This window comes from Solenopsis invicta, chromosome 15, assembly GCF_016802725.1.
Source record: "Solenopsis invicta isolate M01_SB chromosome 15, UNIL_Sinv_3.0, whole genome shotgun sequence".
NCBI classification, from domain to species: Eukaryota; Metazoa; Arthropoda; class Insecta; order Hymenoptera; family Formicidae; genus Solenopsis; species Solenopsis invicta.
Genome location: NC_052678.1, coordinates 6,044,343 through 6,166,238, shown reverse-complemented (window position 1 = coordinate 6,166,238; position 121,896 = coordinate 6,044,343). Strand labels below are relative to the sequence as shown.

Here is a 121,896-nt window from a genome sequence, read left to right as displayed (position 1 = left end):
GTAAAAAATATGAATGTTAAAAAATTAATTAGTATATTATTTGTGAAATTTTTATGAAATAAAAAGGATGAGAATCATTTGAAGAATCATCAGATTCGTTTTAGATATTAAATTTAGAACTAGAAAAAAAATAAATTTGATTAGCTTTTATTGTCGCTCCAACGTAAACGTTCCCTAAATTGAGAGGACCGAAAATTTTGGCTTCAAATTCGCGAATTCAGTCGCAATAAGTCGTTATTAGATGTCAGATCCATTTTATGGCAAAGGTTACGGCCCACTTGACGCCACAAATTGTTCTTTGATTAATCAATTTGTAAAATTCTTTGTTCCGATTGGTTAATCAAACGCTTCGAAGTATTTGTAGTGTCAAGTGGACCGCAGCCGTAAATGCTTCAAACCATTTGCAGTATCAAATGGACCGTAGTCATCAGCTGATCGGCTAACAACGTGAATTGTAACGTGGAATAACGACGACGTGATAACGGTATGAAAAGTGAAAACGGGTGTTTATAAATTACCGTATAATTGGAAAAACTTAAAATTTTATATTTAAAATTTTATATTTAATTCTAACAGATTATGTAAAAAAGTTTGCAAAAGTTTTACAGTTTGACTAACTAAAGCCTGGTTGCACTAACGTTAGTTTGGCTTTAAACGAGCATTTGTAACTGTCTTTATCTTTCTTCCTAAATAAATAAAGCCACATACTTAAGTTTCGCTTAAAAGTAAAATAACATTGGTGCAATCAAGCATAAAAAAATTTTTGTGTGCTTACATAAGGCAGTATGATTTTACATTAGTTATGTTGATTTTTGCGTACTTTTCCTCGATTCAAATTAGTTATACGACAAATTAATTATACTAATTGTACACAACATATTATGATAAATAATAATAATATGAACATAATACGTACGAAAATTAATAAATGCAACATAATAAAATTATCACATACAAGAATTTAAGTATTTAAATATTAAAACATCAAAAATGTACATATTTTTAAAAATAAATAATTTTCGTACTTAGATGGCTATGAAATAGTATGACTATAAAAACTGTTCACACAAAATTATTTCAATATTTATTTAAAAAAAATTGCCAAATGTTGTCAATGTACTGGTCGAAAATTTTATCGTGCAACGATAGAGTGCATTAAAAATTAATTCCATTTTGTCCACCTTTAGCAGAAATTTTTAAAATGATTGCTCCAATTATCATGTATGTTTTAACGCCATTATGAATAAATTTAGAATTTTACTGCAAAATTAGCAGTAATATACCAAGACATGTTATATAAATATATGATAATGTTAATCTACAAAAGAGAATTGCACGTGCACGTGCACGATATGATAACAAACAGATAAATGTTCTAGATTATCAATGAAAGCCGTTCGCACAAATAAACGTATGCAAGTACGCCTGTGCAAGTTTATTGAAGCGTATAGATGACAAGACTGCACAATTATTTTGATTTGTGTGACTGGCGTAAATATGAAAAATCTAAAGAATCTTTGCTATACTTGTGCCAAACTGATTTGCTCAAGTAAACAAAACGTAGCAAGTTCAGACCAATCAAAAATTGGCGCGAATAAAAGTAATTATAGTGAAACATACATCAAGGAATTCATCTACAATTATATCTTTTATAATTACTCAGCTGAATTAATAAATATTAATAATACTATTACACAAAAATAGTCACAAATTTTTACTTAGCCATCAACTTTATTTACGCGTACTTTTTAAAAAAATTATTCTTATAATAAAATGATTGCTTCTCAATCGCTATTTTCATTTAATTTTTGTTCAATTAAAATGCAATTCTTTATTGTACGTTTCACATAATTATTTAGAAGTTGCGCATATATGTATATTTGTACAAGCGCGCTTGTGCAAGTCTAGATAACAAATCTGCACAATTATCGCAAATAAGGTGCCTACGTTTCAGTTGACTTGCATAAATACATTTGACAAGTTGACTTGAACGTGTGTTCTTAGCTTCATATTAGTTGAAGATTGTACGAGAAATGTACGTATAATATTAATTATAAATGGCAAATAAATTTGCGTTTACTTGTTACTTTTATTTTCAACGTCGTAGTATAATTATTATATATTCACATTTTTAAGTCTAATTTATTTCTTGTTCGGCATTTAAAACAATATATCATTTTATAAAATTGGAATTATTTTCTGAAAATATACTTGCACTACAGATAAGATATAAATAGAGAAAAAAAACGCACAAGTACAAACAAGATAGAGAGAAAAGATGATAACATATTTACATTATTGCGACAGTGTTTCAAGTAGTATTACATCCGTTATGCGCGAGCAGCTCAAAGAGCATAATATAGTTGATAATAAACCCAGACCATTCGATCGTTGGTGGCCGACTCGTTAGCATCGGGCAGAGGTCGTCGCATTACTAATGTTGAAAATCGTACGTTTTTGTGGTGTTTGGACGAAGTGTCATTCGACACGACTGTATTCACAGAACGTAAATATCGGAGTCATCGGAGCAGCTTTACAGAAGGAAATAGACAAAATGCCGCGTATCAGACCGTCGGACCAGCCACCCAAAGTTTGGAAAACAATCGAGAAGAAGGATAAGGATGGGAAAGTGATGAAATTCACGATTCAGGAGATTCCCGAGGACCGGTACGAGGAAGCGGTTCAACACATGTGCAATTATTTCTTAGCCGATGAAGTAACCTGTGCCTGTTTAAGTAAGTTTCACTGAGCGTTTAATAACGTAACATCCTTTTAGTGATGAGCTCTCATTTACAGATTTGTAATAAAAGAAGCTAATATTAGTAAAAAAAAGAGATTTAGAAAGGATCAGCTAAAAAAATAATTTTCGTTTTAATTATGATTTATGCGTCACTACACCGAGAGGAAAAAATATAAAACAAAAAAATTTTACTTAATACAAAAAAAATTATTTACTCAGTCCTAACAGCTCATTTACTGTTATCAAGATAAAAATTTCTTAATTGAAATATTCATGTAAATAAAATGAAGAAATAATTTTTAATCAAGTAATTTTTTCGCAGTTTTAAAAAATATTTACTATTAAACTGTTTTTGTATTTAAAATAATCAAATTTTAATCTAAGAAAACAATTTAATTAAGTTTAATAAGACTATTAGCTTATTTGTACAATCATTATTTAAATGTAAAAAATACAAAGTTATATATTCAAGGTAATACTTCAAGGTAATTCAAATTTATTTACTTGAATGTTTTTTTACTTAAACAGAACTAGCAAGTGTTTGTATCAAAATATATGGTTTTAAGAAAATGTATTAGAAAAAGAATTGTTTTTCTCAATGTACTGATTCTTTTCACTTTCTGCTCCATCTCATTTGCAGACGCGAAAAACGATCCTTTATTTGTACATGATGTAAGCACGATATGGCGCCTATTACTCGCAGAAGGCATATCCATAGCTGCATACCTCGACAATCCCAACGGTGGAAAACCCATACTCGCCGGTATGAACGCTCTGGGTGTTGACAATAAAGATCAGAAAGACAGTATTTCCGGCTACCAGGTTAGTTCCATTAAGTTTTCTTAATAAATTTGGTTCTATTCCAGTTCATTCTATCGTGCATCATACAATTATAATATAATATAATTTTAAGTTTTTTCATAGTAATACTGTCATGTAAAAACAATGAAAAACATTACACAAATATCAGTGTATAAATATTTATGTCAATATACATATAATAAACCGTCAAATGTTTTGAATTGTTTGTCAGTGCCCTTCGTCTTTTATAATATTATGTCAAGGATAGTGGCGTAGCTAGGAAATAGTTTCGGGGGGGGGAAGCTGTAGCTTTAATTGGTTACAATTATCACTATAATTATTATTAATTAGGCACATCTATACGGTAAAATATTATCCACACTTCGCGCGACCCAGAGCCAACGACAAAGCATGTTAACCGTTCATCGTGTTTCTATTTTTGCAGATTTATTTTGTCACTAGAAACACTCCAATTTTTTTTTTATAAAAAACAGGTGTGCTAAACTTTTGACAATAATTTAAAAAAATCATATTTTTTTAAATATTAAAATTAAGCTACGAAATTATTGAAACTATTAAAAATTTCGGGGGGAGGAGGGTTGCAGCCCCCACAGTTCCCTTCTCTGGCTGGCTACGCCACTGGTCAAGAATCATTTTCCTGTTTCTATTTTATCAAGTAGTATGTTACAATATACGAAGTACCTTATATGTCACAATATATAATTATGTAACTAAGTTGGGATTGATAATCGTTACAGTTTAAGTCAGAGAACTGCAAAATTACGTTCGATATCATAGCCAGTGCGACGAAGGTGGTGTACGAACGTTATGGAGTTGACAAGTATTTGTACGCTATCGGCCTCAGCGTTGACCCCGATTATCGTGGATATGGATTAGGCAAGGATATTTTGAAAATCAGGTACGACTTGCGTGTATATTCAAATGTGTTGTGTTAACTCACACATGAAAAATGTATTAAATTAGTGTCTTCGCTACTTCACGGTCCAAAGTTCTTCAAGATTATGTCAATCTTTTTCAAAGCGCGCGCAAAGTAACTTTTATTTTTATCTAAAAAGTCCAAACGATACAGATTATCTGTTCTTAATCTTTCTTACCTTTTCCGATATAATTATATATTTTATATTAACAATATTAACAAAATGTTAAAAAGTTATATTATTACATATATCCAGAAATATAGAATTTAACAATTTTATTTGAATTGAATTTTTATACAAGCAAAATTATTGACTGTTTCGTGCTGTATGGGTTTGTATTTATCTTATCAACAAGTTGACCTTGTTACACTATCATTGATATGAGGACCACTTCTAATTTTTTCCAGTTAATATTATTTATTCAATATATTTATCACATTAATCAATGTTATTTATTAATGTTTCATATATCTTAAATAGGGATCTTATCGGACCTATGTACGGAATACCAGCGACATCCACCGCGTTTACATCGATAATTTCGCAGAAGTCGGCGGCGGGTGCAGGATTTGAAGAATTTCTGACGAAAAAGTACGTCGATTTGGTTGATAAGGATGGAAAAGAATATTACCCCGGCATTAAGTCCGAGAATTTTAAAATCATGGGTAAAAAATTGCTTTAATATGATCAAACGATATCCAAAAATTAGAGATTAAAATTTTGTAACTTGAAGTTGCGTTTTATAATTTCTATTGCAAATTGCTCCAAATTCCTCAACGTTATCTAATGCATTGAAATGAGTAACAATACAGGGCATCTTTTCGATACATTATTATCAGTACTTTCTTTCGAAATGCAAGCAAATCTAATTTCCATTCTAAAGAAGATGCATTTGTAATATTTAGATGCTTTTGGAATGGATTTAATATTATTGCATAATATTAATAATATCTCCTGTATACGGCAAACGATGCACATAACACGAAAATCCCAACGAAATAATGTTAAATATCCGCCTGTAAAATAATGTATGCTAGATTGATGCAAAATACAATGAAAGAACGTAGGCATATTTTATTTGAAAATAAAATTTCTATAACTTTACTTTCCGAAACGTAAAGTTATCAATTCATTGTCTCATTATTCATTTTTAAAAATATACATATTATTGTATACATTTGTTTTTTTTTATAAATTGTCATGCAAAAAATGTACACATATAGAAATAAATAAATAATTTTGTAAGTGAAATCAACCGAACAAAAACCTTTAATAAATATATAAATAACACGTTTCGAGTTATTAAAATTAAGAGAAGATCAATTTTTCATGATAAATAGTTTTAATTTATTTTAAATACTTATTCATTGACTTATTAATACTAATTTAATTGCCAAAATAAAACGGTGAATTAATAATGAAAAGAACTATTTAAATTAGCAAATAAGATAACAAATGACATTTTAATGACATCTTGTTGACGATAGAGGCGTCATTAAGGTATTATTAAGACGTCATTTGACGTCACATTATTTATTGGAAAATCTCGCCTCTGTACGTAACACAGAATAGAATTGAAGACTTGGACGGTATGTTATCCATCGGAAATATCCATGACCACGCAATACAAAGTACACGTTTTGTGCATAGAGGCGCCAGTGAACGGGTTCTATTCGAAATCTTCTAATTAAACATGATTTTCATGCTTTCTCATGATCGGCTGATCTATTATAACACAAACTGGCAAAAAACATGTAAAATTTATATAATTAACATATGGAAAAGTGCCAAATAAAATCGTCTTAGTTACATACAGAGAAAAATCTTTCAAATTTTCTGAATATTTATCGTGTTTGAAGCAAAAAAGAAAATAGTAAAACAAGCTCGTTGAAAATTTGGAAGAATTTATCATAAATTATATTAAAAAATGTTAACAAAATACTACAATTCGAAGTCCTCAATTTATATATTAAATTTCTCAATTAGTAATATAGATATAAAAGTAAAGAAATTTTTGTGACATTGAAATTAGACAATGCAGTTTTCTCTGTATGTATATAAGACACAGTGACGTTGATTTTATAATTTTCTCCATATATTAATTCTGCGTGTTATTCATATTAGTTTTACACGAACTATTAATTATACATATAATGACAAATACATTAATTATACATATAATGTCAACAATTCTTCATTAATTGTTACGTACATTCGGAATGCGAACGTGAGATATGTTCCAAATACTTGACAAATGGGACATTTACATATATAGTGTAATTAACATACCAATATAAGTTTGAACATCTGAATACTAATCTAAACGTCTGAATAGTAATATATCAGACATGCGTATTAAAATATACAATTTTCAATGTGCCCATTTAAATGTCTGAAAATAGGATAATTGCAAGAATTTAAAAGTTATATAAAAAATCATGTGGCCTTAATACATAAAAAATTATACGGTCTCAATACATATTTTAAAAATACACATTGCGATCTTGTAATAATTAATAATCAAAATAATTTTATAATTTATTATGGAGGACAGAGATCAAAGCTTCAGTTTTTTGTTTTTCACAAAAACTTCAAGAACAACTTGCTCCAGTTTTAGAATTACCACATTTGATTTAAGTTACATACACCTAGGTGAGTAAAAGAAGATCGATTTTTCATTTTTTTCACATTTTTTTATAAAGTTTTTTTATATCTTAGTTTCGTTTTTATAGCCAAAAAATCTATCAATTTTTAGGTGAAAACTCTTATATCCAGATAAGCGCCATTTTGCAACAAATGCGAATTTAAAAAATCGGCTGTGATAAAGAATAGATTTATCTATCTACTTTAAGTATCTAATGCGTTGGTGTGTTCCATATTTTATAGTGAGTACCGTAAACCTTGATAGTAGCTAACATGTCTAACGTCAATATCTGATAAATGACGATATCTGTTACAATGTCAAATAATTTTAAATAAAAATTTAAAATTTCTTAAAGAAAATTCTATATATGTTGTGCTAACGAATAGATAAGTGTTGTAATATCATGAAATATTTATTATGACATTAATACGAGTGGACAGTTGCATAAGAAATGTATATAGATCATTAATTATTAAGTATTGTTACATGTAATTATAAAATATTCTTTAGTTTCCTAAAGTACATATATCTTACTATCACGTATAATATCAATCTCAAATTTGTATATAATATTATATACATATAGTATTAAAGGTTTATTATATCTATCAAATGTAAATCAAATGTGTTGAAGTGTTATAATATTATATTTTTTTTAAGAATTAAATAAAATTACAATTTATGTTTTCTCTTAATTTATATTTAAATTTTTAATTTATCTTGTTATCTTCGTTTCTTTGAAACAACGATGAATTTATAAATTATAATTATTGAATGTCAGCTGTGTATCCAAGAAATTTCCATTATTATGTAATATTGTATGTTACGTCAGTCTTTTTTGAATAGTGCAACAAACATAATGATACAGTTAATAATAGAGCCAGAAATTTTCGATTGATAATGGCCGAGGTCGCGTAATTAATGCTAACACTCATAACATAGAAAAGGTGTTGCCTGATACGAATGCATATGTAAAAACATTAGAATTTAAGTATTCGAGACCTAGCAGATCTACAGAAGGCGACAGAGAAAATGCTGCGCATCAGACCATCGGATCAACCACCCAAAGTTTGGCAACTGATCGAAAAGGTGGATACGAATGGCAAGCTGATGAAGTTCACGATTCAAGAGATTCCCGAAGACCGATACGAGGATGTGATTCAACATATGTGCACATACTTCTTAACCTACGAACCGATTTGCCAGTATTTAAGTAAGTTTCGCGTTTATTTGATAACTTTTAACGACGACTTTATTCACCATTCGCGGATTTGAAATTAAGGAAAAAACTGTGAAAAAAGATCTCTCAAAGACTATTTATCTTTGCAGGCAGACCTTTATATGAAGAGAGAAATAATTGATTTCTTTTAATTTATCATGATAATTCCGTATTGTTCTCTTCATTACTTTATCTTATTTTAGATGCAAAAGACGATTCCTTATTCATACAAGACATAAGCACGATGTGGCGCTTATCGCTTGCACAAGGCATATCAATAGCGACATTTCTTGACAATTCCACTGGTGGGAAACCCATACTCGCAGCTATAAATATTCTACGTGTCGATAATAAAAATCAGAAAGAAAATTCCAGTTACCAGGTGTGCTTCATTAAGCTTTGTGAATAAATTGGTTGTTTGCTTAAATTAAACTGCCACCCACTTTATTTTACAAACTATATTGTGTAGTGTTTATAATATTGTTCTAATGCAATGTATAGTAATAAAATTGTAATATAAGAGAAGAATCAATATAATAACAAATATAATTTTATATAATATACAATTATAAAAATTATATTATAAAGATTTATCACAATAGCTCTACGAAAACAATAGCAAACAAAAGTTGAAAATGATAATCGTTACAGTTTAAGTCAAAGAAATGCAAAAAGACATTGGAAACAATATCTAATGCAAAGAAGAAAATGTACGAACATTACAAAGTTGATCAGTGTCTGTATGCCACTGGACTCAGTGTACATCCCGATTATCGAAGATACGGTTTAGCCAAGAGTATGCTGAAAGTCAGGTATGCCCTATTTTAAAACGTTAATTGGTCCATAAATAAAAAATACAATTAGCGATAGCTCGCAATTCCATAGTCTAAAGTTTTTAAAGATTATATAAATTTTTCTAAAGTAAAATAACTTTTTCTCTTTCTTCTAAAAAGTTTCAGGTTTGAATAACGTTGATCATCTATCACTCTCGATCTCTGACACTTTTATTATTTTCTCCGTTATAATTATAAATTTGATATTAACCAAATGATAAAAATATATATTTTTAGAAGTATGAAATTTGATGGATCAAACTTATATTCGTCATATCTATAAGTTGGCCTCATTATTTCATACCGAGACTGTCACTAGAATTCCATACATAGATCCGCTAAGGTCTCATTAATTATACGCAAACTATTTCTAATTTCTTATACATGGCCTCTGTTAATTCATCTTAATCACTTTTGGATTTTATTTATTAACGTGTAACTTAAATTTTATTTTAGGGACCTTATCGGATCTAGGTACGGTGTTCCAGTGACAGTCTCGGTGTGCACATCGATTATTTCGCAAAAAATAGCAGCAGATACGGGATTCGAAGAGTATCTGACAACAAATTTCTTCGATTTGGTGGACGAGGACGGAAAGAAGTATTTCCACGGTATTAATTGTATAGTTAAGATAATGGGTAAAAAATTATTTTAATAATTGACCTGATGGCAACAAAGGCGATACAATAACAACATAATTCTCTTGACTTTTTATTGTAGAGTAAATATTATAATTTCTTGCTATACCACGATCTTTTCAATATTCCTTGTATGTCATCATGACGCATTGGAACGAATGACAATAAAGGGTGCCTTCTCGTCGCGTCAAACGTATGTTAAATATATTATTATCGGCTTCTTGTTGAAACGCGGCCAGACGTAACTTCCGTTCCGATAAACGTGCATTCGCGACATTCGGATGCACTCGGAATATATAGGTGTTACAAAATTTTAATGACATACCTTCCATGCATACGCGGCTAAATGCGGGTTGCACTTTACGTGTCAGAACGTGTACCGTAATTTGTAGTAATATCATGTAGATCGCGTGGCCAGAATTTAAGATCGCAGACCTTATGTCAAAGAGAGAAGAAATCTAGATTAAAAGTCCTCTATTTATATCATGCCCTATGAAAAGATAATAATCCTTCACGCCATTATCCATTTTTTAAATATATTTAAAGTAATGTAATTTGTTTAAAAAAATTAAAGATATTTATTTATATCCCTATGTACTTTAAAAGAACTCAAGTTATTACCTAGAATTTCAGTAGAAAATAATATTTATTGATTTTTTAATAAAAAAATCAATAAATATTATTATGCATAGCACAATTATTTTAAATTAAAACAAATAAAAAAAACTGGAAGAAATTTTAATAGAAATTCAATATATAATATTAAGCTTTCTGTAACGTCTGCACATAACTTTTCTGACTCAAATATTATTATAATGGTTCAGCGAGGATTTAGCGAGCATTGACAAGCATGCGTGTAATTGTATCGACGTATTTGTTGTTCCTGAATAAATATACTTGTTGCGCCAACAAGTGGTTGGATTTTATTGAGCTTATCGTTATCTCTCTCAACTTCGATTAGTTTGCTTTAATTCCAGTCAATTTCGATCAGTTGCAATCAATTTCCATGGTTTTAATTCCACCCAATATCGCGAAATCTCATTCAGCGTTAATTAACTTTGCGGATTATCGAGGATTATTCTTGCAACCTATTCAAGCCCAGTGTCCTGGAAACAAGCAACTGTTCAGATGCCCATAAAATATCGTTATTGCAATTCAAGTGTATGTAATGCAAATATGATTTTCTCATAATTTCGATTATTGTTAAAATAAATAACGTGTACATTAAATAGCTACAACAAAACTTTTTGTTCAAAATATGTGAAAGAACATTATATACATGTAATATATTTCTATATTATAAATAACAATTTTTTATTCATTTTTAATATAGCTAAAATAGTTATTATAGAGTATTAAGGAAAGTATTATCAATTAAAAAAATATAGGATAATATTGAAATAATATATATTGTTTAATATTAAATTCATTGTCAGAATTAATCAAGATACTGATTGTAAGTTAAATATAAATGACTTTAATTCTTAGGACCCAATGGGTACTTGTATTCCGTGTTCGATCGATTTCTATCCATGAAAGTTACTCGGAACTTCAAAAAATAATTAAATCATATTACATTCTTTTTTTCAAAAAAAGTGCAGACATTTGTTTTTAGAAACTTAAAAGTATATTCATGAATTTTTGAACATTTTTTTTTAACTACTTCAAATAGATAAAAATGTGATCGAACTTGAGATACCCATAATTTTGCTAATAAAGCACATTTTTATATCGTACCATAAGAATTAAACAATATTTTTGTATTTTTAAAATTAAAAATTAAGTACCATTTTTTATATTTTTTGTAGATTTTATTTATAAGTACAAAATTAAAATAATCTTTTAATAAAATGTTGGCCAACTATTGGCAGGCATTGTTTTTAAATAATTTTTAATTATATTTACTCAAATAAAAGTGATTTAACTCGCAAATTTATTGTTAATTTGAGACAATGTATAAATATCTCTTCTCTCTCTCTCTCTCTCTCTCTCTCTCTCTTTCACACATATACTTTTGATCAATAAATTACATAATAATATAAAATCTAGTGTCATGTCATATTATTAATATATTATGGTGTATATTGTTTTATTATCGAAAAATAAATTCGCGAATCCCCCTCGACACGTGCGCGAACGTGGGCGCGTGCGAGCGCGACGCCGCGTCGAACCGGTGATTTTCTCTGATCCTTCTCTCGGACCGGCGCTTGGACGCGCTTTCAGTCGCGTTCCGCGCGTCGTACGAGCGAGTGTGTCTTTACTCGCCCTCTCTTCGTAGGATCATTTCACCCTGTACCCATCCGTTTGTCCGAACAATACGTGACGAAATGCAAGTTTGAGACCAAAAAGACTAAAGAACGAAATAAACACATGAAACGAGCTGCGTGATTCGATCGTTAGCAAAATATCCTTCGGAACAGCATTGAAAATTATTGATATTAAAAAAACAGAAACAAAAAGAAAATACGTCAATGCTCGGATCCGTCGATCGAGATCACTGAAGGAAGCGATTTGATATTGCTAATCATTCGTTTCGTGTACATGTGCTGCGAAACAGATCGAGATCGACAGACAGTGTTTTTTGCATTTAGTGGAGAAACAGGTCTTTCTCAGGTACAATTCACATTCTCTCTCACGGACATAGTTGCGATGGCATCTCCAATGACTCGTATTGAGACGTATGTAATGCTTGCCAATTTTTCGTGGGCACCCTCGCTAAGGTGAATTTACAGAAAATTGAATAACTTGTTGAATATAATATCGAGATTTTGTTCATGCCCGTGAGATCATTTTCCACCGATGTTTCACACATAACGGATTCTTTTTCTTCCCCATAAAGCGTCACTTTCCACTCGTAATGCTATTTTCCAGTTAATTAGAATTAATATAATGGAAGTAAATATACATATATTATACAATAAGATATAAGACTAATACTATAGTTACTACTCGTAGATACACACATTTTGTTCAATTCTTATTAAGTATAATTAAGAATTATAAATATTTAGTATATGAGCGATACCTTTTTTTTTAAAGAAATAGACACACCACACACTTTCTTTTTTAATCAAAATGCCAAAATTAAAGAACAAGTTTATTTTATTATTCTATACTTCTATTAATACAAATTGATAATTTATTCGCTGATAAATCTAGAAATATGTTAGTACAATGTCGTGAATTAAAAAACTAATTAAATTTATAAATTTTTTTCTTCATTTAACCGTTTTTATTTAACAAAAATTTAGTTCATTAGTTTTAATTAGTTTTAAGTTTTAATTTTGTTTCAATTTACAAAATAAAAAAGATAACTAATACCTTCACATATTATATTTATTTTAAAATATTATTTTATTGTTTTTTTTCTGCAATGCTCATTTTGCGTACATAACCCAGTTATTTTGCCAAATTGAGAAATATGCAATTCATTTCTCAGATAAATCTCTCTTGTTTCAAGTCCGAATTTATCATCGATTTCAAAGTGTCAATGATAGAATTTAAAGCATTTTGATATCGGTCGTAAATTTAGATTGAAAACAAAAGTGTAATAACAAACCCGTAGAAAGCAATTTGATTTTAAAGTCTGCGTAGTGTCCAAGTTTCTTTTCCAAGTGTTTATTTTTTTAGAACAAAAGAGGTTCCTGATGGTACTCCTCTTTTGTTCCTGTCTCAAAAAATTTGCAATTCGAAATAAATATAGAATAAAAATACGCTTGCACATGGTTCTTTTTTACTTTTTATAACGCGTGAGAGAAATATTTTTGTTTGTCAAGTGTACACACACATATTTCTTTTAAAAAATTTTAATTATCAGAGTAATTGAAAATCAAGACCCATAATTAAAAAAAAGTGATATTAATTTTGCTTTACCATATGGCAGTCTCACAAATCGCTGCGTTTGCTCCATTATTTACATTTCTTTTTTATTTGTTTTTTAATCTGAAACCTGTATTCCCCTCTCTACCTTCTACATAATAAGCTTAAGTGATTTTTTTGCAAATCATTATACGTCACGTTAATTAAAGGAATGCAGTGCGGCACGTTAATTAAGGGAATTAAAGGAATTAATGAAAAGTTAATTAAAAGGAAAAACAAAAATTGTACAATACAAAACGCGAACATCTTGCTTTGCGCTTCTAATAATAATCTCTCGGTAAATCGCTTCGATTAATGCTATGTTATTGGTCCGCCATCGATGTCATGTGTTCCTTTGAACGTGTAATTCGCGTGTATCGTGAATTACGCGATTGCGTCGCTGTACGGGAGATCAAAGAGGACCATCCATCGTCAATATTATCTTTTTAGAATCAGCAGCTTGTAACGCCTTGTAACACCCTTTACTTGTGGTGATTAGAAAAAGCCAAGGCATACTTAGGACACGCGCGGTAAACTATGCCTTCGATATCCGGTATCTCAAAAGAGTTCTAGAAAGCAAATACTCAAGTACATCGATAGATTACCTAATTAAAAGCAACATGATCAAAACTATTTTTCTGTTGCAATTACCGTGCTAATTATAGTAACAAAAAATAGAATATTCTCTTCCTTATTCAATAGAAGGCCTACTTTTCTATTTAAAAATAATAAAAAAATATAATATACACTTTCTATTTGTAGCTTGACATTCTTTCTTTTTTTTTTGAAATTTCTTTTAAAAGTAATAAAATTAACTACTTGTATATTATATTTAACTTTATATGTAATGAATGATTCTTTTATAATTTTTCGTTTTTAAAATAAATAAATTCAAATTTTTGAAAAAAAAACATAAAACAAAAAAGAAATATGTAGCAATATTTTCTTGAAAAATCATTTTCTCTTTTATACAATTTATAGTATGTATGTTGAAACGGATAATATAAATTCAAACAGAAACAAAAGAGAACAACCTGATGTATAATAATTGGACATTAATTGGACGTTTCTCTGAATTTATTAAAACAATCGGGTTATGATGCGAAATAAGCTTTAAAAAAATAAAATAATTGGATGTTTTAAAATTTCTTTTACATACAATGATGCGAAAGATGTGCGAGTTTTAATCGTTATACATAACAACATATTTATGTATTATGTATAAATTTTATTACAGTAAAAAAATAAGCAGTATAAATTACACAAATTACTAAAATGCTTTAAAAATTATATGTTAGTTGTATAATTGTTTAGGAGATATTCAGACAGTGTAATAATTTTTAGTACCATTTCTTTTAAGAGACGTGAAAATTAATTGTAGTCTATTTAAATGAGTTCACATATTTTCACGATTCGAAAACATGTTTTATGTTTTTTTTTTCAGTAATGCTTTTAATGTGACATGTAAAATATTTGTATGTAGCACACGTGTGTTGTAAACAAATGGAGATAAATCGTGGACTAGATGCGTTAGTAAATTCGGCTGAAGATAAAGCGATCGTTTCAATGAACCCTGCGAAAAATATTGCCTGTAGGATTCTGCGAGAGAGAAAGAGAAAGAACGGTACAATCGCTCTTGAAAATTTGCGTCAGTATCAGATGCGTCACGGCATTATTCGCGCAGCGTCGTAGGATTTCCATTTTTTTTCCAACAACAATGTCACTACGGGATGTAATTTAATGGAAAAAAAGTTACTTTTATGTTAAGAAATACTTGTTTTCCTCATTTTGTCTTTCTTTCTTTCAAAGTAAATTCGCGCAAAAATATCCATTAAAATATAATAAAGCTAGGAAGATAATAAGCAAAATAACAGGCTAGGAAGGTCTCCCAATCCCATATTGTTGAACGGATAATCGAATTTCACGTGAATCGTTAATCCGACTACTTAGTATACGCGAGTATTAAGCTTCTCGCTTAGTAGTTAATTTAATTTTGTTGAAACACGTCAATAAAATTACATTGTTAATCATGTTTTGAGAATTCATGATTTTTTTAATGATTTTCATTATGCTCTTTTTATGACATTGAATTTAATACTATGGAATTTTATGTAGTAGTTTACAAAAAACTTATATAATTACTTACATAGTTGGTTTATATGCAATCAACGTACATAAATTTTATACAAATATATGTTAATATGCGTTATATAATTACGTTAATTTATCTTCAAAATTCACGTAGAGCTTTTCTTCTAATTGTCTATTATTACTGCCTCGAGTATCAAATTGTCATATAAATGTCTTTATATGGCAAAATAAAATTCACATTGTCACGTCTTTTTTTTATAGATATTTTTTATATTTTAAAACTTTAACATTTAGATAAAATCCAGCTAGCGATGTTAAATCCGTTAGACATACTGTGTGGCTAAGTCACTTGATATTAAATGAACGTGTTACATACGTACGTACATTGCGCACATTTAATATTTGGTCAATATTAGATACAGGGTAAGTGAGCGAAATTATGTTTGGTGAAACGTAGTAAGTTTAACGTGTTGAAACGATTAAAACTAATCATTCGCTGAACACGCCGTTATGGCACGTGCAAGAATTGTAATCGGTATAGATAGTTTCCTGAAAGTTTACATGTCAAACATTTAAACTTTATGCAACACATCTAATTCAAACACCTAAAGCTGATCTCTATTTATGTTCGTAACGACGTGACGGTGTGTCTAAGTTTAAAGTATAAATTGTTCTATACAATGCTTTATCTTTCCCCTATATTGTTTTAACTTATGATTTAGAAAATTATTAATATTTATATTAATTACAAATAAATTGCTACACATGGCATTTGTATTTTTGCGTACAGATTTATTAGTTTTTAAATATATTTTTTGTTGTCATTGCACATATAATATCACAGAAACAAGTATATATGCATTTTTATTTATATTATTCTCGTATCTATAAAAACCCGAAATTTATTAATATCGCATAAGCATAAATAAAAACACACGGTAATGAGTGAAACTTTTTCCAAATGGAATGAAACGTTTCTCAGTTGGATTTCCGATGGTTTTTATTTTGTCGGTTCACGAGTTTTCCGTCATGATCCATACGAGAACTGACACAAGCTCGCACTTATCGCTTTTCCAATTAATATATTCCCTAATTAATAATAACCATCGTATATTTCCTCGAGTGTTCTCATAAATTATCAAAGTCCTCTCGACGTGCAACAACTGTGGCAACAAATAAAAACAATTCTATTTTGCGTGATGCGCAAACAATCGCGCGACTTTCGCCCTAAATTGATAAAAGGGAAGGAGGAATGACAATCCGATACAGGCCGCATTCAAGAAATTATTTTTGGTCCCGAGAGGATAACAATCCTTTGCTCGTTACGCGCTTCACTATCTCCTCGGTTAGTGAAGCGCGTAACGGGCAAACTCCTGTTCCATTCGTGTCAGGAAACGTGAACGATTTTCGATTTACATCCTAGAACTTATCAAGAGTTGCTTCCGGCATGATTGCTATTATATGTCGATGTGCTCAACAAAGGTATGACAAATATTCGTAGAGCACGCTCATATTGAAATTACTTGTCGACTCGGCAACAATAGTTTGCTTAACAATGCTCGATTGTTTACGCTGAATGCAATTGAGCGCCGAAACCAATCGACTCGTTTTGACAAACTTTCGAAAACTAAAAAGAATTGATATAAAATCAATCGATAGAATATAAAATGTAATGTCTCTTGTGCAATCTGCTCTACTTGATACAGTTCGATCCCATTTCGTTTCACATTTAAATGCTACAACGGATTTTATCCTATATGAAACGTAAAAACGTTGACGTTTATATTAATTTTAATTAACGATGTTCGTTATCCCTTCTGCAAATTCATCAGATGTACATATTTTACTTCGTACATATTCTTACGAAATCGAAAAAGAATGCTATATTTCAAAAAGAACGAAAACGTTTATTCCTTTTTTTTATATTTTTAATCATATAATTATTCAAATTGATTGAATTTCTACTTTTGCTAACTTAACGAAGATACATTTGTTAACTTGACGGATCGAACATATGTACGTTGCATGCGATATTCGTACATTCGTATATTGGACAATTATAAAATTTTGATATAACTCTGGTTTACGATGTTACAATTAAAAGATAAAAGTTTCGAGATAGACGGCAAACGTGTCGCTTAGGGAGGTTCGCTTGTCGAAATTCCGCTATCAATCTTTCCTCGATTTAAAGTGCCGTGCTAATCTTCACGGTTTTTCTTTATTTTTTTACGGCGCCGAGCGACGACTACGTAAACGCACGCGCGTTAATGTGTCCCGGAAATGTACGAAATGTATCACATGGCGCGCCAAGATTTAGTACGAGCGGATAATCAAAGCAAACGGGCAGTTACCTAGAAACAAATGTGCCATCGCGATCCATTTCGAGAATATAAAACTCGCATGTACGACGAAATGAAATGACACGCTAGTCGACCGAAGCACTAAATCAAATAGCGCCGCGAAGAACGTATCGCTTACATCCCGGATTATAATACACTCAATTTTCAAATATCGCTTAATTTTCTGTTATAATGACAGTTATTTACATACAAATTTATATGTAAATTCAATTTTAGTATTAATTTAAATGGAAATTTCAAGAAGCTCTTTATAATATACTGACTGTTAGTATTATTAACAATGATGTTTTTATTGTGCTTTTTAAAAATTTCTTGATTATCTGTAATGAAACATTTCAAGATGGACAATTTTATATACAAAACTAGAAACAACACAAGTGGCTATTCAAGACATATATGTATATATCACAATTTAATGATTACTTTTAAAACATTCTATTTATCAGTCTTTAAAAAGCAAAGCAATTAGTAGGTTTACATTGTATGCTTTCCTCGAGACACATCTAAAGTTACAAAAGCCATTAGAATAAAATTCAATTAACGTTTAGAGAAACGATGAAAAGATTAGTTATGTCAAACAACAAAAAGCAGTGTATTTCTATCGACCATCCCGATTTAATCAACTCGTTCGCTGCAAAAGACAAAATTATCGGAAGAAATTTAGATTCGTCTGTCAAAGAGACACTTTAACATTTTTTTAAAAAACAAAACACTGCGCATTATTACCAAGTTTACATTATACAATTTCCGCGAGACATATCTAGAGTTATAAAAGCCATTATTCATAAGGATGACGTTAGAGAAACGTAACATTTACAGAGATGAGAAGATTTGTTGCCTCAAAGCAAAAGCAAAGCAGAATTGTTCGCATTGCTACCAACCACTCCGCGGCTAGTAATCAGCTTGTTCGCGATAAAAGACAAAATTACCGGAAGGAATTTATGCTCTGTCTGTCAAAGCGATGCTTCGCGACACGGAAGACTTTACTTAATGTCCGTTAGCACAATGGCTGTTTGTCTACTTGTCAACTCACGTTACTGTTAATACGCGCGGCGATAATTCATTGCGGCATCATAAGAGATGTATCATTCGGCAGGCTCGCCAAGATCTAGAAATCAAAATAAGCTACAACGTTCGTTCGCGAGTAAGAAATTGACCACGGCGTTTCTCGATGGTATATGTACATACACACAAACGGCCGCGACATCGGATTTCCCGTCAAGTCATCGTCCTACGAAACGAGAATGAGAAATCAAAATTGGAGTTGTAATTCTTCCGCGTGGCGAATTTCTTGAATGGAAAATATTGTAGCGTCCAGCTTTTGGCAAACAATGAGACGATTCTAATGAATTTTCGCGATATCGACTTGTTTATTTTTCTTGGACACTACTTCTGACTCAGATTCAATCGGCGAGATTAGGAATTGGTCTTATCGTTAATAACATGTACGTTAGTACATTGACGAAATGGCTTCTAATGCGACGAAATAATTTTTAATATACGTACACGATCTTTCGCAATATATTATGCTGATTTTTGTTCATTACATTATTATAAATTATGATGATGTACATAATTATTAATATGTTAAGCATATTCATAAGTATCCAATATTTATCGCAGCATTTTTAATTTGCACAACGTTTTCAATGAGAATATATATATGGAAATATGTTAAAATATTTAGATTTTTTAATAATTAATCCACAAATTAGATATTGATAATAATTATTATTTAAATGATAAAACAAATTGCATATTTCCTGAAAAATAAATCATTTAATTTTGTATGATAACTATAATGCAACAAAAATATCTGGTTGATGTTCTTTTACTCAGCTTTTCTTCCCGAACAACGATATATATCTGTTTATTATTTATGATTTAATGTCTCTCAACAATCTCCATTCTACTTGCATTGTTGCTGCGTCAACATTATTTTAACGAAATAACATAAACACGTATTTTTCTTATAACTTCAAACTATAAAAATTCAAACTATAAAAATTTGTATTATCTCTTGACACTTTTGACTGCTTTTAACGTCACTCATATATAAATGACATTCAATTTCATGTAAAACTTCCTGAAAGTCAAACATTTCCTTTTATAATTTACTTTTCATTGCAATAAAATATTAAACAACGGGCCTTTTCACGAAAATTTAATGTCATTCATACAAGAATGTCACGTGGTAATCAATGTGTTAAACTGTACTTTGCATGTTATTTAAAAAAAAAAAAATTATTTATGTTATGCAAATACATACAAGGTAGTTAGCAAATATCATTAATGTAAAGTTAAAATTAGATTGTCATTTATTATGACTGCAAATGATTTATTGTTCAGCTAATAGTTTCCTATTTAAATGAATTTTTTTATATCGAATGCAATTTCTTTGCATTAGGCAAATAAAGTTCGAGCTCACTTGGACGGCCACTGGATGCATCCTTCATGGAGAAAGAAACGAACTGTTCTCTTTCAGAACTTAAGGACTCGATACTAGTGAACGCAGTCGTAAATAAGTGATGCTAAATTTCGTGCTGTCCGAGAAACCATAACTCTCTTCGAACTGGTACGCGCATTATGTGCAGCGATGGTATTCGCGCGGGACACACGTGCATTTCTTTCTGTTTCGAACATGCTCGGACTGAATCGTTCAATTATTTCTTCAAATATTCCTAGCCCAACGAGTGAGTCGTGGAAGATCAGAAACGGGACCTCGCGGACCTTCCTGTATTTTCCTAAGTGTTTGGTGTCCCAAGATACGTAATTAACGGAAGTCCACTTCAAGTCATTGCGAGAGCGTCTCCTCAAGCACGAGGTCGGCCAACATTTAGCCGACGACAATGATCTTTCTACGGGAAGCTCGCGGAGCAAAAACCTGAACGGTATCCATGAGGACACTGTCGATCGGAACAACCATGTCCGCGAACGAAGTGTGGATCGACAACTGGAATCTGACGGCCGGTTTCGATCTGGAACGTGTCGGAGAATTGGGGAATGTCACCGACGAGCTCTATCCCTTGCCGGATTACATCAACATCACATCGCTGCCTGACGTCAATACGACGGAGCAGATTGACTCGTTTTACTTCTACGAGGTGAGTAGAGCTTGGCATTTTCGATTTTATATTTTATATTTTGCATTTTGCGTATAAAGTTTGCGTGAAACGATACGGATTGCGCATGGTATACAATTCTTGAAGTCACGGTTATTTTTGAATCCGTTGTATAAAAGATTTGTGACAGGCACGTGGATAAATATTTTTTATCGACTTCTGATATATTTATGTTCAAAATATATATTTAAAAAATGTCAATCTAATATGTGTGTGTGTGTGCGTGCGTGCGTGCGTGCGTGCGTGCGTGCGTGCGTGTGTGTGTGTGTGCGTACAAATGTTGAAGAGTAATATATATTCTAAACATAAATATTTCAATATACATACATACATATGTGAATTATTTCTTAATAGCAATTATTTTCAAAACAATGATTTTTCAAAGCAATCAATATTTAGCCCGTCTTTATTTAATTTTTTTGTTCTATTCTTTAATCTAAGATTTATAATAGATTTAAAAAATATTATTATTATTTTATAATTTCAATTGTGTCTGCTGTAATAACTAAAACTTTGTAGCTTTGGATGTGTTATTAACTTTATACATGGCAATTTAACTGCGATTTTAAATTTTGTGTGTGCGTGTATGAGTGTGTAAACATGTACATAAAAAGTGAATAAAATTTAAATCTTAAATATGATTTGGGTGGAATATTTATACGCTAGACGCATACGAATGCAGTAAAACTATTCAAGGCATAAACATCGTTTTTCGTCGCAATAAAAATAACTTTTTTATGTGTATTTCAATGGATTTGCTGTACATTGTTTACTGAAAAATAAATATTCTGTGTTTTATAATAGAACGCTATCGAGTGGTTCGAATCGCACGACAGACAGACTGTACAATAAAATACGACTGCGTGTATTTGCAATCACGTTTTTGCTTCGCAAAACCGTTCTCGGACTGCAGTCCAAGTAGATGCAATATGATTTCGTACAAAAGCGTTTCCTTTTTAAATCTGGAAAGTTTAAACTCGAACACAAAGTAGGTTAAGATGCCTGCTGGAAAACTACCTGTTAGAAAATTGAATTTTGACACGCGTGCATACGTTCCATTACCGTATTCTATTCAGGATATTCATGGTTTTTTTTTTTTCACTTACGAGCATCGCGTTCGCGTAACGAATTCATACGAAACTTCGCTTTTACGTCGTTTCTTTTTTTTTTCTTTTTTTCACGCGCGTCAGAACTCGCGCAGAGAAAAAGCGCGATAAGAACGCGTAACTTTTTAAGGAAGCGTGACGGAAAATCTCAATAAAGTTTAAAACTGCCTCTTATTTTTATATGCTTTCTTGCACGATCGCACACGAGCGATAAATTTACTCCTTTTTCTTGTTAATTTTCTTAAAACACACGCAGGGTTTCCTTCGCGCGAGCGATCAGTAATGAGAATATTAGAGCATATCGTTTTTAATTATCAAACAAAAGCGCTCGCATAAAGCGCAGAATACTCGAGATGCAATTCAAATTATTATGCAATTCGTCAACATTGTGCAATATTCTCTCCTGCATTTATCAGTTATCACCGTGCACAAAAAGAACATGACAAAAAAAAAGAAAAAAAATGTAACAATGATCATAAACACCGAGCATAACAAATATTGCAAAGTCGTCAATGAAATCTTGCTGTATGTTATGAGACGGTTGCGTGGGACAGTTTTATGATATGTAATTCCTATTTTCATACAAAACGTACGTCAAACACAGTTTGAAAGGAAGCTCTTTAGATTGAATTAAATTGCCACTAATTATACATGCAATTTCCTCCTTGCCCTGTTAATTTACAACGAGAGACTGCTCGGAACGACGCTATGTCGCTTTTAGGAAGGAGAGAGTTGGCGCATACAAAAGTGTTGAATCTCATTAGGAGCAATCGCGCTCCCCCGATCAAAGTAACTCCGGACTATGATAATTTACTCTTTCTTTTTTCTTTTTTTAATTAAGAGATATGTAAACAGAAAGTGAACTTTAATTTCCACTATCCTGTTTCATTTATACCAAACATGCACAAGGGCTCCGTTTTTATTTTTGGTCTCCTCAATATTCTTAAATTAGATTGCATTTCTCTTTTCTGTTTATTTTTACGAAAACATGTGTATATGACATGTAAATGTATGCGAGTGTCTGCAATGTACCAAGCTCGGGTCCGTGGGTTTGCTAAGCTCAAATGACTGTGAGGATCAGTCATCCCTGCGGAAGATAATTACGCGGCATCGCCGCCGCCGTCGCCGTTCTATAGCTCGTAGTCTTTATCGTCGATAAAATAAATTTAGACGTCGGGAAAATGTCATAGAACTCGCGCCCTCGCAACGCGTGACCGGTTGACAGTTATTGCTCGCTTTTCAGCTGCTTAATTCGAGAACTTATTCTATATCTGTGCCATTGCCACGTAACAGGGCACCGTAACGAGGGAGAGAAAGAGACATGAAATGTACCTCTCTTTGTATCTATTACTTCGTGTGCGACAATACTATCGCTACTGACGCTTTCATTCACAACTTAACTTTGAGTGGTCATTTAATTCATAAAGATAGAATAAAGGAAAGATAAAAGCAAATAATACTAACGATAGGAACAGAGTACGTTTTTTTCATCGGAAATAGAAATAGGATTTCTGAAAGTCCACAAAGAATGAAACATATCGTATTTCAAATATAAAGCTCAATATTTTTTCTCAAAATTTCAGATATTTTTACGACGTTTCTCTTATTAAGTTTCATAAAAAAAAAAAAAAAAAATAAAGAGAATTATGATCAGACGTTCTATGATCATAGTGGTCTTTATATAAGAAGTTTTTCTCGTGTCGGTATCTCGTTATTCGTCTCTCTTTCGCAGTCGTGTGTATATCGGATGCATCTTGCAGTCGGTGTACTGCGTGCATTGAAAGCATGACGACGAAGACGACGACGACGACGACGACGACGCGACAACGACGGAGGTGGCGGCGGCGGCGGCGGCGGCGTTCCCTTCTCTCGCGATTGCAGAAACCACGCCGGAGGAACTCGCTTATTTTTACTAGGAATGCGCCTTGAGCTCTGAAGACGCGAAAGAAAAAGAGCTTGGCGGAGAGAAAAAGGAACGGGACGGGGGAAAGGTCGCTGACGCGACGCTGGAAACAGGCGTCCGATAAAATTAAGCTGCCACGGAGCATCCCCGAGAAAACAATTTTTATTTCCAACTTCTTCTTTTTTCTCTTCTCGCCGGAGAAGCTGCCTATGACATTTTCCACGCGAGATAATTGACATAATAAGAACGATAATTGGGTTAAAATGGGGATTTCACGAGTTTCGTAATAGCATTAAGTTTCCAATCGAAATTTTTCGCGCAACACTAAAGAACTATATTTACACAGACGCGTTCAATATCCCTAGCTCGATATATAACTTTTGTTTTTTCATTCTGATCTCAGCTGGCACGTCTATTTCCGTCATTAGCGTGCCAGCCCGTTCTTATCTTTTCTCTCTGTAACTCTGTACATATCTCCACTTTATTTATAGATTCATTGACAAGAGTTGGAGATTTGAATTTTCCAGAATAAAAATTTTTACTCGACACGTGAATACTCCCTCCCCGTTCCTCTTCGTGTACGAAGTAATAATAACAACCAATTGAAATTTCATGCACGGGATGAAGCACTAAACTCATTCTTTCTCTTTAATTTCAAGCAAATGTAACTTCAACTTGAGAATCTTATTTCTTACATAAATATTTAAATTTTACTTTTGTTAGTTTCTAGTTGTTTAATTTTATTTTTCTTGGTAGAATTTCAGTTTAAGGTTTACGATTAGACAGATATATAAGAAAATGAAGATTTAAAAAATGCCAAAGAGCTTAAAATCTAAATCGATTAAAGAACTAGTGGCTCTCCGATAGAGAGAACATCCCGTGTATTCTCGCAGGGTTGTCTCGGTGGTCTATCCAATTTACGCCTGTCCAGTTTCTCTCGCGAACGTGTACGAATTTAACTGCATTACTGTCGGTATAAGCTGCATTGTATGCATGCAGCTGCGTGTCGGTTAAGCTTTATTTGACCGCAACTGTATTACGTCACGGAACAATACCTGTTCCGTCGACGGAAGCAGAGCTTCTTCAAAGACTTTACCAAACATTGTTTCCATTGTCATTAACGTCCTCTTAGCGAAACGTGTGGCATATGATATTTACTGTTTGATCGCGCATCTCTTCTACAAACATAAAATTAATGAATTTCGAGTCGATCTCCAGATTGACGAGTCTTCCTTTCAAATCAACGATATAGGGGAAAATTGCTGAATGCGTACCTTTTCATTATTTTACATTTTTACTTGGTATAAACAATATCTAGTAATAAAAATGAAAAGTAAATAAGAAATAAGTAATATAGATAAAAATTTCAAGTTTTATTTTGTGCATATCAGCATTTTAGAAAATCAGATATATTTGATGTAAATTTTTCGGCAACTTATAAAGTTTACAATAATGTAATTGTGCAATTTTATTTTGAATTGTATATTTTAATAAAAGAAGACTTGTTGCATTTGTTGTATACACATATTTTACAATTATTATAAAAATAAAATCGATATTTTTATATAAACTCTATCAAGTTTCTTAATTCGTATCACTACAAATTTTACTCTAAAGAGATGATACTAATGTAAAATTGATAAGTGACAATACTAAAAATAGTAATTGCTGTGAATAAAAATTTGTCAATTACAAAAATAAATTCAAGCCAGCTTTATTTCTTATTTGTTATTTATTAATTATTAAATATTTGATCGCTTTTCCGATAAATTATTATATAATTTATAAATTCGATATTTTCGAAGACGATACAATTTAAGAGACCACCAATACTTTAGGCGATCGGTTTTTTAAATTACATCTTTCGCAGCGTATTACAGAAAAGCTTATTAAATATAATAACAAATTAATTTAACATGTAATAGACGATTAAAACATCAAGCTGCAATTTCAAACTTTGATTTGCAAAATAGTGCCAAATGCGAAATATAATAAAAAATAACTTAAGTGGTACGCATTTAGCAATCCTCTCCCCTATCTATCGGACGTATCTCTTCACGAAAGTTACACGAAGTGACTGACACTGATGTGACGCTTTACATTGACGTGACATAGAGTCATCCACTCGAGTGCAACATCGCGAAGAACGCGGCGATTTTCCGCTTTCTCACGGTAATCAACGACCATAATGCAAACGAAAGTTTCCTCGTCGCCGTAACTCGCGCTGCTCGTAAAAGCCGGCATCCTTCGCGAGTCTGATTGAACGTTACGGACCATCATGCATATTTCTTGCAATCGCGGACGGCCGGTTCGGTCACGGCGATACGCGATACCAGCACGAAAATGCGAGGAGGGTAAAAAATCGACGCGCGCGTAAAAAATGTGTAATAACGCGGGATAACTTAATCGCAGATTCGCCGCTCTGCACGTTGCGAGATGCGCAGCGAGATTTCGCGGACCGGAGAGAAAAAGAGAGAACGAGAGAGAGAGAGAAAGCGATGCGACGAGTAAGCCCTCCGAAATTACTTCGCAGAAAAATACTCTCGTGCGACGTAATAACGGCGAACGGACGAGAGGAGGTATGAGAGAGCTCTGTCAGAAAGCCCCGTCTCGCCGAAGGGTTCTCACGACCATCCTCGTCGAGAGGAGACGATCTGGCGGTAGGGACGGCGGCGATCAGCCGTCGCGACGCTTTGGCTCGTTCGTTTCTGTCGACGGTTCTCGTCAGATGCCGGCAATTGATCTTGAACTGACTTTCGCGAAAAATCAAATGAGACGAGGAATTTGACAACTTTCGTGAGATACGCAAGATTCTTACTATCCTTAAATTTTGACAAACCGATCAATAATTAAAGACATGCTTGAGACAAAAAATATTTTTTTATTTCGTATCTTGCATTTTTTTTCTAAATTTAATTAAGGGCGCTCGTCCGTATATGCAAATAACGCATTCGCAATATACTAACTAATTTTTCCAAACGATTGTATCTTAATTAATGATACATTAAAAAAATTACAGTCTTTTATGGCGTACGTGGCGCATGCACACGGCGCATAAGGAATGGACCGACAGTCGTTCGACGTTATCATTCCAGAAAATCGGAGCCTCTTTTTCCGCGCGCTTAAAATCGAAGAGCTCAAGAGCACCGTTCACTCATCAGAGTGCACGAAAAAGAACGGTTACACGGTGAACGGTTATCCGCTTGCGTTTAACGGTTATCCGCTCGCGTTGGAAGCGCGTAAGTGAAATTTCTTCTTAAACGATGCAAGAAAAAGCTTAAACCTCCCCGCGTGACATTCCGCGGTCGTGCCCGACGTAATTGCAGACGGAACGGGCGTGTAACAAGTTGCGCGCGGACCGCGCGCCCTGAAAAAGAGCCTCGTAAAAATCATGTTCCCATTAGAGCGCCGCGGCTCGTTCTTTTGATAAATTTTACGGTAGACGTACGACTTGGCACGTACCTCCGCCCCGCGAAGAAAGTTATTTCCACGGCCGTATTTCACGGCGGGGTAGAGCGGCGTTCCTCCGTCGTGTAGATCAGCTGTACACTCTGTCTCTCGAGTATTCCGACTATTTGATAAACCCGAGACGTCGAAACGGTAATTTATGCGACCCTTCGGGGGCTAATCGTTTTTCATCGATTAGAGATTTTTCTCACGGTAAAATCCTTGCAAAGAAGAAATGCGCGTCCAAGAAGAACAAGGTATGTGCTTTCAATACGGTGAAGCTGATTTTGAACGTATTTTCTTTCAATTATTAAGTTAATAACAAAAAGATCAATGATTGTTTAGTCTTTAGGCATAGGAAAGGCGATGAAACGTACGCTCATGTTCGTACAAGTCACATTCATTATTCAATAATTAACAAGCAAAAAAAATGTCAATTGGATGAAATATTATATATAGTGTTCGTGGTATGTATAAGAGTTACACGTTTGCTCTCTATGCCAAAGATAGTAGATACATGTTCAAATCCACACAAAATAATATCAAATTTTAATCAGTCACCACCTCTCGAAATTTGTCAATGACAAATCAGTGAAAGTACACTTGAAATTCAAGTGTGTAGCCGCTATTTACGCATTTCTGTGTAATTTTTGTATTTTTTACACGTTTAGACGTGTAATTTTAAACACCCAGATGTATATTAATGTTAAATTAACGTAATTAACGTTAAATTAATACGTAAAGTTCTCTTTAATAATTATGTCATTTTTACACAGAAAATTAAATAACGTACATAAATGTGGCATTTTTTAGACACTTAGATTTGCAATGTGGCGATCACAATTTTCACTATCAAACTTTTTTTCAGTATGTATTGGTAGAGTTTGTAGATTAAAATTATTTTTGTGTCATTACAATGCTTTTCTTTCATGGATAGGAAATAAAATTTTTGAAAAAAAATTATACAATGAGGCTGCAGTGTTACTTTTATTCGTTGGCAGTTTACACGATCAATTTAAACTGCGACAGTACGTAGTCAACTATTTTATTCTGACGATGCAATTGTCGCTTGCTTTTCGTGTACTTCTATTCGACAGACACTTTGCCAAGTAGATGGCGAAATTAATTACGACCCGGGTGATGTGCCTTTTAATTAAATGTTGCAAAATGGCGCAAGTTGTTACTACTGGATGGTTTGTTTATCTCTAGTTTCATTAAAATGTGTCATTTGCACGTACTTTCATCCTTGTAACAGCTGCATATCATAGTTCCTTAACGATATATCTAATATGCGAAGATAAATATAGTTTTATCTCTTATACTTTTCTCTGATATAATATTAATTTTTTCCGATTTTCTCGATGTACTTGATTTGTATTCCATAATTTTCTCACATTTTCGTAATGTAGTGAATAAATTGAATGATATAAATATATATCAGTCTTCTATATATTATTTGAGTAATAAAATGAAGATGTTTCTCATGTAAACGTAAATTTTCTTAACGAATCTCTCGTTTGTGTTTTTAAGTTCGTTTATATTAATCATAATTTATTTTTTATACATATTAAATACTAATTTGAATGATAAAAATGGATGATGCAAAGCAGAAGTCAAAAGTGATTGAAGTTGAGATAATGTAAGCCACAAGCAATACTAATTCTTTTTTATTATTCATTTATGTGAGTAAACACTGTAAGTACTGTTTTTTAATGCACTGTTTTTTAATGCATTAATATTGCATTAATATTTCAAGGCGAATAAAAATGTGCGATAACGCACGCTGTTTTGCGATTGTAATTCTACAAAAAAATTATATTTAACTTTCTGAATAAAACATCAGTTTAAAAAGTTGTAAAACAATAAGACGTTAATTCATGATTATAAAAAATTCAAAATAAAAAAACTTATTGCGAGGAAGAATCATATTTACAAAGATAATTATAATGGATTTCAAAACTGCTTAACCGTTTACATGCAGAGAATTGTATTAACAATTGTGCGCAATTTTTGTTCCACATGCCGATACGATTTTTTATTTATAGATTAATATTGTGGATTATAAAAGAACTTAAAATGCATTATTTCAAATAACTCTTGTTTTTTATTTGTATTATTGCAATTTTATTTAGAAATTAAAAACATCGTTGATGATGTATTCCGCCACTCTCTCGTCTTCTCTCGCCGTAACTTTTCTTAACGAATACCTTCCTTTTCGCAGGCGCAAACTAATCAAGATGATCATTGAGATAATTACTTGAAGATTAATTAGATATGCGTTCGGATGATGACGCTTACATTTCCTCGAATGAAAATTGTTACACTTGCTTAGTAAAAGCAACCATTAGTCAGTGTCAGAATTTTCGCAATAAATTACTGTAACGAGTTATATTCATCTCAGTTTACTTGATGCCTTTAAATCATCAAGCTCAAAAACTTTTTCGATAAATCTCATTATCTGTCTCTTCATAAATACTATCTTTCCGAAGATACATACTATCTATCTTCAGAATTCGCACAATATAAATAAGTCTTGTTAGTTTCATTTTATACAATTAGCATTATTCATCAATAGATTAAACTTGAGCGTTATGGTATTACTCGTGTAACTCAGTCTTTTTTTTAGGATATTCATCGTTCAAAGATTTATGTTTCGATTTGCGCCAGTTATAAGAAAAATAGAGATAAGAACATTTTCGATTTAGAAATATAGAAAAATATGTAAATCTTCTGTTCACAAAAGATTTATGTATTTTTCTATATTTCTAAATCGAAAATGTACTTATCTCTATTTTCCTATGATATATGAAAGAAGACGATTGCGCTATTTTATCATCCATGAAAAAGTATCTGGATTTTAAGATACGTCTAGCTATATATTATATATCTCTTTATAACATTTCAAAGAAACACGTGTCGTACGAAAAATGTATTATAATTTTTTTTATATTCTTTATCTTATATTCTAAAAAAACAAATCGACTAATAAAAAACAAACTAAATATATAGATTAATTTTATGTAGTTATTATAAAAAAAAACTTTTTTTTAAAGAAATATTATATTTAACGATCAAACCAATTCGTTTATGTAAATAACAAAATAAAAATAAATATAAGGCGGAATTAATGAGCAAATTTATTAAAGTGGTTCTAAGTTTATTTCAATAAAGTTCACATACACATATAAATATTCTTGACATGTTTCGACTTTATTTGGTCCTCTTCAAAGTCGTTAATTTAGGTGAACTTAGAACCACTTTAAATAAATTTGCTCGCTAATTCGGCCTTATATTCATTTTTATTTTGCTATATTTATGTTTAACAAAATGCATCATTAAGGTCTTCTTTTAATTAATTATATTACTAAAATATTTTATTACAATTATTTAATTATATATTAGTCTTCTTCCCACGGTTTCATCATAAACATTTAATTAATTTATTTACTGTGATTCCATGGTAACGTCTTCATTATTGGCCTCGAAGCAGCAATTATCATTTAATTTTTAAATTAAATTTTCGTTATATAAATTTGCTATTTGTTATGTGCATTACAATTGATGCAATATGTAGTAGCGATTGAAATGGACACAAAGAAAATTTGTATTTGACGGTAATTGGTACGTTATTAATTATATTGGAACTGATAAATGACGCTATCACCGCTTAATTGACATGGAACAAATGCAATAGAATGTGTATTTATCAACTTAATGAGATATTTATGTAATAACTTCCTGCGCCGCGGCGGCCAATCAGAATCGCTTATAGCTACAAACGTGGCTCAAACGTCGATCGAAATAATCTAATTCTATTGCATTATCATAATTTATAGCTCTTTAGCCGTTTAATCACCAATTACTGACGCCCAATACGCGTTGTTACGCATCTAAATGGTAATTGGCTGACGATAATTTTCGCAAACTACCGCAACATCCCGCGTAAATCAACTGAGCAGATTAATCGATCTCGATCTCGATCTCTCGCGAGCGAGAGAAGTACAGTTATTGGAAACGTTTTCTAGAAATCGAGAGTTTACAAATCGTTATATTATATGTGCTTCTCGCACGTATAAAACCTTGCAGATCTCCTCTTCTGCGAAATGTTGATTTTCGATAGAAAATATTTGCAAAATAAAAATATTTTAATAAATAAAGTCTCAATTATTCCTTGAAAGTTTATTGGAAGCAAGATAAAATGATATGAGACGTTTTATCGTGTTTCCGGATTTGAGAAGTTTGGATTTCTAAAAATCCCTTTATTTTCATTCACTCGCGTGTAACTTAAAAACTGTTGATTTTCTGAAGTTTTTGTGAGGAAAAGTTTTAACGCCCCATTCCTACTATATTAAACCTTAACTCTACATTTCTCAACAAAGTGTTAAAGAGTTTTCTAAAAGTTTTCAAATTTTTATATCGCTACTTGTAAAAGCTTTACAAGCGATACTAGCGATAAATTTTGCTCCTACGGAGAATTAGCGTTGAATAAGAGAAAATCTCGAGAATGGTAAGCGTCAGAAAAACGGTAATCGACAATTTTATCAATGTAAAATTGAATAAAGAATCGGGCTGCGAAAGATATTTGATGCAACGTTAAGAAGAGCTGGAAGAAGACTTTTAAGGGTCGTATTTTCTCTCCGATGCACAATAGCGTTAAATACGGCACGACGCTTCTGGGTTATCCTATCGAATAGCAGGTTATATGCACCATCGAACACATGATTTGGTCATTACCGCGTTACCATGTGACACAATCGCTTCCATATCATATCTACAATAACCATAACAGTCGATTCGATAGACATAGCATCGTAACTGTCCCTTTACGATCGCCCCTTTATGCATTTGTGCTGATAGGCGTTTTCTTAGATTTTCAGAAAATTACTCGGATAGTATACGACCAAAGAAAAAACGTAATATCGGAAAGCTAGATGACTATGACTTCATACTTTTTTTCCCAACTTAAGCAGCTTTGATCCTTTGGGGAGAAGCGCTCGACGAACGCGAGGTCATTCGAACGAATTCGAAGTATCACATGGGAACATATACCCTATGGGAACCACGATCTACAGTATAAGGGCACGAGCTGAGCTTAAATTGCTATCATTACTTTTAAAATTTGTCAAAGATCTTCAGTTGGCGAATTAATTAAGAAATAAATTACTTTTTAAATTACCATTCTGACGTAAATTATAAATTTTTGATAAAGAGTTAAATATTAAAAATTAATTTATCTTTGGACTCGTAATATTGCTGTCGTTCAAACATACACCTACACGAATTCCATGATAAACGTGTCGATTTTCTAAGTACGAAAGTTACAGCTGTTGTGAAACGAAATCGTTAGGTTCTTTTTATTTTTAATGTAGCGAGACAAAATTCGTTATGTCGAGCAATATTTTTCAATGCGAATGCGGCTATCAAATAACGTGTTAATATATTATGTAATAATATTTTTATTTTTCTGTACAATATTACAATATGTTAAATAAATTATAAATATTAAATTTTTGATGTTATTTACCGAATCCGGCAACACGTTTATCAATAAATTTATGAAGTACGTCTGATATATTATATTTATACAACAAATGTTTGTTTCGAAATTCGTGCATATATATATTTGAACGATAGCAATATGTCAAAGCCAAAATAACTTTCAATATTTAATATATTTGTATACGTATAAAAAATAAACTGAAATAAAAAATGAAGTAACCTGTATGCATATACCTTGTGTTACTTATATTTAGCTATATTTAATCTCAAAAATATTCTACATAAAATACGTACCTAATATAAATTTTTCATTTTATTGAAAATAAAAGTTTTGAATCACTCTGTTCTTCTCTCTCTCTCTCTCTCTCTTTTAATGTATTTTATATTTTTGTCACGTGACTCTGGCTTCATATGCAACGTTTGTTGCAGATTATACACGCTCGGAAACTGTCATAAACGTGCTGCGTATGTAATCGAAACGTCAAAGCTCATGGCACGAATCTCTTGTTAGGATGCAATCTCGATCAAAGTGTCGCGTATGACAGGCTCCATGCGTTCCGAAAAGTATAGTCATGACTTGCGTTATTGCGTACAGCGTTTGCACGTTGCAGAGACGAGTTGTCGAAAAATATGATGATTCACTTTGTACATCATCGCAAAACAATCGCTTCTATGATTCTTAACGATAATATCGAGGTATCTTTTTTTTTTACGTAAATAATTTACCATTAAAAATAGCTTATGACAATAAAATTTCAGGAAACAAGATAGAAAAAAATAGTCTTTTCTAATCTCAAAACTTTTAAGTTCATAGCAAATAGATTTTGTTTCAATCAAGTTTTATGTAAAGTTAAAGTTAAAAAAAAATACGATATGAAAATATATCTTCAATATTGTCGCTAAATCGTCTTTAAATTAACGAAAGGAGAATATTCGGTGATTCTAGAATTATCCGGCACGTAACTGCGATTTAGCGGCTTGGCCGAATATGGGCGATCATTATTTCGCATTATAGCAGTCCCGTCGTCGGCGGCGCGCCGGTTTCTCCATAAACGGTGCGTGTATCGATCCCCGATGTTCTATTTCGCGAAATAGATTTACGACGGTGATTCCTCTTTAGGACTTTAAGAGTATCAGATTGCGCGACGACAGATCTTCGAGCTCGATAAAAATGACCGTCGAACGGATCGCGTTGTTGTAACGAGTCCGAGTTTGAACATCACAGGTACGAAGGTAATGGCAGACGTGATCGTAATGACGCGTTACGCGTAATAGTAATAAATTGGTAGCTGTCAACATTAGCGCTATCGCAGACATTACATCCCCGGGTCGGCGCTATTGCATTCTTAACTGCAACTGAACGTAAATAGCTCGAACAGCGCTTAGAACCAATCAAATTCTCTGTTACCTTATTTTATATGTATCTTACTTAAAAATTTGCTCGTACAAGCACCAAACGCAAGAAGGTTTCCATCTATTCGTTTATATTCTCTTACCAAATATTTGCCGCGCAAGCACTTGAGAGTTACTCATTACTTTTGATCAATAATCATTTAACGCTAATTATATATTGTAATTAGAGTAATTAACCGATCTTGTTGGGGCAAGTGTAAATTTGCAACGCAACTTAAGGATTCGCAAAGGATTTTCGAAAGTTTCACGTAGCCGGAATATATAATACTTTGATCTCTCGCTGACCTCGCTGACCATCCACATTAAATTCAGCTTTGAACAATCTTTCCCTATCGTACGCGCTATGCTATTGGTGTACCAGAAAAGCTCAATACAGATGCAAATAGATAACATCGCGCGGCACAATTCCAAAAGGAGTTTCATGTTAATTTAAAACTTGAGTAAGCGAAAGATGCGTGAGAATCTCTCGCGAGAAGATAGAAACGATATCGTCTCAATTCCCTGGAAAAGTTAATCGTTTGCAAAGGATCAACTCCTTCGTATAAAAGATTAATGGCTCCTTGCCCTAGCCAGATTTCGGATTCCAGCAAAAAAGAAGTTGGTATCTTCGCCCCAAATAATTCTTCTTAATCCTCAATCTTTTTTCAATTTTAGATAAATCCCTACTGATAAAGGGAGGACCATCGAGAGTCGGCATTGTCTTTCCGTGACAATGCCGACTCTCGGTTTTATTTTTTCGCGTGTTCTGTCATAGGACGAGAATAACTGTCACAAGCAAGATTAATGTAACATGATACAGTCGTATTCTATAAAATAATGGAAAATTAAATTCATCATTATTTTTGCAAGATTTTATCTTACAATTGTTATTTGATGAATTTTAAGATTAATATGTTAATAGCAATTATAGTGATATGCTAATAACAGTTTACATTACGCTGTGGCTTCCCGCGTTGCTACTACTTTATTATGTGCGCAAACAGTAATAGCACCGGTAAGTAATTCTGCTTTGGAGAATTACAGTCCAGAACGAATTCTGGACCATATTATATCATATTCTCATAAGGAAGGGTTTATAAACTCCAACTTAACTGTATCAAGCTCAAGAAAACCGCAACACGCGGAGTTACAAACAATCTTCTTGCTTTGCGCGATAAATAAATATAACGTGCTTCATGCACTATTGTAAGCGTGTTTATAAACTTGAGTAAAAGGAAAAAAAAGATTTTCAATGAAGAATGATTTATTTAGCACGTAAGTAGTCTAGCATTAATTTATCGTAAGAGAGTTGTAGAGACGTCTTAGAAGTTGGGATTAATGTTATGGCGTCTATTTCTCTCACATTCGAAATTTAGTGCTAAAGTTTTGCTGAGGTTCTCATGTGGAATATGATAAATATGTGTAATGTTATCGCGAGACGAAAATCAGAATCTAGACTACAGATTATTAGTTTAATCAAAATATAAAACAAATTTACGAGGACCTTCAATCGTAAAGATCCTTGATTTGGTACTTCAGATGTTCAGTAGCGTTTCAATTTAATTATTAATCTGTAATAATAAATTTCTAAGAAAAAATGATAATAGTGTATTATGAATCTACGCTACATAAAGATTACTTTGTCAAAAATTTAATTTTTTTTTTTAAACAATTGATTACATTAATAACACAAATCAATAATCGATTATGTAAGCAAATGACGTTGGAGAATTAAATGGACGATTGTTCGGAATTGTACAATATGTATATGATGTATGTAATGCTTGGTGTTTGTACTATGCATGCAGTATAGATTTGCATGAAATCTGTTCGCAAATATTTGCGATACGTGTTTCGCCACAATACGGAAAATTGTAAGGGCGTACTTGAGAGATTGGAAAATCGCACGATTTCACGAGCTTTTAAGCGACGTTTAAGTAAGCAGCGATTTTGTAATCTATGATGTATGACGCTTACGGTGCGAGAAAGCACACCTTTTAACCGAAAGCGCCGTCATATTTTTCTTCGACGTGAAGCGAAAATCCACTATAAATCCGCCGGCGGGAAACGACGTGAAATAAAGAGGCAGATAATCTGAAGATACGAGGTAAGAATTATGCTCCGAGGAGTTATGTATGTCCAAACAAATATCTCAAGACTGTATTTATAGTCGTTACTTGAATGTCGTCTCGGAAGCGTATCAAGTGAGCTACTTGGGATGAAATTACACATTTTAAGACGCGACTAATGGTCCCGTTTTAATTGGGGCTTGACTAAAAGGCTGCACCCAACCTTGAAAAGTGGAACGCTTATTCACATAAAACCAAACAAATACCAAAACATATGATTAATTGCGGTGCTAAATTAAAATAAGACTTGCTGATTGTTCACGTGAAGGCTATCGCGTAAAAAAATTTTTAGTCATAATCGTAAAGCCGTAAATAAATTAATCATAATCAAAAAAATTACGGTCTTGCGTTTTAAAATGCTTGACTGTGATTGATCGATATGCTTACGGTCTTATAATTATGACAAAAATTTTTTTCACGTATGATGATCTTAAGTCTATACATTCTCAAAGAATCAATAAAGTTTAGCGCATTAATTTATATTTTTGTAAGCTACAAGGCAGACTGCGAAACGATAATGTAGTAACACGAAAGGTGAAGCGTGCAATCGTTCGAAACAGAGGACGAAAATCCAATTTTCCATCGAGAGTCAATTTCACGCGTCTCATAGGATATATTCGGCGGAGTGGTGATGTTTCCGGGAGAAGACGATTTCCGGTGGCAATCCCGAGGGATGTATTCTGCAAGAAGAGCCCTTTCTCCCTACCATCGTGATATCGATTTAATAAAGCCCGCGCTTGAGACGGGCACATATTTATATTAACAATCTGTGATACGAGCTTCTACTGCAGATCGAAAATCTTATGATCCCTGCTCATACACAGAAGCAAAATAAACATTATCTTCGATGGGAAATAACACATATGCACAAACAACGAGCGAATAATATTCTATGAACTTCTATTGTGGTTCGATGGAAAAGTGATAACTATGAGCGATGAGGTTTTCTCAGGAGACATAATAATAGTTTTCTGAAGCAACAATGATGTTTTTCTTTCAAATCTTTGATGGTCTTATCAGTAAGTAGTTAGCTAAAGACGCTTTAACTTTATAATATCAAAAGTTATCAAAACTAAAAATCTGAAGACTTCTTGGTTTTATTCCTTTTTTTCCTAATCAACAACAAAAGCCACGAATATTCAACTTTTGATCCTGAAACTATCTACAAGAAAAACAAATGAGACTTAAATATGCTGCAAGTTTAGGTAAATAACTTTTAAATGAGTGAGTAAATACATATGTACATCTGCATGAATATTTATTAGTTTTATTATGCGAAAAATTTCCTCATCAAATTTGCAAATAAACACTACAAAATTTTACATAAAAATCAAGGATACACAAAAAATATAAAAAATAATTTTTAAAGCAATAAGAACATTATGCTAAATTTTACACAGATTTTATTCCAATATAACACTAGAACAATCTATAAAATTAAAAAAATTGCTAACAAGTACTTTGAGATGCAACATATGCATCTTTAAAAAATATATATGTATTGAAAATTTTCTCTGGTTTTTTATTAAATATACTGTGAAAGTAGAATAAACTTCGTATAATAAAAATTTATGGCGCTTAAACTTGTTTTTTCTCCCAGGCATCGTTTATTAAAATTTTCTCTCGACTTTTTCTCGGAAGGCAGCGGTCAGCCCATATCTATCGGTACATCGGCAACCGATAGACCGCGAGGAATGCTTCTACGATTTATCGCTCCCCGTGGAATCGTATCCGAGTATCGATTTGCACCGCATCAGACACTTTTTTCGGTATGCCGATCTGATTCTTTATGACGCTTGAACATTTATCCAATTACATTTCGCTTGATATAACTCGATTTCCACCGTAAACTCGGTATTATATATATATTTCTTTTTAAGAAATCAGTTCTAATTATTTGCTTGAATTATAAAGTTATCAAATGCTTCTCTTCTTCATTCTTCTCTAAAATGATTTCCAACTCGCTGAACGTATACATCATTATCGATGCTTTATTCAAAAGGTCTACCAATTAACTGAACTTGTATAATATATTTGAAATACGCAATTTGTGTTTAAAGTACACCTTACAAATTGCGAACTTCCTCCAGTTTTGCTCTGTGAATCTGCTATTTACGATTATATCGAATGGGAGGTACGATTTTTGGCGGTCCTTATCTTATGACTTTTCGAACCCAGGAAAGCGATGTCCTTTCATCCAATCAACTATCAATGATACGCGGTATACTCTATTCAAGCGCGTTATCTATCGTAAATAAAAAAGAATGTCTCGCAGAGGAGAGAGAGGAAAAATCATATTTCATATGTTCACAGGGGTGCGCTTTTTGCCGGTAAAATTCCCCGGTTTTTCTCGATATGCGTCACGATCATTTCTTATTTCCCTTCCTAGCTGGCCACCCTACTCGCGCTTGGGGTGGCCGGAAAATAGCGGCGGTTCAGCGGGAGAAGAGATCAGAGGCCGATCGACTCGTAGTATTCTCCCCCTTGATATCTTTTTCGTCGCGAAAGCAAAGCGGCCATAACCAGGCGGCCGTCGTTTTAACGCGACGTCTCATTTTAGACATGGGAAGCAGATCTTTTTTTATACGGCCATTCGTCGTCAGGTAATACGGGGATAATACGGGATGTACGGGGTTATGTTATTCCTGATATCGAACAATTTCAAATCAATTGTCTGCCGATTGATTGAATTTACATTATGAAAGTTAGATAACTTTAGCATGTTCACATCGACGTGTAAATATGTATAAACTTTTTAAACGGGATTGCATTTATAAATTGATTAAAATATATATACCGATGCGCCGTGGCAAATATAGTACATTTTATGTTTATTGATGCTACATCGAAATTCACATTGATTTAAATAATTCGTATGGATTATCCGCGACAGTTTCATTAAAAATTATAATCCTGAATAACAATTAAAGAGCGTGTAATAATTAAGTTGAAAAATGTTTACGTTTACGTTTACGTATGCGATGACATATATGTAATAAAATGTAAACTTGATATGATATGGACTTTTTTGTTTATATCCTCTTTTCAAATATTGCGCAAATAATTACTTTTTTGGATTACACCGTCTCGCGTTATATGCTTTTGAAATCTCTGCAGCGTGCAATTTTAATCGACGCATATCATATAATCCGAAATATGAGACATTATTTGTTTCAAAGCCGACGCGCCGATTTTTAAATGGAATTAATTTTTTATAATCTCACGCACGAAAGGATTTTGTAACGAATTGGCCTGTATGTAACATGAACCGATCATTTCTCGCTGGAATAGAGAAAATCACGGATGCCCGTGAAATATTTTGTGCAAGCTGTATTGTAATCTTACGCTTTTATCGATTTTCATCGAGAGAAATTGCAGAAAACAGAATTATGCTTTTCTAACGTAATTTTCCTAATTCAACACTATACTACGATACTGTAATCAACCCTATTGTTCAAATTTACTACGTTATCATACCGTTTGGAAGCATAATATGATCAAGAAGCTCTGAAAGATAACGCAAGATTTTCATAGAAAAAAATTTTACGTTAATAGTTTTTAAATAATGTATTAGCAAGAGAATAAAATATATTCTGAATTAAACTCGAATAAAACAGCAGAGGTAAATTCGTGATATCAAATGTGACTACATTTCCAACATTAGCCACGTACTTTTTCTTCATATCAAGATTGGTAACCGAGTTAGCGTTTCTGCCTGTTCGTCTTTTAGCAGAGTAGCGATTTTACGAAGTTGCGCGTAGCAAATCACTTCGCGCTACATTTGCAGCAAGCTCTTATACGCGTAATGAAGCCGCGAAACTTCTTTATAAGATAGAGAGACGTCCTCGCTGCACACGTGTTGCATTTGTACAACTTCGAAGTGTGTTCGTGAAGTCGTGATCTTCGTGAGATTTCAATGTGATTACGTGATAATAAACTTCGCGAAATGGAAAATGTTTGGTTATATTTGGAATAAGTATTCTACTAGTAGTCTTGTTGACATTCTACCCTTACGCGCAATATGTTTCTGATTTTTCTCGAAGAATTCTTGGAATAAGTTTTCTTACCTAACCTTTCAGAAGTGTACCTTTTTCATTACAGAGTAAACTTAAACATTTATCATTCCAATTTATTTTCACATTAACAAGTTTCTTAAATTTATTATACGTCTTATAATAAATATAACATATTATAATTGTATGACAATGGTAATTGTAGAAAAAAGAATGTTGCTTTTCCAATTTGTGCAAAAATACACTAAAATGGTGTAATCAATTGTTGTATAAACTTATTATGTTATAACATTTAGGAGCGTAATGTGAAAAAAGATATTTTATATTAACTGACGAAATCAATAAATGCTAGAGAAAAAAAGTTTTAAATAAAACATTAATAAAAAATATATATATATTCTTTGCTAGGTAGATCCAAACAGAACAGCAGAAAATTTTTCGCGGTCTACGTTCACCTTTACATTACATTTCATTATGAACATTGCAAGTACGGTAATAATAACTCTGATTTATATGCACTAGCCGTCAGTGATTCGCAGGGTCGGTCGTGCGGTAGCCCTAATTTATTGGTTTGATTTATCCAGTCGGATTCAATGAAGTCAATAATGATAAACGTGCGCTCAATTCGGAAAGACGCCTATCGGAAGGGATACATAAGCAGTAATACAGAATAATAAGAAAAATACTAAATGATTTGTTTCAACTTTTTTTCTCCTTTCTCCAAGAAACACGGTAGTGCCAAGTAAATAAATAAATTTAAAAAAAAATTGATTTGGCATCATTTTCATTATCATTTCCCGATGGGACTTTGTGGGATTTGTAGCCAGGCTTATCGAAACTTGAATCCTTCTTCGTTATAAGGTTAAAAGTACTTCTACCATACACCTCTCAGTAAGCTATTACGACGTAACGGAATATCCGGATCTTTTTCGTTTTTCTCTAATCCTGGCTTCCCTCCGATCGTGTCGTCTCGGCTTTCATGCCACTCTCGGAAGGGTATAATTTGGAAACGCGGAAAATCACTTTAGGATTTATCAAAGGCGAGAGACCAGCGGTGAAGCGCGATTTTCTGTGTGTTTCAGCAACGTCGGTAGTAGATATTCCGCCCTTAATTGGTGGCCATCGCGTCAACTTTATTACCGGTCTTTAATAAGCGTGTACGCTTTCCAAGTAATTCGTGTGAACGACCCCGCCGTCGTCGTTGACACGACGATAACGTAATTTACATGTTAACCCGCCCCCAAGCCATGGTATTCCTCCCAGGAGCATCGGCATTTACTCTCGAGGAAGATTTCTTCCCCTCTTCTTCCCCAGAGAGAGAAAGAGAGAAAGAGAGAGCTAAGAGGTAAATACAGATATCGAAATAATTTATGGGATTAGTTTCGTGTACACAAGCTTTACGTAAATGTTGAGAATTTCAAGAAGTAAAAGTTAATTATAAAAATTTAATTAGTAATCAAACTTTTACTTTATTTTAGCCTCGGCGAAAACATCGAGATACCAACTACTTGTCGACAAAATATCTGAGGTTAAATTCGAGATTGAAAGCTAATTAATTTCGCGATATAATTACCTATATACAATTAAAAATTTAGTTGTATGAAAGTTAATGAACAACCAAATTAAACTGGATTGCAAATTACAAATTAACGAGTCAAAAGTTTTACTTTATTGCATTTGAATTGTAACGAAAATATTTAATTTGAGATTTAATTATCAAGACAATTTGATTGTCAAGATATCAATAATATGTTGAAAATTTAAGGAGACTCTAATTTACCAACTTGCAAAATCTTTAAATAACTTTAAATAACTGTTATATCACATATCAAGCGTTATTTACAGGATAGCATTACTGCTTGTAGACTGATATTGTACGCGATTCTTATCATTCCGTGATATCAAGTCTTGCACAGATATAAGACTTGATATCACGGTATGCTAATATCGAAATCTTTGACATTGTTATAACGCGAGATACCAATCTATGGATAAGCAAGTTCGTAAAACTAAAGCAGAAAATTTTTACGAGCTTTCGCTGGACCGGTGAAACGTAAAATCTTATCCTTAATCCTAGAAATACTGAGACCACTCCGTAGCAGAAATTCAATGGCGTAAGTTCAGTAGAATCTAGAAATATATTCTAAGAAAGTTTGTCTTAGTGTTTCCTCGAAACAGTTTAAATTAAATATAATCTGAGCGATTTCACTCACAAATGTGCTTCGTTAAAAAATATCAGAATTATGCAAAAAACTTTAAACTAATATCGCTTTATTTAAAAAAAAAAAAAGATAAAAATTATTTTGAGAATTTATTTTGCTTTAAAAACAAAAATTTATTAAAAATTGTTTTCTATCTATAATGTGTTACATATATCATAACGATTTTTAATTAGCTAATATTTTGCAACAAATACAAATTTTCTAAGTTATTTACAAAAGTCAAAAATCTATCAAAAAAGAATTCTAGTAGTAATTTTGTTTAAAAAAGCTTCTTTTTTTTAGCGAGGACAAATATTTCGAATTTTGACAGTTAAAGGATTACAAGGCTACGCCATTGTTCCTAGTATCTTCTCTACGTGTATTAGGTTAAACCACCTTTAAAGCGAACATTTAATTTCACTCTGTCTTTATAGGGACTTCCGCAGTTCGTTTTACTGCGCCCTATTTTACTACCGTGTAGTATTTTATCGTTTCCCCCAGCTTACAATGCGAAAAGGCTGCCAAGAATCTAACGTCTGCGCTAGACAAAGCGTATTGCTCTTCAGATCGTCGCACTCTGATTCGTTACAATCGGACCGCGAAAATTGGCACGACATTCACAATTTTTCTACCCCTATCGCCTATTCCTTTATCTCTCATTAGAATTAAAGCTAATTAGAAAGATATCAAATATATTTCGATAGTTTTTTCTTATACCTATAGTTCACACGTTCGCCGTTAAAAATTCACACATTTTCTCGTTTTAATTAACAATCAATTGGTAATTAGTGATTCAAAATTATTTGACTATTGTTGGATTCACATACAGTTCACGAAAACTTGAACAAATTTTTAAGACGAAAGTTACATGAAAGACAAATTCTTTTGTCAATATCCTAAAGTTTGCAAGAACGTTTTGCGACAAATTAAAAATTGCCGAGATAGTTGTTCAGAAACATGTAAAAAATATTGTCCAGTGGTTTTTCAAAATATGAAAAATATTTTAGAGATATACCAGTCATAGTATGTAAAGCATCGCCTATCTTCACAAATCATCCAAGAGATCATCAATTAAAACTAGAACTAATTTTGCAAAAGCTACCTGATTGTCCTACAATCTAGGACTTCAGTATATAAAAGAATTAACGTTCCACGCAAATCTTTAAAACAGAATGTTGAGACAATAAATATACGCAGAATTATACGAAGCTGCGACTTTACTAATAATTCGCGGCACGTTTCGGTTTTCGTAAGGCGCTGTGCCGCCGCCTTTCCCAGCCCAACCCCGATTTTGCGCAACGCCACGATGCATAAAGTACCAGCATAACTGCCGGCACTGTAACTGCCCCTATAATTGAACGTTGGAGAACGTCTTCCATTGCACACGGGCACCGAATTCCATGCACGTGCGTGCCCCTGGGTAACTCCATGCATTTTATATGTATCAGGGTAGTCCATACAATCACAGTATAAGAACGTGTGTTATACGAATCTTGGAGACTGTAAAATAGTATATAATACTAGACAATAGTGTGCCAGCTTGAGAAGTCGATGTCGCTTTAAGCGCAATATTTTTCACAGATTAACAGTTGTTCTTATTTTAACAGAGCCGCTCAGTCGGAAGCCGATAATGCAACATTTCACCATGTGATAATTATAACGATAATGACATAATCCGGTTTGATTTTATGCACTAGAATATCCGCCGCGAGTGGCGAAATCGGGATACCGCGGATTTTTATGTTCTCTGATACGCGCGATTGCGCTCCCTATGGACTTTTATGCCCTGATATCACGATTGCGATTCCGGAGGTGCGATTGATGAGAACGTAAAATCGCATCATTTAAAGTCAATAAGACGATAGCAAATTATCGACAGCTTGGCCATTTTATGTAAAGTTCCTTTACGATCAATATTTTAACGTTATGATATTAAAGGGAAGTTTATTACTCTTTTAGAAATGTGAAATCCTGTTAAAAATAATCCAGTTTTCAAATTCAATTTTCTATTTTTGTTAACTTTCTGTTACTATTGTACATTGAAATAGTGCAACAGTTTCAATAACAGAAGCGTTTTTGTTTAAACTATTATATATATATATATTTGCAATGCTTCACTTTTTTATAAACTATATATAAAACAAAAATTATATATAATTATTTTTTATACACAGTTTATAAAAAAGTTAAGTATTGCAATAATTTTAGTTTGTCTAAGCTTTCTTTCGAAAATTGGTATTGAAGATGTCCCGTCTCTTTATTATGTTCATTATTAATTATTTGTCTTGTAACGTTATGCACTATCAGTTAATAATTAATACTATTTCAAATGATACAAAAATAAGTTTCCACGTTAAATAGATTTTTACATGTATTTCTGGAAAAGCTGGATAAAACGTATTTATTAAACACATTTACTTGGCCCCGCAGACGTTAAATTGATGCAATACTCTTGCTGTACTCATACGTGGTGCCGGCAAAATAGCCGACAAGTGGTCGAGATGTCGAACTGTCTCGCCGTCTCGTTTATTACGAGGAAAGGGAGAAGCAATTCGCAGTGCAAGGACTCTTAAACTTTTACGACCGTCTCGCCCGCGCTACAGTACTTAAATGAGATTCTTCGCAGGTTTCTTCTAACATGAGTCGCAAAAGAGAGATTCTCAAACCAAAAACTTATTTTAAGTGTCAAAGTATTAGTAATAAAGAAAATTGAACAGACACGTGCCATCACGTTTAACTGATTGGCGTTAATTAAATATTCAATAAATATTCATTTAAGTCTTATATCATTCAAAACAGAATTCTGTGTTCATCACAAGACAAAAATTTAATTGTAATATCTTGTGGGACCAAGCCAATAACGTTTAAATAAAAGACAATAATATCAAAATTTTGATTTATCTTTGCTGCTTTGAAGATAAATTAAACGATGATATAAATCAATTTATAATTAAGACTATAATTTACACGTAAAAATAAATTTTAATAATATTTACACGGGATTTACAACGGGTTCAAATTTTGAATTTTACCTTTGACATTTGCGACTTTAACATCATAGCAGAATTTTGCAGATGATAGTTTCAGGAATCAACTGTCATCCGCAATGACAATCCATGTATTCACAGATAGGCGTCCGATAAATTCTATAGCAAATAAGGTTTACAGATAGCAATTGAAATCTCGAGATGCACTTGTCGCAACACATTGCCTTGCTCTCGAATCTTCAAAGTCCCATTCATTCGAGAAATTAATGACACGGGATCGTGTAATTGTCGAATGCTTTGCTTTTCATTTGATTTCTGTCCCTTCGTCGAGTCGCAACATGTTAACTCGCGCCCTATAAACGCCATTCGTATATACATTGTGCTTCCAATATGATACAGTTATTCTCTCTTTCTCTTTCTTCCTCTTTATCAAGTTAGAAATATTGAGTTATAAAAGAACAAAGTATCGACAGGATATATCGAGATGCTCCTAAAGAGCTAAATATTTATGAATTAGCTTCTTCGCGCATTTTATTTATGTAATTAAGAATAGAATAATATTATATTTATATCGAAATTGACATTAATAGATTGTATAAGTTTATGCGATTTTTATAATAGTGTATGCTAATAATAAATTAGTAAAGTGTTTGAGAAAACTGTTGCTCTTTAATATGTTTTCTTTTCAATTTACTTTATTAAAGTAAATTTGAGCTATTACTATCAAGTGTGTTCTGTGATGTACACATAAAATTCAAGAACGAGATGAAAACTTACGCTTGGTAAATCACCTTATACACACGCATATATCAACTCAAATGTCATTACATATTGCTGTAGAAACTGCTGCAGACCGTTTGCTCGTTAAATCCGAATGTACGAGATTTCTCGAGTAGGTTGAGTAAAGTAAGGATAATTCAATAATACTGGTCTTCGTTAATTCTTCTAAAAGCGCGATTACGCAGTCAAATCTTCTATCTTTGCAATAACATTTTGAAAATCATTGTGGGAGATTGTGCATTTCTTTTTCCGATGTTTTGCAAAAATATTGATATATTGCTTCATATATTATAATAAAATTAGCAAAATTGTATGTATTAAAATACCTGTTTGATATTTGAATTAAATGTAATAAAATTGAACTAAATAATATTATTAAATTAAATATTGGTTTTTCAATGCGTAAAAATGTATACATTTTGATATAGAATTTTTATGATGTTTACAATATTTCATATTATTGTGTTTATAATAATTTAGTACTAACACCAATGTATTAATAATATTTTTACAGTTTAATAGATTAATTATTGACATCGTTATTGTCATATTATCATAACTATTTTCTCGTAAAATTCATTTAAAAGTATAAAGTTCTATAAATTATTTAATTTTTCCTTAAAATATTCTTATTTAAAATTGCAATAAATGTGTAACACGTAATATTAACAGTGTAATTTGTTTAGACTTTTAATTCGTATACTTCTAATTGATATACTTTTGTGTAAGTGTTATCTTTTTATATTTTACTTTTAACGTGCAAAACAAAATGCACAAGAACTACCGTATGTATGTCGTGTCATGGAAATAAAAAGCGAAATATGAAACTGTACGCTGCTGACAGTCGTATATGTGCGTTATCTACTTTTCGTTTTATAAATTTATATGGAAAATTAAGGCTATCATATTAATGGGATAATTAAAATCATATTATGATTTGTGAACTTTACTCAGGAAAGCAACATATTTCTCTGATCCGAGTAAAATTTATTGACGAAGCATATTAATCGAGTGCGTAATCTATTTTTATAAAAAAATATCAAAAGTCGAATGAGATCTCTACAATTAAAAGTAATTTATAAAGTCCATCATTAATAAATTTAATGTAAGTTAAAACAAATTGTACACAAGAAAAAAATAACTAAAACTTTTTTGCGTATACATCCAAGCTCTTATATATGTTTTATTAAATTTATAAAAATAATTTTGAAAAAGATAATTTTTTAACTGTTTTGCCAATACAAATAAAATTTAACTACGTGCGGTAACAATTTTAACAATTTTTTTCGTTTCTTGTTCCTTTCTATTTTTTTTACCTATGTACAATTTTACTGTTTTATGCACCCAGTTAACGTTATCCGGCATTTCAATACCGATTTCGATATTTAAAATCAATTGATAATTCTAACTGAATTAAATTTCCTTATTAATTATGAGTTTTTCCCCTCTTATTTATTTTCAAACATTACAATCCTCATAATATTTAACACTTTTTCCTTTAATGCTTTTTTTGTTTCATTATTATAAAAATCATTGTTCCATTATTATAAAGGTATTTATTCTTTTCTTTATGGGATAAAGTCGCTTTTATAACTCTTGTTGATTACGACCAACTATAAAACTTATGTAAACTTGCTTTACATATTTTTTAAGTTGACATCAGCACTTTATATAGTCAGTACAATATGAATTCATAAACAGCAAAAAAAAGTGTAAAAAAATATGAAATAGCCGAGGAAATAACTATGATCCTACATTCATGACGCAATAATTACATAATTAAGATAATTTAGATCCTTATGTATTAAGAATGCTGTCTAAGAAAAGAAAATGCGCTTATTAGGATTCGCGTATACATACAACTTAGCACTCTAAAATAAAGCGCGTTTTGCGCATTCCGTTACAAAACCGTCAGCCACGGTTACACGTCGCATCTCTCACGAGACACGAGCCACGCATTATGTATGCATGAAAAACTTTTTTATCAGTACAGAGTATCATAACAACGCGAAATAATTATTTCCAAAATGTAGAAGTGCACTCGATTCATGAACGCTGTCTGTTATTGCATTATGCATTAAAATCACTACACGGCTTGAAGTGCTTTTAATGTTAATCATCAATTTACATCAGGGATTATTATTGTCTAGCGATTTTTAACTTGGAGAAATCTTTTGATCTTTTTTAATTAAAAAACTTCACTGTACTCATGTAATTTTTGAATATTTAACAGTTAAAAATAACAATCTCTTGACAAACTCGTATTCTAAGTTTAAAATAATAATAAATTAAAACGTCAAGACATATAAAGTATTTTTATAAATTTTTGTAAATCGTTTGTACTGCTTATCGATTCAATTGAAGGTATAATTTCAAATAAATTTAGTTAAACAGATTAAAATTAGTTTGAAGTATATATTCAAGTTAGATTTGGAATGATTATTATTCTCTACACACTCGTAACAGAATAAAGATAAAACAAGATATTCCGTAATCAGCTTTGTAAATTGACTTTTGTTATTGAGTCGAGTTTTCGACGAAGTAACAATTTACACGTGGAAACTCATAAAACGAGAAATAAAAAAAATTTTTACACTCTGCAATTTTACTATTCTACATGTGTTTTCGTGTAGGTTCAATTATATTTCACGACTTTTTTTTACAAATGTAAAACCGAAATAATATCAAATAAATGTAGAAACATGAAAAAAAAATTATTAATCTATATCCCCTCTTTGTATATTCAGGAATAAATAGTAATAACTTTTATCTTGCATTCTAAAATTTTATTGGATGCTCTCTCTCTCTCTTTCTCTTTCAATCTATAGACGAAACCATCAGTTAAATTACAAACCGTTCAAAATCGTTCGAATCTATATTAAACGAATTTAAGAAATGCCTTATAAAATTGTGTGTCGACGTTTTACGAAGACTAATTGAAGAGTAATTGCAAGAGGACTCGTCAATCATGCTCGCTGGATAATGCAACACATTTTTACGCGCACTAGCGAAGTAATCAACGTATAAAATGCACAAAGTCGGCAAGCAGGTGAAGTAACGATGCGGCAAGGTGAAATTACGCCGTCGAAAAAAGATTAATAAATAAATAAAACGAGATGCGCGCGGCATAAAGAGCGGTACTGCGTACGGTTGCACGCTCGGTAGATGCAACGCGGAATAAAGACGCGAATGTGCCACCACGAGGTGAGCACCGGGAGGGTACAAAAATTTACATGAGCAAAGGCTCGAGCCTGTTATTACGCTGCCATTTCGAGACTGAGTGTCGTCGACCTTAGAACGAGTCGAAACGACTCGTTCCGCACATCACGCTGATCGTCATCTCGAAGGACCTGATGAAATGAGGGTGTCACCTCGTTGCCGTTGAGATTGAGATGAAAAGTCAGTCGTCGACCCTTTTACGAACGCTCTCCGATTCATCTGGTCTTCTCCGTACCCGTGTCTCACGAGATAACCCGATCTGCTTGTAAAATTATGTTATAACGGAGGATATTCCTTAATTACAAGCTTTTAGGATAATATGTTCAACATCTTGTTATAATTGTTAAATTATATTTAAAAAATTCAATTTAAAAAATTTCATTTAAAAAATTCAAAATATTTCAAAAACATAACGTTATTTATTTGATAATCAATTCCTGATTAACAGATATATACTTTTCTATAAATCTTACATCGGAGTAAAAAAAAATAGATTTATTAGATAACCTGTTTATAGGTTTATTGAAAAATAAAAATTTATAAATACCGTTATTATACCCTTACAATAAGATTGAAATTCTTAATTACTTCCCGTCGAACGTTTATAATTACAATGAAAATGTTTTGAAAGCGACACCCGTCAACTACGTCGTTTAACAAGAGATTGGTAAGAATAAATATTCCGGATTTCATTCCCAACAAAGAGATATAGAGAATAAATAGTAGCTCCTATATAAGAAACAACGTTTTCACGCGAATAAGTGAAGTAAAATGCAAAAATTTCAGAGAACATGAGGTAGCTTGATAGTGGCTTTCAGTTCCATATCCTGGTTTCTATCCCGCGAATTGAATTAAATCCACGAGATGCTGGCTTGGATCTGGCATCTCGTAAACTCGAGGATACCACGAACATCTCGTCCGTGAAGAATATGAATGAGCATAGTATCAGTGTTCCGATGGTACGCATATCTCACGATTACGTCACTTTTTCCCCTATTGTCGGAAACGCACCGTACCGTATAGCGTTCTCGACTGCGTTGCGCTCAACTTGAAAAGTTTTCTATAAAATCATCCCACGAACTACGATAATTCCTTAACTTCGGAAAAAGTACTAAAATAAAAAAAAGATTGGAACTTTTTCGGAAAATTATTTTCCTCGTTTATTACGAAATATAGTTAATTCTGGAACGCTAAAGGTTTTTTTTTATATGATTACTTTACCGTTAATAATATTGGTTATTAATTTTATTTGCTTATTTAATTGCTTATTAATAATATATATTGCTCGTTCTTCAATGATTTTCTGCAAATTATGATAGCAATATAAAAAACCTTATTTTTCTTGGCTTCCTTTTTCAGCTGTTTGAATGTACATATTTTAATCTACAGAAAGATGGTAAACACATAAAAGCACTTGCAAATAACAAGAACGTATGTCAATCTTACTCTTACTTGATCTATGTACTTTATCTTACACTCTTAAGATTAGAGATATGTATGCAGCTTAATATTCCCAATATGCTTTTTACTTAAGTAATGTTTCTTTATCACGTTGCAAAGTAATTATTGACATAATATGCAATAACCGAGAATTGTTTTTTTTTCTAAAATTAAAGAAATAAATATATCTATTAAGATTAAAAAATCTCAAAGATTTAAAGATTTGAAAAGTTTAAATGTAGTACATAAAATAAAATCATAATCCGACGACTTTTTCTTTCCTCGTTGCTTATCTCGAATTTTATATACATAAAATAGTCGTTCCTTTGAAATTCTAAGCTTTGTCATGATAAAAGTGCTATCGTTTCGTATCGTAAACGAGAAAAGAAATTCAGATAAAATGCTTACACGTAGGGAAAAGATCATAAAGCCTCTTACATCAAAAATTTACTCTTATAGATTGAATTCAACTTAGAAATTTGTCTAGGCAAAGAATTTAGAATCATGATATTTTTTGTGAAAATAATTTAATAATCTACTATAAACTTTTTCATTAACGAGTTTAATTAATTGTGTTGGAGTACGCAACATGTACTTTACAATTATTGTATAATTTCGTCATTAGTTCTGAGCAAAACTGATGTGAGTATTCTGTTTTAGCTTCGCGATGTTTACATAATTATATTATAATATATATGCACAGCATCAATTTTAATGCACAGTAAAAGCTTTACTTTTGGGAAATATATGCTCTATGAAATTGCTTGCGAATATGAAAATCATGAATACGAAAAAGGAAACTATAAAACAATTAAAATCAAGCAAAACAAATGTAACGTGAATATAATACGAAATAGAAAATGCGCTTTTTTATACTTGTAATACTTAGTAGTATATTAAGCCACTAAGTGGCCGAGCAACCTAACCAATTAAACTAACATGTATTTGCTTAAAAAATCATGATATAATAAATAAAAAGAATTAATAAAAAAATGTTTAAAATATTTCTCCTTTAATAAGAATTATTAAATATAAAGGAATTTACGAGGAAAAAAAGAATGTCTACGTTTTGCGCAACTACCTTTTGCAATATATGAAAAGAAATAAAGATAAAATGCAGTACTCGATTGCATCGGATTTGTTTTACCTCAAAGCTAATACATCCAAATATTGTACTATTTTACTGTTGGTATTTTCTAACTGTAAATCAATGATAAATAATGCAATGCTAAAATGAAAAAAGTTAAATGTAAGCACGATTCTACTATTATCAAAGTTAAATACGTATCTCAAAGTAAATCAATAAACAGACAAAGTTTTATTCGGTGGTTTACGAGTTTTATAAACGTTTTCCTGAATAAAAGTTTTCCGGAAAATAAACGAGGTAAAACATGCCAGAAGCAGCGGAAGACGCTTGTGTCGCGGAAGAGGGAAAGTAGTTTATACGTCTCTTTGCTCTGACTGCCACACCGTCTATATTTCACACCGTTAAAAAGTATGCATTTTCGAGTGCAATATTAATCACTTTAACACATTAGATGCCACCATGAATCTCGTTATTTGTTAAAGATGTGTTTTATGCATTGTATCTAGACATAATAAGTAAATAAATTAATTTTTGCTTTGTCAACGATTTCTTGATATTCATGCAGAAAACAAACACACGAGAATTAATAAACTAAAAAAATTTTTAGTGTATTTATGCAAAAGAAAAACACACGATTATTAAGAAAATTCAGTTTTGTGTCTCATCAATTTGTTTAAAGACAATATGACTAATGCATTTTCTATTTTCTATTAAAAAATACAGTTTGTCAGATGTAAACATAATTACTACGATTTAATGTAAGCTGCGTACTCCTACACACGTAACTCAGAACTGATTTCGACTACCTAACAAAATGTGTAAACTTATAATTGAGAAATCAAATCGTCGAATTATTTTTGTCTTGCTTAATGCAATTTTATCAAGTTATGTATAACATAACTCGCTTTTGTTTAAATTCTTAAAAAAGTTAATTTTAAGTAACTTTCTTAATTAAAAGAGGTTAATTTTTTCCAATAAAAAAAAAATCTGTTACTTTATTGTCATCGAGTTTACCACTACTGCAGATTATATTCTTTTTCGTAATTAGCCTTATATTAGCCTCATTTCCAATCATTCGCTTTGGAAATCACAAAGTCAACAGTCTTTACTCCCTCAGAAGTCTACTTATGCAGGAAGCTGGCGTGTACCCAAAAGTGCACTCTCCTTATTACTACAAGCCGGATACGTCGTTAAGCTTACGCTTTTCGTTCGGCCGTTACGAATTACGAGCGACTCGTTACTCTTCACGTAACCATCTGCCGTGGTTAGAGATTTTCTTTGAGGACGGTATTACCGCTGCCGCTCGACGATTTACCATAGCTCGTTACGATTATACGGCGTCACTACGGCTCGTTACCGGCATTTCTCTTGTTGTGCACGGTGCAATAACGATACCGTAACTAGCTATTTCCACGCCTGCGGCAAAATATAAGACTGCACCCATTCCCCGAGAGCAGTAGAAATAAGATTTCATATATTAAACAGTAAATATAGTCGCTCAAAAAAATGTGTAAACGGTGACATATAAACTGAATGAGATTAAACCGTATTGGAGATTTTTGTGATACTTTCATCTTTTTAATAATTTTATTATCATATAAATAAATCTAAGTCTTTTCAAATTTAAATAACTTTTAGGATATTATAAAAAAATTTTTAATTATTATTTTATGCTTCGAAAGAGAAAGGGTATTTTATCTTTTAAAATAGCTTCGATGTAACAAAATTGTTATAAGTTTAGACCAGACTATATTCTTTGTAAATTAAAGTTTAAATTTATTTTAGGTTAGATTTATTTATCTACTCGTACTTGAAATTTTAAACTTTGTGTATTTAACTTGTTTCAAACTTTTTTCGATCTTCCTACACTTCCTTTAAATTTCCTTTAATTTTTCTTTCTCTTTTCTCGGAAGGGCATACACTTTCTTCAAATGATCCACTCGTTTTGATTACAGCACTGCTCAAGAATTACGCGCTCTGAATTATAAGCGAGTAACAAGAAGAAGAGAGAGAATCGTACGTGCGAACGACGTCGTTCCTTACGATAGCTCGTAAAAACCCGACATTGTGTACATTGTAAACTCTCTTTAGAAACAATTTTCGCTCGTTATCGCGGTCTCTCAATGCCGTTCATAAAGCAACAAAACGCACTCATTCGATGCTTTACGCGACAGCACAGATTTAATAGATTTTCGCTCAGGTAAACGTGAGAATCTGCATTTAAAAAATCACATTTAAACTATTCAAGCTATGATAAAGTCTACAATTCCAACGATAATTCTTATTTTACTATTTTATTATAAAATTGGAGATAACATCGATTGCAATTAATTCCGTGTGTCTTTGATATAATTATACATAACTGCCCATTATTAATAATTGAATTTTCCCTATTTCGTATAAAATTAAATAATTGGAGAAATAAAAGAGAGCATAATTAATGACTCGTAATTGTTATATTAACCGAATATCAATCTTACGTATGGATTATACGTGTCGATTTTGCTCACTGCTTCGAAAAGCTGACGTGGGACCGTCACTAAACAGCGGTTTGCCACTCGTCGACGAGTTATGCCAACGCTCAATTACGGACAACAGATTTTTACAGGGAGTAAAAACGGTCCGTTTATGGCGAATTAAATGGGTTAACGTCGTCGCTTGCCGTTGGCTTTCCTTCGATACCGTATGCGAAAAGCGCACCGGCCCGTCGACACGTATCCGCGGCGAAACGAGACCGTAAATCAAGGCAATTTTTTACGATCAACGAAATTACGCTGTAATATGGCTAAGTGCTTTATAAAGTACACGGGGCCGATAGTGGAAACCGCATGGATGAAAGCCTACCATCTCGTTATTACCATTTATCCCTGTCATCCATCGATGATGAATCGTATGGATCCACTTAGATGGTGTCGTCGTAGCTGTTATGTCGATTGATTTGTATGCCAGGAAATATCTTGTGGCTGACACGAGATGCGTTCAAATCGGAACCTGTCTTTTCACGTATCTTCCGTTGCACGGAATTTTGCAGAGGAAATGATGGAAAGCTTTGATTAGCATTATGAATCAGAGGCCAAAGGCAGAATTATTTATTTGATTTGGAATAGCGTATTGTGACCCACATAAAAATTATAAGATGGAAAATATTTTATATTCATAGAATGTTTCATTTTTATTGCATATTTTAATGGTTTCTTCTGAGCAAATTAAAATCGACTTTTCCTCCATAGAAATTTCAAGCATTAATAATTTTTGAATAATTAATTATAGAAAATAAAAGTTTTCTTGTGAAAATAGATTTTAGGAGAGCAGCTAGATAACAAAACATTTAAATCAATATAAATAAGTTAGTTTAAAATAAATTTAAATTGTGGCACATTTAAATTAAAAATTTTGTAATAAATTTAAAATATTGTATAATAAACTCGTGAAATTCATCAAATTATCATTAAAATAACATACTAATACTAAGTGAAACATTCTGCATAACATATATTTTCGTTTTAATATTCAAATTGTCCTCTCGAGAATATAATATTCATGTTTTTACGTGGTTATATTTCATGTGGTGCATGTTGTTTATACTGACTACATGAAAACACAAATTTGTCAAAATGCAAATAGATACGTAAAATAACGCGCAGTAATTAAATATCAAACCAAATGGTCAATTTCTGTAGAATAAAAAAAGAGAGAGAGAGAGAGAGAGAGAGAGAGATGATACATAATATTATAGTTTTCGTTACATTGCAAATCTCAAATTCTTCACTATTCTTAAAGTTTTAAAGATGATATTCTATATTTTTCATTTGTGGTGATAAGAGTTGCGCGTCTGCTCTTTGTGCCAAAGATGCAGATTCAAATCCATTCAGAACGTATCGGATTTTTAATTAATCACCACTTTTCGAAAAGCAAGGCATTGAGAGTTTGACGTTTGACAAGACGTTACTGTGGAACATGCATGAGCATCAAATGGAGAGCACGATCTTCAATCATGAAGTACTTGAGAGAGATTTTTCGTTTAGTTCAATATACATTTTGATAGATTATCTAGAAAAACATTTGCAAAATAATTTTCTTAAGAGTATAATGATGTAAATTATTAAAATAATGTGTCTACAGTTTGAATAATTAATGTCACTCTTATAATTTGTATCACAATATTCCTGAGAAAATTATTCGCCAATATTTCTCCGTAATCCACCAGAATGCATATTTAGCTAAACGAAAAAGACGCGTATGATTAAACAACACATTGACAAAAGTAAACGTTAAATTTTTAATTTAAAATATTAATTATTAACAAAATTATTTACAAAATGTAAATGCCATATTGAACTAAGTTGGCCAATAATTATTACTTATTTTAAGTATTAAAAGTACTAAGCAACAGTACTTTTAATACTCAAAATAAATAATAATTACTGTTCAATTTAATACTGCCAGTATTACATTTCTGTAAGGCTGACACGTGCTTTACTATTTATTCTCTTTTAAGTTGTAAGACAATCAAATTCTATATTCAAATAATGTCTAACTCCTTCGAATTAAAGAGAAACTCATCCATTCCAAGCAGTAGATGTCCAAGACACTATCGTGTTAATTTCCTGGATGATGAAATTGTGAAGCTGTAGCGTGTTCGCAACTTCGTCCCGTGCGTGCGCTATCAATTTCTATCGATCATCAAACTTCTTACTCGAAACGGGCGTCTCGACGCTTCCGACAAGCGCCGTCTTGCATGTCACGCGATCTTATTCGCGCCCCCGGTCATACCGTAATAAACAATCGCCGGGACGATCGGTGGCAGAGCCTTTGCTATACACGATGGACATGCATATGCGTGACTTAAGTTGTCTCACGCATGACTCGCGAAGATAAATCGGATGGAATGTAAAACGATGCAAATTACCGAGAACATTTTTCACTTTCTATTCAAAATTCTTTTTGTTCCGATAGTGTACGGATACACGAATTAAATTCTGGTTTTTTAATCTTATTTTTGATTAGAGTAGTATATTCTGTATCTAATATGCAAGCACATTTGATTACAATTTTAATTTATTATTATCTATAAAGTTGCATATAATCATACAAAAGAATTTCAAAGTTCCATATTGCAAAATAAATACAAGCGAAAATAACAGATTTATTTGAAATTGCATAGTTCAAAACATAAATTCAATTATCAGATCTCCCTACTTTCAAGACTAATTCAAGTGCATGATTGTCGGATCGCGCAAATTTAATTGCAACATATTCTGAGAAATATTGACCTCTCATTTCGCTTGCCCGAGAACTATTCTCTCGCAAATTTTGCATTTCCAGTTTAGTAATGCAGTAATACCGTGGAGAATGATAGAAGTGTAACCGTGGGTCGCGGCCGCGGTCCAAAACTTTGCATACGAATCTCGCACTCGACAAACTCAAAATCAACTTTATCGAACGATCAATATCGAGTTTGCGGATGACATGAATAATTGCATTTCGCATTCGAGAACCGGAAAGTCGTGCAGCAGACAGATACGACGGAGATTCTCAATGTACATGATATTCTAGACATTGTGCCACTTTCTCCCTATTGGTACCGCGAATCAAATTGGACCGTCGTCGAGGCATTGATAGTTTATGAGCAATAGCACAGTAATGCACATAAAATACAAGGAATTAATGGATAGATTCTGTAATACTTGCATCATGCATTTCGAAAACAAAAGCTCTGGTACAATAAAATTAATTACAATCAATTGTAGTGTATATTATAGAACATTTTTTATTTAATATATTCACTGAAGAATATATTCTCTGTCTAATTAAGCACACACATTTAAATTTTATCATATATGCTGTTAGAAATAATTACATTTGTTTATGTTTCCATCATACACGAGAAACGTGTTTGATATTTAGTGTGCGTGATAAAATAATTATGATTAAACTCTCTATTTTAATAATTATTATTGCTACAGTTTTATCAATAATAATCTTGTGTTCATAATTTTACCAATTATGAAAAAATTTTACTATAAATTATGATAATTTCAAATATAATATAAATAGCAAAATATAGATGATAAAAATAAAACTGATATTTCTATATTGTAAATGCAATCATAATTATAGTAAATTTAATTATTTGTTTCTTAATAATGACAACTATTCTCAATAATAGCTATAATTTGTATGGTTAAAATAATTATAAATATAGTTAGTGTAGTGGTACCAAAAATAACTTTGAATTATAGTTAAATTATGATAATTGCAATTATTTTTATTGCAATTATTTCTCAGTGTATAATATGTCAAGTATATTTTATTGTGCTCAGTAATATGTAGAATGCAAAAGAAATTTTAGAACATTTATTCGCATAGGATAATATTTAAAAAAAAAAACGCAAATTTCTTGTTATATTTAAAAATTATTTTTAATTGTTTAAACATTTTTGAAAACTTTCTCTATTGCGTCAGTTTTATTACAAAGTTTTATTGACTTTCCGTTCGACTATACTTTTTTCGCAGTTCAATAAAATCGTAGTTCAATCTCATAAAAATATCGTATTTGCGCGATAACTGCTTTAAAAAAAAAATTAAAATTCAACTGAAAAACATCATTTGTTAATCAGTAATTATATTACGTAATATAAACTTTCATGCACAAATATATTATAAAATCTAAGTATCATAAATATAATTAACTAATAACTTTTATAAATATTCTATACATTTTGATAACTTTGTTTTCCTATTCTATATTTTTTTAGTTTACATTTTTTTAGTTTTATTTTCTATAAAACGTTTTTGAAACGTATTTATTGTATGCGTACTATGTTAGAATTTGTAAAGCTTGTTGATGGATCAAGTCACTGAATCAAGTCACTGAATCACTCAAATAAACAAATCTACATGAATAAACCCGCGGACGCTCCGGTATCATATTCGATATGCGATTCCCAACGAGATCAGATGACCTAAATCGGCCGTCGTCTCTTTCATAGTTCGCAGTTTGCGGAATAGAAACATAGATTTAGTGCTGAATGCGGAGAAAAAAAGAGAAGGAGACAAATGGGATACGCAGTTCTGTGGTCCACGATTTTCGTTGATTCGGCGACATTTTCTCACCCGATGGGTAGATACCAAAGTAATTCACACACCCATAGGGAAAGAAGTATCAATGCCGATAAATTCTTTTAAGCCGAAAGGCACAATTCATGTTGTGACAAACTAGACACTAAAAACATGTTTTTTTCAGGCGTTCAAACTTTTTCCGTGAATATAAAATAATTCACGGTACTGAGAGACAGATCATTAGTTAAAATCCAATTACTTTTAATTAATGTACATAAAAACATTTCAGGTCTATAAGCTTTAATACAAAATGTAGTAAAAATCTGTATACAATTTTCTCTAAAAAAAATCTGTGCACTTACTATTTCAATAAAAAAGATTTATATTATTTAGTTATATTCTGTCTTTATTACTTATTTTAATTTAATCAATTAATTTATTATTAATTAATAGAATTTTCAAATATATTATTAATAGAATATTTAGTACCTCTATTAAACCTTAATAGTATAATAATATTATATTAATAATAGGCCATAAAATATTAATTTAATAGAATATTAATAGAATTATTTTGTACAATTTAACAAAATATTGTATTCATTTTAGCATTTAAGCAAAAGGAAAAATTTATAACTAAAATGAAATAGGTGCTTTTGACCAACATGTGAAACTTATTTCTCTTATAAATGAATTTATTATGTGATCTATTTTCTCTTAAAAATAATTTGTTGTTATTGGCAATTACTGGTGCTTGTTTTTGTATGTGTTCCAAGCTAAAATGATTGATTATATTCAAGTTGCATTTTCAACTCGTGTAGCTGTAATATTGAACGGCATTATCAATAAAATGTGTCCACTTTCGCACCATCGTTCAATTTAATTAATAAATTTATTATTTATATTATTTTTAAATACAACTGTTCAATCATTTTCTCGATTGAGAGGATGTTGCTTTTAATATCAATTTGATAAATTTATAAAGTATTTTAGTGTTTTATAAATAGTGTCAAATATATAAATTATATATATATATATATATATATATGTTTTTCCTTTTTTATTCTGAAATGTTTATAATAATTTTTTTTTTAATAATACGTTACTTGGAAAATGTTAAGATTACACTCCTTAAGATTAAACTCCTTTCAATCGATACTTAGGTGTTCATAAACATTTAAAATTGATTGCTGATTGTTATTACTATTAAAACAAAATATAGTTTCAATTTCATTACAGAAAACACCCTAGTTGTCTATTTTCGTAAAATCACGTTCTATCGTATTAGCCGCGTCTATGATCGAGCAAATTAGTTTGTTATTCATATTACGCATGACGTGCATCATCCAAACGATGTTGAAATTATCACTCACATGTTTCTCTCGTTACGTATCGTGTAACACATACGAGACCACAGGTATTATCTATTGAACTCACCGTCAAATCAACTGTTTACTCGGATTATGCAAATCAGTAAATAACATTCTGTCACGTCGACGTTCAAGTTATGAAATACACCCATATACAATTGTGTATACGTACATTTATCATTACGTTATTTATAGAGATTACCATTTATTGGAACTGTGATTTTATATGTCAAATACACATAGAGACATCACCACAAACAAATTCGCAATGTGGTTGAATAATATAAAAATTTTAGATATAATTTGGATTTAATTTAAATAGTAATTCAAATCCTCTTTGTAAAATAAAATAATGATCTTTATAAAATTATGTTTCAGAGTTTAGATAGAACTGGTTGAACCTTAATTCTTTCTCAAAAAGTTTTGAAGAATAAGAAAAAGAAAAAAAAAATACCTGAATAAAAAAAAAATTTTTTTGATAATTTAGCACAAAAAAAAGAAGTATCAAAATTAATTTTAATTAAAATAAGAGAACAATTATAATTTTTTATATAACAAAAGTTAAACAGACTCTTCATGTATGTTTTCATTGTTTACATTTCCTTGATTAAATTTTCTTCGCGCGTCAATTTCCTGACATATCCTGAAACTTTTCGGGAAAAAGTCAGAATTTTGTCAACTAAATTAGAAATAAAGTTGGTAATTTCACAGGGATGAGAAAAACATTTCTCTTTTTTTACAGACGGAGCAATTTGCGGTACTATGGCTACAGTTTGCAGTGATAGTCGCTGGTAATACCGCAGTCCTCGCCGGACTTCTGCTGGGAAAACGTAGAAAATCTCGTATGAATTTCTTCATCATGCAACTGGCATTCGCCGGTAAGTGCCTTTATTTTTAATAGCGTGTAATTAAGAAAGCCTTAATGCTTTAATAGCTTTTATAAGAGTGCTTCAAGTTTTAGATAAAAAATTCCATTACACGTATCAACAATTTGTAAAAAAATTCTTGTAGATCTAATAGAGCCGGAGAAGATAGTAACACAGTTTAAATAACCTAAATAACAATAGTGCCACGATCGTAACTTTGTTTCATTTCCACATTGTCAATATTTGCCCAAACGAGAATTGTGGATAGACTACTGTTACGTTTCCTCCCCAAAACCTTCGCTCCCGATATCTGTAATTCAAGCTCCGGAGAATACGATAGCGCATCCTCTTTCATGTACACGTTATGTAGATAAACATTCCTTTTCCTTTTCTCGCTGACGTATCTTTATGTGCAGAATATCGGAAACGTACGATATCGCGCGCACGTGGCGTAACATTTTCTCTTATCCCAATGGTCGCTATATCTGCATGTATTGATCACACAGATATGCGTTTGTATTCACAAGTAGACAGATTAATAAAAATATATTTTGTTTGCAATATCGTAATAATTATGATTGATTGAATATTATACTAACTTTTTTATATACTGTTATATTTTATATATTTTCTAGTTCTTTAAACTGCATGTCGTTACTATCAATCTTGAAATGCAGCTCTTAAATTGAATCAGAAAATTAATATCACAATATTAAATGATCAATTCAATACTGATGTTAATCTAATAAGCATCTATATAGGATATCTATACTATTTTGGATCCATGACCAAAATCCTAGTTAATATATTTTTTGCAATAAATTCTTTATAGTTTTGCCATATGAGGTAATCTTATAGATGTTTATTAGTAACAGTATCGAATCAATTATTAATTTAATACTGTGATATTAATTTTCTGATTCAATTTAAGAACCGCGTTTCAAAACTAATAGCAATGGCGTAAAGTTGATGAACTGTTCTAAATTTTAATTGTATTATATACTTCACGATCTTATATATATAATATATATTATTTAAAAAATACCAGCTCTTTAAAAACATAAATTTATGTTTATCATAAATAATAAAAATAATCTGATATAAGGATTCGTTGACATTTCCATGGCGCACTGAGAAATTGGTATGACATAAACCCCAACTTAGATGTCCAATAAGGAAGTTTACAGTTCACATTTGTCCGCCAATAAAAGATATCGAACCGACTTGCCTACATTCTTACTTGTGCTAGAAAGCATTCAAGTAAAATATAGTAAAAGATAAAGTAAAAAAAATAGATCTTATTTCTTTACTATTCTTCTTAACTTTGGTTTAAATTTTACTTTTTACTTTTGGTACGTAAGATAGACGTTATATATATATTACTCCTGTCACACTTTTACAAAGTATCTCAGTACAACAGCTAATGTCTATCTTTTTTGCATTATTTGCATAATAGCTAATGATACTAAAAGCAAATGTATTTAAGTTAATGTTTAATGAGATGGAAGAGGAAGAATATCTTTTATGGAATAGCATAACGTGTAACAGAAAATACAAGGAAAAATATGCATTTTAAAATAGAAAGACGTATCACAAAGACATTTGCTGGATGACACTTCAACACACTTTAAAGTAAACTTTATACAGTTCACACAGTATTTAAAAATCAAAAATATATTTTGCTACTAATGTATAGAGAAAACAATTAAATAGCTGATAATAAATTCATTTTCATTTAAAAATACATACAAGAAATTAATATAATCATACATATATTTAAAATATATTATTTTTATAATATATTACTTAAAATATATTGTTTTTATAATATAAAAAAATATTTTTAAAAATATACTTTTTCATATTTTTTTATTTGTTTGAGGATTAATACAGATTAGAAAATAAGAAATTGGTTATCAGTCCAATTATTTAACAAAACTTCTCGTTTATATAACAAATAATATTAAGAAATATAGTAATGTGGTATTGTGATTTAGCGGCAAGAAAAGTCGTAAAACATGAATGGAATCTAGAAAATACGTTTTTACAATTTAGCAGAATTTAAAGATAGCTATTGGGACAGCCTCATTTCTAACAGCGATTGTCACTACAAATATGCTTCGCAATAGATGTGCGACATGACTATTCAAGGAAAGAGACTCTTTAAATAACGATGTCGTATTCTTGTGTGACAGAAATGTGAAGCGTGCTTGTAAAAGAAATTCTGCGCTTTTAAAGATACATGCCAGTATTTATTATAAAAAATATTTTACATAATATATTTGTGTGTGTGTGTGTGTGTGTGTGTGTGTGTGTGTGTGTGTGTGTGTGTATATATATATATATATATATATATATATATATATATTCATACATATATTATACATATACATATATCTGCATATGTAAAAAAATACAGTTTTTATTTATCATTATAATTTTCCAATAAACACAATTGCTGTATGTGTGTATAGTAGCAAATAAAATTATATGCCTCAATACTCTAATAATATATAATTAATATCTATATATAGAGGCTATTTTTATCAGTTTTTACAGTCCTTTTATACAAAAAACGTTTGTTTAACATATTGTTAATATTGCAAAAATATAATTTGTAAATTTTTAAATACTAGGTTTTATAAAAAATGATTTTCAAGTGTCAACTAACAAATCGCTATTAAGTTGCCAATGCACAAACTTTATTATCGGTCTTTTTATTTGTGATCTTATTACATTTGTAAACTAAGTTATCGAAGAAACGATAAAGCTTCACTAATGGACAGTAAAATTACAATTCCATCTTCCTTTTCCCATCTTCGTCTTCATTTTTACGAGAAATCAATTGTGCACGAAGCAAATAGATATAATACGAATCTCAATAGAAAGGTTCGAATGATAAAAAGCATTCTTGACTCATTTAATATATAACAACGTTACTGTAATGATGTAATTGTTTTATTTTATAGAATTATAAATAAATATTTGAAATCTTTTTAAATATGCATATTTTTTTAGAAATGATCTTTTTAATTTTTATTTTGCGTTGTAAAGATTTCTGTACTAGTTGTTATTGTTGTCTTTTCAGTTGTTCAATAAATAAAGAGAATATTAATTCAATTCAAATATGTTTTCAGATAACAGAATTGCTTTAGTGGCCATTTGCTTTAGTCGTTTAAAATAGAACCCAAGTAATGATCAATAAAAACAATTTGAGAAAAATTCAAAAATATGACCGCACGTTATAGAGTATTAAAACAATATTAATATAAAAGTATATTAAAGGATTTCGACGTTACTTGGGGATGGTTTAAGTCAGAAATATATAGAAATTTCTCAAAGTATAACTGTTAAATCAAAAAAATTTGATCATTCCTAAAAAAAATTTCGATGGAAAATACGCACACGCATATTTTCTATCAAAATTTTTCTTAGGAATCTTCGATCAGAATATCTTTTTAATAGCGGATATTTAAAAAATTGAAAGTACTTAGTAGAATCACACAATGTGAATATGTTACCATAAATACACAAAGATTATATTTCTCAGGTTATTCAAGACACATTGTAATACTATAAAAACTTTACATATTAATGTAAACAAAAGATTTACAACGTTCGTATTAAAATTATCAATTTATCCCGTAATAAATTAAAATGTTTCAAATTGTAAATAAGAAAATCTACATTTTTCATATAAGAAAATATCGGTCATTTTAAATGTACTTTATATGTAACAACTATATATTGTTTAGTATTGCATGTATCTAATAACTAAAAATTGTTTTCTGCTTTAATTTTGCTTCTGGCACGTTTCACACATATGCCTTTATGCTGGAAGCAATTATTCCAGAACTTGCAGGGCTTCCAATTTCAACATTAATATCACAACCGGTGTTATCGAGTCGCGAGGGTGCGGAATCGAATTTCTATTTTATCGATAAAATATGAGCAATAAAAGTAGTGAGGGGTAGGGAGGAATGAGCCTGGTTTATTTAGAGAACTAGAATTGAAGCTGTACACTCTCTTTTTCGATGGGTTTTACGATCAGATCGATAACAATTCTGAAAAAACATTGATAATATACCTTTCGAAGTTGTTACTAAGAATTCTGTTATGTGGCATATCGTAAACAACATAAGACAAGCTTTCAGAAATATTACAGTTCAAATCTGTTTATAAATCCGATAAGTAAGAATTCCCTCTAATCATCCCAAGTAAAAATCTGTTTCAAAATAGATATTATAATAATATTTAAACAAATAAATTTAAATCCGTTCTGTATGTGTCATATATACTTGTTTTCATACTCTTATATTTTACTCGGATAGTCTTTAAAAAACTTTCGCAATATAAACGTTACGGAACACGTGCGGCTTGATTATGTCTTCATGAAAAAATTTACTTGCTTGGAAATAATTTCTTATTAATGCGACATTTATAATGCAAATGTCGCAACACAAAAACACCAAAACACCAAATTACAAATTCATTACGTAACGTTCGATCTTATTTTATATTCCGCATTAATAGTACTTAACCATGCGTAAATGCAAAGTAATGCGACGTGAAGTAACGAGTTATAAACCGATCACGTATATAAAGGTTTATTTCGCTATTAAAGATGTTATTTCATAAATACCTTCACACGGAGTTAATTAAGAGCGACATATCCATCGGCAAAAAATACTTCCATACTTAATATTAAATTAAATTTTGAAATTCACGTAAAGATTTATATAAATTCGTTATACTATTAAGGTTTCTACTCTCTTTCCTGACCAGAATGTCGAAATGTATTTTGGTGAGTTTAATGATTAATTCTTGTAACAAAAAAAAAGAATATACAGAACGCAGATATAATTCTATTAATTTTCTATCTAATTCCAAAGAAGATTTTTCGAAATATTAACGAACACCTTCAAATGTTAAGATTTCTTGGATACACATTCGGATGTAAAGGAATATCACAGAGATAGGGAAGCTTCGTTAACTGATAACCTTGATAATTAGTATGCTCCATTCGCAAACGGTGTATCACAGTTCGCCGTCGTGTATCTTGTTGCAGATCTACTGGTCGGCCTAATATCCGTGCTAACGGACATAATCTGGAAAACCTCCGTTGTGTGGTACGCGGGCAACATAGCTTGCAAACTGATAAGGTTTATGCAGGCCGTAGTAACCTACAGCTCGACCTACGTCCTAGTGGCTCTATCAATTGACAGATACGATGCCATTACTCGACCGATGAACTTCTCCGGCAGCTGTGAGTACATTAGCGCGCATACATGATCACGGCTTTAATGTTGGATCCCTTTACAAAGAGCAGCACCGTCGTGAGATAAACTGATTAATACAATTTAGATGAAACTCCGTGGCATATATAGCATGATTCGAAGCGTGAATAACGTTGAACCTAGAAATTAAAAGACTACCTTCGCTTTTCCCTGCGGAGATCTTTAATTATAACAAGTAAAGAGAGAAAAACAATGCTTGGGGCTTAATGGAATAAACTGTGTAAATTTCATACAGGAGACTTCTACGAAAAAGAATATTTATTCTGGAGAATCTCACAAAAATCACTGTAAAATGTATTAAAGGAAGAAAGATTATGTCATTTTAAACTTTCGGCGCAGATGGCTAGAAATTAGCATAAGCAGAAATACATAAACAGCAGATATTTACATAAATTAAGAAGAGCTATATAATGATAAATAAAAGCAATATATAATGATAAATAAAAATACGAATCTTTCGTAGTTATAATACAAAGAAATGAAATAGGTCACTGTATTTTCGCGTCGCGGTCGATCTAATTGCAAGTGCATGTAGCGGGATCCATCTGGTCTGAGAGTTTAAAATAATGTTATTTTTCTTCTTTCAACACCTTTATCTGGTCCGCGAGATTTTCCAGAGAGAGAATCATTTTCTCTTTCATAGAAATATCTTTTATGAAGTTCACGTAATTCCGATAGACCGATATGCGGTTTCGAGTGTTGTTGCAAGTCAAAGATTATTATTTATCGATATCTATTAGCCAGCCAACACCACTGACAATGAGTGCAGTTCACCGCACAGTGGAATCTACCCACTCTCGCCTTTTATATCACTTTGACGTCCTTCGGATTTTTCTATTCTACTCGTATTTATCGTCAAGAAATTGCTTTGGCTCCCGTATAGCGGACGCTACGCGTCTCTACTCCCGGAACATCGAGTTGCTAACTAAAAATCGATACCATCCGAGGCTTTCTTTGAATATATTATATTAGTCCCATGATACCGGTAGCGATACCATCAATATTGATGATCAGATTATTCCATGATCTGTAACGTAATATCTGTGACGTATCTTCAACGCTATTTCTTTCAGAATTAATATCGTATGCATTGACGTCAATTGCGCGTGTTTTCTTCTCTTTTTTTTATTAGTTTTTCCTTTTGCAACGAGATAAAGAATGTAGAAAAAGAAGAAAGTGTCACCGGTTCTCTTATCTTTCTGCTGGTCGTCTATCACGCGGAGGCATCTCACGTTGCTGCGGGTGTGTATGTGTGTGCATGTGTGCGTGTATTCCGCGCCGGAATAAAATTTATCTTCTACCTTCTACTATATATATGGATGTATTTGTGGTTTGTCGATAGCTAGAGTTACAGAAATTGGTAGGTGTTTGAATCGGGACTACCAATCTACCGTCGACCGTCGCTCGATACTCTATCACCTGCGGATTAATACGGGAGTATCTTTACCATTAGCCCGATCTCCAATATTATAGTCCGATTGAAATGAAAACAGAGACCCAATTTGTTTAGGATAAAAATTTTAATCACGATGCATCGTAAAAACGCGATACTTACGCTTTTATGCGAGCGTTATTAAAAATGTATAGGATAACTTCAAAGATAACATTTAATTAACAAAATGTACGTACGGGTGAGAATTACTTTGAACGCTTTTAAACACGTTCCGTATTAATCCGTGAAAGTTTTAATTATGATCCCGATTAGAGCTTTTAAAGTAAGTAACAGTAAAATTAAGCTCATTAATGACACCGTACACCTCAATATCATTAAATAGAGATTAAAACGTCCATGGCATTATCGAAGAGACGCGAGAGAACATGGTTACAACACGGAACTATTACAATATTAAATCAACCAGATTTGCTTTAACTCCACGTCTACGTCCAACACGTTATGGATTTCTACGCGATCATTCTTCCAATTACCAACGAATTGTAATTATCAATTGCACACCGTAATTATAGTAACAGGATTAATGGATAATATATACTCACGCCGATAATATATATCATAATGTAACATCTTTTTATATGCCACCGATGTCAAGCCAAGAAAATTGCTGACATTAATTACATATGGTTAAAAATGATAAAATAAATGACGCTCATGAAGATAACGATAACATGATGTAATATAAAATTGCCGCGTATATATCATTCCCTATGTTGCTCCAGGAAGCTAAATAAATGATTCGGCATGTTGTAATCAAGTCATATCATGCTGCACTGCTGCTTTAGGTTCTAAGCCTATTACAGCAAAGTAACGTAGACATTTTTGTCTCGATTTTTCAAACCGGTTTCGCGACCTGTCACGAGCACCGTTCGTTATGGCGTTTCCTTTCCGTTTTTCCGAATCGCCGGTTGACGTGAAACTCGACATTCACGAAAATAGCTATACTTCTTTCATACATCGCGTTCAAAGTTGCGCTCGCTCGCGTTGCTTTTTCGCCAAAAAAATATATATTTACGTCAAAAAAACAAATTTGAATAAAAATTCCGCTTTTGCTCGTTGAGCACAATTGCTTTTTGCTAACATGATATCTTTTATTTATTATTTTTCCAAAATAAAAATATTGTAATTTAAACTTTTTAATTCGTTTATATAAATCAACTAACAAATATCAATTTTGACCGCAGGGTGGAGAGCTCGAGCGTTGGTGATTACGGCTTGGGCGTTGTCAGCATTATTCAGTTTGCCGATCATATTCCTGTACGAAGAGAGACGAATACAGGTACACGTATATTTCTCAGATATTGAAATGATTTAAAAACTACTGACATTTCCTTATATTTTTGTTAAAATCAACTTTGAAATTCTTGTTCTCTCTGTTCTTGCATTTTTGAATACTGTATCTTCAAAGCATTGTAAAGAAAATAATATATATGTTGCTACAAAACATCAACGTTACGTACAACCGTTTTCTCGTTTTCGTAAAGATTTTTCAAAGATAGAAATTCGAAAGCTTTGCACTCACAGGATTAACCTAATCTAATCGCAAACGATCGTTTTATAGGATACGATGCAGTGCTGGATCGATTTAACCCCGACTCAATGGAAGATCTACATGAGCCTGGTAAGTTTCAGTCTCTTTATAGCGCCCACCGTGATAATAGGAGGCTGTTACACGGTCATCGTGGTCACAATATGGTCGCAAGGATCAGCATTACGTCAAGGGCCTACCAGAGATACTCGGAGAGCGTCTTCGAGGGGTCTTATTCCCAAGGCGAAAATCAAGACAGTCAAAATGACCTTCGTCATAGTATTCGGTAAGACATAAATTACGTATAGAAAGGATATAAATGTACAATGTTTTTAAACCGCGATAATATTTAGTTAAACAATTCAATTAAATTATTTGAGTTTTTCTTTAACTAGAGATATACATATAAGTAAATATTTAATTAAATTTATTCGAAAAAATCGGATAAACCAAACGGCAGAAATAATAATACCGCTGAAAACGGCTTTAAATTCTGTTACATTGAATTTAGATTCATTTTAAAACGGATTCAGATTTATGATAAAATCTTTTCAGTCAAATATTTATATAAGTTTCCTCGGCTCCGTAAAGTTTATATTTCAGTGTCTGGCGCATGATTTTACGATCACCCGTTATTCCTTCGTCAGTTCGTATAGATATAAGGAAAGCTCTTAGATCCCAACGAACCACGATATATCTGCTTTGAGGTACAAATCTTTCTTTTTTTCCTTTGACGTATACGAGTACTTTCGTAGACAACAATAACGGAAAGACGGCGACGTCTATTTCGCGGCAGTAAAAAGTAATAAGTTTCTATCTACCTCCTCTTACGTCTTTGATACGAAATTGGTGAACCGTTTTATTTGTACAGGACATAAGCAAGGAGATAAGCATGTCTGCTACTCGATATCCTTATACGGATCAAAGACAGAAGGGATCATGTATACATACATACATATGTATATAGGTATGCTGAGAAAAAATCGGGCTAAACCTAAGATATAATTAATATAATATAGACAAAAAATATGGAATCTTAATTTTACAAACAATAAAGTCATCTTCAGTTTAATTAATTTGATTAGTTCATTAATTAAGTAATGCACATTTAATATTGAGTCAATGTCAAAAATAAAAATTTCATAAAAAGTAATTTTTTAAGTAATCTCGTTTTAGAAGACATCCAACAGATATTTTATGAGCGCAAATATTTGTATGCGTATGTATATGTATGTGTATTTGAGGTCAATAAACGTTCTCATAAATGTATCTATAACGTTTTTATAGTGTCGTTAGTTTCGGCACGACGAATCTCTCTGTTATTTCGTAGAAACATATAAAATTTCGGGCAAGAGGATTATTTCAGTTGATCATAGCGTATTACGCCGAAACAAATTATGATCATTTTAGTTTTGAAATATACACATTTAGTTTTGAAACATACACATCAAAATTCATCAAAATTCAATTTTTTTATGAGGCTTATTATCTTAAAATCTCGTCGTCTTCTCCTTAAGCAGCTATCATAATTATTTGTTTTTATTCCACATTAATAATATTTTAATAATCACGGTTATAACCGTAAAATATCAACGAGCTTTTTCCACGCAAATGTGCTCATTTCTTCAAATCTACAGAATATGCACGAAGAATCACTAATCAGATTCGCTAGCTGCTATCGACGACGACGGAATTTCTTTTTTTAGCTGACGAGGATACGAGTTCCGAGGTAATAGAGAAACTGGAGAAATTCCTCTTTGAATTGTATTCTCCGAAATCAGAGGATTTCTGCGGAAAAACGCGAAACGAAGAAAGTTACGCAGGCTGTGTGAATTTTGCGTGCAATAAATGTATTCTTGTTTTGTGATTTGAAATTAAATTACTATGCGCATAATGTATCGTATTGCAATTGCGCTTATTGGTGCGCTTTCTTTATATGCGCTTTGTATTCTATGCTTCGAAATAAAAGAACCATACATTTCCATACATCAAAATAATACTTTTATTTAAAAAAATAAAATCTTATATTTAATATATGCACGTAACTTTCTGTTAATTAATTTTCTTATTATTATAAACCGAAATTAATCATTACTTCTAATCATATTGTTACTGCAATAATAGCATTGAATAATTATATCAAGAATTATTATGATATTATAAATAGTAAAGTAATTTTAAGAAATTATAAATTAAATAAAATCGACATATTTCTGAAAATATCAAATGTGGTGGGCGTGCGAACTTCCTACACTTTAATCTTCTTAAAATTTCTCGGATTAAAACTCGTTTTTAAAATTTATAATTCCGGAGAATTATCTTTACTTTACTACTCCAAAAGTGATAGTTTTAATATCTCTTTATTATTACGCGAGTATATAAAATGCTTTTCCCTATAGCCTTGACAGTAATAAAAATTTTACCATTAAACGAAATACATAAAATGAAATGCACGAGCATCTTTAATCAAATTTTTATGCTCGCTATTAAAAGATAATATGTTTTTAGTTTATATATTAGTTGTACTCCGGAATTTCTTAAAGTATAAAGTTTATGATAAAAATAAAGTAACAAGATAAACTTTCTTTTAACTGCTCATTTCGAAAATGAGCCATCACTAAAATCAGTATGTCGAATCAAGAACTCCTTTACACGTGCACAATGTCCTCGCTCACGAAATAACGTTTATTCATCATTTGTGAGGGAGACGTATGCACAATGCAATCATTCATTGCTTCCTTTCGACACATTTATACGTTCTGATCGGTTATTAGATTTGTGCGCACTCATCGAGAATGACAAATCGAACAGGCCGTCCGATTCACGTTTAATCAAATTTTTTAGTTGTAAAATTATCGACCGTAACACGATAAAAAATACCACAGACACAGTTTCTAACTCAATAAATCACAACAATAAGCGAGAATACGCGATAAAATATTTCTACTGAAAAACTTTCCATCGAGAGCAGCTTTGAATGGATGTGCTATTATAAAATTCCAGGTACGCAATAATTTCATACATTAATAAATTTAATAGTTATTCAATTCTTTAAATTCCATTGCTAATAATACGCTTTTAGATTTTTCATGGAATTATTCTGCATTGTAATTAACTCCTATTTTGCTAATTTTATTTATCCATAATTTAAAAAATATAAAACTATGTTGACAGGTTATTTCTAAAAATTAAAAAAACTAAAGAAAAATAATAGAAATTAAAAATTTTTCGTGTTATGTATTGTATTGGATACATAAAAGTTTACAGAGAAAATCGTTTTTATACTCTGTTATTATAACAATTGTAAACCTATTTTTCAAATTATCAAATAACTTTCAGTCATTATACAAAACTGTCTTCTTAAAGTGTTTTTTTAAACCACAATTAACAGCATTTCGAAATTATACGCATTGATGGAATTTATAATTATCAATTGTTGCTGTATTTATTTACGGATCATTAATGTATTAGCAATGCTTTTGGAAAAAGAGAAGAGTTCACAAACGAGAAATAAATTAGCCGCGACAATCGTTTGAAATTACTTCGCTTAAAAAAAAAAAAAAAAGTTATCTCATCGTGCGTCAGATGTTCACCTATTTTCACGTTTGACGACTTTTCCCTGTTCGTAGTTTTCCAATATCGATGTTACAGAAGCAGTTCTTAACTCTTCTTTTGGTCATAGTTGTATTGAAAAATGAAGAAAAGCTATCCTTCCCATCCCGAATAACATCTATCAATATAAAACTTCCTAACAACTTTCGACCTTAATTTCCACGAGAAAATTGTCTAATAAATTTAACATTAATTTTTCTCTAGCAAATTGTACCGAAAATAATTCTAGTTTTTCAGCTTTAAACGAGAAAAAAGAAAAAATCCGTTTCTAAATTAATTTTAGTTGCCAATTTATGTTATTATTCAAAACATATCTTATCTGAAAAAATGCATCAACAATCGATTTCTCAAAATTTATTTGTCGCTTTTCCGATGTGCTGATTGGTTCTCATTCAGCCCTTAATGTGTGAACGGCTATATGTTATCGCGAAGATTTGACTATGTGTATCGAAGTTAATAGTGTCATATTCAATTTGTATTTTTTGTATAAAATTATATAATATTAGAAGCTTCAATGGATTACTTTTTTTCTTCCAGCCAAATCGGTCTTACTATTCGTTGATCAAAGCCAAATCTATTCTGGCTGTATGTCAACTAATAATATAAGTACTAACAAATCGAATAAAATTGCATTTTAACAAATTAAAATCTTTTAATATTTATCATAGAGGTGTGTGTATTTTAAAGAAAAAAAAATTACATAAAATTATGTTTAATAAGAGAAATATAAATAATACTTTAAATATAATTTTTAAAATCAATTACTTATTTCCTTAGAATTTCACGTTAATCAATATAAAAGTTTGCCCTCTCGAATATTTGAACTGTATAATATCTGGAAATGTAACCAGCAATTCATATTTCTAGTCTATAAAAATATAATACATCGAAAGTTTAAATAAAAAAAAAGTATTCACAATTAGATAAATGATTATGACATATATTGTATGTGATACAACAATACATAAATAAAGTATATAAAACTTTATATAAGACTAAAGTATAATCTCAAATTTATATGTGTGCCCAAATCAAATAAAATGATATGCAACAAACACAATAAACAAATTTAATGAACATAATTACACTGTACTATATCATTCTCCACAATGCATTATCGAAAAATTTATTATTGTCTCTCATCTATAGTACTACTAGTCTTCCATTTGGTTTTTTATTGCAACAAAGTTTCAAATAACATTCTTTAATACATGTTTGACAAACCGACCCAAGAACCTAAAGCAACTTTAGCTTGGCATGTACAAAAGCCATTGCTTGTTATGCGATTCGCTAAATAACGACTTAGCAATTCGGACGCGGAGGATACGGGATCCATAGTGAGGTCGTTGCGAATGCGTTCTGCCTTTTGTATCACGTTTAACGTACATCTAACGTCGACTAAGCTTTTTTAACCACGATTCATACGACACTTGTATCTTACAAGCCATAGTCGCAGGCAGCAAGTCACTTAAAGGAGACGCACTTTCTGGGGTGCTTTTGTCAACCCGCGACATGCTCACAAATCGTGGTTAATCCAGCTGATCGGCCGGTTAGACGCTAAGTCCAATGAGACGTGGTCTCACTGAACCGACAATGTGACGAAAAGTCAGAGTGCACATTGCAACGGTCTCCGATACCGAATCGTACCTCATAATTTCAGATATGTTCAACCGAACGCAAAAATTATTTTTTCGGCGAATCACAATGTCTAGTGCACTTATCACAAAAAATTAAAATAGAAAAAAAATGATACATAAAAATAAAAAAAATTTCTGCATTAAAAATATCATATTGTAGCGCTGAAAACATCTTCTCGGGACACCTGCAAGAGACATTGCAAATTACGCGATTAACGAAATAACGAATTAGCAATTCGGACGCGATGGATACGGGATCGATAGTGAGCTCGTTGCGAATGTGTTCTGCCTTTGGTATCACGTTTAACGCACGTCTAACGTCGACTAAGCTTTTTTAATCACGATTCATACGACACTTGTATCTTACAAGCCATAGTCGCAGGCAGCAAGTCACTTAAAGGAGACGCACTTTCTGGGGTGCTTTTGTCAACCCGCGACATGCTCACAAATCGTGGTTAATCCAGCTGATCGGCCGGTTAGACGCTAAGTCCAATGAGACGTGGTCTCACTGAACCGACAACGTGACGAAAAGTCAGAGTGCACATTGCAACGGTCTCCGATACCGAATCGTACCTCATAATTTCAGATATGTTCAACCGAACGCAAAAATTATTTTTTCGGCGAATCACAATGTCTAGTGCACTTATCACAAAAAATTAAAATAGAAAAAAAATGATACATAAAAATAAAAAAAATTTCTGCATTAAAAATATCATATTGTAGCGCTGCAAACATCTTCTCGGGACACCTGCAAGAGACATTGCAAATTACGCGATTAACGAAATAACGAATTAGCAATTCGGACGCGATGGATACGGGATCGATAGTGAGCTCGTTGCGAATGTGTTCTGCCTTTGGTATCACGTTTAACGCACGTCTAACGTCGACTAAGCTTTTTTAATCACGATTCATACGACACTTGTATCTTACAAGCCATAGTCGCAGGCAGCAAGTCACTTAAAGGAGACGCACTTTCTGGGGTGCTTGTGTCAACCCGCGACATGCTCACAAATCGTGATTAATCCAGCTGATCGGCCGGTTAGACGCTAAGTCCAGTAAGACATAATCTTGTTGAACCGATAACGTGACAAGAAGTCAGAGTGCACATTGCAACGATCTCCGAAACCGAATCGTACCCCATAATTGCACATGTGCCCATTCAAACAAAAAATTTATTTTTTTTTTGACGTATCGCTATGTCTCTTACACTTAGTACGTTGAGAGAAAAAATGCCTACATTTTAATAAATATTTATTCAAATATTTCTAATAAAATATTACAGTGCATATATATTTATTGTAATAGAACAAATAAAATTTAAAGTTAATTAGTGCTTCTTCTACTAAATAAATATATATTGACATTTATTAAATATTTCATTACTATTTGAATAAATATTTATCAAAATTGAATAATTCTTCCTTCAGTACACAAAAAGGTGAAAAAAATGAATTATGCATAAAATATCAAAAAATTTTTCTTTTTAAAAAATTATTCTATGTTTATGCAAGCATCTACTTTGTGGCGCGTGTAAGAGACATTGCTTGTTACGCAATTCGCGAAGTAACGACTTAGCAATTTGGACGCGGTGGATACGGGATCGACAGTGAGCTCGTTGCGAATGAGTTCTGCCTTTTGTGTCACGTTTAACACACGTCTAACGTCGACTAAGCTTTTTTAACCACGATTCATACGACACTTGTATCTTACAAGCCATAGTCGCAGGCAGCAAGTCACTTAAAGGAGACGCACTTTCTGGGGTGCTTTTGTCAACCCGCGACATGCTCACAAATCGTGGTTAATCCAGCTGATCGGCCGGTTAGACGCTAAGTCCAATGAGACGTGGTCTCACTGAACCGACAACGTGACGAAAAGTCAGAGTGCACATTGCAACGCTCTCCGATACCGAATCGTATCTCATAATTTCAGATGTGTTCAACCGAACGCAAAAATTATTTTCTCGGCGAATCACAATGTCTAGTGCACTTATCATAAAAAATTAAAATAGAAAAAAAATAATACATAAAAATAAAAAAAAATTCTGCATTAAAAATATCATTTTGTGGCGCTGCAAACATCTCGGGGCACCTGCAAGAGACATTGCAAATTACGCGATTAACGAAATAACGAATTAGCAATTCGGACGCGAAGGATACGGGATCGATAGTGAGCTCGTTGCAAATGTGTTCTACCTCTGGAATCACGTTTAACGCACGTCTAACGTCGACCAAGCTTTTTTAATCACGATTCATACGACACTTGTATCTTACAAGCCATAGTCGCAGGCAGCAAGTCACTTAAAGGAGACGCACTTTCTGGGGTGCTTTTGTCAACCCGCGACATGCTCACAAATCGTGGTTAATCCAGCTGATCGGCCGGTTAGACGCTAAGTCCAATGAGACGTGGTCTCACTGAACCGACAACGTGACGAAAAGTCAGAGTGCACATTGCAACGCTCTCCGATACCAAATCGTACCCCGTAATTGCACATGTACCCAATCAAATGCGAAAATTATTTCTCTGACGAATCGCAATGCCTCTTATATTTACGCTGAGAGAAAAAATTCCTTTTACTTTTAATAAATATTTATTCGAATATTTGTAATGAAATATTTATCTTACAGTACATAAATATTTATTGTAGAAAAAATAAAACTTAAATTTAATTAGTGGTTTTTCTACTAAATAAATATATATTCATATTTAATAAATATTTTGTTAGTACTTTTTCATTTTGTTTTTTTTTTATTATAATTTGTTGTATCTATTATATTAAAAATAAATATTAATTGAAATCAAATATCTGTACTGACGAGAAATTTTATTGATACACTGATATAATTTTAACAAAACGCGAAATACGATCTCACATCACATTAACGTATTTTATTTTTTATTTAGTCAGTTTGTTAATCAATTATAATAAGCTTCAAAAAAATGTTAAAATTGGTACTTTGTTATAAAATAAAACTTAATTATGATGCTGATTGATTCTTATTCAGGGCTTACTTCGAGCGACTGTCATCGTGGAGATCGCATATTTTGACTATGTGTATTGAGGAGTTAATTTGTATGAAAAATTATGTAATACTAGACAAAACAGGTGCGCGCTACAGAACTTTTTATATTATATCATTTCACACACACAAATTAGAAATTTAATATTACACTATTAATCTCTGAATACACAAAGTCAAAATACGCAATTTCCACGATTACAGCCGCTCACAAAGTTAGCGCAGCGAGAGAACCAATCGGCATTGCGGAAAAGCGACAACAATAATTTCAGTACATTCGATATATTCTTTACATGGCTTTTTCCAGAAATGATTAAAAACCTTGTAACGCGCGCGTAGCGCGCTTGTCTTGTATAGTTAATATTATAACCAATACCAACAAATGTTTCGATGTCACATTCAAATGTTGTCTATTTGATTTGAATTCAGAAATGAATTCGTAGTTCGTTAAGGTGTTGCAAATCAATCTAAGGTGCTCTCAAAGGAAAAGGGAGATTTAGAGAAGATTTGAGCTTTTACAAGGCTTTTGCATGTTCTACTGCCATAGTAAACGAATCGAATGAAAAATAACTCCAATTCACTATAATTGCAAATGTAAAAAGCATTTGCAGATGAATACATTGGGCGGATTACTTTTTATTGATCGTTTGCTGAAATGGCAGAATGTTTGAATTTCATTTAGTAATCTTTCTCTAAAATACTGTTTTTTGAATACTAATTCTTGTGTGACTATTATAAAATTTATTTATTAGAATTTAAAGTATCTATTACATATTCGTCATTGTAGAAATCTGTGCTGTACAAGTAAATACATTTCTTTATTGTTTCCTTTCTTTTTTTTTATCTTTTCAAAATTTTATTGTATGTTTTATAAGTCTTTTCCTTTGCACCAAAAAAAAAATAGGAAGGATCGGCGAGTACGTGCTATCTCTAAAACCGGAAGCCGTCACATAAAACAGAGCCTGTCTCCAAAGAGACAAATGGAGCGTTTCGTTATTTTAAGTTCGTTAGATTCGTTATCTAAAATGGAATTGGCGCAAACTTGGAGCTATCGCTTTGTGAAAATTCCTGTAATACTCTCGCAGTTTAAGATAGAAACGATAACTCTCAATTGAAAGCGGCGCGAATAATCATGTTTTATTTGCAGCGCGCTCATTGAAAGTGACGTTGCAATTATTGCTGCATTCTGCCAGATCGATTTATTGCACGAATGATTTATTCCGATTTAGAAATTGCTGTATTAATTATTCATGATCTTTACCTTTAATTTTCCCATTTTCCAAATACACGATCACGATAAACGCTGTACATTTTTATCCTAATATTCTTGGTCTAATATTTCTACGAGATCTGGTTAATTAGCGCTATGCATGCGAGATATAAATTACGGTACTCACGCGATGTAAGCGGTTCTGCATTTCAGTATTTATTCTTTGCTGGAGTCCATATATAGTCTTCGATCTCCTTCAAGTTTATGGGCATGTGCCAAAGACTCAGACGAATATCGCAGTCGCCACCTTCATACAAAGTCTGTCATCGCTCAATTCTGCCGCTAATCCAATCATCTATTGCCTCTTCAGTACCACTTTCTGCAAAACCGTACGGTGAGTATGTTAATTAAATTATAATGATAAGCATTATTTTACATAGTGCAATACATTAATTGTGCAAATTTATGTAAAACTTCCATAGCGCTTACTTAGATGTGAAACGTAAATATTCACAAAAGGACATGTGTTAATATTAAGTAGTATTACAATTTCAACGGTATAATTCTACTACAAAACTACGATGAGAATAGTAGTTTTTATAGATTTTTTTCTTGTGTAAAACGTTTTGACTGTATTGAGTTTCACACATTCAAGGCGTCCGCGGAGATGGCAACATTTTTCCAGCAATTTTTCGCCACGGAATTTCTCCGTTAAACAGCAATTGTTGCTTGGTAGGAACATGCAGGCAACCTCCTGGATTTCGAGATGGTGCCCGTCGAATTCGCATCACTGCTTCGGTACGGGGGCGACGAATAACAGCACGAGGACGACCGTGACAACATCCTTGACGGCCCAATCATCCCGCAGAAGCGGACACTTTACTATGTTGCACTCCACGTCGCGAAAACGCGTCATGGTTTCATTAGTCTAAAGATCATAATTTTCGGAAAATTTCGCACTGATTTTATTGGCAGGTTGATATTCTAGAATTGGTATTCGGTAGCTTTAACTCGCTTGTACCAGTAGTTGAATCGTTACAGAGAGGAAATGCAAGACAATTTTCTACGAATAATTCAGAAAAATCAGGATTTGATTTCCGGGAAGTTTTATTTGAAAATGCACAGTGACTAAATATATCAAAGCCAGATTTGTAACAAATTTTATGAAAAGAGGAATAACAAGCGATTTCAAGAGCTTTTAAGAGCTTTCTTACCATTGAAAAATTTCCGCTTTTGCGATGTATGCTTTAACGTATCCCTTTTATGCATTTCTTTTCCGCGAAAACTGATTTTCAAGGATTACAGAAATCTACATAAGTACTTCCAGTAATAAGAGACTGTCGACCTGACAACGTAACAATTATTTTGATTGAAATAAAATTAATCCGGTTGATAGTCCCCAATTAACGTCTCTTTAACTTGATAATCAAAAACAAAAATTTTATATTTCTATACGTAAAATATTGTATATTGATTATTATAAACAGATGATTTCATACTACACAGTTTTACGTAACACGATAGTTTTATTCCGTTTGTTATAGCAAAAATAAAAGAAAATATTTGAAAATATTTATGTTACGATAAAGTTCCCTAATTTGATTAGAAGCTATCAGTGATCAAATTTAATTAACTAAACTTAAAGATGAAATAAAATTAAAATAGTAAATATAGCTATTAAATGTCAAATTTTGATTTTTAGAGAATAATATACAACATAAATACGTATGGAAAATGTATACGGGTATCTCAGAACTATTATTGTCGATAGTTATAAATACTAAAATAAAAATAAAATTAAAAAGAATATTTATCTTATAACATATAACAATCAAATTATTGTTACTTTCAAAATTATAAGTGGTTAAAAATATAGAATTCTTTACGAAGGATTGAAAGTTATAAATAAATATAAAGTCTTATAAATATAAAGTGTTATTGATATATTCTCTCTTTCAAGTAGATGTTACATCAATAAAAGAGCGTTCAAAATTTTAAAAAGTTTTCAAATAACATGGAAAAATCTAAATTTTAATGCAAAATTCGTTAAGAATTTTTAAATTTATTTTAATAAAAAATTTTTAGCGAAAAATTAACTTTATGCAAGTTACAAATTAATCATAGTTTAAAGGAAAGATATTGTTCTGAAATACCTTGTATATAGAATTATCGTATTTTATTACGTAATAAGTAAAGAGAGAAGCAGAGAATGTGCGCGCGCGTGTGTGTGTGTATGTGTGTGTGAGAGGAGGAAGAGAGAGTAAAAAAAAGATTTAATCTTGTAATAAATAAAACTTATATAAAAGCAAACAAAACAACAAAAGCAGCTGGCTATACTTTTTCATAATATTATCTGCGATGAGTCTCCTATAACTTCCTCGCACCGTCCAATAACAAAGGACTGATAAAGCTAGGTCTTTTTTCGTAATGTATAGATTAATTCACAAAGTGCGCAACTGTTCTATCGTGAATTCGTCATTGTGTAATAACTTAAATATCAGCTTAAAAGATACCAAAATGTTTTCCTTTATTTGAAAATGTCATAAATAATACCAACAATTTAAATCAATATCCTAAAATGTATTGTATATAATGGTAGCATACTACTTGACTGTTCTTTCCAATCTCATATACGTAAACTGTATTTGAGAAGTTCGTAAATTTAAAAAGCCTTTTTCAGGAACAAGAGTAAAAGTTTTAAGAGAAAGACCAAAATCTGTAGTTACACGTATTTCCAAGATAAATTGAATAAATAAGTATAAATAATTATAAAACAAGTTAAAAGTTACATGTTAAACGAGTTAAATAACGATGTTTAACGAAATAGTTCCCAAAAGTAGAAGATATCTAAATTTTAAAGTTCGTTAAAAATTTTCAGATTTATAAATAAATTATTCATTTGGAGCTATTTTTTTACCGTAATATAAAATTGTATTGCATTCTTATAATCGTATTAGCAAGCTTGGATCTAACTGTAACTCAGAGCTTATTTTCTTTATTACGACGTGAAAGAATGTTAAAATAGTTCATCACTATTTTTAACTGTCCTGTTCTATTTTTTTCACAGAAAGTAGTCTTAGAAAGTGCACAAGTCAAAATAATAATAAGATAATATGTAATCTAAAATGATTATATAAGCGCGTCAATAGTGTCATAACCATTGATATCAGTATTATAAAAAAAAACATTTAAATTGCGATAATAATGTATGTGTTTCCTGTCACTTGTGTAATTTATTAATCAGATTAGATAGACTTATTTTTCAGGCTCGATCGATTGTTAAAGATACTTTTTATTCTGCCATTTTCTACTTGCATCTCATTTATTATCAGAAATATGTGATTATTCTTATAGTTTCTCATTTCTTATATATTATTTTAAGATTGCTTAAATTTTTTATTAATCTGCATTTTGGAATATTCTATATGTATAAACAAAAAGACAATACATTTTAGTTAAAAAAAAAATCAATTAAAAATTTTCAAACATCTCTCTATAGATACGCGTTCTAAATCGCGTGTATTTTTTTCACCGGTAGTAAATACATTTTTTCAAATATTTTTTAGAAAAAAAATTCTTTTAGAAGACATATTTTTCAGGGTAAAAAGTATTTAACCAACCATCGAACAGCCTATGTGGAAAATAATACGCTCAAAGTATACGTGTACATACGCATCTATGTGTATAATATAATGTATCAAGCTGAAACTATCGCGTGTACATATGTATATCCCCGTAATGTAATACACGCACAATGGCGTGTAATATATTAATGTGTAATACATTCTTTCGCGAGAGCGCCATGACTGTTAAAGCGTCACAACGCTCTCCGCATGATCTCCTCTCGCGTTTATGATTTATGCGGTGATCGACGACGCACTTTTCCGGTGAATTGACCGGATTTGTACGTCAGTAAATGGTAGGATAAATACTTATGGTAAATAAAGAGAAAGGTGCTTAGATATATGTAACATCTTACATGAATCTAATTATCGAAGCATTAACGTCCCTACGAACGTTACGTTCTCGTTATTAGATAATGCAAATACGAATGTAATATAACTGTTCGATCGTCAGTGTGTCTTAATATTCTCTATAGGATGAATTTCGACAATTTCAATCAAATTTCTGCGCGAAACTGAAATGTAAAAAATGAGAAATTACGTGGCTATCCTGTTAAGTATAAACACTTATAATTAAATTAGAGGAACCGAATGACTACACTCTTTGATTGCAGTGCCTGAATATGTATGCAAGCGTAGAGTTATAAGCGATCTTTTAATACTTCTACTTTAATAATTTGAATTAAAATTTGTAATATCAAAAAGACAAAAGAAACATTCTGTTATTTGCTTACGATTGAAACATTATTTTATTTTAAGACTGATTTTTATAAGCATCTCTTGCGCCTCCTTAGTTCGCCAATAATTTGATGTGATTGCAGGTATTTCTATTTAATGTGCAACAACTCTATTTCATCTGAACTATGGCGTACGACTCTATGCACTTAATTTGCCGATCTTGCTGCATTTCAGAAACTCTCGTTCATCTTCGCTAAACTTTGACTGTTCGTCGTATTGCAGAACCAAGATTTTCATGCTAATGCGCGAATTATACGTACAACGAGTACAACGATGTATATGTAATGTACCTTTTAAACAAATGTGTCAACTGGTATGTACTTGCAATTCTATTATCAATCACATTGTGTAAAGATGGAGAAAGACATAAATTATTATGACATGAATTATTACGCGATGTGACATTGTTCGTGTACACATCGATAATGGGTACTGTTTGTAGATAAAAGTGAATAAAGCTATAAATTATTTAACGCAATCTTTAATTCCAATCTATCATAATTTATATATAAATTTTGCTTTTAGAAGTACTCTTTATTTCTTCCCAATTTTTTAATTACAAAAATATTTCCCTCTGATAAAATATTTATTGAAAATAAATTTATTTGATATTTTGTAGAAATTCAAACTAAATTATTTCAAACTGAATAGATTTTTTATCATTTCACAAATCACAAATCAATTAAATAAAGTGTTTTTCGCGTTTTTTTTTTTTTGTTACTCATTACGTATCACATATATGAATCACCGTAAAACAACACATAAACAAAAATTAATTTATATTTTAAGCAATATAAAAATAAATTTAATGCTTTAAATATATCTTTCATCTTCCTTGATATCGTGTAATATGCATTTTATATAAATGCTTAACTGTTTAATACATACACAATGATGTTAAATCGCATGGATAAAACGTGTTGTGTATTGCTTGGCCGAAATAAAATTTCTGCCGTTGCTTCCGTCTACTTTTATCGCCCGCATAATCGTAGCTATAGCATAATCGTAAAGACCAACGGCGCCAGGATAAGTCAAACACGGCCGAAATAATCGTTTCACGCTTCTCATTCCACAGAAAAATATCTGTACTATTTCATTTCAGTGATATTATCTCTATACGTGCTCTTCATATTCGGAGAACTTAATTTCTCCATTTTTTTTATTCATCATGTAATTCGCAAAATTTGGGTAATTCTGGATTGTTTATAAGTACGAATAGCATCTATTTGTATAAAAGCGATGTTTATGGAATATTTACATGTAAAAAATTTCATTTTTCTCAAAACAATAGTTAGCGCTTTTATGTCAAGTTCATCTATTAATAGTCACGAACTGTGCTGCAAAAAATATTACAAAAAAAAAACAGAGAAAACAAGAAAATCTGTAACCTAACCAATAGTTACACGAGAGACTCGATGAAATTTCATGGTGGAGCATGCGGCGAATGCGGCTTACGTAATGTATCCTTTTCATTCCCATCCTATTCATTCCCATCCTCTTTAGCGGGAATATGTGAAGACTCGAGGGAAAGGGTTTTCAGGTAATTTACGTCTGTGAGGGACCTGCCGGTCTCACGATCAGTGATTCGCAGTAACCGTTATTTACTGCTCGTGAAGAAAAGGGACTGGAAGAGGTGTCAGCATTCCGGTCAACGTCAGGGACAAAAGTGCGAAAGTTGCTTTATTCTCAAGTGAAAGGGGGACTATGTTTGAAGCGGCTGAACGCAAGGATCGCTAATCCGAATCATTATGTAAATTTCGTATTTCCGTTTTTTGCCTTTTCAAAAATTGTGTTCAAAAAAGGGAATGCGTTCTCATGAAAAAAAAAAAAAAAAAAAATGATAACGCATTAATCAAGATATACAGAAAGACGAACAAGAAAATTTTTTTCAGAATAAGAGTAGCTTGAAAAATTGGTTTGAAAAAAATCACGCTTTAAAGGAGATCGTATGCCGTTCTAGTCAACGACAACACGAAAACGCGATGTCGTGCACTCGTTATCGAATAATGGACCCGCAACGAGATCGATTGCACTTGGACTTCAAGTGTCCTCACAGCTGCTATACGACAACTTGCCATACGTCTGCTGTTAGAAATCCTTATTCCGAAATCTACAGCAATAGTGCGTAATTTTCTACATTTCACGGAAAACCTAATTGCAGTGAGATGTGATATGCATAATAAATATAAAAGTAAAATTTACATTCTCGCCAGAATTTATACTATAATTAAGATCTTTTATAGCAAAATTTAGTTTAATTACCTGGATATTTTTAATTTCCAAAGAGAGTTAAAACCGCTAAATGTTAATTTTATTAATGTTTCTAAAGTATAGAGATTTCAGATCTATGCATAAAAATAGAGACAAAATAAGATTACTTTTAATTCTTAATTTCTTATTCTTTAAAAGAAAGTAAAAAATATGAGAATAAATAATTTAATAAATTTTGCTACTATATTTTTTTCCTTCTCACATAAAAGATGATATTCTGTAATTCGATATATGACGCAATATTTCTTGGTTTAAATCAGCAATTTATTTAAGATTTTGCAAGAAAATTCATTTTTCTTTTAGGAAGTTATCCTAGAAATCATTCAAATTGTAAATCATCCCATTTAAGCAAAAACAACAATGAGATATTTGTTGAAGGTAAAAAATATTTTAAAAATTATTACAAAAATGTATAAATTCTGAACATAAAAATATATTTTTGATAATTATTTTAATGAAGTTAAAGAATAATAAAATTATATCTGTTTTTCTGGAAAAACAGAAATAATTATACTTTTGCATTTAAAAGCTAAAACAAAAATATGCGTACAATCACAAAATAAATTATTATTTAGACACAGGATATTGAAATTTTATTTTATGCTACATATTCATCGAATATTATAATTTTTAAGAAAAATTCGATTGGAAATAAAAACCATTGCCAATAATACATTTTAATCAAAGGTATATTTATGTTTAAATTAAAAAAAATTCACTGGTCTGTTGTTAATAAAATCTGATAAAAAAATTATTTAAATAAAAATACAAAGCCGATTTTACTTTATCTCATATATTTTTAATCTGAAAATGTGTATAAAAAATTGCAAAATTGTGGTTAAATAATATTAAATAAATAAGATAATCTTATATACAGTTATAAAACTAAGTGTTCAGGGTAGTATTGAATACAATGGTAATTTATTTTATTCTACAAATCAAGAACATACTTTTGAAATGTATCATTGGCCAAATGTTTCTACTTCCAATCGAATTTTATCTAAAAACATATAATATTTGATACGTAAAATATTCCCAGTATCCTGTAGCCAAATAATTAGTTTCATGACCATATGTGCTTATTAGCAATTTCAAACTTATTATATGTATTGATAATTTAATCACATTATTATTAATTTACGTATATTAATGCGATTAAATTGAATTAAATATCATTAATGTTTGTTACTTCATTATTTAATTATAATCAAAATATATTAAAAACCATCTACGCAATATTGAGTATGTATATGCCCGGAAAAAATTTTCGTATGTAATTATATATAATTTTATATAATAATTTTTTATAATGTACAATATTTATTATATATATTTTATTGAATATCATATATATAATTATATATAAAAGATTTTTTTCAGGATTAAACACTTATTTAAATAAGATTTGTAAAATGGGTAAAAAATACAGATTTGATCAATATCACAGAAATGGCTTACACATTTCCTAAGCAATTTATCAATTCCTGCAACTTATACATGTAGTACAATCAAACCGTCTCTCGATCTTGCTTTAATCGTACGTTTCGAACAATGCGACTCGAAGCGTGTCAGTCGCAGCTCACGAATATTAATTTAATCCCCCCCGCGTCGTAGGCAGGGGCGATCCGCCGTTTCCAGACTCGACTATACAAATGGGGAGAATTGCGAATTCACACACGTACGAAGTGACGAGGAATCGTGAATCAGCGCCGGTGGTTTCGATCGAGAGAATGCAAATTCGTCTGAAACTCCTGGAAGACAGTAACGCGACGTTGCATCTCAGAAATCGCGATCTCATCGTGGAAAACAAGAACCTGGAGAAGCGGTGAGATTACCACTGCGATTAATTACATATTCGCTAAATAAGCACCGTCCGTGATGCAACAATTACATTTCGCGTTTCGAATAAACTCCCTCAAGATAAACGACGTGCAGGCTGGAAGAGGATGCGGTCAAAATGGAGAAACTGCGAGAGAGCGTATTGTTATTGCAAAACGAACTTAATAAAGAGAACATCAAGTTAGCCGATGTATTAACGAAAGCGGTAGGAACAATATCTTTGAATTAAAAAAAATATTCTAAAATATAATTAAATAAAAAAATATAATAGTTCCAATACCTGCACAGTGAATAATAACTGACGTAAGAATAAAATAATTACATTAATGTAATTGAAAATTTTTATGAAAATAATTTTAAATAATATGTTTAATTAATTTCATAAATTTATATTAATTCTTTCTTAATGATATTTTATATCGCATTATTGCATTGTATTATTTATTGTTATAAATCTTTATTTCTATTAAAAGATGCAGCTTGTTTAAAAATTATAATCATCAATTATCAAAATGTTCTAACACAAAAAAAGATATCAAACTTAATATTTAAAATTGAAATTGGCAAATAAAGAAAAAAGCAATAATTATAAACTATCCAATAATTAAAAAAAAAACTCTAAAATTATTACTGCAATTTCGCGCGTACATCTTTCATAAAATATGTACGTATTTTTAAATGTAAATTTATTTGATCCTTGTATATTAATTTTAGAAACACGACGAGATACGTCTAGAAAATAAATGCACCTCGTCGACGAATATAGTTTCTAAGACCGATTGTGGATTACAAATTTGGGAAGCCTGCAAAGATTGCCACGCAGAATTGGAGGGGTGCCAAAGAGAATCACTTACGCGGATTACTATCACGAAGTAAGTTTTCCAGCAAGATAAAAGCAAGGCGAATCCGCTGCCTCATGTTATTGAACATCCTTGTATTGAGCGATATGAAATGCAGTCATTAATAAACGAGAATAGATGAGCTGATGAAAAACATTGAATCATATTCAATAACATGGGATCCAATAATCTCTCTTATTAAAGAGAATTCCATAATAATTATACTATCGGTCTAATTTATAATGATAGAATCGTGGAAATAACCATCTCTTTTAATTACTTAAATACACTGATATTAATTGATTTTTAATCAAAATATGAACATGGACCTATCTAATAATGAAACTTTCGAAGTATCAAAACCGGGATTAAACGTTTCGACACCCAAAATAAAAGAAAAAAACTTGTTAATAACAAATTATTTTACGATATGTAAAAGTATAATAAAAAATAATATTAATTAATGGTATTTAAAATATTAATATTGATCTAATAAGAAAACACGTGTAGCGATGACTGTTAGTAGCAAATAAATTAACAAATATATAATAAAATTTAGAAATTTACATTACAATTTTTGTGCCTTTTTAAAATTTTTATATGAGAGAAATAAAAGAAAGAGTGCTTTGTTTGTCATATCCTAGCCACGATTTTGCTAACCCTGACAAAAATAAAAATCAGAGCGTAAGTCAAGTGTAAGGGGAGAGCGACGGAAACATAAACGAAACTTCTATGAAATGAATTCGGACAATAAAAACATAAAAGCGGCGTTAACGCTTCTTTTACGTTTCATTGTCCGAATTTTCGCTTCCTAGAAGTTTCGTTTATGCTTCCGTCACCCTCGTCTTACATTCGATTTACATTCCAATTTTTATTTTTGCCAAGAAAGCATCTTAATATATTATTTAATACTAAATTTGTGTAAAACTTGTAAATTTGTATAAATACGGATCTACGTCATTTCTGGAATATATTTTCATCTCTTTTTGCGATTTTATTTGAAAATTCTTTTCGACTAAGAAGTTTTCAGATAAAAATTAAAAGCGTAAATCCTTCTTTTGAACTCTCCTTCTCTTGAACTCTCCTTCTCTTATCGATGAAATCCACCATCAATGGTGGGTGTTAATTCAGAATACATTCAAATGCAATTTAATCGGTAAGTTCGGATTAAATTACATTTAAATATATTTAAAATAACACCCACTTAATTTTATTTCATCGCTGTATTCATTTCGCAGCTCCATTCTCGATTATGTTTATAATTTATAAAGCTTAATACGATTAGATCGGAGTTTGAGTTACTGGAGAGGGATATGCGAACTTTGAGGGACGCTGTGATCGCTCGAGAAGAAGCTTGGGATAAAGTGGTGGAGCGCGAACGGAATTGCCAGCAGCAATTAGTACGACTGACCGCGGAGGCGATCACTGCGCGTCACCTTTGCGAAACCCGCCAGGACGAACTTCGTGCGGTTACAGATACTTTGACGGTAATACCAAGAGCTCGAAAGCGTACTCGAAAACTAGAATCAGAGTACCGTAAATTTCAAAATTACATCTACATGAATTTATTTAAATACTGTTTATGTTATGTTTACGAATCTTATTCACGTAGACAAGTAATGTACATTATTATACATTGAATAACTTAATAGTAGTAAAAATAATTAAGTTATAAAATTGTTAATATATTTGATTTTAGTAAGAAAGATTTACCAAATGTGTACCATTACAATTTTTTTATTATATTTCGCATTTAATTTTGGATGCAAATCGAAGTTCAAAATTGAAGTTTAACATGACAAGCTATTTTAATTTTTAATAACATAAAAGAAATGCTCTCTATTATAAATGTTTTAAAAAATAATTGTTTCAAAAGAATGACAAGTTTAAATAAATAATTAAAATTATATCCGGACATAACAGTAATTTCACGAATTAAAATTATGAATGCTAGATAATAAAAAATATGAAATTATTTTTATGTCGATACATAATTATTATTATTACATCGCGACATAATTTTAATTCGACAAATTATTATTATTCCTTGACATAATTTTAATTCATCGAATTTTTATCATGTCACGTCCATAATTTTTATTATTTATTTAAACTCATTCTTTTGAGACAATTATTTTTTAAAACATGTATATTAGAGAATATTTCTTTTATGTTATTAAAAAGTCATCGTTTGCCATAGTTTAATGTTTCATTATTATGTTAAAGAAAAATTATTTTTAAATTAATTAATAACAAAAAATTATTTATTATTAATAAAAAATAATTTTGTTAATTCATTAACAGTATTAATAAAACAAATTAATCACGTGTTTTATTAATATTAATAAAATTACATTATTATTAATATTAATTAATTTTTTATAATTATTCTTTGTTTTATTAATATTATTAAATTAAAAAGATTATTCTCAATTCTATCTATTGTTAGCTAATTCTGCAGAAATAACGATTTTGCTGAAGCATCTAAAAATTTAGCTAGATCGATACATATATGAAAATAATTTTGTTGCACTATCAAAATAATTATAAAGGGTATTCAAGAGCAATAAACAATGCTGCAAAGTTTCAATATTCTAGTAATCAGCTTGAGCGTTCTACATAATTATTGTAATTGTCTAACAAAATTATTTTTAGATCTGTATCCAACTAAATTTTTGAATACTTCAACAAAACTGCATTTTTTTGTTGCTACAACATTATTCTTTTTTCCGTGTCTCATTACACGATTACACTTATTAGAAAATCATGGTGATAAGATATTCGTCATCGCAACATACTTTAAATAGCAACATAACAAAATTCACATATAATGTAAATAATTTGCACGTGCGAGAAAATCATTTTAATTAATGCCAAAACGCAAGTTTGTTTCGTATCAGCGGCTTTTCATTTTCAGGAAAAGGAGTCAGAGCTGAAAATGCTGCAGAAAGAAACGCTACATTTGAACAAATTAATTGCGAAGCTGCACCGATGTCAGAAGTGAGCTTCTACTCCATTACATTTATTTTATTCGTGACCATTTCTCTCTCTCTCTCTCTCTCTTTCTTTCTTTCTCTCTCTCTCTCTCTCTCGCTTTCTCTCTCTCTCTCTTTCTCGTCTAGAAATCGCAATTGTTACCGAGAAACGCGGTGTTAGCGCTCATTATGCGCACAGTGCACTAAATGTGTTTGCAAACGAAAGCTGCATGATATCGGGTTTCCGATCGATAGATGAAAAGCGTGAACGTAACGCGCTCGTTAAAGATTCATCACGAAGGATTTTCGGAGCGCGACGCGAACGCATCATGGCGGACGCGGCGATTGTCGGGGATGAGAACGGGAACGATTACTTGCCTCGATTAATCCGTTACGACAATCCATCGGTCGCGTACTCCATGCTCCTCGCGTTCTCAATGCTTAGCGACAGCTGCAATGCTCGTTGGATGATGCGAATAACGCGAAAGACTCGACAGATTGTTCGTCCAATTTCGCGGAATAATCGCGCGCGTTTCCACTTCGAATCGTCGCGGAGAATCGTCGTGAAGTTGCCGCGGTATCATCGCGTTGAACGTAGCGCGGCGTCGGTCACGTGACCTTCGCGCGCTTTAATTAAGATACGTTCAGAGAGACCGCTATTAGCGCTATTTGCGTTTTCTATCTTTATCATTCATTAGACGTAAAACAAGGATAAAATGATGCAAATAGCGCTAATAGCGTCTCCCCGAACACACCCTTAAAGAGTTGTCGAGAATAAACCTGAAAATAAACGATTTTTTAGCAATAAATGTTTCATTTCTCAGACAATATTTTGATCAGAGACGTCAATGTGAATCTTGTATCTTTCATATTTATTTTGCAAAATAATTTTTTAAATCGTTTAGAGCCCTTTCGAAGGTAAAAAAAATTATCGTGCATGCCTTCGCGCGTTTTAAAAAACGAGAAAATTTAGCAGTAGCAATGTGGCAGATCTGAAAATTTAATCTTTCAATCTAATTGTAAGTATTAAATGGAAGTTTCTATTTACGATTTCTGGAAAGTCAGTCTTTCCGTTAATTTTATATTTTACGTTTCACATGATAATACACTGCCCGACTTCATGGAGCTCGTTACTATTTCAGAGAGCTCGAAGAATACGCAAGCGGCGGTGTAAGTTTCTGCATTAGCGAGAAAGATCAAAGATGCATCGAAGAGATTGCGCGGCGCGTACGAAACTCTAAGAGCAAGTCGAAGACGAAGCCGAAGTGCACTTTGGATAAATACCCGCGTTCGAATTCGAGCAGTCCTCGCGGGAGCAAGAACGGTCAGGATCAGGCAGGTTCCTCGGAGGAGCGTCGCAAATTAAATTTGTAATCGGGATATCGTAAATAAACGCGTTGCTGTCCGTTACACAAACTCATTGCACAGATTTCTATGTTTTCAATAGTGATACATCGCGCTATTTCGTCTCATCAAAAATATCGAATTGTTTATTGATATTGGTATATCACGAATCTGTTCGAATACTTCTTCGGATAAATGCAATAAAATTGGTCTTCTTGGTCTTGACCTATCGATAATTGCCATTGTACAATTAGTATTAAAAGTTGATGTTTTTCACTAAAGCCCATTTGCAATGTAACTTAATTTTAAATAATGAAAATAATTTTTACTAATAAAAACACTGTGTGGCTTAATTAGTTTAAAATTTATTTCCAATCTTCTTCTAGTTCTAAGAATTAAAAAAAGATAGAAAGTAACTTTAAATCAAGTTTAAAGTTAAGCTACATTGATGCAAACGGGTGTAAAATATATACATAAAAAAGTAAGTACAAAGCAAGAAAAAAAAATGCAAAGTTGAAAAGAAAAAAATATAAAGATCTTTTCCATCAGAATTTCCCAATCATTTGAAAAAATATACATACAGCCATTAGGTATATACATGCCTATCAGGCTAAAAATAATCATTTGATCTCTTTTACGAATAGTGGCGCCATCTGTGATGCGGAAATTGAACGAAGTTCTAAATGCTGATGTCGGTAATCGACTTTAAATTTAACTCTTTCGGTACGGAACAGAATAATAAAAACACTGTGTGGCTGAGACAAAAAAATCTTCTCATTCTGAACATATTAATTACAGGTCAAAATAAACTTTTTGTTGTTGAGTGCATATATGTGGCAATAATATTCAAAGGGTTAATAACCTAACTTCAGATACAAAAAAATATCCGGGTTAATCATTTGCGTGTCAAATACAAATATTCTGTATTATTATACACAAAAAATTATGTTCAAGTAAAAAACATTTCCTAAGATGTCTTTTAGACACGCCTTGAAAAACATTTTCCTTCTATTCCAATCTACTCTAGGCTTATATCTACTTTTTATATCGCGCAATTTTTCTCAGAGAATTTTATTTTCATACTTTTGTGATTATACCTCTTTTCTGCAGGCATTAGGAAATTTCATGGATCCCCAGCGTTCTGTCTATTGCTTTGTAGAAGAAATCACATTGGTATTCGAGCCGGAGTGACGTGTTTAAAATTAAACTGTGGAATTTAATCGAAATTCCGCGGATTGTAGGACCCGGCGAGTAGCCTCGGCATTGACGCTGGATAAACAAACGAGCCGGCGCCTTTTATCTATGTGTCTGAAAAGATAAAGTTGTAACATTAGTTTAATCGCCGTAAACAGCGTGAACGATTGTATTAAAAATTCACTCAATGTGACAAAGGTTGACGGATTAGTTATCACGTTAATCAACGAAGCCGTTTCGTACTAAAAAAGGAGAAAGAAAAAGAAAAAAAAGAACGCGCAATGAGATACTACATATCTAACGTGTTGTTTCTTAATATTTTTAGAGTTGGACACGCAAAACAGAATAAAATAAACAGTGTGAATGATTATTAAAAACGCGCTCATCTGACGTGACCTAGACAGATTAGTTATCGCATTAATAAGCCATTTCCCTTTGCAAATAATGTAATAAAAAAAAGCAATGTCACGCGTTTAGTCCGTTATTAACTTTGTTTATAAATTATAAAGTTACGTTATTCATCACTGTCGTCTGTAAAAACAAAAAGTATTATGTGAATAAGGAATTCAAACAACAGATCCAAACAACTCATCCTGCATAAAAAAAAGTGTGTTTACTCTGATAAAAAAATTTGCCAGAATTTGTCGGAATTATATTGATATTTGTAGCAGTATTTATCCAATAAATTCTGGCAACAAGTATCAAATTTTCTCGAAATTGCCCGAATTTCTAGAAAAAAACAACGCAAACAGTCTTTTTACAAGAAAAGTGTATATTAACATCAGGTAGTTTCTGATAAATTCTAATAAAAAAATCCAAATTTGTTCGAAACTTCATTTAAGCTTAATTTTTCAGCTAATTATTCTCAGAAAAAAGTCAGGCATGAAAGAGTTAAAAAAAATGTTTGTCGGGTAATCTTTCAGTTCGATAGAACTTGCGTCGTATCGTCATGGAAACTTTTCGAGAGTTGTATTCGGAAAACAGAGGAACGAAACAGAAGAGCAAAGAGAAAGCCGAACGACCGAGGAACATTCCCACTGTCTTTCTCGAGATGAAATAGAGGCTGGGACATTCGCGGAGGAAAAGTGGAGGAGGAGCATAAAGGCAACGAGTAGATCTAGCCGCGCGGTCAGTCGCAGCTTGAAAATCGCGGGTGACCTGCGCCCCAGTAAAATCAATGAGTGCGTTCGTCGACGAAGCCGCCGACGGCGGCAGCGCGACACAGCCGTGGTGGTGCGACACCAGCAGCAGCCGCGTCGTCGTGGGTGCCGCCGCTTGGGTGCTCCGTCGAACCCTCGGCACCGTTCTCCGCGACGAGTACGGGCCGTCATTTTCACGTCGGCGCGACGTGGAACATGTGAGTGCACGTGGCGGCGAGATGCCGTCGTCCGGCCGCCACGAGGACATGGATCTCTGCACGGACAAGGTCCTCTCCAAGGGCAGGATCCTGCAGGAGCTCACGAAGGCCGTCAAACTGGTGAGCGACCCGTTTACTGCCGCTCGAGCCCGCTTCGTGCCAAGGCCGCCTTCCCGCACAACGCCCGTTGCCACTGTCGCATGTCTGATGCACGCAAGTGCTACGCGAATTGTGCAACGCAGCAGCACTCCTTTCCCTTCTCTCGAAAGCATGGGTATCCCCTGCGCACCTAAGAGCGACGCTCGAAACCGATATGAGTCGCGTGCTACGTGGAGGAGAACAGTACGCGGATTGTCGTAATCACGGGGAGTTCGATCTCGTACTTGTGGAGACGAGGAAGTGCGCCTTACCCTTACGTCAATTGTCAATTGCGGTCTCTGCCTCGTGGGATAGCTATAGAGAACGCTTTCGCGTGACTGCGGCATCGAACTCCGTTGACCGGTCAGTTATTCCTGACCTGGTGTCCCAGTCGTCGCGTTTCCGTTATCCAGAGAGATAAATGATTGTTATACAGCAGCGTCAGTATTGAAGCTCGCTGATAATCACACATATCGATTTGTAATCTCCGAGTCTCTGAACCGGAAGTCAGAAATCGAGAATCGAAATTGCGACCAGTGACGTCAGAAGTAGCCTGCAATTTCAGCCAATTTCAGCCACCTCGCGCTATTTACTCTCTTGCATGTTCCGCTGTTGCACGTTTTATGGTTGCATGTTTTTACGCGGGCTCTCTCACGCTCATGAATCGTTTAGTCGTGATGAACTGCCCGAAATAAATTGCGCTCACGTACGCGGTGATTGCTCTTGTTATTATTTCCGTAAACGTCTCGACAACGTTTCTGATGGGAAACGTTTCGAGGCTCGTTAACCCGAAATTTGATTGAAGATTTAACTGGAAACGCATGCGAAATGTATGGCTCTTATGAGTTTTCACGTTACTTTGGAAAGTGCGACAAAAACGAAAAGAGAAACAGTCCGAAGAATCTCGGTCGAGATCGAGCGATTTAACGCGATCAACGAGGAAAAGGTGGTCCGCGAGGAAGGAGTTCAGGAGCGACGACAAGTGAACCGAAGTTTGTAGCACGTTGTGCACGTGAAAAGGGGGAAATCGGAGCGCGCGTTCGAGAGGCGTATACACGTATATATTATATGCGTGACGTCGTCCCGTCGCGACGTGCTGTCGCGGGTTAATCGCGACGACGCAGCGCAGCTCCAAACCGTAGGTTCGCACGGGGACGACGATCAACGCAAAACTCCCCGCGGTTCCTCGATGTCGTACCGTTCTGCGTGCGCGATCAAACGCGAAATTTCGCTCGTTTAGTCTCGTTCGTTTCGCTTTTCCGCCCATAGGGACGAGACGTCGCCGAGGAGTGAGTCATTTTCGCTGAAGCCTGACTGGCTAGTCGCGCTGACATCCCGCTGACAGCCGCACGGATGTGCGTTGTATGGAACAGCTGATAAGAGCTCCGTCCTTTTCACCTGAGCTTCCTTTTGTCGCGCGTTCTTTTCATTTCGTGATTATTGATCGCGAATTTATTTTATCTTCTCCGTGTGCAAAAGGCACTTTAAAGGGACACATCTAAAATTATCTCTACGGTTTTGGAACGGTGCTAGGTTGTGTTCAAATTGGTGTTAACTAAAAATGGAAGTGCTCATTTGAAAGTAAAAACACAAGGTAAAAGCGCACTTAAAATTTCGCGTAAACAATCCTTTGCTCTTACGAAGAGCTTGTTTTGCATTTGCAAAAACAGAACCTCACTGCGAATTTCATATGTATAGTAAAAATATTTGGAACTTTGAGATTCACCGATACGTTTCAACCATGTTCTTTGTGCTTTGCTTTAATACACTTTTACTTCGGTGAGATTAACACTTGCGTGTATCATGCAGGTCTACGCCCAAAGTCTCTACGGTACCGTGGTCTTGGACGGTGATTCTTGGTTGGTTTACTGGCTGGATCGCGCGTTACGCCATGGGCTGCGTGTAGAGAGACATGGATATTGGGGCACCGCTAGAGAGCTTAGTCATCAGGACACAGTCGTAGTCATACATGCACTGCAGAGTGTATTAACTTCTATAGGAAAAGGTATGCTTCGATATCTCATCACACATACAATAGCTTTACATTTATACTTTCTCATTACTGTTTGATTTAAATACACCTTAATATACATACAATCATGCCTTTATCTTATCACAAAGCTTTTAAACAGATTAAACCCAACAACATGTCTTATTATAATTAAATCACGTGTGTGATTTTACTCTGCATTTTACATGTAAAATATAATTATATTGCCTTAAAATAGATATTTAAGATAAACTTCTGTGAAAAATTTTGGAACTTCAAGCATCTTTATTTGGAAGTGCACATTTGTCTACTTATAAAATGTATCTAAATGTATACATATTTCAATATTTTCTTTATTAATATTCTTGAATTTCTTATTCATTTCATGCAGGTCGAGCATGGCTCTATCACACTCTGAGCGAAGGCAGTTTTGAGAGCTATCTGGCTTGTTTACTGCGAGACACGAAGACGTTAAAGAAACAGTACTTTCCACATGCACTCGTGAGAGATGTCGATAAGACCAATCAATTGGTTAATCTTCTTGCCGGTCTGGAGAACGTGTCCTTCACATTGCAATTGGTATGTTAAATGGATGTTGTGTGAAGAACAACAACTTATAAATAGTTTACGAAGCATTTAGCAAGCGATTGCACTTTTATGCAAAACTGTATCAATTTTCTCTCTTTCTCTTTCTCTTCTTAATGTTCATGTCATGTAATTTTTAGTCTACTTATCCCTACACAGATACCAATATCACCCCCTGGTTACACTTATCGCACTAATGAATAACATCAATCACATAACAAGAGCCACACATATATGCAGTTTGATAGATTGTTGTATATAAAGTTACAAGGGGGCAAGAGATTATCATGTTATTTGCGAGTACACACTTTATTTCGGATTACATATCGCTCGGTTTGCTTATTCGTGGAAAGTTTCTGCTAATATGTTAGAAAAAAAAAGATATTTACACAGAATTATCTGAACTTGTTAGATTAATATGAAGTTGATAACATTACGATGTACTATGTTATAAAATTAATATTGTGTTACATAAAAATTGTATAGGATGTGACCTATTTGGACATCTGCAATTACATGCCACAGAGGCCTATGAGCGTAAATCCATCGGGAACAGTCTTGTCATTGCATCTTAGGTCTTCTAGCGTTTCGAGTCTAGCCTCTCCTGGAGACAGTGGTGTTGCATTCGACAGTGACATGGACATTGCAAATGAAACTGATGGAAGCAGTTACAAAGAGGTAAGATATAGAGGCTGAATCAAAATTGTGTAGAAAAATCTTCAATCGCGAATAATATATACAAATATATAAATTTTAACAGGAGGATTATTCAATGGACGATATTCCTAAATACCGGAATAACAGGTACAAAACGATTATCAATAATCGTATGGAGGACAATAAAAATTTTGGATCTAGTGATTCGAGCGAGGATGGCAAGACGCCAACGCAATCACCGGCAACTAAATTTCAGACTGTTGTAATGACAAAAAATGATATAGTCAACCAGAATGTAACACGAAAATTGGACGACAATGAAATGAACTGCTCCAGTTTGGAAACTCTTAAAGAGTATAATTTCTACAGTAAGAGTCTGGATGAGGGAAACGATGAAACGAACAAAATTGATAATGACGTAAAGAACCGCAGTAAGAGAGGCACTTACTATAGCGACAGTCCTGCTTATAGCTTTAAGAAGAATATAGATCCTCGTAATTCTTATGTAATCAATAATGATACGAATCTATTAGAGCTGAGCATGACAATCTCTGATTGTGACAACATGGATGCGCCTTATGGCATTTTGAATACGATCAATATGACCGACGCCAGCATTCTATCTTCCTCCAGTTCAGAGGGCATAGTACAACGTAGGCGTAAAAAGAAACGAGGCGAAAGTAAAAAACGAGTTAGCTTCCATGAAGACATACTGAAAACAATGAAGTTAGAAGATGACGAGAACTTTACTGATTTTTCCATGAGTTTCTTGCTGCCTAGCTCCGTTTTAAAGAGGGACGCTCAGAAAGGCAGGTACAGTTGGTGCGCGCACGGGGATTCGCCGTATATGCAGAAGAACATGAATGCCGGCAGAAATGCGCACTCAGATTGCTACTCGTTCTCATCGTCATCGTCGAGCACGTTTGACAGTGATGGAACTGATAAGCAAGAGTTGTCGAAACTATGCATTGATATGCCATGTCAGCGTAATTGTAGGTGCAATTGTAGTTTATCGTTATCGGAGCGCGGAGCGCCGGAAGGCCAGGAAGATCCGGGAAAAAGTCTGAGGCCTAAAATGGAAATAGAATTGGGAGAAAATGAGGCGCAAGAAGCCTACATCGTTGAAAAGGCGTACGGTAACATTGTTGAAGATCCGCCATCCAAACTGGAGATGCCGCAATCGATGGATTCTAAAAAATATGCCAATTCAAATGATTGGTCAGACGCGGATAGCGTTACAACAATATCCGAACTGGACGAACGTAAGAGTAATCGACACTTGGCCTCACCGTCGAAGAAACGTAATATGACGGCGATACTAACGGGTGAGAGTAGTAATAAGCTTTTGATGCCGCCTTTGCGCCAAGCACCGTCAAAGACATCGTTATTGAGCAGATTTCTAAAATCTATTACTGAGAGAAAGTTTGAGATCAAAAAGAACAAAAAACCTCCGAAGGCGAATACTTTATACATCAAAGGCATCAAGACAAGCTATGATTCTTTCAAAGATTTTAATGATAATCTCGACAAAGAGATCCAGGAGAACGTGGCTGCCGAAAGGCAGGAATTTAGTGGAGAAAAAGTGAGCTTGAAGCTGCGTGAGCTTTTCAAGAGACATATCTATCGCGACAAAACGGAGGAGCTGTATAAAGTATACAAGGTGCGGAGTTCGTACATGACGAACGGCGAGAGCAAGCCGATGATTGCGTTATTAACAGATAAGACACTGTATCTAACCGGCTCAAAAATGGACCACTCTTATAGTAACCAGTTCGTTATTCCTTATAATGAACTAGATGTAATTATGGTAAGAAATATTTAAATAATTATTTTTTCCTTACGTATTCTATATACTTTACTAATTAGTATATGTTTGCTTATAGATCGGCCCAAATGCCCAAAGTATTTTAATTTCCAATGCCGATTGCGAAATGCAGTATCTGTTCTCCACTGGCAGCTCGCAAACTACCTCAGAATTAATTGGCCACTTAGAAATGGCCATGAGACGATCGCCGACGAAACCGAGGCTTCCTGCTGTTAAAGAACTGAATTACGAAGATATGCGTATTCTGAGGAATTCAATTCTTACTGATACAGCTGTACATCCTGTACGTAAACTATTTTTAGAAATTGCGAAAGCATAACTTTCTTTTAAAAAAACTTTTTAAAATAAATTAAAAAGAAATTTCTTAAAAGAAAAATCGCTTATTACTTTTAAAATTTCATTAAAAATTTTATATCATGTAGGATTTTATTATACAGGAATTATTTTTTCGATTGCTTTTATAGGACGAGAAAATAGAACACTACAGCCTTATTTATATAGAAGATGAACACATGTCACCGCCTAGTACGCCGTGTGGCCCAATGAAAGAAGGCGATCTGATGTTCCGGCCGCATACCTATCAGCACTTACATCCGAACGCACCCACGCATCCCTGGGAGGCCGGCTATTTTGTTCTAAAAGGCGGAGTAGTTTATATGTTTACGGATTCGAATCAGCGGCTTCCCAAACGTGCCATACCGTTGAAAGGCGGCTTATGTCAAGGCTGTAGAAGGATTCCTAATTCTCATCGGCCACACACCTTCGAGATACTACTAAAGCCCAACAAGTCGTACCAATTTGCCGCTCCGGACGAATACGTGGCTTCCGAGTGGTTACAGAGCTTTGTGCAAAGTGCATCAGGTCTGTTTGATAGCACAGAAAAGAAAGAGCCGTTGCCTTGTAGTCTTGTCACAACTACGAAACACCTAGTGGCGATGAAAGAGGTACATCCCGGTACGCAGAGAGGTCAAACACTCTCATGCGCTTCCATTAAGGATCTAGCAGCGTTTAGGGTGCCATTGGTACAACAGTCATGGTGTATATTGGTAAATATATGTTAATTAAGCGTAAATATGTACAATTAATTTCATATTTTGTTTCGTACAACTGGAGTTTTATTGTATCTGCAGGAATTCGCATGTCGAGAAGTGCACGAGAGTAGCGGTGACTGGGTCATATATTTCACGAATTATACCGAGCTCTGTGCTTTTAAAGAAGTCTTAGAAACTTTGTGGACGGATGCAAACTTGGTAGGATAAATTTCATGAGCAATGCATTGTAATATTATACGCAAGTGCTAATGTAAATTTTTTATTTTTGCAGGGTGAGTTTCCTATGGCAACACTTCCACCAGAGGATAAACTGCAGAGACGTTGCTCGGATGCTAGCAGGGATTTGGAACAGGCCTGGCGGTACCTGCTGCCACCAGTTTTAGAATAAACGGAAGATATACCAGTAGACAATATATATACCGTCATCTGAGAAATTATTTTATCATATTGCCATAAAAGAAACTCAAAACGTAACGCAGATCTCTCGCGTCAGCACGTGAATATCCAGGTAACTATATGAGAATTTGAATACTAATATACCATATGCCAAAGATAAGTCGCTTATAAAAACGTAATACAAATCTTTCTTTCTGTTGCAAATTAAATGCCATATATCTGTCACTTGGAACTAGAACAATCGATGTTATTTTGTGGCTTATAAGTAGAATCTTATAATAGATATCCTTATTTGGACTGATTTATGGCATAATATGATAAATTTCTAATTTCAAGATACAAATATATGTGCAATATATTCTCGCTATAATGCGGTGTTGAGATGAGAGAGATTGTGAGCATTATCTTGCATATAAGATATAAGTTGCCTCAAACATATAGATAACTATTTAGGAATATCGCAAAATGGTGCATTATCTTTCTTGTAGCGTAAGCCACCATAATATTATTAATTTATAATGACGCAAAGAATGTAATATAATTGATAACTGTGAGACATTATTGATTACCATATGACTGTCTATATATTCACATGTATTGAAGAGACAAACCAGTATGCATTTGAATACGCACGATTGATATTAAAGTAGATATTTATCGTCCGAAATGATATTATAAAATTCAGAATCACTTAAAGCAACTTTAACAAAGAATACTTCATAAATCGCTTTTAAAATTGATATATGATTTAACATTCTTAATGTTATTTATAATTACAAATTGATTTTACTTTTAATGTCAAAACTTTCTTAATATTGTTTTGTGATACGTCTCAAATTCATAAAATTTTACTCCATAACTATTAATTTTTTAAATGTACAAATAAAATATGAGCATAATATAATTGTATTATATGCACAATATTTAGTTTAATATAATGTAATATTAATTTAGTTCAAATATAGGTTGTATCAACTTATGTTGCATCATACATTAGAATTTTAATAATTACTGTTTTACGAAATAAGAGTGAATGAACACTAAAAGTACCAAGTGGTTATTATTGACAGTATCCGTTTTTTAGATTAATATTCTATTTCTCATATGCATAAGAAACAAAATTTTTTATTTTTTATCAATTATTATCATATTTTATGAAATATTTGATTTTTTAAAATTATTTTTTTATTTAGTATATAGTAATACACTTCTGTTTTTAGTGAGTTGAAAATATTGGTGCTTTTAGTGCTAAAGTTACATAAAGATTATACCAAAATGATTATAAACAATTTACGCTTCAAAAATTATTGATTATTTTAAATATGCTTATACTATGATATGAAACTGCGAGATATATAAGAAAAACTACATAAAAATGAATTTTATTTGTGATATAATACAACATATATAGATATATATATATATATATATATCAATATTGCTGGGAATAAGATATTTGTTATGATCTTTTTAAGTTATAATCTTGTGTTACCATAAAAGCTACATGAACGGATGCATTCTGAATATTCTTGTGAATAAATATTTAATTTTTGCATTATTTCATGTAGCTTTATACATGATTGTGATATGCTGTAAGTAATAAGTGTCAGCTGTTGTTAAGTTCATAAGATTCCTATGTGAAATTTATGTAATTTAAACAAATACCATGAAGATAAAATCAGTTTTATATGTTAACGCTGTGTGTGAAAAGTATGCGGAGTTAAATTTTCTACAAGTTACAGCCAGCATGTTCTAAATGTTACATCCATATACCTTTCACACAAACAAAAATTCTGTATTACCATACACACAACCTGCAAATTTATGACTAGAAAATTAATAAAAGTATACAAAGAGAATTCGATAGAACGATTTCTATTTCATCCATCTTTTTACTGCAAATATAATATATATATTGAAAAGGGAAAGTAATGAAAATGAAGCATCCTAATCGAAGTTATAATTTTATATAGATTTCAGTAGCAACGACATATTTTCTTAATCTTTTATTTTGTACTGTATTCTCAATTCTATATATCGTATATATTTCACGCGTTATTTAAGATTTCGAATTTTCAATGATGTAATTTTTTTTCATTCTAGTTATATAAATTTTTAAGAGGATGTTAAATGCCGATTGCAGAATAAATTAATTTTTGATTGACAAATCACAAAATCTTTTTGTAGAATAAAAGCATGAACTAAAAAAAAACTTGAATAGATTTTACAAGAAAATTGAAAAAAAAGAAGCCTGAGAGTGGCCGTGCCCATAATTTAACTTCTTCTTCTTCTCAACGTTAATGGTACCCGTCCCCAGTGTAACAACGTGGCGGGGACGATTTGACCATAGTAACCAAGGTATTTCTTATCTTGTTTTCAATAGTTATATGGGAAACAAAAAGACTTAAATAGGAATACAGGATATGCTTGCACAAGGAATAAGGAGGATTGCATCAGCAATCCTGACCGCGCTTTTTCGCTCTATTACAAACACGCTTACTGGTACACGGCCAACCAGCTGCAACCAGCGACTCCTCCATAATTTAACTGATACGATTTTTCGAGACTCTCTACAACATGGACATATACGCTACGATCAACTACGATGGCAATGTATGTATGTACCAGAGAGGAACCTGAGAGCGGCCACGGCGGCCTTTTTCCTATAACGCTTCGAAACTCCCGTACACCCAGCGACTTTGATTCTGTCCATGGGGAAATTTTCCAAACTAAGAAGTCACCATCCTTCTACATACTCGCAATTCATGATTAACGTAACGTCAGGCTTACGACAGAGTTGCCGCTGATGCGCCGATTTGCAGCACACCGCTGCCAGAAAGAACAGCACTCGCTAGCACCCGTTAGCACTTTCTCCCCACTTATCGGCCTGCGTCGAGCAGCCGAGGCGCCGAGTGGGGACTTCTTCTGTCTTTTTCTCTCTCGAGCGGTCTCTCTTCTTCTCGACCTATCCTCTTCTGACTCGAACGTTCTCTTTCTCTCGTATTACAGGCACAGCTTTTGGCTCATGCTAGGTCGAGAAGGAGAGAGACCGCTCGAGAGAGAGAAAGAGACAGAAGGAGTCCCCACTCGGTGCCTCGGCTGCTCGACGCAGGCCGATAAGTGGGGAGAAAGTGCTAACGGGTGCTAGCGAGTGCTGTTCTTTCTGGCAGCAGTGTGCTGCAAATCGGCGCATCAGCGGCAACTCTGGCTTACGATCGATCCCGGCCGCTTACGACCGCATTTGACACAATTTGACATGAGGTTAAGTAATTTGACATGAGGTTAAATAATTTGAGATTTGCGACTTGAATTCACTGGGCAAGAAGATACTGACGAAATCTCAGATCTGGCTGCAGTGCAACAAGTGTAAATACACCACGCATCATGATTCCTTTATGATGCATCGCATGAAAGATCATAACGAGGAAAGGGCACATCGACGAACACATCTTCGAGAGCTAGGAGGAAAGTGAAAGACATAGTTACAACAAAGTGAATGACTTGGAGAACAAGGAGAATGAAACAGGTTGAGTAGCGTTAAATCCAAGAGAAATTGTTCAGATGCATGATGTTGAAGCTAGCAGCGGATTCGCAGCAGCAGATTCGTCAAAGCAGGGATTCTCATTCAAAATAAAATACATAAGAAACTTTGACATATAAAGGCAAACTAGCAAGTAACTGCACAACATACACTTATACGCTTCTAAATAGATCAGACTATCGAGAACAATTAACAAAAATGCGCAGGTCTACTAAATTGTTTAAATTATATAACGAGTTATTGCAGAAACAAGGGAAGGAAGCCTCGGTCGGGGCTGTAAATTTTTTTAGAACATCATTGTAGGCTTCTAAATAAATCCCGACTAGCAAGAAAAATTAAAAAAAATGCGCACGCCTACGAAAAATTATTTAAACAATATAAAGTTTATTGCAAAAACAGGAAAACGAAGTCGCGGTCGGGGCTGCAAATTTTTTTAGAACATTATTGTAAGCTTCTAAATCAATCCCGACTAGCAAGAAAAATTAAAAAAAATGCGCACGCCTACAAAAAATTATTTAAACAATATAAAGTTTATTGCAAAAACAGGAAAACGAAGTCGCGGTCGGGGCTGCAAATTTTTTTAGAACATTATTGTAGGCTTCTAAATCAATCCCGACTAGCAAGAAAAATTGAAAAAAATGCGCACGCCTACAAAAAATTATTTAAACAATATAAAGTTTATTGCAAAAACAGGAAAACGAAGTCGCGGTCGGGGCTGCAAATTTTTTTAGAACATCATTATAACCTTCTAAATCAATCCCGACTAGCAAGAAAAATTAAAAAAAATGCGCACGCCTACGAAAAATTATTTAAACAATATAAAGTTTATTGCAAAAACAGGAAAACGAAGTCGCGGTCGGGGCTGCAAATTTTTTTAGAACATCATTATAACCTTCTAAATCAATCCCGACTAGCAAGAAAAATTAAAAAAAATGCGCACGCCTACGAAAAATTATTTAAACAATATAAAGTTTATTGCAAAAACAGGAAAACGAAGTCGCGGTCGGGGCTGCAAATTTTTTTAGAACATCATTATAACCTTCTAAATCAATCCCGACTAGCAAGAAAAATTAAAAAAAATGCGCACGCCTACGAAAAATTATTTAAACAATATAAAGTTTATTGCAAAAACAGGAAAACGAAGTCGCGGTCGGGGCTGCAAATTTTTTTAGAACATCATTGTAGGCTTCTAAATAAATCCCAACTAGCAAGAAAAATTAAAAAAAATGCGCACGCCTACGAAAAATTATTTAAACAATATAAAGTTTATTGCAAAAACAGGAAAACGAAGTCGCGGTCGGGGCTGCAAATTTTTTTAGAACATTATTGTAAGCTTCTAAATCAATCCCGACTAGCAAGAAAAATTAAAAAAAATGCGCACGCCTACAAAAAATTATTTAAACAATATAAAGTTTATTGCAAAAACAGGAAAACGAAGTCGCGGTCGGGGCTGCAAATTTTTTTAGAACATTATTGTAGGCTTCTAAATCAATCCCGACTAGCAAGAAAAATTGAAAAAAATGCGCACGCCTACAAAAAATTATTTAAACAATATAAAGTTTATTGCAAAAACAGGAAAACGAAGTCGCGGTCGGGGCTGCAAATTTTTTTAGAACATCATTATAACCTTCTAAATCAATCCCGACTAGCAAGAAAAATTAAAAAAAATGCGCACGCCTACGAAAAATTATTTAAACAATATAAAGTTTATTGCAAAAACAGGAAAACGAAGTCGCGGTCGGGGCTGCAAATTTTTTTAGAACATCATTATAACCTTCTAAATCAATCCCGACTAGCAAGAAAAATTAAAAAAAATGCGCACGCCTACGAAAAATTATTTAAACAATATAAAGTTTATTGCAAAAACAGGAAAACGAAGTCGCGGTCGGGGCTGCAAATTTTTTTAGAACATCATTGTAGGCTTCTAAATAAATCCCAACTAGCAAGAAAAATTAAAAAAAATGCGCACGCCTACGAAAAATTATTTAAACAATATAAAGTTTATTGCAAAAACAGGAAAACGAAGTCGCGGTCGGGGCTGCAAATTTTTTTAGAACATTATTGTAAGCTTCTAAATCAATCCCTACTAGCAAGAAAAATTAAAAAAATGCGCACGCCTACGAAAAATTATTTAAACAATATAAAGTTTATTGCAAAAACAGGAAAACGAAGTCGCGGTCGGGGCTGCAAATTTTTTTAGAACATCATTATAACCTTCTAAATCAATCCCGACTAGCAAGAAAAATTAAAAAAAATGCGCACGCCTACGAAAAATTATTTAAACAATATAAAGTTTATTGCAAAAACAGGAAAACGAAGTCGCGGTCGGGGCTGCAAATTTTTTTAGAACATCATTGTAGGCTTCTAAATAAATCCCAACTAGCAAGAAAAATTAAAAAAAATGCGCACGCCTACGAAAAATTATTTAAACAATATAAAGTTTATTGCAAAAACAGGAAAACGAAGTCGCGGTCGGGGCTGCAAATTTTTTTAGAACATTATTGTAAGCTTCTAAATCAATCCCGACTAGCAAGAAAAATTAAAAAAAATGCGCACGCCTACAAAAAATTATTTAAACAATATAAAGTTTATTGCAAAAACAGGAAAACGAAGTCGCGGTCGGGGCTGCAAATTTTTTTAGAACATTATTGTAGGCTTCTAAATCAATCCCGACTAGCAAGAAAAATTGAAAAAAATGCGCACGCCTACAAAAAATTATTTAAACAATATAAAGTTTATTGCAAAAACAGGAAAACGAAGTCGCGGTCGGGGCTGCAAATTTTTTTAGAACATCATTATAACCTTCTAAATCAATCCCGACTAGCAAGAAAAATTAAAAAAATTGCGCACGCCTACGAAAAATTATTTAAACAATATAAAGTTTATTGCAAAAACAGGAAAACGAAGTCGCGGTCGGGGCTGCAAATTTTTTTAGAACATCATTATAACCTTCTAAATCAATCCCGACTAGCAAGAAAAATTAAAAAAAATGCGCACGCCTACGAAAAATTATTTAAACAATATAAAGTTTATTGCAAAAACAGGAAAACGAAGTCGCGGTCGGGGCTGCAAATTTTTTTAGAACATCATTATAACCTTCTAAATCAATCCCGACTAGCAAGAAAAATTAAAAAAATGCGCACGCCTACGAAAAATTATTTAAACAATATAAAGTTTATTGCAAAAACAGGGAAACGAAGTCGCGGTCGGGGCTGCAAATTTTTTTAGAACATTATTGTAGGCTTCTAAATCAATCCCGACTAGTAAGAAAAATTTAAAAAAATGCGCACGGCAATGAAAAATTATTTAAACAATATAAAATTTATTGCAAAAACTAAAAAATAAAAAAATTCTAATACCAAAAACGCAAATAAATTTTAATATAAAAAAGTAAAAAAAATTTTAACATTCACAAACAGTAAGAACATAACAAAAAAAGAGACCATATTCTCGCCACCTCCTCGTTGGTTGGTCTTGGGTAGCGCAAAGAGAGAGAACAATATGTATGTTTAGCAGTCAAATTATATTTCTGATCTATAATTTACATCAAAGTAGAAAATTGGGAAATCATACTATTTCTTTTCTATAATGACAATATTATTCCTATACGGCGCAAGCAGCCAACCTTAATATGATTGCTAATAAATTTCCAGCGCCGACCAAGCCCTTGTTTCTGCAATAACTCGTTATATAATTAAAACAATTTAGTAGCCGTGCGCATTTTTTTTAATTTTTCTTGCTAGTCGGGATTTATTTAGAAGCCTACAATGATGTTCTAAAAAAATTTGCAGCCCCGACCGCGACTTCGTTTTCCTGTTTTTGCAATAAACTTTACATTGTTTAAATAATTTTTTGTAGGCGTGCGCATTTTTTTTAATTTTTCTTGCTAGTCGGGATTGATTTAGAAGCCTACAATAATGTTCTAAAAAAATTTGCAGTCCCGACCGCGACTTCGTTTTCCTGTTTTTGCAATAAACTTTATATTGTTTAAATAATTTTTCGTAGGCGTGCGCATTTTTTTTAATTTTTCTTGCTAGTCGGGATTGATTTAGAAGGTTATAATGATGTTCTAAAAAAATTTGCAGCCCCGACCGCGACTTCGTTTTCCTGTTTTTGCAATAAACTTTATATTGTTTAAATAATTTTTCGTAGGCGTGCGCATTTTTTTTAATTTTTCTTGCTAGTCGGGATTGATTTAGAAGGTTATAATGATGTTCTAAAAAAATTTGCAGCCCCGACCGCGACTTCGTTTTCCTGTTTTTGCAATAAACTTTATATTGTTTAAATAATTTTTCGTAGGCGTGCGCATTTTTTTTAATTTTTCTTGCTAGTCGGGATTGATTTAGAAGGTTATAATGATGTTCTAAAAAAATTTGCAGCCCCGACCGCGACTTCGTTTTCCTGTTTTTGCAATAAACTTTATATTGTTTAAATAATTTTTCGTAGGCGTGCGCATTTTTTTTAATTTTTCTTGCTAGTCGGGATTGATTTAGAAGCTTACAATAATGTTCTAAAAAAATTTGCAGCCCCGACCGCGACTTCGTTTTCCTGTTTTTGCAATAAACTTTATATTGTTTAAATAATTTTTCGTAGGCGTGCGCATTTTTTTTAATTTTTCTTGCTAGTTGGGATTTATTTAGAAGCCTACAATGATGTTCTAAAAAAATTTGCAGCCCCGACCGCGACTTCGTTTTCCTGTTTTTGCAATAAACTTTATATTGTTTAAATAATTTTTCGTAGGCGTGCGCATTTTTTTTAATTTTTCTTGCTAGTCGGGATTGATTTAGAAGGTTATAATGATGTTCTAAAAAAATTTGCAGCCCCGACCGCGACTTCGTTTTCCTGTTTTTGCAATAAACTTTATATTGTTTAAATAATTTTTCGTAGGCGTGCGCATTTTTTTTAATTTTTCTTGCTAGTCGGGATTGATTTAAAAGCTTACAATAATGTTCTAAAAAAATTTGCAGCCCCGACCGCGACTTCGTTTTCCTGTTTTTGCAATAAACTTTATATTGTTTAAATAATTTTTCGTAGGCGTGCGCATTTTTTTTAATTTTTCTTGCTAGTCGGGATTGATTTAGAAGGTTATAATGATGTTCTAAAAAAATTTGCAGCCCCGACCGCGACTTCGTTTTCCTGTTTTTGCAATAAACTTTATATTGTTTAAATAATTTTTCGTAGGCGTGCGCATTTTTTTTAATTTTTCTTGCTAGTCGGGATTGATTTAGAAGCTTACAATAATGTTCTAAAAAAATTTGCAGCCCCGACCGCGACTTCGTTTTCCTGTTTTTGCAATAAACTTTATATTGTTTAAATAATTTTTCGTAGGCGTGCGCATTTTTTTTAATTTTTCTTGCTAGTTGGGATTTATTTAGAAGCCTACAATGATGTTCTAAAAAAATTTGCAGCCCCGACCGCGACTTCGTTTTCCTGTTTTTGCAATAAACTTTATATTGTTTAAATAATTTTTCGTAGGCGTGCGCATTTTTTTAAATTTTTCTTGCTAGTCGGGATTGATTTAGAAGGTTATAATGATGTTCTAAAAAAATTTGCAGCCCCGACCGCGACTTCGTTTTCCTGTTTTTGCAATAAACTTTATATTGTTTAAATAATTTTTCGTAGGCGTGCGCATTTTTTTTAATTTTTCTTGCTAGTCGGGATTGATTTAGAAGCTTACAATAATGTTCTAAAAAAATTTGCAGCCCCGACCGCGACTTCGTTTTCCTGTTTTTGCAATAAACTTTATATTGTTTAAATAATTTTTCGTAGGCGTGCGCATTTTTTTTAATTTTTCTTGCTAGTTGGGATTTATTTAGAAGCCTACAATGATGTTCTAAAAGAATTTGCAGCCCCGACCGCGACTTCGTTTTCCTGTTTTTGCAATAAACTTTATATTGTTTAAATAATTTTTCGTAGGCGTGCGCATTTTTTTTAATTTTTCTTGCTAGTCGGGATTGATTTAGAAGGTTATAATGATGTTCTAAAAAAATTTGCAGCCCCGACCGCGACTTCGTTTTCCTGTTTTTGCAATAAACTTTATATTGTTTAAATAATTTTTCGTAGGCGTGCGCATTTTTTTTAATTTTTCTTGCTAGTAGGGATTGATTTAGAAGCTTACAATAATGTTCTAAAAAAATTTGCAGCCCCGACCGCGACTTCGTTTTCCTGTTTTTGCAATAAACTTTATATTGTTTAAATAATTTTTCGTAGGCGTGCGCATTTTTTTTAATTTTTCTTGCTAGTTGGGATTTATTTAGAAGCCTACAATGATGTTCTAAAAAAATTTGCAGCCCCGACCGCGACTTCGTTTTCCTGTTTTTGCAATAAACTTTATATTGTTTAAATAATTTTTCGTAGGCGTGCGCATTTTTTTTAATTTTTCTTGCTAGTCGGGATTGATTTAGAAGGTTATAATGATGTTCTAAAAAAATTTGCAGCCCCGACCGCGACTTCGTTTTCCTGTTTTTGCAATAAACTTTATATTGTTTAAATAATTTTTCGTAGGCGTGCGCATTTTTTTTAATTTTTCTTGCTAGTCGGGATTGATTTAGAAGGTTATAATGATGTTCTAAAAAAATTTGCAGCCCCGACCGCGACTTCGTTTTCCTGTTTTTGCAATAAACTTTATATTGTTTAAATAATTTTTTGTAGGCGTGCGCATTTTTTTCAATTTTTCTTGCTAGTCGGGATTGATTTAGAAGCCTACAATAATGTTCTAAAAAAATTTGCAGCCCCGACCGCGACTTCGTTTTCCTGTTTTTGCAATAAACTTTATATTGTTTAAATAATTTTTTGTAGGCGTGCGCATTTTTTTTAATTTTTCTTGCTAGTCGGGATTGATTTAGAAGCTTACAATAATGTTCTAAAAAAATTTGCAGCCCCGACCGCGACTTCGTTTTCCTGTTTTTGCAATAAACTTTATATTGTTTAAATAATTTTTCGTAGGCGTGCGCATTTTTTTTAATTTTTCTTGCTAGTCGGGATTGATTTAGAAGCTTACAATAATGTTCTAAAAAAATTTGCAGCCCCGACCGCGACTTCGTTTTCCTGTTTTTGCAATAAACTTTATATTGTTTAAATAATTTTTCGTAGGCGTGCGCATTTTTTTTAATTTTTCTTGCTAGTTGGGATTTATTTAGAAGCCTACAATGATGTTCTAAAAGAATTTGCAGCCCCGACCGCGACTTCGTTTTCCTGTTTTTGCAATAAACTTTATATTGTTTAAATAATTTTTCGTAGGCGTGCGCATTTTTTTTAATTTTTCTTGCTAGTCGGGATTGATTTAGAAGGTTATAATGATGTTCTAAAAAAATTTGCAGCCCCGACCGCGACTTCGTTTTCCTGTTTTTGCAATAAACTTTATATTGTTTAAATAATTTTTCGTAGGCGTGCGCATTTTTTTTAATTTTTCTTGCTAGTCGGGATTGATTTAGAAGGTTATAATGATGTTCTAAAAAAATTTGCAGCCCCGACCGCGACTTCGTTTTCCTGTTTTTGCAATAAACTTTATATTGTTTAAATAATTTTTTGTAGGCGTGCGCATTTTTTTCAATTTTTCTTGCTAGTCGGGATTGATTTAGAAGCCTACAATAATGTTCTAAAAAAATTTGCAGCCCCGACCGCGACTTCGTTTTCCTGTTTTTGCAATAAACTTTATATTGTTTAAATAATTTTTTGTAGGCGTGCGCATTTTTTTTAATTTTTCTTGCTAGTCGGGATTGATTTAGAAGCTTACAATAATGTTCTAAAAAAATTTGCAGCCCCGACCGCGACTTCGTTTTCCTGTTTTTGCAATAAACTTTATATTGTTTAAATAATTTTTCGTAGGCGTGCGCATTTTTTTTAATTTTTCTTGCTAGTCGGGATTTATTTAGAAGCCTACAATGATGTTCTAAAAAAATTTACAGCCCCGACCGAGGCTTCCTTCCCTTGTTTCTGCAATAACTCGTTATCTAATTTAAACAATTTAGTAGACCTGCGCATTTTTGTTAATTGTTCTCGATAGTCTGATCTATTTAGAAGCGTATAAGTGTATGTTGTGCAGTTACTTGCTAGTTTGCCTTTATATGTCAAAGTTTCTTATGTATTTTATTTTGAATGAGAATCCCTGCTTTGACGAATCTGCTGCTGCGAATCCGCTGCTAGCTTCAACATCATTCAGATGCATTCTTGCTATCTGTTACAATTTTTATAATTATAAGTGACACTGTTGATACGTTACAAATAATTCTGACATCGTTATCAAGGATGATAAAGCGATGGAGGTAACACTTTTGGAGCCGATTCAGTCAGTTTTTCCTATTACTCAATCCACCCCATTACCACTGTTGGATTTATCAAATTGTTATCAAATCATCTATATGCTTCCGCTACATTACCAGCGAGTAGGTATTATTTACTGATTAGTTAATACATTACTGTAAATCTGTCTTAAAAAGGAATTTTTTCTTACGAAAGGTGTTTCCACGTTGTCCCCAGAACAAATGTATGTTCTGCAGCCGATTGACACGGCTAATATTGAAAACTTGAGGAAGATGATAAGATTGGACTTGGATCTTGAGCAGAAAATGGAAGTGAAGAGCGAAAGTAGAAAATGAATAACCTTGAAAGAGGATGGAAGTCTAGAACTGGTAGAGATGCCTTGGAACGAGACAGAAGGATCGAATATTGACGATGGTGTTTGATTAACTGTGCAAAAATCAAAGACACTTTTGTATTACATTTGATTGCTTTAACTTGAGATGTTACTAATTTCAGACATTACGCCTTACATATATCAAGATACTAATTACTATCAAGAAAAATGATTTTACCTAACAATATTGGTGACTGGGTGGAATTTATTCTGATGCTAGAAATATGGATGTTTTTCTTCGCCAATAAATATACCGGCAATTTATATTAAAGAAATAATGCTTTATTTATTATTCTCTTAATTGTTGAAGCTTCAAAAATGGCAAGTGTTATGCCTATTATATTTTTATATTAACAATAAATAAATTTATAAGAAATGACATAATATGATAAAAAATATTATAATATTAAAATTACTACAACTTTTAATTAGAATACTATATCGAAGATTATAAAATTAATATTGTAAAACATTATGCATGAAATGTTAAAAGATAAGAATAAATATACATAGTCAAAATTATATAACTCTTTTCTCTTAGTTTCATTTAGAAACTTGTTATAATTTAATTATATAGTAATTAAATTATTTTCTTTATATCATCTTAATTTAAGAATTAATAAATTAAAAAATTTATTGTAAAGTTATTTTTTATATATAAATAATTTAGCTTTATTTAGAATCAACGGATAAATTTATTATAACAAATTTTTCTATTTAACAAAATTAATTCATTAACAATGGATATAATTATTTATTAATTACAAATTATATTTTTCAGAAAATATGACATCACCAACGAACAACACGCTGGATACTGGTCCGTGCCGGTGCCTGGTTTGATTAAGTGTGCAAAAATCAAAGGCACTTTAGTATTACATTTGGTTGCTTTAACTGTTGAAAAACTCAGTGTAATATACAGAAATTTATTATAGACACAATTGATGTGCAGGGAACCGTGCAAAAATCACGGAATCTTGAATCGGACCAATTGAGATAGAAATGCAACTTGAACTTTTATTAAAATTATACTCAATGTACACTTAATGGCCTAGCGCTTGCAACAAGAATACAAGTAATTCATTTCTCGCAAACTAAACTAAAAATATTGCACTTAGTAATTAAAAGAATATTACATGCTATACACTTGCACGTATAAAATTTTGATTTATCACGCTTACGATTAGACAAAGAAGATGAAGAACAACCGTACACACAGTGCATAGAGATACAACAGTACGCTAGATAGTCTCACGAACTAACAAAGAACTACTTATCATCGCCACCTACAAACACTTAAACCCAACAGATCCATTACCATAAAAGTTAGAACTCTTCGGTGGGTTATCAGAACAGAGATATTAGAGAAATTCGCAAAAACAGTTTTATTAAAAAATTTCGTATTTTGACTGATATAACTCTTTTGTTTATCACTTTAGCGATTTGATGCATTATGATAAGAGTTAAAACTCTTATGGGGCTATCAGAACTCGCGAAATAATAACAAAATTCGCAAAAAAATTTTACTTAAAAGTTTTGAATTTTGACTGATATAACTCTTTCGTTTTTGACTTTAGCGATTCGATCCATTATGATAAAAGTTAGAACTCTTCGGTGGGCTATCAGAACACAGATATTGGAGAAATTCGCAAAAAAAGTTTTACTACAAAATTTCGAACTTTGACTGATATAACACTTTCGTTTTTCACTTCAGCGGTTCGATAAGTCATGATAAGAGTTAGAACTCTTCTAGAGGCTATCAGAACACAGAGATATTGGAGAAATTCGCACAAAAAATTTTACTCAAAAATTTCGAAATTTGACTGATATAACTTTTTTGTCTTTCACTTTAGCGATTCGATCCATTATGATAAAAGTTATAACACTTCTCGGGGCTGTCAGAACACAGAGATATTGGAGAAATTTGCACAAAAAATTTTACTCAAAAATTTCGAAATTTGACTGATATAAGTCTTTCCTTTTTCAGTTCAGCGATTCGATACATCATGATAAAAGATATATCTCTTTTTAGGGCTATCAGAACACAGAGATATTGAAGAAATTCGGAAAAAAACCAATATTTCTCAAAAATTTCGAACTTTGACTGATATAACACTTTCGTCTTCCACTTTTGCGATTGGATCCACTATGATAAAAGTTAGAACTCTTCTCGGGGATATCTGAACACAGAGATATTGGAGAAATTCGCAAAAAAAATTTTACTCAAAAATTTTGAAATTTGCCTAATATAAGTCTTTCCTTTTTCAGTTCAGCGATTCGATACATCATGATAAAAGTTATATCTCTTCTGTGGGCAATCAGAACACAGAGATATTAGAGAAATTCGCAAAAAAACCAATTTTACTAAAAAATTTCGAACTTTGACTCATATAACTCTTTCGTCTTTCACTTTAGCGATTTGATCCATTATGATAACAGTTAGAACTCTTCTCGGGGCTATCAGAACACAGAGATATTGGAGAAATTCATACAAAAAATTTTACTCAAAAATTTCGAATTTAGACTGATATAAGTCTTTCCTTTTTCAGTTCATCGATTCGATACATCATGATAAAAGTCATATCTCTTCTGTGGGCAATCAGAACACAGAGATATTAGAGAAATTCGCAAAAAAACCAATTTTACTAAAAAATTTCGAACTTTGACTCATATAACTCTTTCGTCTTTCACTTTAGCGATTGGATCCACTATGATAAAAGTTAGTACTTTACTCGGGGATATCAGAACACAGAGATATTGGAGAAATTCGCAAAAAAAATTTTCCTCAAAATTTACGAACTTTCACTGATATAACACTTTCGTCTTTCACTTTAGCGATTCGATCCATTATGATAAAAGTTATAACACATCTCGGGGCTGTCAGAACACAGAGATATTGGAGAAATTCGCAAAAAAAATTTTTCTCAAAAATTTTGAAATTTGACTGATATAAGTCTTTCCTTTTTCAGTTCAGCGATTCGATACATCATGATAAAAGTTATATCTCTTGTGTGGGCAATCAGACCACAGAGATATTGGAAAAATTCGCAAAAAAACCAATTTTACTAAAAAATTTCGAACTTTGACTGATATAAATCTTTCGTCTTTCACTTTAGCGATTGGATCCACTATGATAAAAGTTAGTACTCTTCTCGGGGATATAAGAACACAGAGATTTTGGAGAAATTCGCAAAAAAAATTTTCCTCAAAATTTTCGAACTTTGACTAATATAACTCTTTCGTCTTTCACTTTAACGATTCGATCCATTATGATAAAAGTTATAACACTTCTCGGGGCTGTCAGAACACAGAGATATTGGAGAAATTCGCAAAAAAAATTTTACTCAAAAATTTCGAAATTTGACTGATATAAGTCTTTCCTTTTTCAGTTCATCAATTCGATACATCATGATAAAAGTTATATCTCTTCTGTGGGCAATCAGAACACAGAGATATTGGAAAAATTCGCAAAAAAACCAATTTTACTAAAAAATTTCGAACTTTGACTGATATAAATCTTTCGTCTTTCACTTTAGCGATTGGATCCACTATGATAAAAGTTAGTACTCTTCTCGGGGATATCAGAACACAGAGATATTGGAGAAATTCGCACAAAAAATTTTACTCAAAAATTTGGAAATTTGACTAATGTAAGTCTTTCCTTTTTCAGTTCATCGATTCGATACATCATGATAAAAGTTATATCTATTCTGTGGGCAATCAGAACACAGAGATATTAGAGAAATTCGCAAAAAAACCAATTTTACTAAAAAATTTTGAACTTTGACTCATATAACTCTTTCGTCTTTCACTTTAGCGATTGGATCCACTATGATAAAAGTTAGTACTTTACTCGGGGATATCAGAACACAGAGATATTGGAGAAATTCGCAAAAAAAATATTCCTCAAAATTTACGAACTTTCACTGATATAACACTTTCGTCTTTCACTTTAACGATTCGATCCATTATGATAAAAGTTATAACACTTCTCGGGGCTGTCAGAACACAGAGATATTAGAGAAATTCGAAAAAAAAATTTTACTCAAAAAATTTCGAAATTTGACTGATATAAGTCTTTCCTTTTTCAGTTCATCAATTCGATACATCATGATAAAAGTTATATCTCTTCTGTGGGCAATCAGAACACAGAGATATTGGAAAAATTCGCAAAAAAACCAATTTTACTAAAAAATTTCGAACTTTGACTGATATAACCCTTTCGTCTTTCACTTTAGCTATTGGATCCACTATGATAAAAGTTAGAACTCTTCTCGGGGATATTAGAACACAGAGATATTGGAGAAATTCGCAAAAAAAATATTCCTCAAAATTTTCGAACTTTGACTGATATAACTCTTTCGTCTTTCACTTTAGCGATTCGATCCATTATGATAAAAGTTATAACACTTCTCGTGGCTGTCAGAACACAGAGATATTGGAGAAATTCGCACAAAAAATTTTACTCAAAAATTTCGAAATTTGCCTGATATAAGTCTTTCCGTTATCAGTTCAGCGATTCGATCCATCATGATAAAAGTTATATCTCTTCTGTGGGCTATCAGAACACAGAGATATTGGAGAAATTCGCAAAAAAACCAATTTTACTAAAAAATTTCGAACTTTGACCGATATAACACTTTCGTCTTTTACTTTAGCGCTTCGATCCATTATGATAAAAGTTACAACTCTTCTCGGGGCTATCAGAAAACAAAGATATTGGAGAAATTCGCACAAAAAATTTTACTCAAAAATTTCGAAATTTGACTGATATAAGTCTTTCCTTTTTCAGTTCAGCGATTCGATACATCATGATAAAAGTTATATCTCTTCTTAGGGCTATCCGAACACAGAGATATTGAAGAAATTCGGAAAAAAACCAATTTTACTCAAAAATTTCGTATTTTGACTGATATAACTCTTTCGTCTTTCACTTTAGCGATTTGATCCACTATGATAAAAGTTAGAACTCTTCTCGGGGATATCAGAACACAGAGATATTGGAGAAATTCGCAAAAAAAATTTTCCTCAAAATTTACGAACATTGACTGATATAACACTTTCGTCTTTCACTTTAGCGATTCGATCCATTATGATAAAAGTTATAACACTTCTCGGGGCTATCAGAACACAAAGATATTGGAGAAATTCGCAAAAAAAATTTTACTCAAAAATTTCGAAATTTGCCTGATATAAGTCTTTCCTTTTTCAGTTCAGCGATTCGATACATCATCATAAAAGTTATATCTCTTCTGTGGGCTATCAGAACACAGAGATATTGGAGAAATTCGCAAAAAAACCAATTTTACTAAAAAATTTCGAACTTTGACTGATATAACACTTTCGTCTTTTTCTTTAGCGCTTCGATCCATTATGATGAAAGTTACAACTCTTCTCGGGGCAATCAGAAAACAAAGATATTGGAGAAATTCGCACAAAAAATTTAACTCAAAAATTTCGAAATTTGACTGATATAAGTCTTCCCTTTTTCAGTTCAGCGATTCGATACATCATGATAAAAGTTATATCTCTTTTTAGGGCTATCAGAACACAGAGATATTGAAGAAATTCGGAAAAAAACCAATTTTACTCAAAAATTTCGAATTTTGACTGATATAACACTTTCGTCTTTCACTTTAGCGATTTGATCAACTATGATAAAAGTTAGAACTCTTCTCGGGGATATCAGAACACAGAGATATTGGAGAAATTCGCAAAAAAAGTTTTCCTTAAAATTTACGAACTTTGACTGATATAACACTTTCGTCTTTCACTTTAGCGATTCGATCCATTATGATAAAAGTTAGAACTCTTCTCGGGGCTATCAGAACACAGAGATATTGGAGAAATTCGCACAAAGATTTTACTCAAAAGTTTCGAAATTTGACTGATATAAGTCTTTCCTTTTTCAGTTCAGAAATTCGATACATCATGATAAAATGTATATATCTTCTGTGGGCTATCAGAACACAGAGATATTGAAGAAATTCGGAAAAAATCCAAGTTTACTAAAAAATTTCGAACTTTGACTGATATAACTGTTTCGTCTTTCACTTTAGCGATTCGATCCATTATGATAAAGGTTAGAACTCTTCTCGGGGCTATCAGAACACAGAGATATAGGAGAAATTCGCAAAAAAAATTTTACTCAAAAATTTCGAAATTTGACTGATATAAGTCTTTCCTTTTTCAGTTCAGAAATTCGATACATTATGATAAAAGGTATATATCTTCTGTGGGCTATCAGAACACAGAGATATTGAAGAAATACGGAAAAAAACCAATTTTACTCAAAAATTTCGATCTTTGACTGATATAACTCTTTCGTCTTTCACTTTAGCGATTGGATCCACTATGATAAAAGTTAGAACTCTTCTCGTGCATATCAGAACACAGAGATATTGAAGAAATTCGCAAAAAAAATTTTACTCAAAAATTTCGAAATTTGACTGATATAAGTCTTTCCTTTTTCAGTTCAGAAATTCGATACATCATGATAAAAGGTATATATCTTCTGTGGGCTATCAGAACACAGAGATATTGAAGAAATTCGGAAAAAAACCAATTTTACTCAAAAATTTCGTACATTGACTGATATAACACATTCGTCTTTCACTTTAGCGATTCGATTCGTTATGATAAAAGTTAGAACTCTTCTCGGGGCTATCAGAACACAGAGATATTGGAGAAATTCGCAAAAAAAATTTTCCTCAAATTTTCGAACTTTGACTGATATAACTCTTTCGTCTTTCACTTTAGCGATTCGATCCATTATGATAAAGTTAGAAATCTTCTCGGGGCTATCAGAACACAGAGATATTGGAGAAATTCGCACAAAAAATTTTACTCAAAAATTTCGAAATTTGACTGATATAAGTCTTTCCTTTTTCAGTTCAGAAATTCGATACATCATGATAAAAGGTATATCTCTTCTGTGGGCTATCAGAACACAGAGATATTGAAGAAATTCGGAAAAAAACCAATTTTACTAAAAAATATCGAACTTTGACTGATACAACTCTTTCGTCTTTCACTTTAGCGATTGGATCCACTATGATAAAAGTTAGAACTCTTCTCGGGCATATCAGAACACAGAGATATTGGAGAAATTCGCAAAAAAATTTTACTCAAAAATTTCGAAATTTGACTGATATAAGTCTTTCCTTTTTCAGTTCATAAATTCGATACATCATGATAAAAGATATATATCTTCTGTGGGCTATCAGAACACAGAGATATTGAAGAAATTCGGAAAAAAACCAATTTTACTCAAAAATTTCGAACTTTGACTGATATAACACTTTCGTCTTTCACTTTAGCGTTTCGATCCATTATGATAAAAGTTAGAACTCTTCTCGGGGCTATCAGAACACAGAGATATTGGAGAAATTCGCAAAA

At 32.3% G+C, this 121,896-nt stretch overlaps 4 protein-coding genes and 1 long non-coding RNA gene across 10 annotated transcripts; 4 read left to right on the top strand and 1 right to left on the bottom strand.

The window, feature by feature from the left end:
• Nucleotides 1–340: 340 nt before the first annotated feature.
• On the top strand, nucleotides 341–5,583 carry LOC105207188. 3 transcript variants are annotated; one of them, XM_026138630.2, is made up of 5 exons: nucleotides 341–484; nucleotides 2,504–2,735; nucleotides 3,381–3,562; nucleotides 4,300–4,460; nucleotides 4,960–5,583. In XM_026138630.2, exons 2-5 carry the CDS (start codon nucleotides 2,555–2,557, stop codon nucleotides 5,159–5,161), a joined length of 726 nt encoding a protein of 241 aa, XP_025994415.1. In that variant the 5' UTR covers nucleotides 341–484; nucleotides 2,504–2,554; the 3' UTR covers nucleotides 5,162–5,583. The 3 variants fall into 3 exon arrangements, with proteins under 3 accessions (XP_025994415.1, XP_039313765.1, XP_011174925.1); XM_039457831.1 differs by lacking the exon at nucleotides 341–484 and adding an exon at nucleotides 1,978–2,035; XM_011176623.3 differs by lacking the exon at nucleotides 341–484 and having other exon boundaries at nucleotides 2,361–2,735.
• Nucleotides 5,584–7,911: 2,328 nt separating this feature from the next.
• Nucleotides 7,912–11,238, top strand: LOC105207197. The gene is made up of 4 exons (XM_011176631.3): nucleotides 7,912–8,336; nucleotides 8,546–8,724; nucleotides 8,994–9,154; nucleotides 9,632–11,238. Exons 1-4 carry the CDS (start codon nucleotides 8,156–8,158, stop codon nucleotides 9,828–9,830), a joined length of 720 nt encoding a protein of 239 aa, XP_011174933.2. The 5' UTR covers nucleotides 7,912–8,155; the 3' UTR covers nucleotides 9,831–11,238.
• A 777-nt stretch (nucleotides 11,239–12,015) lies between these two features.
• On the top strand, nucleotides 12,016–84,338 carry LOC105207336 (cardioacceleratory peptide receptor). 4 transcript variants are annotated; one of them, XM_039457719.1, is made up of 8 exons: nucleotides 12,016–12,533; nucleotides 20,530–21,226; nucleotides 61,622–61,757; nucleotides 66,814–67,011; nucleotides 69,680–69,774; nucleotides 70,057–70,309; nucleotides 79,713–79,893; nucleotides 80,246–84,338. In XM_039457719.1, exons 2-8 carry the CDS (start codon nucleotides 21,020–21,022, stop codon nucleotides 80,334–80,336), a joined length of 1,161 nt encoding a protein of 386 aa, XP_039313653.1. In that variant the 5' UTR covers nucleotides 12,016–12,533; nucleotides 20,530–21,019; the 3' UTR covers nucleotides 80,337–84,338. The 4 variants fall into 4 exon arrangements, with proteins under 4 accessions (XP_039313653.1, XP_039313652.1, XP_039313651.1 ...); XM_039457718.1 differs by having other exon boundaries at nucleotides 12,019–12,426; nucleotides 80,236–84,338; XM_039457717.1 differs by having other exon boundaries at nucleotides 12,019–12,491; nucleotides 80,236–84,338.
• On the bottom strand, nucleotides 79,727–97,632 carry LOC120359629. The gene is made up of 3 exons (XR_005576408.1): nucleotides 96,090–97,632; nucleotides 94,226–94,436; nucleotides 79,727–79,878 (listed from the first exon to the last, which is right to left on the bottom strand). It is a non-coding gene; the product is annotated as an uncharacterized LOC120359629 (long non-coding RNA).
• On the top strand, nucleotides 95,472–104,181 carry LOC105207153 (pleckstrin homology domain-containing family M member 2). The gene is made up of 9 exons (XM_011176591.3): nucleotides 95,472–95,799; nucleotides 97,627–97,822; nucleotides 98,199–98,386; nucleotides 98,879–99,070; nucleotides 99,153–100,856; nucleotides 100,933–101,157; nucleotides 101,339–101,920; nucleotides 102,005–102,124; nucleotides 102,198–104,181. Exons 1-9 carry the CDS (start codon nucleotides 95,500–95,502, stop codon nucleotides 102,312–102,314), a joined length of 3,624 nt encoding a protein of 1,207 aa, XP_011174893.1. The 5' UTR covers nucleotides 95,472–95,499; the 3' UTR covers nucleotides 102,315–104,181.
• The last annotated feature ends 17,715 nt before the right edge of the window (nucleotides 104,182–121,896 follow it).

Coding starts and splice junctions, on each gene's coding strand:
- LOC105207188 (XM_011176623.3), top strand. CDS start 2,438: ATGTTGAAAATCGTACGTTTTTGTGGTGTTTGGACGAAGTGTCATTCG. Junction 2,736..3,380: donor AGTAACCTGTGCCTGTTTAA/GTAAGTTTCACT, acceptor TCTCATTTGCAG/ACGCGAAAAACGATCCTTTA. Junction 4,461..4,959: donor AAGGATATTTTGAAAATCAG/GTACGACTTGCG, acceptor TATCTTAAATAG/GGATCTTATCGGACCTATGT.
- LOC105207197 (XM_011176631.3), top strand. CDS start 8,156: ATGCTGCGCATCAGACCATCGGATCAACCACCCAAAGTTTGGCAACTG. Junction 8,337..8,545: donor ACCGATTTGCCAGTATTTAA/GTAAGTTTCGCG, acceptor ATCTTATTTTAG/ATGCAAAAGACGATTCCTTA. Junction 8,725..8,993: donor AAGAAAATTCCAGTTACCAG/GTGTGCTTCATT, acceptor TAATCGTTACAG/TTTAAGTCAAAGAAATGCAA.
- LOC105207336 (XM_039457718.1), top strand. CDS start 21,020: ATGAGGACACTGTCGATCGGAACAACCATGTCCGCGAACGAAGTGTGG. Junction 21,227..61,621: donor ACTCGTTTTACTTCTACGAG/GTGAGTAGAGCT, acceptor CTTTTTTTACAG/ACGGAGCAATTTGCGGTACT. Junction 67,012..69,679: donor GATGAACTTCTCCGGCAGCT/GTGAGTACATTA, acceptor TTTTGACCGCAG/GGTGGAGAGCTCGAGCGTTG.
- LOC105207153 (XM_011176591.3), top strand. CDS start 95,500: ATGAGTGCGTTCGTCGACGAAGCCGCCGACGGCGGCAGCGCGACACAG. Junction 101,158..101,338: donor CTGATACAGCTGTACATCCT/GTACGTAAACTA, acceptor TTGCTTTTATAG/GACGAGAAAATAGAACACTA. Junction 101,921..102,004: donor AACAGTCATGGTGTATATTG/GTAAATATATGT, acceptor TTGTATCTGCAG/GAATTCGCATGTCGAGAAGT.